The following is a 138,872-nucleotide window of genomic DNA, read 5'->3' on the forward strand; positions in this document are numbered from 1 at the left end:
GAACTTCTCCCAGCAGCTTGGAGGCTAGAAGGGACAATCGCTTACAATGTCACAGGAAGAGTTTCCGGGTACTGGAGATGACCTCACAGATGACCCCTGGTGAGGGTCGGCTCTTGGGGTGGAAGGTGGGGGCTTTTCCCTGATTGCCTGGTAACTTGTGTTGTCGCCTGTCTAGTCAGGAGCAGTTCCTGTTACTTGGAATTTTTTCTTACCAATTGTTACCAGTAACACACTGGGAAAGACTAAAAACTAGTAAAGACACTGACCTTATTCTACCCACTGCAACTGGGAGAGCACCACAGATCTGAAGATCAGCCTGTCAGCAAGGTGGTTTTGCATTCTACTTCATTCCATAGAGTGTAGCTCTACTACTCTCTAGTTAGTTACAGTGGGGACATTTGCAGGTGGGAAAACATTTAGTGGGAAGTCTCCTTAACAGAACAGGAAATTATTATCTTTGTGACTGGCTAGTTTCAGGAGAACTGACTTTTAATGTCTGTTAGTAGTCATGAGACAAAAAACAAGGAGTTGGATGGTCTGTGTCTGCCCTTTAATGATAAGGAGGAAGGTCTGTACTTGGCCTTGTAATAGGAGTCTGGAGACTTAGGACAAGTCTTACCAAAGTCAGAAGAGGAAGGTTGGTGCTTTGCATTGTTATTCTGGGAACATGAAAGTCTGCCAAGAATTTCCTGTGACATTTTTTAGAGCTCAGGTGAAGTTGAACATTGTCAGCACCATAAATATGAGCATCTTTCATGCCTGTCCCAGTAGTTAATTCTATAGGCAGAGAGATTGGACACCCCCTCCCACCACCATTTTAAAATTGGATTGTATTTGCCTTACAGTGTTGTGCTAATTTCTGCTGTAGGACAATGGTGAATCAGCTATAAGTACGTATATATATATATCCCCACCCCCTTGAACCTTCCTCTTGAACCTGAGTCACAGCGAGTGTAAGTAATCTGCCCAAGTAATTCTCCAAAGGAGTAAGTGGTGGGACCTTGATTCAAATCTAGGTATCTGTGGCTTCATCATCCCCAGCTAGGCAGCACACAGTGATGGTTTCCAGATCCACACATCAGGCTCAGGACTCTTTTCTTAACTACAGACTTTCCTAGCCAACTGACAGGTCTGCAGGGAGACTGCACTCAACAAGTGCTAGGCAACTTCTGGGACACAGGAGATGCCTTCATAGGAAAGAGAAGTGTTAGAAACGCTGGGTCACAAAGGCTTATACCCACTCCCTGGAGGGATTCAGGAGCTACAGGAGGAGGGTTTCAGGGTCTAAAGGGGGCTGTTTCTCTGAGAGACAGGTTGATGGACTACCTTTCTGCATGCATGTGACAAGAAACACTTGTTCCTTTGAATTTATTTTTCTTTTATGGCTGGCAATACATACTACATGGTGAAAAAAAAGGAAACAGATATATAAAATCAAGTGGATATACATATCAATGGATACATTCCCATTTTACCTGGGAGTGTTTGTCAGTGAAACAGCATTTCTTTGTAAAAGAAGAACATTCCCCTAGGTTGAAGCAATGAAAGAGGAAATTAGTCTTTTTCTTAATTATTATTCTCATTCCCCCATCACAGGTGAGGCATCATGGGCACAGAGAAGTTAGGTCACCTCCCCCAAGACATTCTGATAGAATGTGTTTGAGTCCCACAGGCAAGGAATATTCAATGTGTCCAAGCTGCACACATCCCCGCCACTCCCCACACAGCTGCACCTCCTTTACTGTTGCCTGACAAAGTGCAATGAAGCCTTCTCTCCAGCTGCTTAGGCCAGATATGCTTAAAGCCATCCTTGCCTGTTGCCTCTCTCTTACCACACTGTCAATCATCAAGCCTCACCTCTCTGCCTCCGAAGTCTAAGATCCTGTTCCTTCTCTCCATCAGCACAGTGAGTTCCTTAGGCCAGGTCACCCTCGTCTCTCTACTTGACAAGCACCAGCAATCCTGATGCTTTCCAACACATGGTCTGTCCCACTGCCTGAGGAAGCTTTCTTCAGTCCAATCTGGCCATGACAGCCCTGCTCAAATCTCTGCACAGGCTGCCTGCTGCTCTTAGGATACTGTCCAGCCTCCTGGACTAGCCACAGCAGGCCTTGTCTACCCACAAAAGCCTGATCTTTGCAAGACCCCCTCCTTCTTCTCCATGCCCAACTTGATATTTCAGCCCACCCAAACCTCTCTCTGTTCATCAGATGTAGAATGCACTCACACTGGTACTCCCTAGCTCCCCCTTGCCCCCTCTCGCCCCCTCCCCACTCACAGATTTCATAATCTCACTCCTGCTTTTGCCTCCATCTTACATGCCCTTCCTTCCTCCCCATCTGCCTGATTCCTTCTTAGGTTCAGCTGTCAGGCTGGGTAGAGCGATTTCCATTTTTCCTGGGGAGTACCTGATGAAAAGACACAGTTCACAGAGTTGATATTTTTACCAAATAGAAGGTGATAGAGATTTCACTATGAATCCCCCAAATGATCACACATTTTACCCTGCTTCATGATGTGCTGATGCGAAATGCAATCTGATGGCAGAGTTTTTCTGGGAAAGGCTTCCTTGCTAAGAATAGGATACAGACAGCAAAGCTCTCCTCTTGTTTTATATGGGCCCATTGTTGTGTTTGAATATGGCCTTTGGAATTTGATCACCGTGTTGGAAGTATAAAGGGATCCAGGGTGACTACCTTCTTCACAGTAAGGAGGGATCAGCCAAAGCATGGAAATTTCAACAGGTCACTTTACAGTGTCTGTGACCCAGTACACAGAACAGGACTTGAACTGCCCTATGCATGCATTGTGTTTTGATGAGATTTTCACTATTTTTCACTTTATACTATGAGTTTCTGTAAGGACAAGAGGAAGTGTATTAACACGTCCTCCCTATCCAGGGATTTGATTTACTAGTCCCTGTGGTCATCAGGGAGGCGAGGGTGAGCTGCCAGCTAGCATGGGGATCCTTCTAGGGAATGTGACAGCACCTTCTTGCAACTCCTCAGGTGTCTCCACCAGGTGCCATCAATCCCTGGCAGAAACTGCCAGTTCCTGTGATGCCCAGTGGAGGGAGTGAAACCACTGCTGCTTCTGCCTGCTATGGATACAACTGTGACGACTGACTTCATTCACTACAACTCTGAGAAGAGCACACCTAAATATGAAATGAAGTGTGTTTCTGTGCTATGTAAAGACAATTAAAAAGTTGGACATAGCACCAGTTCCACCACCACCACCCCAACCCCCACCCCAGCCAGAGGATGGAGTAGACTCCCAGGGGCTCTGGCATCCCTCCCTCCCCACTGACGTGTCCCTAACAAGGGGTACAGTGTAAATGACTCACCTGGAGCCTAGTTATGGAGTTTGTGGCAGCCAGGAACAGGGGTTTTATTCCCCACAGACCCAGAGAGGTAAGGATGATCCCCAACCTTCTCACAGACAAGAAAGCAAGCTGAAAGAGCTTAGGTGGCTGAGGCAGTAAAAGCTGGATCTGGGAGTCATACTCTAGTTCCTCTTGAGTACAAAGCTAGTCTTCTTTGCAGTCGCAACAACACATGTGGCTTGTGTTTCAGTTACCAAAATGCAGATGTTGTTCTATAAGAGGAGAACCATCATTGTCCCAATCCCCTGTCCACTTGTGAAACGCAGGTACCCAGTAGGGCAAAGCCACCCTGAAAGGTTCTAAGACCTTTTGTGCGTGCACCTTAGGAGGAGCTGCCTTGCAGCTAAGAAACTGGAGTCCACTGGTGAGAAAGGCTTGCCCCAGAGACAACAGCCAAGCAGGACTTCAACTTCCCCTGCAGGGAGGCACTTTGCCATACCAGAGAGGCTTTGCAACCAACCCCCACCCCCAGTTATGCCTCAACCAGTTTCACAGCTATGAATGTGTCTTAAGGAAATATTCACACATGCACAGAGATGTGTGTACAATTTCAGCAAATTTCTACAGGAAACTCTAGCACCCATTGATAGTGACCACTGGATGGATAAATGAGAGATGAAGATTCCATATTATAACATGGACCCTATCAGATACATGAGGTACCAATATTTTGCCCTATTCTTCGAGTTGTGTTTTCAATTTGTTATGATGTTCTGTAAAACACACTTTTTTGATGAAGTCATTTTAACCTAAGTTTTCATACATTACCTGTGCTTTTGGTGTCACATGGAGGAATCATTGCCTAACCCAAAGTCATTAAGACATCTATGCTCTCTTATGGGAGCTTTATTATAAGAGCACTTAAATTTGGATTTTCATCCATTTTGACTTAATTTTCTCTGTGGTATAAGGCTGGAATTCAAATTCATTCTTTTGCATGTGGATGCCTGGTTGTCCTAGCACCATTTGCTGAAACAACGTTCTTTCCCTTCAATTGTCTTGGCACTGTTGTCCAAAATTATTGTAGTACAGATATGTGGATTTCCTTCTAGACTCTTGATTCTATACCATTGATCTATATATTTATTCTTAGGCCAGTTCCATGCCATCTTGGTCATTACAGCTTTGTTACAACGTTTGAAATTTGAATATGTGAGTCCTCCAAGTTTGGTTTTCTTTTGTGAAGTTAAGGTATTCTGTGTCCCTGATCAGCCTCTCAATGTCTAAAAAGTATACAGTTAGAATATTAATAGGGATTATACTGAATGTCTGGATCAATTTGGGGAATATTGTAATCGTGACAATATTGTCTTCCAATCTATTACCACAGAATATCTTTCCACTTATTTATGTGGATGTGTGCTCGGTCACTTCAGTCATATCCAAATCTTTTTGACCCTATGGACTATAGCCCGCCATGCCCCTCAGTTCATGGGATTCTACAGGCAAGAATACTGAAGTGAGCTGCCATGCCCTCCTCCAAAGGATCTTCCCTACCCAGAACTGAACCCTCATTTTGGCATCTTCTGCATTTCAGGTGGTTCTTTACCACTGAGCCACCAGAGAAACTTTCCATTTAGTTAAGTTTTCCTCCATTTCTTTCAACTCTGTTTTGTCATTTTCAGTGTACAAATCTTCCACCTCTTTAGTCAAATGGATTCCTAAGTATATTGTTATTTTTATTCTAACTGGAATTTTCTTACTTATTAAGAGTATTCACTGCTAGTAGAGAAACACAGATGAGTTTTATACATTGAAGCTGGTGATGATTTAATGCATGTATACACACTCGCAAGTTTGTGAAGTACACATTAAATATGTTCAGCTTTTTACATGTTAAACATACCACACTAAAGTGGCTTAAAAAAAAACAGAAGTAAAAAATTAAAGGCATTCTAAGGTTTAAAAGAGTCAGGGACTTTGTTGGTAGGAGATGTGGCTTACAAGAAAAGCTAAAGGAATTTCTTCTGGCTGCAATAAATGACTTCAGATGTTAGAGTCCACATGAAAACACATAAAGAGCACAGGTAAAAGTAATTATACAAACACAAATACTATATGAATACACATTTTCACTCCTTTCTTCCTGTATTTAAAAAGCAATTATATAAAACAGTCACCCTGTTAATTTAACTTATATGCAGAGTACATCATGAGAAACGCTGGACTGGAAGAAACACAAGCTAGAATCAAGATTGCCAGGAGAAATATCAATAACCTCAGATATGCAGATGACACCACCCTTATGGCAGAAAGTGAAGAGGAACTAAAAAGCCTCTTGATGAAAGTGAAAGTGGAGAGTGAAAAAGTTGGCTTAAAGCTCAACATTCAGAAAATGAAGATCATGGCATCCAGTCCCATCACTTCATGGACAATAGATGGGGAAACAGTGGAAACAGTGTCAGACTTTATTTTTTGGGGCTCCACATCACTGCAGATGGTGACTGCAGCCATGAAATTAAGACGCTTACTCTTTGGAAGGAAAGTTATGACCAACCTAGATAGCATATTCAAAAGCAGAGACATTATTTTGCCAACAAAGGTCCATCTGGTCAAGGCTATGGTTTTTCCAGTGGTCATGTATGGATGTGAGAGTTGGGCTGTGAAGAAGGCTGAGTGCTGAAGAATTGATGCTTTTGAACTGTGGTGTTTGAGAAAACTCTTGAGAGTCCCTTGGACTGCAAGGAGATCCAACTAGTCCATTCTGAAGGAGATCAGCCCTGGGATTTCTTTGGAAAGAATGATGCTAAAGCTGAAACTCCAGTACTTTGGCCACCTCATGTGAAGAGTTGACTCATTGGAAAAGACTCTGATGCTGGGAGGGATTGGGGGCAGGAGGAGAAGGGGACGACAGAGGATGAGATGGCTGGATGGCATCACTGACTTGATGGACGTGAGTCTGAGTGAACTCCGGGAGTTGGTGATGGACAGGGAGGCCTGGCGTGCTGCGATTCATGGGGTTGCAAAGAGTCGGACATGACTGAGTGACTGATCTGATAAAACAGTATCATGTAAATTGTTGCTGGAGCAATAACATATAATATCTAAGATATCTGCCAGCAACAACACAAAGGAGGTAATTGGACGCAAAGCTGTATTAGGTAAGGAAACATTCTGGATGGTGTCTAATCTACATGAACATATGAAAAGAATCAGATTTCATGACAAAAAAGGTTAATATCAGTTTCAGTTCAGTCACTCAGTTGTGACCAACTCTTTGTGACCACATGAACCGCAGCACACCAGACCTCCCTGTCAATCACCAACTCCTGGAGTTTACCCAAACTCATGTCCATTGAGCCAGTGATGTCATCCAACCATTTTATCCTCTGTCGTCCCCCTCTTCTCCCATCCTCAATCTTTCCCAGCATCAGGGTCTTTTCAAATGAGTCAGCTCTTCGCATCAGGTGGACAATGTATTGGAGTTTCAGCTTCAACATCAGTTCTTCCAATGAACACTCAGGACTGATCTCCTTTAGGATGGACTGGTTGGATGTCCTTGCAGTCCAAGGGACTCTCAAGAGTCTTCTCCAACACCACAGTTCAAAAGTATCAATTCTTCGGTGCTCAGCTTTCTTTAAAGTCCAACTCTCACATCCATACATGACTACTGGAAAAACCATAGCCTTGACTAGACAGATCTTTGTTGGCAAAGTAATGCCTCTGCTTTCTAATATACTGTCTAGGTTTGTAATAATTTTCCTTTCAAGGAGTAAGTGTCTTTTAATTTCATGGCTGTAATCAACATCTGCAGTGATTTTGGAGCCCCAAAAAATAAAGTTAGTCACTGTTACCAGTAACTATAAATATATGCCTGATATTCTGCCTAATATCAACTTTTCATAGACATGACATTATATATGATGTAATAATGATCATATAAGAAACGAATCGCCAGTCCAGGTTCGATGCAGGATACAGGAAGCTTGATGCTGGTACACTGGAATGACCCAGAGGGATGGTATGGGGAGGGAGGTGGGAGGGGGGTTCAGGATTGGGGACACGTGTACACTCGTGGTGGATTCATGTTGATGTATGGCAAAACCAATAAAATATTGTAAAGTAATTAGCCTCTAATTAAAACAAATAAATTTAATTTTTAAAAAAGAGTGTATTAACGGGATGTGCACTTTATAGATTTACTATATGTGACAATATGAGGAAAGGAGGGAAGCCAGAATAGAGTGATATAGGAGTAATGTTTGTATATCTCATTTGAATTAGTATAAATTTCAAGCTGATTGTGATAAAGTAAGTTTATGGTAGCCTTAGCAGCTACTAAGGAAATAACTTAAAAGTAGTGGAAAAATCAGTAAAAAATTTAAAATGCTAAATTGTAAAATACTCATTTAATGCAAAAGAAAGCAGTAAAAGTTGGACCATAGAAGAAAACAACATGAGACAGAAAAACGTATTGGCGTTAAATGTGAATAGATAAAACAATCCAACCAAAAGGCAGATGTTGACAGCCTGTATTAAAGAAAAGCAACGGGATGCAACTGTATGTTGTCTCCAGAGGACACAATTTATATTCAAAGATATATAAATTTACCGTGTGTGTGTGTGTTTCTGTGTGTCTCTGTGTCTGTGTTCAGTCGCTGAGTCATGTCCAAATCTTTATGGCCTATGAATTGTAGCCCATCAGGTTTCTCTGTCCATGGAACTTTCCAGGCAGGAATACTGGAGTAGGTTGCCATTTCATTCTCCCGGGGGACTTCCCCACCCAGGGATTGAACCTGCACCTCTTGCATCTCCTGTGTTGGCAGGTGGATTCTTTACAACTAGCACTGCCTGTGAAGCCCAATATGACTCAGCCATTCTACATCTGGAAATTGTTACCCAAGAGAAATGAAAATGTGCTCACACGAAGATCTGTACTCAAATATTCCACACAAGTATTCCTAATAGCAAAACCTAGAAACCACCCAAATATTCGACAACTGGTATTCAGATTTAAAAAAACAACAGTTACACTAGTTCAAAATCAGAAAGGAGTACATTAAGGTGGTATACTGTCACCCTGCTTATTTAACTTATATACAGAGTGCATCATGAGAAATGCCAGGCTGGATGAAGCACAAGCTGGAATCAAGATTTCAGGGAGAAATATCAATAACCTCAGATATGCAGATGACACCATCCTTAAGGCAGAAAGCAAAGAGGAACTAAAGAGTCTCTTGATGAAAGTGAAAGAGGAGAGTGAAAAAGCTGGCTTAAAACTCAACATTCAACAAACTAAGATCTGGTCCCATCACTTCATGGCAGATAGATGGGGAAAAAATGGAAACAGTGACAGATTTTATTTTCTTGGGCTCCAAAATCACTGTGGACAGTGACTGTCACCATGAAATTAAAAGACGTTTGCTCCTTAGAAGAAAAGCTATGACAAACCTAGACAGTGTATTAACGAGCAAAGGTATCACTTTGCTGACAAATATCCATAAACTGTAGTCTTTCCAGTAGTCATGTACAGATGTGAGAGTTGGGCCCTACAAAAGGCAGAGCACCCAAGAATTGATGCTTTTGAACTGTGGTGATGGAGAAAACTCCTGAGAGTCTCTTGAACTGCAATGTGGTCAAACCAGTCAATCTTAAAGGGAATCAACCCTGAATAGTCATTGGAAGGACTGATGTTGAAACTGAAGAGCCAATACTTTGGCCACCTGATGCGAAGAGACAACTCATTAGAAAAGACCCTGATGCTGGCAAAGATAGAAAGCAGGAGAAGGGGATGACAGAGCACAAGATGGTTGGATGGCACCAATGATCCAATGGAAATGAGTTTGGGCAAGATCTGGGAGATGGTGAAGGACAGGGAATCCTGGCATGCTACAGTCCATGGGGTTACAAAGAGTTGGACATGACTGAGCAAATGAACAATACTTGTGTTCTATCCCATCATTATACAAATCATATGAAGAGGTCATTAGACTTCTAACTTCATAGAGAATTTTCACTAAACTTTTTGACACAATTACATGATGAAACCTCAATATTTCATTTAGACTTCACAATATCCCCATACGAAGAGGTGAATACTCATTATGCTAAAAAACAAACAAACCAAAACCCTCCTGCATGCCTTATACACTATGTTCTTGAGGCCCTGAAGGGCTGAAGTGATACTGCAAGGTCCATGAGGTGAGTCAAAGGTGGTCTTGAAATTGTGTCCCTGGAACACTATCCAGGAAAACAATCCAGGGAGCAGAATTCAGGGGAACCAGAGAAGGCAATGGCACCCCACTCCAGTATTCTTACCTGGAAAATCCCATGGACGGCAGAGCCTGGTAGGCAGCAGTCCATGGGGTCGCAAAGAGTTGGACATGACTGAACGACTTAACTTTCACTTTTCACTTTTATGCAATGGAGAAGGAAATGGCAACCCACTCCAGTATTCTTGCTTGGAGAATCCCAGGGACGGGGGAGCCTGGTGAGCTGCCATCTATGGGGTCACACAGAGTCGGAGACATATGAAGTGATTTAGCAGCAGTAGCAGCAGCATCCAGGGGAACAGCAATAATATTAACAACAGTAATGAAAACAGCTAGAATTGACTGGGAACATACCATATGGCACATACTCTCCTGATAGTTTCCCATGTCTTAACATGGTCAGTGTTCTATACTGCCCCATGAAGTAGTCAAATTTACTCCAAGCTAGTGTTTACATGTGGTTAATGGAGGAATGAGGCACAGAGATGCTACGTAACTTGCTCAGTGTCACCCAGCAGTCAGGGAGCCACCAGTTTGGAGGCATTATGGAAAACTCAGTGTGTTTTGTATTAAGTCAAGAGTAAGATCCAACGGCTATGGCAAAATATATAGAATAACAGCTACCATATACCACAAATTGATCTTACATAATGGAATTGCACACTAAATAGAAATATGATTTCTTCAGAAATCTTTCAGATAGAGGCTTAACAAGACTGGAATCAGGATGCTTTGTAGAAACGATGGTCTGAGAGTCTCTTCAGAACAGCAGACAGCATGTCAGTGAGTCTCCTAGATGGGAGGTATTGGGTTTGTGCATCAGAGAAGGCAGGAAAACCCTGTCACTTACACATGCTCCCAATGGAGACAGAGACTGGCAGTAGGCAAAATAAGAAAACAAAGACTGTGAAAAGAGTCAAAGATGGTCACTACATAATGATCAAAGGATCAATCCAAGAAGAAGATATAACAATTATAAATATATATGCACCCAACACGGGAGCACTGCAGTATGTAAGACAAATGCTAACAAGTATGAAAGGAGAAATTAACAATAACACAATAAAGTGGGAGACTTTAATACCCCACTCACACCTATGGATAGATCAACTAAACAGAAAATTAACAAGGAAACACAAACTTTAAATGATACAATAGACCAGCTAGACCTAATTGATATCTATAGGACATTTCATCCCCAAACAATGAATTTCACCTTTTTCTCAAGTGCACATGGAACCTTCTCCAGGAAAGATCACATCCTGGGCCATAAAGCTAGCCTTGGTAAATTCAAAAAAATAGAAATCATTCCAAGCATATTTTCTGACCACAATGCAGTAAGATTAGATCTCAATTACAAGAGAAAAACTATTAAAAATTCCAACATATGGAGGCTGAACAACACGCTGCTGAATAACCAACAAATCACAGAAGAAATAAAAAAAGAAATCAAAATTTGCATAGAAACGAATGAAAATGAAAACACAACAACCCAAAACCTGTGGGACACGGTAAAAGCAGTCCTACGGGGAAAGTTCATAGCAATACAGGCACACCTCAAGAAACAAGAAAAGAGTCAAATAAATAACCTCGCTCTACACCTAAAGCAACTAGAAAAGGAAGAAATGAAGAACCCCAGGGTTAGTAGAAGGAAAGAAATCTTAAAACTTAGAGCAGAAATAAATGCAAAAGAAACAAAAGAGATCATAGCAAAAATCAACAAAACCAAAAGCTGGTTCTTTGAAAGGATAAATAAAATTGACAAACCATTAGCCAGACTCATCAAGAAACAAAGGGAGAAAAATCAAATCAATAAAATTAAAAATGAAAATGGAGAGATCACAACAGACAACACAGAAATACAAAGGATCATAAGAGAGTACTATCAACAATTATATGCCAATAAAATGGACAACGTGGAAGAAATGGACAAATTCTTGGAAAAGTACAACTTTCCAAAACTCGATCAGGAAGAAATAGAAAATCTTAACAGACCCAACACAAGCACAGAAATTGAAACTGTAATCAAAAATCTTCCAGCAAACAAAAGCCCAGGTCCAGACGGTTTCACAGCTGAATTCTACCAAAAATTTAGAGAAGAGCTAACACCTATCCTGCTCAAACTCTTCCAGAAAATTGCAGAGGATGGTAAACTTCCAAACTCATTCTATGAGGCCACCATCACCCTAATACCAAAACCTGACAAAGATCCCACAAAAAAAGAAAACTACAGGCCAATATCACTGATGAACATAGATACAAAAATCCTTAACAAAATTCTAGCAATCAGAATCCAACAACACATTAAAAAGATCATACACCATGACCAAGTGGGCTTTATCCCAGGGATGCAAGGATTCTTCAATATCCGCAAATCAATCAATGTAATACACCACATTAACAAATTGAAAACTAAAAACAATATGATTATCTCAATAGATGCAGAGAAAGCCTTTGACAAAATTCAACATCCATTTATGATAAAAACTCTCCAGAAAGCAGGAATAGAAGGAACACACCTCAACATAATAAAAGCTATATATGACAAACCCACAGCAAACATTATCCTCAATGGTGAAAAATGGAAAGCATTTCCTCTAAAGTCAGGAACAAGACAAGGGTGCCCACTTTCACCATTACTATTCAACATAGTTTTGGAAGTTTTGGCCAGAGCAATCAGAGCAGAAAAAGAAATAAAAGGAATCCAAATTGGAAAAGAAGAAGTAAAGCTCTCACTGTTTGCAGATGACATGATCCTCTACATAGAAAACCCTAAAGACTCCACCAGAAAATTACTAGAACTAATCAGTGACTATAGTAAATTTGCAGGATATAAAATCAACACCCAGAAATCCCTTGCATTCCTATACACTAATAATGAGAAAACAGGAAGAGAAATTAAGGAAACAATTACATTCACCATTGCAACGGAAAGAATAAAATACTTAGGAATATTTCTACCTAAAGAAACTAAAGACCTATATATAGAAAACTATAAATTCACACTGGTGAAAGAAATCAAAGAGGACACTAACAGATGGAGAAATATACCATGTTCATGGATTGGAAGAATCAATATAGTGAAAATGAGTATACTACCCAAAGCAGTTTATAAATTCAATGCAATCCCTATCAAGCTACCAACAGTATTCTTCACAGAGCTAGAACAAATAATTTCACAATTTGTATGGAAATACAAAAAACCTCGAATAGCCAAAGCGATCCTGAGAAAGAAGAATGGAACTGGAGGAATCAACCTGCCTGACTTCAGGCTCTACTACAAAGCCACAGTATTCAAGACAGTATGGTACTGGCACAAAGACAGAAATATAGATCAATGGAACAAAATAGAAAGCCCAGAGATAAATCCATGCACATATGGACACCTTATCTTTGACAAAGGAGGCAAGAATATACAATGGATTAAAGACAATCTCTTTAACAAGTGGTGCTGGGAAATCTGGTCAACCACTTGTAAAAGAATGAAACTAGAACACTTTCTAACACCATACACAAAAATAAACTCAAAATGGATTAAAGATCTAAAGATAAGACCAGAAACTATAAAACTCCTAGAGGAGATCATAGGCAAAACACTCTCTGACATACATCACAGCAGGATCCTCTATGACCCACCTCCCAGAATATTGGAAATAAAAGCAAAAATAAACAAATGGGACCTAATTAACCTTAAAAGCTTCTGCACATCAAAGGAAACTATTAGCAAGGTGAAAAGACAGCCTTCAGAATGGGAGAAGATAATAGCAAATGATGCAACTGACAAACAACTCATCTTGAGAATATACAAGCAACTCCTACAGCTCAACTCCAGAAAAATAAATGACCCAATCAAAAAATGGGCCAAAGAACTAAATAGACATTTCTCCAAAGAAGACATACAGATGGTTAACAAACACATGAAAAGATGCTCAACATCACTCATTATCAGAGAAATGCAAATCAAAACCACTATGAGGTACCATTTCACACTAGTCAGAATGGCTGTGATCCAAAAGTCTACAAGTAATAAATGCTGGAGAGGGTGTGGAGAAAAGGGAACCCTCTTACACTGTTGGTGGGAATGCAAACTAGTACAGCCACTATGGAGAACAGTGTGGAGATTCCTTAAGAAACTGGAAATAGATCTGCCTTATGATCCAGCAATCCCACTGCTGGGCATACACACTGAGGAAACCAGAAGGGAAAGAGACACGTATACCCCAATATTCATCGCAGCACTGTTTATAATAGCCAGGACATGGAAGCAACCTAGATGTCCATCAGCAGATGAATGGATAAGAAAGCTGTGGTACATATACACAATGGAGTATTACTTAGCCATTAAGAAGAATACATTTGAATCAGTTCTAATGAGGTGGATGAAACTGGAGCCTATTATACAGAGTGAAGTAAGCCAGAAAGAAAAACACCAATAGAGTATACTAACGCATATATATGGAATTTAGAAAGATGGTAACAATAACCCTGTGTACAAGACAGCAAAAGAGACACTGATGTATAGAACAGTCTTATGGACTCTGTGGGAGAGGGAGAGGGTGGGAAGATTTGGGAGAATGGCATTGAAACATGTAAAATATCCTGTATGAAACGAGTTGCCAGTCCAGGTTCAATGCAGAATACTGGATGCTTGAGGCTGGTGCACTGGGACGACCCAGAGGGATGGTATGGGGAGGGAGGAGGGAGGAGGGTTCAGGATGGGGAACACATGTATACCTGTGGCAGATTCATTTTGATATTTGGCAAAACTAATACAATTATGTAAAGTTTAAAAATAAAATAAAATTTAAAAAAAAGAGGATATAACACTTTTATCTTCCTTATCCAGAACAGACTTTACTAGATTCTAATACAATATAGTCTTTAAGCCTATAACTATTATTAATATAGCTTTATTTCTATTTCCAATCTGTAAGATTCCTACAACAAAATAACATCAACTTCAATGCCTGTTTCACAATACAAAACAAAAACAACATAAAAAAGACACCATTTGCCAAAAAGATTGTTTGTTCCTAAGAATATCAAAAGTGCAAATTATTCACCCTTTTTTCAGTTCTGTCTTGAAAGTATAATCATCTTCCTTGACACACTTAACAGAGAGATTCAACACCTGCCAGGCTGCATTTCTTTTCCAAGGACAAGGTCAAATATATTTGGATATGAGCAACATTTCATTTATCAAGTTGTTCTGCATCAGCTTTTCAAAATTTCACTTAAGAAAAAATATTTGAATGTTTGCTCCTAATCTTTTGCCCCAAATCACACAAACCACTTAAAACACAGTCAGATCCCCATTTATTTTTATATCAGAAAAAAACATATATGCTAAATGAGAAGGAAATCAACCCATTATTTCAAAACAACAGCTAAATTCTCATGGTTAATTAATGATGACATCAAGACTATAGTACCTCATGGAAATTAAGGCAAACTTACTTACTTACTGACATGTTGCTTGGTTGGAACTGATAAACTCTACATTAGACAGACTATGCCACCAATACCTGGGCCTAATGAAAAAATAATTTTTAAATGGGTACATATATCTACAAAGGCTTGCTTTAAGCCACTGACTGTCCCATCTGTTAAACATGAACCACAAAAACATACCTCTAACAACATCAATGTTGTCAATTCCAAAATGCCCAAAGACCAAGAAGTTAACTGAAAACCAAAATTGGGTCTATTTGATTTACATATATGAAAAAGAAGAACAATAGCATTGGCTGAACAAGATGATGACTCATACCTTTGACACAGAAATAAACAAATTCATGGAAACAACATTCAAGAAGAAAGATTTAAGTAGTCAAGAGTCAGGGTCAATTTAAAATAGAAACTTCTCAGTGTCTTCTTGGAGACATTATCTACCAACATCCAAACAGATCTCTAGATGATTATTTTTGGACTGAAATATTTCCTAGGAATGTTTCCATCATTATTGCTTTTCTTTCTTTCTATAACTATTGTTCAGTTCAGTTCAGTCACTCAGTCGTGTCCGACTCTTTGCGACCCCATGAATCACAGCACGCCAGGCCTCACTATCCATCACCAACTCCCGGAGTTCACTCAGACTCACGCCCATCGAGTCAGTGATGCCATCCAGCCATCTCATCCTCTGTCGTCCCCTTCTCTTCCTGCCCCCAATCCCTCCCAGCATCAGAGTCTTTTCCAATGAGTCAACTCTTCGCATGAGGTGGCCAAAGTACTGGAATTTCACCTTTAGCATCATTCCTTCCAAAGAAATTCCAGGGCTGATATCCTTCAGAATGGGCTGGATGGATCTCCTTGCAGTCCAAGGGACTCTCAAGAGTCTTCTCCAACACCACAGTTCAAAAGCATCAGTTCTTTGGAGTTCAGCTTTCTTCACAGTCCAACTCTCACATCCATACATGACCACAGGAAAAACCATAGCCTTGACTAGACGGACCTTTGTTGGCAAAGTAATGTCTCTGCTTTTCAATATGCTATCTAGGTTGGTCATAACTTTCCTTCCAAGGAGTAAGAGTCTTTTAATTTCATGGCTGCAGTCACCATCTGCAGTGATTTTGGAGCCCAGAAAAATAAAGTCTGACACTCTGACACTGTTTCCACTGTTTCCCCATCTATTTCCCATGAAGTGATGGGACCGGATGCCATGATCTTCGTTTTCTGAATGTTGAGCTTTAAGCCAACTTTTTCACTCTCCACTTTCACTTTCATCAAGAGGCTTTTTAGTTCCCCTTCACTTTCTGCCATAAGGGTGGTGTCATCTGCATATCTGAGGTTATTGATATTTATCCCGGCAATCTTGATTCCAGCTTTTGTTTCTTCCAGTCCAGCGTTTCTCATGATGTACTCTGCATATAAGTTAAATAAGCAGGGTGACAATATACAGCCTTGACGTACTCCTTTTCCTATTAATATAGCTTTATTTGTTTTAATTTTTTTTTAAAACTTAGCACAAGAAGATATTTTGACAAAAGCAGAAAAACATTTTGAAACATTAAAGGACACCTCCCTTCCTTTGCTCATTTGATATCAAGATGGGTTTAACTAATCTATGGAAATCTAAGAAACTAATCTTACAGGGAAAGGGATATGCTTCTATTTCTCCAGATGGATCCAACGAACTCATATGATTTTCTCTTCAGAAGATTCAACCTAAGGGGGCCCCCAACATTCAGACTAGAGACGATACAACAAAAACCTCAGGAAGAAGAAATTCCAATACAAGCCATGGAGACTTTAAAAATTTCCAAAAAAAAATGCCTCACTCGACGTCACTGACCTTATGATCTCCCTACTTGGGGACAGATAAATACCCTTACTAATCAAGCTGAAAATCTGATTTCTCAACAGGAATGCCTTGGAATCCTGAAAATATTTTTCTTCGCTATGCTTGCTTTGCTTGCTTTTCCTTCCCCTGCTCAGGTTAACTTGATTGATCACACTTAATGGGCTTATATACCTAACCCCCCTTTTTTATTGTAGGTTATAAAATGGACAAATATAAGACCAATCATATCCACTAATGACTCAACACACATGCCCCCTCCTTGGAACTTGGAGGGGCCCTCTCATCCTGAAGAAGAAGAAAAACTAATTAATATCTCTCTAGGTTATGAAGTCCTTTCTTTGTATATGGGCCCAACAGAATTATGCATAAATGTTAGCCAACAAACTTGGGCTTTTGCCCTGCCTCTAAAAGAGGACTTTCAGACACTGCTTGGATTATTTACTACCCTTTCTTTGTCCATGAACCATGTTTATACTACTAAAACTTTAGGGAAAGGGTTAAGGAAAGAACAAAGAACACTACACAAAGGGTTTACTAATAAGAACTTTAAATATATTCCTGTTCATTGGGACAAAAGTCAGGCCAAATCAAGAAAATTAATGTTTATGGTTAATCATACAATTGTTGATTGGGGACCCCAAGGTATGTGGTTATCTAACTGCTCAGATGATATTAACAACACTGTATATGATTATATTACTTAAATAACATCAGATCAGATCAGCCGCTCAGTCGTTTCCGACTCTTTGCGACCCCATGAATCGCAGCATGCCAGGCCTCCCTGTACATCACCAACTCCCAGAGTTCACTGAGACTCACGTCCATCGAGTCAGTGATGCCATCCAGCCATCTCATCCTCTGTCGTCCCCTTCTCCTCTTGTCCCCAATCCCTCCCAGCATCAGAGTCTTTTCCAATGAGTCAACTCTTCGCATGAGGTGGCCAAAGTACTGGAGTTTCAGCTTTAGCATCATTCCTTCCAAAGAAATCCCAGGGCTGATCTCCTTCAGAATGGATTGGTTGGATCTCCTTGCAGTCCAAGGGACTCTCAAGAGTCTTCTCCAACACCACAGTTCAAAAGCATCAATTCTTCGGCGCTCAGCCTTCTTCAGAGCCCAACTCTCACATCCATTCATGACCACAGGAAAAAACACAGCCATTAACACTTCAATGGAGCATTACCATGACAGAGGACTTCTTGGATGGCTTGACGGTAGAATAGCCCCCTGTCATCCTCGAATTGTTCTTGATAAACAGATTGGGCCTGAGCAATGGGACATCTGGAAACTCGCTGCAAGCATCGAGGAACTTGGGACTTGGACTGGACATTTCACAGGGACTAATCATAGCCACAGCAATTATTTATTTTGCTATAATCAATCATATTTTATACAAGCCTGTGTTCCACTTCCTTTTGTTGTAGCTATAGGAAACTTACAATTCAATAAGACTCTATGTTCTGTAACATGCATAAATTGTAAATTATATACTTGTCTTAACTCTTCTATTTCCTTGAGAAATGACTCCCTTTTGATTCTTCCATTTCAACATAATCTGTGGTTACCAATAAATCTTCAACGGCCTTAGGAAGAAGGTCCCATGGCTGGACTTGCTTCCCAATTACTTACTATATTGCTCCGACGATCTAAACGATTCATTGGATGGCAGATTTGGGGCATTTTGAGATTAATAGCTATTTGCACCACTGCTGCTGTCACTGGTGTTGCTTTACAAACCTCAATTCAAACACATAATTTTATTCAAAATTGGACTACAGATGCCCATACTATGTGGGCCACTCAGTCTCAGATAGATGAGGATATTCAAGAGGTAACACAGCAACTAAAAACAGCCATCAAATTGGTTGGAGATCAATTAACAGATGTACAAAAACAGATAACGTTAAAATGTGATTGGAATTCTACTCAATTTTGTGTTCAGTTCAGTTCAGTCGCTCAGACTGTCCGACTCTTTGTGACCCCATGAATCGCAGCATGCCAGGCCTCCCTGTCCATCACCAACTCCTGGAGTTCACTGAGACTCACGTCCATCGAGTCAGTGATGCCATCCAGCCATCTAATTCTCTGTCGTCCCCTTCTCCTCCTGCCCCCATTCCCTCCCAGCATCAGAGTCTTTTCCAATGAGTCAACTCTTCGCATGAGGTGGCCAAAGTACTGGAGTTTCAGCTTTAGCATCATTCCTTCCAAAGAACACCCAGGGCTGATCTCCTTCAGGATGGACTGGTCGGATCTCCTTGAAGTCCAAGGGACTCTCAAGAGTCTTCTCCAACACCACAGTTCAAAAGCATCAATTTGTGTTACTCCAGTTCATTTCAATAATAATGCCTACAGCTGGGAACAAATCAAATTTCATTTACAAAACATACATGATAATGTCTCTCTGAATGTACAATTATTATAAAAAGAAATATTTGAAACTTATTCTAATAATCTGCCTTCTTCCACTAATTTGAAAACTTTAGCTGAACAACTAACTAATCAATTATCTGGGCTAGACCCACACAGATGGTTTCAAAGCATTACTCACAACATCAGGTCTGGAACTGTAATTTTAATGATTGTCTTGATAATTATATTTGCCATCTACCATTGCCTTCATGCAAAGATTGTTAAAAATAAACAAACTTTGGTCAGAACTCTTTTTACAAATATTATAAATAAATAAGGGGGAATTTTCAGGGAATATTTAACAGGAGGATTCCTACATGCTATTTCTCACAAGTCCTTTGTTTCTTTTTAAGCAGAACAGCACGCTGCTCTCAGGAACTGGGGTCATTTTGTGAGACAGGCTTGAATCTCCTTTAGTAAACATTCTCTTTAGGACAAAACTGCTTAGTCTTGATCCCCTTTCTTGAGATATGGATTGTCTCCTGACCTTGTGACCATCATTATCCCTTGTTCCCTTGGTAACAGTTACTGTACATTTGGTTTTCTGATCTTTATCATTGACGAAAGAAACTTCTTGTACTACAGCCTATGTATACACTCACAGAAAACCCATTAAAGCACCTTTGCTCCATCAGAGCTTGGGTCCCAGTGTCTGTCTGTCTTTCTTTTTTTTCTCTCTCTCTCTCTCTCTCTGTCTCTCTCTTCGGCTGATTCCTTGGAGCACAGAGACCCATCTTGCTCACTCTCCTGCCCAGGCTTCTAAGACTCTTTCGAGAAGGTGCCCTGTGCCTTCACCCCCCACCCTCGAGAGGGCGCCCAGTGCCCTTGTGAGAGACGCAAGTCCTGTGTCAAGGACTTTATTGGTTTTCTGTGTAAGCCAGGGAGTATCAGCCTCTTTCTCTTTTTCACTTTCTTATCATCACCTGCAGACTGCCAGGTCCCGGTCCATTAAAGGACCCCAACAATTGTGTTATTGTTAATTTCCCATTTCATACTTGTTAGCATTTGCCTTACATATTGCGGTGTTCCTATGTTGGGTGCATATATATTTATAATTGTTATATCTTCTTCTTGGAGTGATCCTTTGATCATTATGTAGTGTCCTTCTTTGTCTCTTTTCACAGCCTTTATTTCAAAGTCTATTTTATCTGAGATGAGTATTTCTTTTCCTGCTTTCTTTTCATCTGTTTCCATGAAATATCTTTTTCCAGGTCTTCATTTTCAGCCCATGTGTGTCCCTTGTTTTGAGGAGGGTTTCTTGTAGACAGCATATATAGGGGTCTTGTTTTTGTATCCATTCAGTCAGTCTTTGTCTTTTGATTGGGGCATTCAACCCATTTACATTTAAGGTAATTATTGATAAGTATGATCCTGTTGCTATTTACTTTGTTGTTTTGGGTTCAAGTTTATACACCTTTTCTGTGTTTCCTGTCTAGAGAAGATCATTTAGCATTTGTTGAAGAGCTGGTTTGGTGGTGCTGAATTCTCTCAGCTTTTGCTTGTCTGTTAAGCCTTTGATTTCTCCTTCATATTTGAATGAGATCCTTGCTGGTTATAGTAATCTGGGTTATAGGTTTTTCTCTTTTATCATTTTAAGTATGTCCTGCCAGTCCCTTCTGGCCTGAAGAGTTTCTATTGAAAGAAATAAAAATAGGATATTCCATATCCTATCTTCTGCCTCCGTTATTCTACTGTTGGTTCCCTCCAGAGTGCTTTTGATCTCATTTATTGCATTATTCATTATTGATTGACTCTTTTTTATTTCTTTCAATAGAAACTCAGCTGTTATCCTTATGGGAATCCCCTTGTGTGTTTGTTGTTTTACCCTTGCTGCTTTTAATATTTGTTATTTGTGTTTGATCTTTGTTAATTTGATTAATATCTGTTTTGGGGAGTTTTGCCTTGGGTTTATCCTGTTTGGGACTCTCTGGGTTTCTTGGATTTGGGTGACTATTTCCTTCCCTGTTTTAGGGAAGTTTTCAACTATTATCTCCTCAAGTATTTTCTCATGGCTGTTTTTTTGTCTTCTTCTGGGACTCCTATGATTCGAATGTTGTGGCATTTGACATTGCCTCAGAGGTCTCTGAAGTTGTCCTCATTTATTTTAATCCTTTTTTCCTCTCTGCTTCATTTATTTCCACCATTCTATCTTCTACCTCACTTATCCTATCTTCTGCCTCCCTTATTCTACTGTTGGTTCCCCCCAGAGTGCTTTTGATCTCATTTATTGCATTATTCATAATTGATTGACTCTTTTTTATTTCTTCTAGGTCCTTGTTAAACATTTCTTTCATTTTCTCATCCTTGTCTCCAGGCTATTTATCTGTAACTCCATTTTGTTTTCAAGATTTTGGATCATTTTTACTATAATTATTCTGATTTTTTTTTTTTTTCAGGTAGACTCCTTATCTCCTCCTCTTTTGTTTGGTTTGGTGGGCATTTATCATGTTCCTTTACCTGATGAGTATTTCTCTGCCTTTTCATCTTGTTTAGATAGCTGTGTTTGGGGTGGCCTTTCCATATTCTGGCAGTTTGTGGTTCCTCTTTATTGTGGAAGTTCCTCCCTGTGGGTGGGGTTATACTGTTGGCTTGTCAAGGTTTCCTGGTTAGGGAAGCTTGTGTTGGTTTTATGGTGGATGGAGCTGGGTTTCTTCTCTCTGGAGTTCAATGAAGTGTCCAGTAGTGAGTTTTGAGATGTCTGTGGGTTTCGTGTGACTTTAGGCAGCCTGTATATTAAAGCTCAGGGCTATGTTCCTGCATTTCTGGAGAATTTGCATGGTATGTCTTGCTCTAGATCTTGTTGGATCTTGGGTGGATCTTGGTTTCAGTGTAAGTATGGAGGCTTTTGGTTGAGCTTTTATCAATTAATGTTCCCTGGAGTCAGGAGTTCTCTGGTGTTCTCAGGTTTTGTTCTTAAGCCTCCTGCCTCTGGTTTTCAGTCTTATTCTTACAGTAGCCTCAAGACTTCTCCATCCATACAGCACTGATGATAAAACATCTAGGTTAATGGAGAAAAGATTCTCCACAATGAGGGACACCCAGACAGGTTCGTCGAGTTACATGGAGAAAAGAAGAGGGAGGAGGGAGATAGAGGTGCTCAGGAGGAGAAGAGGGGGAATCAAAAGGGGCGAGAGCAATCTAGCCAGTAATCAAATCCGTATGTGCTCTCCACAGTCTGGAACACCCAGAGAGGTTCACGGAGTTACATAGAGAAGAGGGAGGAAGGAGATAGAGGTGACCAGGAGGAGAAGGGGGCATCAAAAGGAGAGAGACAGATCTAGCCAGTAATCAGTTCCATAAGTGCTCTCCACAGCCCAGAATACCCAAAGAAATTCAGAGTTGGGTAGAGAAGAGAAGGGGGAGGGAGGAGATAGAGGTGACCTAGGGGAGAAAAAGGAGAGTCAAAAGGGGGAGAGGGCAATCAAGCCAGTAACCACACCCCTAAGTAAAAATGGGTACTGAAGATTGGGCTCCTAAAGGTACAAAATTGATAACAAATACCAAAAAGCAAAGATTAAAAATCTAGAGTAAAGGTTAGGCTTTCAAAAATACAATATTAAAAAAACAAACAAAACAAAATCACAAAGGTTATAAAAAATGTATATGAAGTTTGCTTTCAAAATAGAGTCTTTTTTTTGCAAGGTAATAAATAGTAGTTTATAAAAATGAAAATTAAAGGAGTAATAGAGGACTTAAAATTAAAAAAAAATAAAAAATAACTAAAATTTTTAAATGATAATAATGAAAATATATCTAGGAATTTCTCTGGAGCTGTTGTGGGTGGTGTGGCGTCAGTTCAGTTTCAGATAGTTCCTTGTTCCAGCTTATACTTCTCAAGATCTATAGGCCCCTTACAGTGTAGTCGGTGCTAACTACAGGGTTTTAATCTGTTGCACCTGTCACTCCCAAAGCCATTCCCTCTATTTATTTTGGCTTCTTCTGTTTGCAAGTCTCCGCCCTGACACAAGGTGGCAAAGGTGGTACTTATTTAAGCTCACTTGTTCAGTCGTGCTGTAGGGAGGGAGAAACACTGCAAACAAATATCACTGGCGTGTGTGGGGAGTGATCACAGTGTCTCGGCCACACTGGGTTTGCCCTTGCTCACAGCATGTGTGCTTTCTAAGTCTACCCTGCTTAGGCTCCAGGTTGCTCTGCAGGGGAACTGTCTAAAGTGGGCCCTGGGTTGTGTGCACTTCCCAGGTCTAAGCCACTCAGATTCAGGCTCTTGGGTACTCCACAAAGGCACAGACTCAGTTGGGCCTGCGTTTTGTGCCCTTCTCAGGTCCCAGCAGCTCAGGCGACCAGGTGCTTGGTTGCCTCTCCTTAGGTGCGGTGCGTCTTATCACCTCCCCCATTCCAGCTGCTTGGTTTCCCGGGTGCACCGTCTCAGATGTGCTGTGTGTCTCTTCTGGGGAGCTGATCTCTGGCTTCTGCCCTCCAGGCAGATGTCATCCATCCAGGATCGCTTGGTTGGCAACTGGGAGCCTGCTCACAGTTTATTGGTGGATCCGTCTCTGGGGCTGAGTTTGCCCCTTTCTGGCTCTGGCTGCCACCACCTGCCTCCCTGCCTCCGGTGGGGGATGGGCCGGTCTGCTGCTGGCTAGCTCTCCTCTGGCCCTTTGTTCTGTAAGCAGACCTGGCAGTGCCTTAGGTTAGGGCTTTTTGCAGGAAAGGTCTCTCTCTCTTTTTTTCTCTTTCTCTCTGGCTACCCCACAGTTTGGGTTGCTATCTCACATTAGCTCCTTCAGATTGCCCTCAGGGCATTCAGTCCCGGTCCTTACCCTAAGCAATGTGGCCCGTGCCTCCCTGTTCAGCCCCCACTTGCTGGTGGCAGATGCGAGCATCTGGGCTACTTCACTGAGAGTTGCCATTAGGCACGTAATCTATGGGTTTTATTTTTTTTTTTATTTTTCCTCCCAGTTATGTTGCCCTCTGAGATTCCAAAACTCCCCACAGACCCACTGGTGAGAGGGTTCCTGATGTTTGGAAACGTCTCCTCTTTTATGACTCCCTCCCTGGGACAGATCTCCATCCCTAACTCTTTTGTCTCTCTTTTTGTTTTCTATATTTTGTCCTACCTCCTTTCGAAAACAATGGGCTGCCTTTCTGGGTGCCTGGTATCCTCTGCCAGCGTTCAGAAGTGGTTTTGTAGAATTTGCTCAGTGTTCAAATGTTCTTTTGATATATTTGTAGGGTAAAAAAGTGGTCTTTCCATCCTATTCCTCTGCCATCTTAGGACCGCCCCTCTCTCTGTATTTCTTATATCAAAATCTAGGGGCTAATACTCTCTCCTAAATGTAGACTTCTCTATATTTCACATTTGAAGATCAGAATGGGGAATTTCCTATATAAAATATGGAAGTCTCTATATTTCATATGAACCACTTGTTCTTTAGGCACTGATACATGTGTTCTCCTGTTATATTTCTGTCTGTGTGCCTCACACGTGTGTGGGTACAGGTGTGTGCTTGTGTCATCTGTGTTTGTGGATGGTGTGTGGTTCTGTCTCACCTCAGACACAGAGATGAGGGTGAAAGAACATGAGACGTGGAACAACCAGAAGAGGAGGCACACAGCATCCACAGACTAGGGGAGACTGGTCTACTCATCTCTGCAGTGCCCATGTTCAGGAAAGCAAAGAAGGAAGGATGGCCAGGGCAGTTCCTGACAGTGGATCCACAAATCTGCCATTACGTAAAGAGACGTAAACAAGCTCACAATTTCTGCTGTGTTGTTTTGTGTGTTTGTGTTGTTAAGCAAAGGTAGAGGGTTTGAGGAGTCACCCAGAGTAGATCAAGTGGTGTGGGGCTTTAAAACCACTGCCAGTGGACCCCTCCATCTGTGGGTTATTGGCTGCCCTGTGGAAATGGTAGACATGGCTAGGGGAGGAGCCAGAATTGTGAAGAGATTTTGAAATCTAGGTCTATACCTATACTCAAAGCTACCTCCAACACCACTTTATCTTGGTGTCTTATTCCCTTAGGATCTTAGTTTCTACTAGAAAATTACCAAATTCAAAGGCTCAGTTCAGTTGAGAATTACAAGGATATAATCCAGAGAAATGATTTATGATATGAGCTTTTTGGCATGCAAAATTAACAGCGCAAAGAGAGGCTTCTTTTGTGAAGTTCCAGAATTAATCCAGAATAAGATATATTGTCATTTTCAAAAGATTACTCTGATACTTTTCTGTAACTTAAAACATCCAATAAGAAATCTGCTAAAGAAGTAAGGCCACGTGCATCTCAGGAAAGTCTGTTTCTAATCTCAAACTTATTAGGATTTTACCAAGAGATAGCCATCAAGGAAAAGAGTCTTTCTTCAAAAACACAATTAGATTACATATAAAAAGTTTAAAAAGTGAAAACAAATAAACAACATTGTAAACCAACTATGTGCTGTGCTTAGTCACTCAGTCATGTCTGCCTCTTTGCCGCCCCATGGACTGTACTTCAACTTTAAAAAAGAAGATTGTATTTAAAATACATAAAAGCATGTATATTTTTAGGCTGAGACTAAAAACTCACCATGTCTACTTTAAATACTGCATTGACTAATAACAAGATATAATTCAGGGCATGAGTTTCTCAATGTCAGTTCCACACTGTCTCAGGTTTCCTATATTAGTGACAACAATGAAAAACAATGAAACACATAGAACAAGTAAGTGTTCTTTCTGATCCCATGTATCATTAGTTAATTGAATTATTTCTTTCTCTGCCTGCTCTGTAGCCCTTAGTGATTATATGATATATTTTACTTCTTTGCTTATTGTATATCTCTACCTAACTTGGAAATAAAATATAAATTCAATGAGGACAAGGGTTTTCTTTTCTTTTTTTTTTTAATCCACTCTACCTCTTGAACCTGAAAAACTAAAACATAGTGTGTGATAAAAAACATTTGATGTATGAATATGAATGATACCACTATATTAATAGAGATAAGAGATTCAGATTCTATTTTAATGGAACAACATAAATGGAGTTGAATGATTGATAGAAATGCCTTTATATGTTTGTATCTATATTGTATACATATTTATACACCATCATGTGAAAGAGAAATGCTAAATTAATTTCCTTCCATCTCAAATAATGGCTAATACTTGTTTTGATAAAGCTAGTGTTCTGTGAAGTACAATAATCTTTTGCCTCATACTCAATGTTGTTTAGTTTATATTGGTTAGCAAAGTTGTGTTAGCTTCAGGTGTATAGCAAAGTGATTCAGTTATATATGTATCTATTCTTTTTCAAATTCTTATCCCATTGAGGTTCTTACAGAGTATTCAGCAGAGTTCCCTGTGCTATAGAGTTTTTGGTTATCCATTTTAAATAGAGCAGTGTGTGCATGTCAATCCCAAACATATTTAACTGAAATATGTCTTGTATCATAAGTCACTTTAAGTCAGTGTTGGAAGTAAACAGAATGTAAATTTTACTAATCATAACATATTAGTTAGAAAAATATTCATCAGGCACAGTTCCAGGCACTCAAAAACAAGTGTCTTAAGATTTCTCTTTTCTTGAAAATCAAAAGCATATGAAAAGGTTGATTAAAATAGTCTTCCCCCAAAGAGATCTAGCACATTCTCTTTGCTGACATGAAAACAAGACGGTGAATAACAACTATAACAAGACTCTAAGTTGAACTAGTTAAAATGGAACATTAGATTTTCTGTAAATGTATGTTCTATTGAGGTGCTTGCTAATTTATCTTCTCTGTTTAAAGACTATATGCAAGAACATTTGGACTTTCATAATTACAAAATACACTGAGAGAAAATTAATTATGCTATCAAACAGCAAACCATTTACTTACTGTTCTTTTTGAAATATATTTTCTTCAATAACTAAACATATTTTATGATTGTTCTGTTTCAAAGATTATATAAATGGATTCATTTGAATCTCAATGGAGAAGAGGCACAGACTGTTAAAAACTGGAATAATGGGCATATAGTTTTTCAAAACAATATGAAGAAGACATATAATGTTGAACTTAAACTTTTGTGTGGAGGCATTAAACATTAGTGGACAAAACAAAACTCACGAAAAGAAACTGTGGTCAGTGTTGTTCAATTAAAAATATGTTTTCTAATATACATGATTTCAACATATTAATTAATGAAAGTAATCACTGATGGCATAAACACAAGCAGAAGTTTTGCTGAGCAGAAGATCTATTTAAACCTCAGATTAAAGATAAAACTCCTGAAGAATTTAAGGTAATAAAACACAATGGAAATATGGAAATAAGATAACATTGTACAGTAGACTGGTGAAATTAGAGCAAAAAGATACAACTACAAACTTATTGGAATGGTCAAATATAATAATCTGACAATCCATTTACCGGCAAAGATGAGGAACAATAGGAACTCTCATTTGTTGTTAGTGGGAATGGAATTTGGAAGCAATTTCTTACAGAACTAAACATTATCATACCACATGATCTAACCATTATGCCCCTACATAGTTCAGCAAATGATTTGATAGTTAAAGCCCACACAAACACATGGACATGAATTTTATAACAGCTTAATTCATACTATCTCTCTCTCTCTCTCTCACACACACACACACACACACTCTCACACACACACACACACACACACACATTGGAAGTAACCAAAGTGTCCTTTAATAGACAACTGGATAAACAAACTACAGTACATCAACATAAAAGAATATTATTCAAGAATAAAAAGAAATGAACCATCAAATCACAAAAAGAAATGGATGAAACCTGAATCAATGTTATTAAGTAAAATAAGCTAGTCTGGAAAATGTTATACACTGCACGCTGCCAATTATATGACATTCCAGAAAAGGTAAAACTATAGAGCAAATAAAAAATATCAGAGGATTTTTTCTTTTGCTTCAGAATAGTTTTATTAGTTTGGATAAGATATGTCAAAGCTCAACAATTCCTCTCCTACTTTGACTCACAAATCCACTCAGTCGAATTCTTCATTGCCCCTGAACTGATACATCTGCAGGAACCTTGACATTGAGGGGGTTGATGTTACCGCTGGTTGATGTGGCGAGTTTCAGATTCTGCACCCTGGACACAAATTTCACAAGGTCCATCTCGAGCAGGGTTAAGGTATGGAACATATAGACTTCTTCAGAGGAAGTCTTTACCTTTTTATTTCCAAGAAAGCCAAATGAACGGCCCTGAAGGGCTTCAGAAGTCTGCACTCTACTCTCGCCATTCTCTCCTGCCAACTTCACTGTCACGTACATCAGCACAATGAAGAAAAGCCAGAGCAAAGTGATCTCAAGCCAGTCTTGGGCTTGCTCTTGTAGATTCTGCTGAATTAAAAAGTGTCCTCCGCAGAGCATCTTCCACTGGATTTCTTTGACTTTCTCTGTCAGAGAAGTAAACATTAAGGTGTAGACACAGGAAACAACGATGGATAAGCATAAGAATGATTTGAGGGACCACATTGTGAGCCGAGAGGAAATGGCTCCTAGTGTGCTGGTCTGCCCTAGCACCTGGAGACTGAGGACCAGCCAGGGCTGGGCACTTTGTGATGTCACAGAGGGCCAAACCCCAGCCAGAACCCGTGTGGCCACTGTGATGACTTTAGGGCAGAGAATAAGGAGGCTTCCAGGGGTCAACTGGTAGTAGTGGTTAAAGGGTTAGTAGGGCTTAAAAGATTTCCAACAGGCAGTTGCAAAAGAGTTGGGGGTGGGGGTGACAGAATGCCATCTCCTTGCCAGTGTATTCTTTCTGAACCTGGTGCTGTACTGGGAGGGTGGTTCCCTCTTCTATTTTTATTTTTCCATTTGTTAAATCCAGACAATGGGTGAGCAGAACAGACCCATGGGCATGTGCCCCTGTGGAGCAGAGGGCCAAGTTGGAAAGAAAGATAGAGGCCATAAACTAGGAGCCACTGATGTGTTTTGTGTGGCCTTCACTGTTCCTAAAAATGACTATTCCTGGTTGCTAAGTCATCTGTGACTCCTTGAGACCCCATGGACTGTAGCCCTTCAGGCTCCTCTGTCCCTGGGTTTTCCCAGGCAAGAATACTTAAGTGGGTTGCCATTTACTTCTCTAGAGGATGTTTTAGGGCAGTGAAACTGTTCTGTATGATGTTATGGTAAATAGATGACACTGCATATTTGACAAAACCCTTAGAATCTTACAGCACAAAAAGTGAATCAATGTATGCATATTTAAAATGAACATTTTGACATCAAGACTGGAACACAAAATTTGACTAAACAATCTAACTATATTTCAAATATTTAAAACTACCTCACTCAGATGCCCTGACTTAAGTAACTTTGGAAATGAATGGAGTTTGCAAGAATGAAAGCAAAAGATAAAACCACTGTAATCTAGTTGATAGTGTTCTTTTTCGTAGGGGTACCCATTAAAAATCTTGATACAGTTACACATGCGTACATGAATTAAACAGTTAAATAGATGGCACATGAATATACATACATATATTTCTTTGTCTGTGAGCTGAAAGTGTCTAAGAGAAATCATACTCCCAAAATCTGAAAGAAACAGTGATGTAGAAATAAGCACACATTTTGGTTTCCAATACTTTTTTCAAGAAAAGGAACCAGGCTTCTAGGAGTAATTACTGATTGTAGGGCTCAGATAAGAAATATAGAAGAGTCTGGGGGATCTTACTGTATCAAAAAGGAAGTGAACAACAACAAAAAAAAGATCCCCACAGTAATGGAGTTATGTCAAAGAAGAAAGGAATGAACTTCCAATGGCCAGAACTAGAACAGGATGAGCAACGTAATAAATTAAGTAAATCATCCTTTGGGGTTATTCATAAAGCAATTCAGTGAGATCTATCAAGACAAGCATCCATGATAGGGGAGCATGGTGCTGTAGTAGGCCAGATGAGATGAGAGGTGAAGAGGATACCCATGCAGACAGAGTATCCTAGTACAAGGAGTCAGAACTCAAATAGGGTGAACCGATAACATCCACAAGAACAGGGAAGAGAGGTGTGTAGTATGATATGTGACAACTTGAGTGGGGAAAAAAGGATATCCATCACAGGATGTATCATGGGCAGTCAGTGCCAAAGTGGAATTAAGAGGCCTTCACAGAGCAGAGAAGCCTGCCACAAGAGTCAGTTTAGTCCAGAGGATATTAAATAGGAGGTTGGCCAGGCATGCAGAGTAAAAGCCTAAGTCCAGAGAAGCAGAAATCCACATGGAGGAGGCAGATTTGTGTAGAGAATCAGAGGCCATGCAAGAGGAGAAGGGCATCCATGCATGGAAGTGGGCAGCCCTCTGTGTGCAGTTAGATGCTGAGTGGAACAAGGAAAGTATCTGAACATGGGGGTATCCCATTGCAGAGTATCAAAGCCCAAGCAGGGTAAGGGGGGTATGTTTATATAAGGGTTGCCTGGAGTGGGTGTCAGAGTCTGAATATGTTGATAAAGAGATTCACATGGATTGGGGACAATTCAGAATTTTGTGATATCAGAGCAAGAGCTATGCAGGGAGGATACACACACAAAGGCATGCACACACACACATGCACACTTCCCAGACTCTGCCCAATGTCAGGAACTGGGAAATAATGAGTACATACAAGTCTCATGTATTGGATTCTGATTTTCATTTTCCACTAAAAATTATTGGAACTTCTAGGAGAAAATGTTAATTCCATGGCAATTCCAGGGAAAGTACAAGTTGAGCCTGGAATACCTTGTACCAAAAGCATCAAATTGTTAAAAGAATGATGGGAGATGTCAAAAGGACAGAGAGTTTGGCTTAAGGAGGTTCCCACTCTCTGAGGCTGGAATGATATGAACAATATGAACATCAAAATAAATAATGATAGTGACAGGTCATGATTCCTTTAGTAAAAGAGACTATTAATCAAATAGTTTTAATTAAACTGAAAATCTAACTTTTGTTGAGGAATAAAATATGTATCTACTTTAAAATACAAAAGAATGTCTTAATTACAAGATAGGAGAGAGTAACTGAACAGTGGAAAAGCTTGACAGCAACCACTTTAATCAAGTGATCCAAGTGAATATCATCAATATTGGGACACATTGAAATCATGGATCACTTGATAGAATGAAGTGATATGAACACAATATCATTTCCATCATTTTCCTGTCAAAGATGCAAAACATGATATTCATCATAAGCAAATACTGGATGGAGCAAAATTGAGAATTCTACAAAATAACTGACCTCTGGGTTTTGGCATTTGAGTAATGCTGCCTCACAGAATGAACTGGGAAATGTTTCTTTCCACTTCTATGGATACATTTAAAATGCATGTGTGGAGAACTGACATGACATTTGGTTTATGTATTTGGTAGAATTCAGCAGTGAGGCTATCTGGGTCTAGATATGGTAGGGGGACTTTTGTGAGCTAGGTTGGGCAAGAAGTTTAAAAATGAATAATTTTTTCTCTATGCTTCAGATTTTTATTTACCTCTTGAGTCAATTTCAGTCAACTGTGTATTTCTATAAATTTGTCCATTTAATCTAAATTTTCTCATTTGCACATATTCCAAAATGGGAAAGGAGTTCACAAGGCTGTATATTGTCACCATGCTTATTTAACTTATATGCAGAGTACATCATGAGAAATGTTGGACTGGATGAAGCACAAGCTGGAATCAAGATTACCAGAAGAAATATCAATAACCTTAGGCATCCAGATGACACCACACTTTTGGCAGAAAGTGAAAAAGAACTAAAGAGCCTCTTGATGAAGGTGAAAGAGGAGAGTGAAAAAGTTGGCTTAAAACTCAACATTCAGAAGACTAAGATCTTGGTATCCAGTCCCATCACTTAATGGCAAATAGATGAGGAAACAATGGAAACAGTGAGAGACTTTATTTTTTGTTTTGGGGGGGGCTCCAAAATCACTGAAGATGGTGACTGCAGCCATGAAATTAAAAGATGCTAGGTCCTTGGGAGGAAAGCTATGACTAACCTAGACAGCATATTAAAAAGCAGAGACATTACTTTGCCACCAAAGGTCCTCCTTTTTAAAGCTGTGTTTTTTCCAATAGTCATGTATGGATGTGAGAGTTGGACTATAAAGAAAGCTGAGCACCAAAGAACTGATGCTTTTGAACTGTGGTGTTGGAGAAGACTCTTGAGAGTCCCTTGGACAGCACAGAGATCCAACCAGTCAATCCTAAAGAAAATCAGTCCCGAATATTCACTAGAAGGACTGATGCTGAAGCTGAAACTCCAATACTTTGGCCACCTAATGCTAAGAACTGACTCATTTGAAAAGACCCTTGTGCTGGGAAAGTTTGAAGACAGGAGGAGAAGGGGACGATAGAGGATGAGATGGTTCGAAGGCATCACCGACTCAATGGACATGGGTTTGAGTAAGCTCCAGGAATTGGTGATGGACAGGGAGTCCTGGCATGCTGCAGTCCACAGGGACACAAAGAGTCAGACGTGAATGAGCAACTGAACTGTCTGACTGATTCCTTTACAATTTTATTTATTTCTCTATAGTGTAGTAAGTTTTCCTATTTTATTCCTAATTTTCGTAATTTGATTCTTCTTCCTCCCTTGATCAATATCACTAAAATTTTGCTATTTTTGACCTTTCTAAATAACTAAATTTTCATTTGTTGAGTGTAGCTGTGGTCATTCTATTCTCTATTTCCTTTATTTTGTTCTAACATTTATTGTGTTGACTATGTCTGCCTATTTGAGTTAAGTTCGCTACATTCCCTTATTTAGGTGTGGTTTGTTTTTGCTTTCATTCCCCTCAAAGTAATTCAAGTCAATGTGCCTACCACAGATGCTGAAATAGCTCAAGCTGATCAGTCATATGAAGACCTAGAAGACCTCCTAGAACTAACAGCAAATACAGATGTTCTATTCATCAGTTGGGATGGGTATGCCAAAGTAGGAAGTCAAGAGATACCTGGAGTAACAGGGAAGTTTTGCCTTGGAGAACAGAATGATCCAGGGCAAAAGTTAACTAAATTCTGCCAAGAGGATGCACTCATCATAGCATAAACCCTTTCTGAACAGCACAAGAGGTGAGTTTACTCATGGACATGACCAAATGGTCAATACTGAAATCAAATTGGTTACATTCTTTGTAGCCAAAGATGGAAAAGCTGTATTCAGTCAGCAAAAACAAGACCTGGAGCTGACTGTGGCTCTGCTCATCAGCTTCTAGTAGCAAAATTCAGGCTTAAACTAAAGAAAGTGGGGAAAACCACTAGGAGAGCCAGGTGTGACTGAAATCCAATCCCCTATGAATATGCAGTAGAGGTGACAAATAGGTTCAAGGAATGAGATGCAGTTAACAGTGCACCTGAAGAACTATGGATGCAGGTCCATAACACTGTACAGTTCGGTTCAGTTCAGTCACTCAGTCGTGTCTGACTCTTTGCAACTGCATGAACCACAGCATGCCACGCCTCCTTGTCCATCACCAACTCTCAGAGTCCACCCAAACTCATGTCCATTGTGTAGGTAATGCTATCCAACCATCTCATCCTCTGTCTTCCCCTTCTCCTGCTGTCCTCAGTTTTTCCCAGCATCAGGGTCTTTTCAAATGAGTCAACTCTCTGCATCAGGTGGCCAAAGTATTGGAGTCTGAAACACCAAGTATTGGAGTTTCAGCTTCAACATCAGTCCCTCCAATGAATACCCAAGACTGATCTCTTTTAGGGTGGACTGGTTGGATCTCCTTGCAGTCCAAGGGACTCTCAAGAGTCTTCTCCAACACCACAGTTCAAAAGCATCAATTCTTCAGCACTCAGCTTTCTTTATAGTCCAACTCTCACATCCATACATGACTACTGGAAAAGCCATAGCCTCGACTACATGGACCTTTGTTGGCAAAGTAATGTCTCTGCTTTTTAATATGCTGTCTAGGTTGGTCATAACTTTCCTTCCAAGGAGCAAACGTCTTTTAATTTCCTGGCTGCAGTCACCATCTGCAGTGATTTTGGAGCCCAGAAAAATAAAGTGAGCTAACACTGTACAGGAGGCAGTGAACAAAGCCATCCCAAAGAAAATGAAAAGCAAGAAGGCAAAGGGGTTATCTCCAGAGTCTTTCAAATATCTGAAGAAAGAAGAGAAGCAAAAACCAAGGGAGAAAGGAAAAAGTGCATCCAACTTAAGGCAGCATTCCAAAGAAGAGCACCCAGAGACAAGAAGGCCTTCATCAATGAACAGTGCATAAAACTAGAAGAAAACAACAGAAGAAGAAAGAATAGAGATCTCTTAGTGAAAACTGGGAATATCAAGGGAGAATTTTGGTCACAGATGAGCACAATAAAGGATAGCAAAAGTAGAGACCTAGTAGACACTGGAGAGATCAAGAAGATATAGAAAGAATATGTGGAAGAACTGTACAAAAAAGATCCTAATGAACAAGATTATTATGTTGGTTTGGTCAGTCACCCAGAGCCAAACATTCTGGAGTGGGAAATCCACTAAGTGGGAAGGCCTTAGGAAGCTGTACTGTTAATAAGGTTAGAGGATGCAATGGATTTCCAGTTGAACTATGCAATTCCCAAAAGGACGATGCCCTCATGGTGCTGCATTCAATATGTCAGCAAATAAGGAAGACGCAGCAGTAGCCATAGGACTGCCAGAAGTCAGTCCTCATCCTAATTCCCAAGAAGGGTAGTATTGAAGAATGTGCTAACCATCTGACAATTAAAAAATTTGAATAATGAGCACATAGTTTCTCAAAAACAATACAAAGAACACACATAATAAAGTCAAGATTCTGATAACATACATATATGCTTATAAGAAAAACTTCAGGGTAAATGGACAACTGCAACTGGTAGTAACTCAGATTTGGTTAACATCTAGTAAGTATATAAGAAAATCAAATGATATTAGGCAAAATCAAAACAAACAATAATAAGCACATTGCCTGACATCTCCTTACTTCCACTTATGAGCTATGTGATCTTAGGCAAGTTGCCTGACCCAGGTGTGCTTCCACTTAAGAACTGTGTGATTTAAGCCAGTTGCCTGACCTCTCCATGCTTCCACTTCTGACCTTTCTGACCTTTGGCAGATTGCTTGAACTTTCTGTGCTTCCACATCTGAGCTGGGTGATCTTAGACAAGTTTGCTAAACTCACTGTGCTCTGACTTCTGTGCTTTATGACCTTAGGCAAATTGCCTGACATCTACTTGCTTCCCATTCTCAGCTCTCTGATCTTAGGCAAGTTACCTCACCTCTCTGTACTTCCATATTTTTCCTGTGTTCAGGTCACTTCAGTCTCTCAATCCTGTCTGACTCTGTGTGACCCCAGGGACTGCAGCAGGCCAGGCTTCCCTGTCCATCACCAACTACCAGAGCTTGCTGAAACTCCTGTAAATCAAATCAGTGATGCCATCCCACCTACACATCATCTTTCATTCCCTTGTTCTCCTGCCTTCAATGGTTCCCAGCATCTGGGTCTTTTCCAAAGAGTCAGTTCTTCCCAGCAGGTGGCCAAAATAAGGGAGCTTCAGCTTTAGCATCAGTCCTTCCAATGAATATCCAGGATTGATTTCCCTTAGGATGGACTGGTTGGATTTCCTTGCAGTCCAGTTCAGTTCAGTTCAGTAGCTCAGTCATGTCTAACTCTTTGCGACCCCATGAATCGCAGCACGCCAGGCCTCCCTGTCCATCAACAACTCCTGGAGTTCACTCAGACTCATGTCCACCGAGTCAATGATGCCATCCAGCCATCTCATCCTCTGCCGTCCCCTTCTCCTCCTGCCCCCTACCCCTCCCAGCATCAGAGTCTTTTCCAATGAGTCAACTCTTCTCACGAGGTGTCCAAAGTACTGGAGTTTCAGCTTTAGCATCATTCCTTCCAAAGAATTCCCAGGGCTGATCTCCTTCAGAATGGACTGGTTGGATCTCCTTGCAGTCCAAGGGACTCTCAAGAGTCTTCTCCAACAGCACAATTCAAAAGCATCAATTCTTCGGTGCTCAGCCTTCTTCACAGTCCAACTCTCACATCCATACATGACCACTGGAAAAATCATAGCCTTGACTAGACGGAACTTTGTTGACAAAGTAATGTCTCTGCTTTTCAATATGCTATCAAGGTTGGCCATAACTTTTCTTCCAAGGAGTAAGCGTCTTTTAATTTCATGGCTGCAGTCACCATCTGAAGTGATTTTGGAGCCCAAAAAAATAAAGTCTGACACTGTTTCCACTGTTTCCCCATCTATTTCCCATAAAGTGATGGGACCAGATGCCATGATCTTCGTTTTCTGAATGTTGAGCTTTAAGCCAACTTTTTCACTCTCCACTTTCACTTTCATCAAGAGGCTTTTGAGTTCCTCTTCACTTTCTGCCATAAGGGTGGTGTCAACTGCATATCTGAGGTTATTGATATTTCTCTCAGCAATCTTGATTCCAGCTTGTGTTTCTTCCAGTCCAGCGTTTCTCATGATGTACTCTGCATAGAAGTTAAATAAGCAGGGTGACAATATACAGCCTTGACGTACTTCTTTTCCTATTTGGAACCAGTCTGTTGTTCCATGTCCAGTTCTAACTGTTGCTTCCTGACCTGCATGCAGATTTCTCAAGAGGCAGGTCAGGTGGTCTGTTATTCCCATCTCTTTCAGAATTTTCCACAGTTTATTGTGATCCACACAGTCAAAGGCTTTGGCAGAAATAGATGTTTTTCTGGAACTCTCTTGCTTTTTCCATGATCCAGAGGATGTTGGCAATTTGATCTCTTGTTCCTCTGCCTTTTTTTAAAATCAGCTTGAACATCTGGAAGTTCACAGTTCACGTATTGCTGAAGCCTGGCTTGGAGAATTTTGAGCATTACTTTACTAGCTTGTGAGATGAGTACAATTGTGTGGTAGTTTGAACATTCTTTGGCATTGCCTTTCTTTGGGATTGGAATGAAAACTGACCCTTTCCAGTCCTGTGACCACTGCTGAGTTTTCCAAATTTGCTGGTATATTGAGTGCAGCACTTTCACAGCATCATCTTTCAGGATTTGAAATAGCTCAACTCAAATAGCAGTCCAAGGGACTCTCAAATGTCTTCTCCAATGCCACATTTCAAAAGCATCAATTCTTCGGAGCTCAGTGTCTTTTGGGTCCAACTCTCACATCCATACATTACTACTGGATAAATCATAGCTTTGATGAGATGGAACTTTGTCGCCAAAGTAATGTCTCTGCTTTTTCATATGCTGCTCTGGTTTGTCATACCTTTTCTTCCAAGGAGCAAGCATCATTTAATTTCATGGCTGCAGTCATCTGCAGTGATTTTTGAGCCCAATAAAATAAGTCTGTCACTGTTTCCACTGTTTCTTCATCAATTTGCCATGAAGTGATGGCACTGGATGGCATAATGTTAGTTTATTGAATGTTAGATTTAAACTAGCTTTTTCACTTTCACTTTCATGAAGAGGCTTTTTAGTTATCTTCACTTGCTGCATACCAGTGGTGTCATCTGCATGAATGAGGTCATTGTTATTTGTCCCAGCCATCTAGATTCCACCTTGTGCTTCATCCATCTCGGCGGTTCACAAGACATTCTCTGCATATAAATTAAATGACCTGGGTGACTATATACAGCCTTGTCGTATTCATTTCCCAATTTGGAACCAGTCTGTTGTTTCATATCTTGTTCTAACTGTTGATTCTTGACAACCATAGATTTCTCAGAAGGCAGGTAAGGTGATCTGGTATTCCCATTTATTTAAGAATATTCCACAGTTTGTTGTGATTCACACACTCTAAGGTGTTGGTGTAGTCAATAAAGCAGATGTTTTTCTGGAACTCTCTTGCTTTTCTATGATCCAATGGATATTGGCAATTTGATCTCTGGTTCCTCTGCTTTTGCTGAATCCAGCTTGAACATCTGGAACTTCTCAGTTCATGTACTGTTGAAGCCTGGCTTGGAGAATTTGGAGCATTCCTTTGCTCACAAGTGAGATGAGTGCCATTTTGTGTCAGTTTGAACATTCTTTGGCATTGCCTTTCTTTGGAACTGCAATGAAAATTGAACTTTTCCAGTCCTGTGGCCACTGCTAGGTTTTCCAAATTTGCTGGCATATTGAGTGTAGCACTTTCATAGCATCACCTTTTCGGATTTGAAATAGCTCAACTGGTACCCCATCACCTCCACTAGCTTTGTTCGTGGAGATGCTTCCTCAGGCCCACGTGAATTTGCCTTCCAGGATGTCTGGCTCTAGGTGAGTGATCACACCATCGTGCTTATCTGGGTCATTAAGATTTTTTCTGTATAGTTCTTCCCTGTATTCTTGCCACGTCTTCTTAATATATTCTGCTTCTCTTAGGTCTATGCCATTTATGTACTTTATTGTGCCTACATTTGCATGAAATATTCCCTTGATATCTCCAATTTTCTTGAAGAAATCTCTAGTCTTTCCCATTCTACTCTTTTCCTCTATTTCTTTTCTTTGATCTCTGAGGAGGCTCTCTTTTCTCTCCTTACTCTTTGGAACTCTGCATTCATATGGTTACATCTTTCTTTTTCTCCTTTGCCTTTCATTTCTATTATTTGCACAGTTATTTGTAAGGCCTCCTCAGACAACCATTTGTCCTTTTTTGTGATTCCTTCTGTTGGAGATGGTGCTGATCCCCACAGGTGCACACTGCCTCCTGTGCAATGTGATGAACCTCCATCCATAGTTCTTCATACACTCTGTCTATCAGATTTAATCCCTTGAATCTATCTGTCATTTCCACTGTAAAATCATAAGGGGTTTGATTTATGTCATACCTGAATTGTCTCATGATTTCCCTACATTCGTCAGTTTAATTCTGAATTTGGTAATCAGGAGTTCAGGATCTTCATCAGAGTCAACTCCCAGTCTTCATTTTTCTGACTGTATACAGCTTCTCCATCTTCATTTGCAAGGAACATAATCGATCTGATTTTGGTATTGACCATCTGGTGATGTCCATGTGTAGTGTCGTCTCTGGTGTTGTTGGAAGAGGTTGTTTGCTATGACCCATGCATTCTTTTGGCAAAACTCTGCTAGCCTTTGCCCTGCATTTCATTTTTTACTCCAAGGCCAAATTTGCCTGTTATGACAGGTATCTCTTCACTTCCTGCTTTTGCATTCCAGTTCCCTATGGTGAAAAGGACATCTTTTTTGGTTTTAGATCTAGAAGGTCTTGTAGGTCTTCATAGAATCATTCAGCTTCTTTGTCTTTATTGGTTGGGGCATAGACTTGGATTACTGTGATGTTAAATGGTTTCCCTTGGAAACGAACAGAGATATTTTTGAGATTGCACCCATCCCATCGGAGGCAAGTAGCCTAACCTATCTTTGCTTCCATATCTCAGCTGTGTGATCTGAGGCAGGTTGTCTGACCTCTCTCTGCTTTCACTTCTGAGTTCTATGATCTTAGGCAAGATGCCTGTATGCACTGTTCTTTCGTATTTCAGCGTGGGAGGTTAGACAAGTTGCCTAAACTCTCTGTGCCTCAGCACGTAAGCTGTGTGATCTTAGGCAAGATTGCTAACCTCTCCCCTTCCACTTCTGAACTGTGTGAACTTAAGTAAGTTGCCTGATCTCTCTGTGCTTCTTCATATGAGCTGTGTGATCTTAGCCAAGTTGCCTGACCTCCGTGTGCTTCCACTTCTGACCTATGTGATCTCAGTCATGTTGCCTGACATCTCTGTCTGTAACATTAACAACTGTGTGATCTTGGACAAGTTGTCTGACCTCTCTGTGCTTCTACTTCTGACCTCTTTAATCTTAGGGAAGCTTCCTGAACTCTCTTTTGGCTTCCTTGTTCATCAACAACTCCTGGAGCTTGCTCAAACTCCTCTACATCGAGTCGGTGATGCCATCCAACCTACTCATCCTCTATCGTCCACTTGGAATCCTGCAATCAAAATTTCCGCCATTTAGGTCTTTTCTAGTGAGTCAGTTTTTCACATCAGGTGGCCAGAGTACTGGAGTTTCAACTCCAGCATCAGTCCTTCCAATGAATATTCAGGACTGATTTCCTTTAGGATGGACTGGTTTCATCTCCTTCAACTCAAGAGACTGTCAAGAGTCTCCTCCAATATCCCAGTTCAAAAGTATCATTTCTTCAGTGCTCAGCTTTCTTTATAGTCCAACTCTTACATCCATACATGACTACCAGAAAAACCACAGGTTTGACTAGAGGGACCTTTGTCAGCAAAGTAATGTCTCTGTTTTTTCATATGCTGTTTATATTGGTCAGAGCTTTTCTTCCAGGGGGAAGTGTCTTTTAATTTCCTGACTGCAGTCACCATCTGCAGTCATTTTGGAGCCCAAGAAAATAAAGCCTGATACTATTTCCACTGTTTCTCCCTCTATTTGCCAAAAAGTGATGGGACTGGATGCCATGATCTTCGTTTTTTGAATGTTGAGTTTTAAGCCAGCTTTTTCACTCTCCTCTTTCACTTTCATCAAAAGGCTCTATAGTTCTTCTTCGCTTTCTGCCATTAGGGTGATGTCATCTGCATATCTGAGGTTATTGGTATGTCTCCCAGAAATCTCGATTCCACCTTGTGCTTCATCCAGCCTGGCGTTTCCCTTGATGTACTCTGCATATAAGTTAAATGAGGAGGGTGACCAAAAACAGCCTTGTCGTACTCCTTTCCCAGTTTTGAACCAGCCTGCTGTACATGTCTAGTTCTAACTGTTGCTTCTCGACCCACATACAGATTTCTCAGGAGGCAGTTACAGTGGTCTGGTATTCCCATCTCTTCAAATATGTCCCAGAGTTTGTTGTGATCCACACACTCTAAGGCTTTGGTGTAGTCAATAAAGCAGAAGTAGATGTTTTTCTGGAACTCTCTTGCTTTTTTGATGGTCCAATGAATGTTGGCAATTTGATCACTAGTTCCTCTGCCTTTTCTAAATACAGCTTGAACATCTGAAGGTTCTCAGTTCACAGACTGATGAAGCCTAGCTTGGAGAATTTGGAGCATTCCTTTGCTAGCGAGTGAGATGAGTGCCATCGTGTGTTAGTTTGAATGTTTTTTGGCATTGCCTTTCTTCAGGATTGCAATGAAAACTGACCTTTTCCGGTCCTGTGGCCACTGCTGAGTTTTCCAAATTTGCTGAAATATTGAGTCAAGCACTTTCACAGCATCATCTTTTCAGATTTGAAATAGTTCATTGGAATCCCATCACTTCCACTAGCTTTGTTCATAGTGATGCTTCCTCAGGCCCATGTGACTTTGCCTTCCAGGATGTCTGCTGTAGGTGAGTGATCACACCATCGTGGTTATCTGGGGAATTAAGATCTTTTTTGTATAGTTCTTCTGTGTATTCTTGTCACCTCTTCTTATTATCTTCTGCTTCTTTTAGGTCCATATCGTTTCTGTCCTTTATTGTGTCCTTATCTTTCATTTCTTTTTCTTAGGTTTGAGAGATTAAAGATTTCATGGGAAGAGATTCACACTATACGAAAAAAAAATCAAGTTGTAGTGGTTAGTTGTAGTGGTTTGCCATTGAGCTGCCTTTTGCACTGGTGGTGGGAAGATTTTCAGTGCTCTAATGTGTAAGTCCACCAGTCTACTGCAGGTTCACTTTGTACTAAACCAACCCATGGTATTGTCTTAAAGTAAGTTGTGCTTTAGCTGTTACCCAGTTATAATGAATTGTTTTTTAGCACTACAGTTAAGAGACCTGCTTTTATATATATATATATATATATATATATATATATATATATATATCCATAATTTTTGCTATTTTTATTCACCAACACTAAATGAGGATCAAGCCTTTGTCAAACTTTCTATGAAAAAAAAGAGAAATAGTCACAGTTCTGCTGCCTCACTTTCAAGAAAACATTTTTCCATTGGCCATCGAACAGATATTCATTATTTAAGCTAACTTCAGAGCTTAAGCACAAAAATTTCAAAGGTGGAGTCGTCGATACATTTCCTTAAAAATAGTAAGGACTAGATCACAGACCTGTATGATAGTGAAGCTTAAACAGCTAAAATTGTGTACCATACCTTCTTATCAGCTGCCAGACCAAAGCTTAAGTCAGGGTTTGATTTCCATCTTTCAGATCTTGTGCTCCAATGCCAACCAGAGAGAACTTGGCAGCATCCTTCCCTAATTCAGCAGCATAGTTCCACTTTTCTAGCTGCAAACACACAAAAGCAAATGGTTAAAGATTTTTACTTGTTTAACCTGTGTATGTGGGTGCACACAAAGTCAGGCAACTTGCCTAGGATCACAAATCTCAGACTTGGAAGCATCTCCTGGAGAAGGAAAAGGCTACCCACTCCAGTATTCTGGCCTGGAGAATGCCATGGACAGTCCATGGGGTTGTAAAGAGTCAGACATGATTGACTGACTTTCACTTCACCTTACTTTACTTCACTGAGCAGGATAATTATAACTGATGCTGGATCTCAGGAGTCACTACCTAAATGACAGAGTTCAGTAAAAAAATAAAATATGGGGCCCCTGCTTCAAAAATGATTCATACTTTCAAGATGGTCACAGATAATGAAACCATGGTTGAGGCCATTCCAAGCACCCAAGAATAGGGCCTGGTGTAATTGCACAGAACACATACCCATGAAGCCCATCTTCACTCACTTTGGCCCAAGGGTAGGATCCTAGGGAACTCCTCCTGTTATTCCTTAGTTGCTCTGAGAGCCTAAAGGAGGGAGTTCAAAGTAAGGGGCTAGGGCAGCCCTAGGTGACAGGAGACAGATGGCCAAGAAAGGGACCATGGCTTAAGGCACTGTGTATAGACCAAGCATTTGGGAAATATGTAATATTTTAAAGCTCTATCATAATGAAGAGCAATTTTAAAAAGTGAGATTAGCAACTATGATTTTAGAAACTTTTGGGTCACATTACTTAAAGGTAAATAAATCTATACAGTTACAGAGTCAGGAGTTGCAGAGGTTCTTTTGAAGGGTCCAACTCTGTGAAGATTTGGTTTCACATGGTTGGCATACCCAGTCTTGGCCCAACTGTGGTAGGGGTTTCTACGTTTATGGCAGGGAATCCATAAACCTTTGATTAGAAGAGCTTGTTGTGCATGTTCTGAACAGGCCAATGGAAATACTAGGACCTGAAAACCCATTCAGCCTCCAAGGATGACACTGCCAACCATTTCCCTGTCTATGGTGAAGTCCACCCCCATTCTTACTTTCTTTTATGATTTTGTTTCAAAGTTGGCCTTGTGAATTTTTCATAATAACAAAGTAGGAAAATATTAACAAAGTGGTTAGATAAATGTGTCCTATGTATCTCTTAACTCTCAATAAGTAAGATGTTAATATCATACAAGGTTGTAGTGAGTGAAATTTGGTCTTCAATAAAAGTCCCAGTGGGAATAATAGAGCTAGCCTATAAGGGTCAAGCTTTGTTAAAATTGTCTCAAATTCTGGTGACTGAAGAAATAAGCTTTTTCTTATCTTTCATTCTTTTTTATTAAGGGATTTTTTAAGGGATTAAATTAGAATGATCCTTCTGCATAGCAAGGTTTCCCTGGTGGCTCAGTGGGTAAAAAGCCTGCCTGCAGTGCAGGACAGCCGTGTTCAATCTCTGGTTTGGGAAGATCTCCTGGAGAAGGAAATGGCAACACACTCCAGTATTCTTGCCTGGAGAATTCCATGGACAGAGGAGCCTGGTGACCTACAGTCCATGTGGTCACAAAGAATCAGACACAACTGAGTGACTAACACTTTCATTTTCACTGCATAGCAAGAAATGAGGCAACACTAGACAACCTTAAAAAGTTCACAAGGCTTGTCCTTCCAAAACTAGTATCTCCCACATGTTTTTGACATACTATGGAACATCTTGAATCCTAGGCCTACACCTATAGTCAAAACTATCTCCAACCTCACCTTTTTCTTGGTGTCTTATTCACTTAGGACCTTATTTTCTACTGGAAAATTACGAAATTGATGGACTCAATCCAATTAAGAATTTAAGGATATAATCCAGAGAAATTACTAATGATATGAGCTTTGGGGCATACAAAATTAACAGTGGGAAAATAGGCTTATTTCATGAAGTTACAGAGTTAATCCCAAATAATATATATTGCCATTTTCAAAAGATACCTGTGCTATTTTTCTATAACTTAAAACATCCAATAAGAAATGTGCCAAAAAAGACCACATGCATCTCAGGAAAGTCTTTGCTTCTAATCTCAAACTTATTATGATTCTACCAAGAGATAGCCGTCAGGGCAAGAGAAATCTGTCTTCAATAACATGGTTAAGATTGCATACAAAAAGTTTTTTTTTAAAGCATAATAAAAGCAAAAAATCAATCACATTGTAAACCAAATGCGTGCTATGCTTAGTCACTCAGTCATGTCTGCCTCTTTGCCACCCCGTGGACTGTACTCAAACTTAAAAAAGAAGATTGTATTTAAAATACATAAAAGCATGTGTATTTTGAGGATGTGGCTAAAAACTCACCATGTCTACTTTAAACACTGCATTGACTAATAACAAGATATAATTCAGGGCATGACTTTCTCAATATCAGTTCCACACTATCTCAGGTTTCTTATATTAGTGACAAAAATGAAAAACATCGAACAAGTAAGTGTTCTTTCTGTTTCCATGTATCTTTAATTAATTGAGTTATTTCTCTCTCTCCCTGTTTTTTTCTCTGTAGCCATTAGTGATTATACAATATATTTGGCTTCTTTGTTTATTGTATATCTCTACCTAATTTGGGAATAAAATATAAAATCCGTGAGGACACAATTTTTTTTTTTTTTTTGACCGCTGTATGTCCACTACCTAAAAAAACTCTGATCTATAGTATGTGCTTAAAAATCATCAGATGTATGAAAGTGAATGACACCACTATAGTAAGGGAGATAACAAATACAGATTGTATTATAATGGAACAACATAAAAGGAGCTGAATGATTGACAGGATTGCCTTTATATGTTTGTGTGTGTGTGTATATATATATATATATATATATATATATATATATCTGTATATGTATTTATATGCCTTCATGTGAAAGAGCAATGCTGAGTTAATTTCCTTCCATTTCAAAAATTGACTAGTATTTATATTTACAAAGCTAGTTTACTGCAAAGTAAAATAATCTTTTGCCCCATTCTCAGTGTTGTTTCTGTTAGATCCATACCATTTTTGGACCTAACAGAAGCAGAAGATATTAAGAAGAGGTGGCAAGAATACACAGAAGAACTGTACAAAAAGGATCTTCATGACCCAGATAATCATGATGGTAAGATCACTCACCTAGAGCCAGACATCCTGGAATGTGAAGTCAAGTGAGCCTGAGGAAGCATCAGTATGAACAAAGCTAGTGGAGGTCATGGGATTCCAGTTGAGCTATTTCATATCCTAAAAGATGATTCTGTGAAAATGCTTCACTCAATATGCCAGCAAATTTGGAAAACTCAGCAGTGGCCACAGGACTGGAAAGGGTCAGTTTTAATTCTAATCCCAAAGAGAGGCAATGCCAAAGAATGCTCAAACAACCACACAGTTGCACTCATCTCACATGCCAGAAAAGTAATGCTCCAAATTCTCCAAGCCAGGCTTCTACAGTACATGAATCATGAACTTCCAGGTGTTCAAGCTACAGTTAGAAAGGGCAGAGGAACCAGAGATTAAATTGACAACATCCACTGGGTCATCGAAAAAGAAAGAGAGTTCCAGAAAAACATCTACTCCTGCTTTATTGATGATGACAAAGCCTTTGAGTGTGGGGATTACAACGAACTGTGAAAAATTATTAAAGGGATGGGAATACCAAACCACCTGTCCTGCCTCTTGAGAAATCTGTATGCAGGTCAAGAAGCAACAGTTAGAACTGTCATGGAACTATAGACTGCTTCCAAATCAGGAAAGGAGTATGCCAAGGCTATATACTGTCACCCTGCTTATTTAACTTATATACAGAGTACATCATGAAAAATGCTGGACTGGATGAAGCACAAGCTGGAATCAAGATTGCCAGGAGAAATATCAATAACCTCAAATATGCACATGACATCATCCTTATGGCATAAAGTGAAGAACTAAAGAGCCTCTTGATGATAGTGAAAGAGGAGAGTTAAAAAGTTGATTTAAGAGGGAGGAGCCAAGATGGCGGAGGAGTAGGACGGGGAGAACACTTTCTCCCCCACAAATTCATCAAAAGAGCATTTAAACATTGAGTAAATTCCACAAAACAACTTCTGAATGCCGGCAGAGGACATCAGGCACCCAGAAAAGCAGCCCAACTCTTCGAAAGGAGAGAGAAGAAATACAGCTCCATCCACCAGAACATCGACACAAGCTTCCCTAACCAGGAAACCTTGACAAGCCACCTGTACAAACCTACACACAGCGAGGAAACACCACAATAAAGAGAACTCCACAAACTGCCAGAATACAGAAAGGACACCCCAAACTCAGCAATTTAAACAAGATGAAGAGACAGAGGAATACCCAGCAGATAAAGGAACAGGATAAATGCCCACCAAACCAAACAAAAGAGGAAGAGATAGGGAATCTACCTGATAAAGAATTCCAAATAATGATAGTGAAATTGATCCAAAATCTTGAAATTAAAATGGAATCACAGATAAATAGCCTGGAGGCAAGGATTGAGAAGATGCAAGAAAGGTTTAACAAGGACTTAGAAGAAATAAAAAAGAGTCAATATCTAATGAATAATGCAATAAGTGAAATTAAAAACACTCTGGAGGCAACAAATAGTAGAATAACAGAGGCAGAAGATAGGATTAGTGAATTAGAAGATAGAATGGTAGAAATAAATGAACCAGAGAGGACAAAAGAAAAACGAATTAAAAGAAATGAGGACAATCTCAGAGACCTCCAGGACAATATTAAATGCTACAACATTCGTCCCAGAAGAAGAAGACAAAAAGAACGACCATGAGAAAATACTTGAGGAGATAATAGTTGAAAACTTCCCTAAAATGGGGAAGGAAATAATCACCCAAGTCCAAGAAACCCAGAGAGTCCCAAACAGGATAAACCCAAGGTGAAACACCCCAAGACACATATTAACCAAATTAACAAAGATCAAACACAAAGAACAAATATTAAAAGCAGAAAGGGAAAAAAAACAAATAACACACAAGGGAATACCCATAAGGATAACAGCTGATCTTTCAATAGAAACTCTTCAAGCCAGGAGGGAATGGTGAGACATACTTAAAAGGATGAAAGAAAATAACCTACAGCCCAGATTACTGTACCCAGCAAGGATCTCATTCAAGTATGAAGGAGAAATCAAAAGCTTTTCAGACAAGCAAAAGCTGAGAGAATTCTGCACCACCAATCCAGCTCTCCAACAAATACTAAAGGATATTCTCTAGACAGGAAACACAAAAATGGTGTATAAATTCGAACCCAAAACAATAAAGTAAATGGCAACGGGGTCATACTTATCAGTAATTACCTTAAACGTAAATGGGTTGAATGCCCCAACCAAAAGACAAAGACTGGCTGAATGGATAAAAAAAACAAGACCCCTACATATGTTGTCTACAAGAGACCCACCTCAAAACAGGGGACACATACAGACTGAAAGTGAAGGGCTGGAAAAAGATTTTCCATGAAAATAGGGACCAAAAGAAAGCAGGAGTAGCAATACTCATATCAGATAAAATAGACTTTAAAACAAAGACTGTGAAAAGAGACAAAGATGGTCACTACATAATGATCAAAGGATCAATCCAAGAAGAAGATATAACAATTATAAATATATATGCACCCAACACGGGAGCACTGCAGTATGTAAGACAAATGCTAACAAGTATGAAAGGAGAAATTAACAATAACACAATAATAGTGGGAGACTTTAATACCCCACTCACACCTATGGATAGATCAACTAAACAGAAAATTAACAAGGAAACACAAACTTTAAATGAGACAATAGACCAGTTAGACCTAATTGATATCTATAGGACATTTCATCCCAAAACAATGAATTTCACCTTCTTCTCAAGCGCACATGGAACCTTCTCCAGGATAGATCACATCCTGGGCCATAAAGCTAGCCTTGGTAAATTCAAAAAAATAGAAATCATTCCAAGCATCTTTTCTGACCACAATGCAGTAAGATTAGATCTCAATTACAGGAGAAAATCTATTAAAAAATCCAAAATATGGAGGCTGAACAACACGCTGCTGAATAACCAACAAATCACAGAAGAAATCAAAAAAGAAATCAAAATTTGCATAGAAACGAATGAAAATGAAAACACAACAACCCAAAACCTGTGGGACACGGTAAAAGCAGTCCTAAGGGGAAAGTTCATAGCAATACAGGCACACCTCAAGAAACAAGAAAAGAGTCAAATAAATAACCTAACTCGACACCTAAAGCAACTAGAAAAGGAAGAAATGAAGAACCCCAGGGTTAGTAGAAGGAAAGAAATCTTAAAAATTAGAGAAGAAATAAATGCAAAAGAAACAAAAGTGACCATAGCAAAAATCAACAAAACAAAAAGCTGGTTCTTTGAAAGGATAAATAAAATTGACAAACCATTAGCCAGACTCATCAAGAAACAAAGGGAGAAAAATCAAATCAATAAAATTAGAAATGAAAATGGAGAGATCACAACAGACAACACAGAAATACAAAGGATCATAAGAGAGTACTATCAACAATTATATGCCAATAAAATGGACAACGTGGAAGAAATGGACAAATTCTTGGAAAAGTACAACTTTCAAAAACTCGACCAGGAAGAAATAGAAAATCTTAACAGACCCATCACAAGCACGGAAATTGAAACTGTAATCAAAAATCTTCCAGCAAACAAAAGCCCAGGTCCAGACGGTTTCACAGCTGAATTCTACCAAAAATTTAGAGAAGAGCTAACACCTATCCTGCTCAAACTCTTCCAGAAAATTGCAGAGGATGGTAAACTTCCAATCTCATTCTATGAGGCCACCATCACCCTAATACCAAAACCTGACAAAGATCCCACAAAAAAAGAAAACTACAGGCCAATATCACTGATGAACAAAGATGCAAAAATCCTTAACAAAATTCTAGCAATCAGAATCCAACAACACATTAAAAAGATCATACACCATGACTAAGTGGGCTTTATCCCAGGGATGCAAGGATTCTTCAATATCCGCAAATCAATCAATGTAATACACCACATTAACAAATTGAAAACTAAAAACCATATGATTATCTCAATAGATGCAGAGAAAGCCTTTGACAAAATTCAACATCCATTTATGATAAAAACTCTCCAGAAAGCAGGAATAGAAGGAACACACCTCAACATAATAAAAGCTATATATGACAAACCCACAGCAAACATTATCCTCAATGGTGAAAAATTGAAAGCATTTCCTCTAAAGTCAGGAACAAGACAAGGGTGCCCACTTTCACCATTACTATTCAACATAGTTTTGGAAGTTTGGGCCACAGCAATCAGAGCAGAAAAAGAAATAAAAGGAATCCAAATTGGAAAAGAAGAAGTAAAGCTCTCACTGTTTGCAGATGATATGATCCTCTACATAGAAAACCCTAAAGACTCCACCAGAAAATTACTAGAACTAATCAATGACTATAGTAAAGTTGCAGGATATAAAATCAACACACAGAAATCCCTTGCATTCCTATACACTAATAATGAGAAAATAGAAAGAGAAATTAGGGAAACAATTCCATTCACCATTGCAACGGAAAGAATAAAATACTTAGGAATATTTCTACCTAAAGAAACTAAAGACCTATATATAGAAAACTATAAAACACTGGTGAAAGAAATCAAAGAGGACACTAACAGATGGAGAAATATACCATGTTCATGGATTGGAAGAATCAATATAGTGAAAATGAGTATACTACCCAAAGCAATCTATAGATTCAATGCAATCCCTATCAAGCTACCAACAGCATTCTTCACAGAGCTAGAGCAAATAATTTCACAATTTGTATGGAAATACAAAAAACCTCGAATAGCCAAAGCGATCTTGAGAAAGAAGAATGGAACTGGAGGAATCAACCTGCCTGACTTCAGGCTCTACTACAAAGCCACAGTTATCAAGACAGTATGGTACTGGCACAAAGACAGAAATATAGATCAATGGAACAAAATAGAAAGCCCAGAGATAAATCCACACACATATGGACACCTTATCTTTGACAAAGGAGGCAAGAATATACAATGGATTAAAGACAATCTCTTTAACAAGTGGTGCTGGGAAATCTGGTCAACCACTTGTAAAAGAATGAAACTAGAACACTTTCTAACACCATACACAAAAATAAACACAAAATGGATTAAAGATCTAAACGTAAGACCAGAAACTATAAAACTCCTAGAGGAGAACATAGGCAAAACACTCTCTGACATACATCACAGCAGGATCCTCTATGACCCACCTCCCAGAATATTGGAAATAAAAGCAAAAATAAACAAATGGGACCTAATTAACCTTAAAAGCTTCTGCACATCAAAGGAAACTATTAGCAAGGTGAAAAGACAGCCTTCAGAATGGGAAAAGATAATAGCAAATGAAGCAACTGACAAACAACTAATCTCGAGAATATACAAGCATCTCCTACAGCTCAACTCCAGAAAAATAAATGACCCAATCAAAAAATGGACCAAAGAACTAAATAGACATTTCTCCAAAGAAGACATACAGATGGCTCACAAACACATGAAAAGATGCTCAACATCACTCATTATCAGAGAAATGCAAATCAAAACCACTATGAGGTACCATTTCACACCAGTCAGAATGGCTGTGATCCAAAAGTCTACAAGTAATAAATGCTGGAGAGGGTGTGGAGAAAAGGGAACCCTCTTACACTGTTGGTGGGAATGCAAACTAGTACAGCCACTATGGAGAACAGTGTGGAGATTCCTTAAAAAACTGGAAATAGACCTGCCTTATGATCCAGCAATTCCACTGCTGGGCATACACACTGAGGAAACCAGAAGGGAAAGAGACACGTGTACCCCAATGTTCATCGCAGCACTGTTTATAATAGCCAGGACATGGAAGCAACCTAGATGTCCATCAGCAGATGAATGGATAAGAAAGTCGTGGTACATATACACAATGGAGTATTATTCAGCCATTAAAAAGAATACATTTGAATCAGTTCTGATGAGGTGGATGAAACTGGAGCCTATTATACAGAGTGAAGTAAGTCAGAAAGAAAACACCAATACAGTATACTAATGCATATATATGGAATTTAGAAAGATGGTAACAATAACCCTGTGTACGAGACAGCAAAAGAGACACTGATGTATAGAACAGTCTTATGGACTCTGTGGGAGAGGGAGAGGGTGGGAAGATTTGGGAGAATGGCATTGAAACATGTGAAATATCATGTATGAAACGAGTTGCCAGTCCAGGTTCGATGCACGATACTGGATGCTTGGGGCTGGTGCACTGGGACGACCCAGAGGGATGGAATGGGGAGGGAGGAGGGAGGAGGATTCAGGATGCGGAACACATGTATACCTGTGGCGGATTCATTTTGATATTTGGCAAAACTAATACAGTTATGTAAAGTTTAAAAATAAAATAAAATTAAAAAAAAAAGTTGATTTAAAACTCAACATTCAGAAAACTTATATCATGGCACCTGGTCCCCTCACTTCATGGCAAATAGATGGGGAAACAGTGGAAACAATGACAGACTTTATGTTTTGGGGCTCCAAAATCATGGCAGATGGTAACTGCAGCCATGAAATTAAAAGATGTTTGGTCCTCAGAAGAAAAGTTTTGGCCAACCTAGACAGCATATTAAAAAGCAGAGACATCACTTTGTCAAGAAAGGTCTGTCTAGTCAAAGCTACAGTTTTTCCAGTAGTCATGAATGGATGTGAGAGTTGGAATATAAAGAAATCTGAGCACCGAAGTATGATGCTTTTGAACTGTGGTGTTGGAGAAGACTCCTCAGAGTCCTTGGACAGCAAGGAGAACTAAGCCATCCATCCTAAAGGAAATCAATCCTGAATGTTCATTGGAAGGACTGGTGCTGAAGCTGCAATGTCAATACTTTTGCCACATGATTCAAAGAACTGACTCACGTGAAAAGATCCTGATCCTGGCAAAGACTGAAGGTGCGATGAGAAGAGAATGACAGAGGATGAGATGGTTGGATGGCATCACCAACTCAATGAACATATGTTTGAGTAAAGTCTGGGCATTGTTCATGGACAGGGAGGCATGCTGCAGTCCATGGGGTCGCAAAGACTCGGACATAACTGAGCGACTGAACTGAAAAAATGTTTAGTTTATATTGTTTTTGTCTTCCACAAAAGTTTATTTTCTTTTTTTTAATACTTTATTTTATATTGGAGTATAATTGGTTAGCAATGTTGTGTTAGCTTCCAGTGTACAGCAAAGTGATTCAATTATATATATATATATACACACACACACACACACACACACACACATATATATATATATATATATATATATATATATTCTTTTTCAAATTATTTTCCCATTTAGGTTCTTACCGAGTATTCAGCAGAGTTCCCTGTGCTGTAGAGTAGGTCCTTGTTATCCATTTTAAATAGAGTAGCATGTACATGTCAACCCCAAACATATTTAATTGATATATGTCTTTTATAATAAGTCACTTTAAATTAGCATGAGAAGTAATCAGAATGTACATTTTACTAATGGTAACATTAATTAGTAAAATATTCCTTAGGCACAATACCAGACATTTGAACACAAGTGTCTTAAGATGTCTCCACTCTTGAAAATCAAAAGCATAGGAAAATACTGAGTAAAATATTCTTCCCCCAAAGGAACTAGCACATTCTCTTTACTGACAGGAAAAACGAGAACGTTGATAACTGAACTATATTGCAAGACTCTAAGTTAAACTAGTTAAAACCGAACATTAGATTTTCTATATATTGATGTTTGACTGAGGTGCTTGATAATTTATCTTCTCTGCTTATAGATTATATGCAAGAGCATTTGGACTTGAATAATTACAAAATATCCTGAGAGAAAATTAATTTTCCTAGCAAATAGCAAATGATTTAGTTACTATTCTTTTTGAAATATATTTTCTTCAGTAACTATACCAACATATTTTATGATTGTTTTCTCTTTCTAATATTATATAAATGGATTCATTGGAATCTCAATGGAGAAGAGGCACAGACTATTCAAAACTTGAATAATGAACATGTAGTTTTTCAAAACAATATGAAGAAGAAAGATAATAAAATCAAGATTCTGATAAAATATATAAATAGTTGTAATAAAACTTCATGAAAAATGTGCCACTACATCTGAAACTGGTATTAATATCTATTTGGTTAACATCTAGTAAGTATAAAAGATAATCAAACAAACCAAAAATAAGGGAGAGAAGTTCATGCTGAACTTAAACTTTTATGTAGAGGCACTAAACAATAGTGGAAAAAGCAATACTCAGGAAAAGAAAATGTCAGTGTTGCTCAGTTAAAAATATTTTTTTTCCAATATACATGATTTCAAGTTATGAGTCCTTCATGAAAATATTATTGGAGGACTAATTAAGCAAAGTAAGCACTGATGGCATAAACCACAGCAGAAGCTTTGCTGAGCAGAAGATCTATTTAAACCTCAGATTGAAGATAAAATACCTGAAGAATTGATGGTAATAAAACACAATGGAAATGTGCCAATGAAAATAAGATAACTTTTTAGAGTAGACTAGTGAAATTAGAGAAAAGAGATGCCACTATACACTTATCAGAAAGGTCAAATACAAAAATCTGACAAACCATTTACTGGCAAGATGAGGGACAATAGAAACTCTCATTTGTTGTTAGTGGGATTGCAAAATGGTAGAGGCACTTTGGAAGCAATCTCTTACAGAGGTAAATATAGTCATACCACATGATCTAACAATTATATTCTTAGTTTACCAAATGATTTGATAGCAAATGCCCACACAAAAACATGCACATGAGTTTTATGATACCTTAATTCATACTATCTGTCTCTCTCTAACACATACACACAAATTGGAAGCAACCAAATTATCCTTTAATAAATATATGGATTATCAAACAATGGTACATCAACATAGCCAAATATTATTCAAGAATAAAATGAACTGAGCTATCAAATCACAAAAAGAAATGGATGAAACCTGAATTAATGTTATTAAGTAAAGTAAGCTAGTCTGGAATAGGATATACACTGCATCAGTCAATTGTACAACATTCTGGGAAAGGTAAAACTGCAGAGGAAATAAAAAAATATCAGAGGCTTTTTATTTTGCATCACAATAGTTCTATTAGTCTGGATACAGTATGTCAACCTTCAACAATTCCACTCCTACAGTTCAGTTCAGTTCAGTCACTCAGTCATGTCTGACTCTTTGTGACCCCAGGAATTGCAGCACGCCAGGCCTCCCTGTCCATCACGAACTCCCAGAGTTCACTCAAACTCATGTGCATCGAGTTGGTGATGCCATCCAGCCATCTCATTCTCTGTCGTCCCCTGCTCCTCCTGCCCCCAATCCCTCCCAGCATCAGGGGCTTTTCCAATGACTCAACCCTTCACATGAGGTGGCCAAAGTATTGGAGTTTCAGCCTCAGCATCAGTCCTTCCAATGAACACACAGGGCTGATCTCCATTAGGATGGACCAGTTGGATCTCCTTGCAGTCCAAGGGACTCTCAAGAGTCTTCTCCAACACCACAGTCCAAAAGCATCAATTCTTTGGCATTCAGCTTTCTTCACAGTCCAACTCTAACATCCATATGTGACCACTGGAAAAACCATAGCCTTGACTAGATGGGCCTTTGTTGGCAAAGCAGTGTCTCTGCTTTTTAATATGCTGTCTAGGTTGGTAACAACATTCCTTCCAAAGAGTGAGCGTCTTTTAATTTCATGGCTGCAATCACCATCTGCAGTGATTTTGGAGCACAAAAAATAATTCAGCCACTGTTTCCACTGTTTCCCCATCTATTTCCCATGAAGTGATGGGGCCAGATGTGATGATCTTTGTTTTCTGAATGTTGAGCTTTAAGCTAACTTTTTCACTCCCCTCTTTCACTTTCATCAAGAGGCTTTTTAGTTCCTCTTCACTTTCTGCCATAAGGGTGGTGTCAACTGCATATCTGAGGTTATTAATATTTCTCCCAGCAATCTTGATTCCAGCTGGTGCTTCATCCAGCCCAGTGTTTCTCATGATGTACTCTGCATAGAAGTTAAATAAGCAGGGTTACAATATACAGCCTTGACATACTCCTTTTCCTATTTGGAACCAGTCTGTTGTTCCATGTCCAGTTCTAACTGTTGCTTCCTGGCCTGCATACAGATTTCTCAAGAGGCAGGACAGGTGGTTTGGTATTCCCATCTCTTTCAGAATTTTCCAGTTTATTGTGATCCACACAGTCAAAGGCTTTGGCATAGTCAATAAAGCAGAAATAGATGTTTTTCTTGAACTCTCTTGCTTTTTCCATGATCCTAGAGGATGTTGGCAATTTGATCTCTGGTTCCTCTGCCTTTTCTAAAACCAGCTTGAACATCTGGAAGTTCACGGTTCATATGTTGCTGAAGCCTGGCTTGGAGAATTTTGAGCATTACTTTACCAGCATGTGAGATGAGTGCAATTGTGCGGTAATGTGAGCATTCTTTGGCATTGCCTTGCTTTGGGATTGGAATGAAAACTGATCTTTTCCACTCCTGTGGCCACTGCTGAGTTTTCCAAATTTGCTGAAATATTGACTGCAGCACTTTCACAGCATCATCTTTCAGGATTTGAAATAGCTCAACTGGAATTCCATCACATCCACTAGCTTTATTTCTTGTGATGCTTTCTAAGGCCCACTTGATTTCACATTCCAGGATGTCTGGCTCTAGGTGCATGATCACACAGTCACGATTAGCTGGGTCGTGGAGATCTTTTTTGTGCAGTTCTTCTGTGTATTCTTGCCACCTCTTCTTAATATCTTCTGGTTCTGTTAGGTCCATAACATTTCTGTCCTTTTTGAGCCCATCTTTGCATGAAATGTACCCTTGGTATCTCTAATTGTTTTGAAGGGATCTCTAGTCTTTCCCATTCTGTTGTTTTACTCTATTTCTTTAAATTGATTGATGAGGAAGGCTTTCTTATCTCTCCTTGCTATTCTTTGGAACTCTGCATTCAGATGCTTATATCTTTCCTTTTCTCCTTTGTTTTTCACTTCTCTTCTTTTCACAGCTATTTGTAAGGCCGCCCCAGACAGCCATTTTGCTTTTTTGCATTTCTTTTCCATGGGGATGGTCTTATTCCCTGTCTCCTGTACAATGTCACGAACCTCTGTCCATAGTCACGAACCTCTGTCCATAGTCCATCAGGCACTCTATCTATCAGATATAGTCCCTTAAATCTATTTCTCACTTCCACTGTATAATCATAAGGGATTTGATTTAGGTCATACTTGAATGGTCTAGTGGTTTTCCCTACTTTCTTCAATTTAAGTCTGAATTTGGCAATAAGGAATTCATGATCTGAGCCACACTCTGTTCCCGGTCTTGTTTTTGCTGACTGTTTAGAGCTTCTCCATCTTTGGCTGCAAAGAATATAATCAATCTGATTTTGGTGTTGACCATCTGGTGATGTCAATGTGTAGACATCATGTCTGTTGTTGGAAGAGGGTGTTTGCTATGACCAGTGCATTTTCGTGGCAAAACTCTATCAGCCTTTGCCCTGCTTCATTCCATATTCCAAGGCCAAATTTGCCTGTTACTCCAGGTGTTTCTTGACTTCCTACTTTTGCATTCCAGTCCCCTATAATGAAAAGGACATCTTTTTTGGGTGTTAGTTCTAAAAGGTCTTGTAGGTCTTCATAGAACCGTTCAACTTCAGCTTCTTCAGCATTACTGGTTGGGACATAGACTTGTATTACTGTGATATTTAATTCTTTGCCTTGGAAACAAACAGAGATCATTCTGTCTTTTTGAGATTGCATCCAAGTTCTGCATTTCGGACGCTTTTGTTGACCATGATGGCTACTTCATTTCTTCTCAGGGATTCCTGCCCACAGAAGTAGATATAATGGTCATGTGAGTTAAATTCACCCATTCGAGTCCATTTTAGTTCACTGATTCCTAGAATGTTGACATTCGCTCTTACCATCTCCTGTTTGACCACTTCCAATTTGCCTTGATTCATGGATCTAACATTCCAGGTTCCTATGCAATATTGATCTTTACAGCATTGGACCTTGCTTCTATCACCAGTCACATCCACGTCTGGGTATTGTTTTTGCTTTGGTTCCATCCCTTCATTCTTTTTGGAGTTATTTCTCCACTGATCTCCTGTAGCATATTGGGCACCTACCAACCGGGGGAGTTCCTCTTTTACTATCCTATCATTTTGCCTTTTCATACTGTTCATGGCGTTCTCAAGGCAAGCATACTGAAGTGGTTTGCTATTCCCTCTTCAGTGGACCACATTCTGTCAGATTTCTCCACCATGACCCACCCTTCTTGAGTCACCCCACTCAGCATGGCTTAGTTTCATTGAGTTAGTCAAGGCTGTGGTCCATGTCATCAGATTGGCTAGTTTTGATCATGGAGTAGCTCCTCTCAGCCCTCACACTGATAGACAAATCCAGTCAATTGTAGTCTTCATTGCCCCAGAACTCATATATTGTAATGTTATTCTATGCATCTGCAGGAACCTCTACTTTGGCAGGATTGAGGTTACTACAGGTTGGTAGTTTCAGATTCCACACCCTGGACACAAATTTCAGAAGGTCCATCTCAAGAAGGTATAAGGTATCAAACATAGTCTTTTTCTGGGGAAGCCTTTTGTCTTTTTCTTTCCCAGAGAGCCAAATGGACCACCCCAACGGGCACGAGAAGTGTGAACATTATTCTTGCCACTCTCTCCTGCAAACTTCACTGTCCCATACATCAGCAAAGAAAAGCCAGAGCAACGTGACCTCAAACCAGTCTTGGGCATGCTCTGGTAGATTCTGCCAAATAGAAAGTGTCCTCCACAGAGGACCTTACCCTGGAGCTCCCCTGAGCCAAGAGGAAATGGCTCCTGGTGCACTGGTCTGCTCTGGCCCCTGGAGACTGAGGACCAGGCAGGGCTGGGCCCTTGGTGATGTCATAAAGAGCTCCACCCCAGCCAGACTCCATGTGCCCATTGTGATGATTTATGGGCAGAGGATAAGGAGGTTTTCAGGGCCAACTGGAAGTAGGGCTTAAAGGGAAATGGGGACATTTTCATCGGGTAATCGAAAAAGAGGTGGGGAGTGACAAAATGCCATCTCCTTGCCAGTGTATTCTTTCTGAACCTGATGTTCTACTGGAAGGGCGGGTCCGTCATCTATTGTCTTTATTCCATTTGTTGAATCCAGACCCTGGGCTGAGCAGAACAGAGCAGAGCCCTGGGCTTGTGTGCCTGTAGAGCAGGGAGTCAAGTGGGAAAGAAAGAGATTAAAGCAGAGGCCAGAAACTAGGAGCCAATGATATGTTTTATGTGGACTACACTGTTTCTAAAAATGACTGTGGTCGGAGACCCCATGGACTGTAGCCCAACAGGCTCCTCTGTCCCTGGGATTTCTCAGGCAAGAATCCTGGAGTGGGTTACCATTTCCTTCTCCAGGCATAGGGGATGATTTAGGGCAGTAAAACTATTCTGTATGATGTTATGGTAAATACATGGCATATATATTTGTCAAAACTCATAGAATCTTACAGCACAAACAGTGAATCATATTTTCAAAACAGTATGCATATTTTCAAAAAAATTTTGACATCAAGAATGGAATGCATAATTTGACTAAAGAATGGAATTATATTAAAAGTGTATGAAACCACCTCATTAAGATCTGCTGAATTAAGTAACTTTGGAAATGAATAGATTTTGCAAGACTGAAAGCAAAAGATAAAACTAATGAAATCTAGTTGGTAGTGTTTTTTTTTTTTTTTTTTTTTTTTTTTTCTCATAGGAGTATAGGTTATCAATCCTGATACTGTTACACATGCATACTTGAATTGAAAAGTTTCATAGATGGCACATGAATATACATACATATATATATTTCTTTGTCTGGTGAGCTGAAAGGACCTAAGAAAAATGATACTCCCAAATAAGGAAAGACACAAGCACAGATCTTGGTTCCCAATACTAATTTCCAGTAAAAGGAATCAGGCTTCTTGGAGAAATTACTGATTGTAGGGCTCAAGGAGGAACTATAGAAGAGGAATCTGGGGAAACTTATTCTATCAAAAAGGAAATGCTAAAAGTATATTAAAAAAAAAAAAAAGCCCAAGAATAATTCGGTGATGTCAAAGAAGACAGGAATGAGCTTCCAAAGGCCATAACTATAACAAGATGAGAAATACAATAAAGTAAAGAAGTCATTCTTTGGGATCATACCCCAAAGTATAAAATGAATATCTATGGGTCCATACTGATATAAATAAAATATTGAATACATGTGAGACAATAGACCAATTCCTATGCAGAAAATTTCAGATAATTGACATAGGTAATTCTGCTCTCAGGGAGGTGGAGTGTAACTCCCTGTTCCTGAAGAGAGAGTTACACTTAGTGACTTCCTTCCAAACAATACAACATTATCAGTTCAGATAAGGTCAGTCGATCAGTCATGGCCGACTCTTTGCAACCCCATGAATCGCAGCACACCAGACCTCCTTGTCCATCACCAACTCCCTGAGTTCACTCAGACTCACATCCATCGAGTTAGTGATGCCATCCAGCCATCTCACCCTCTGTCGTCCTCTTCTCCTCCTGCCCCTAATCCCTCCCAGAATCAGGGTCTTTTTCCAATGAGTCAACTGTTCGCATGAGGTGCCCAAAGTATTAGAGTTTCAGCTTTAGCATCAGTCCTTCCAAAGAACACCCAGGGCTGATCTCCTTCAGAATGGACTGGTTGGATCTCCTTGCAGTCCAACGGACTCTCAAGAGTCTTCTCCAACACCACAGTTCAAAAGCATCAATTCTTTGGTGCTCAGCTTTCTTCACAGTCCAACTCTCACTTCCATACATAACCATTGGAAAAACCATAGCCTTGACTAGACGGACCTTTGTTGGCAAAGTGATGTCTCTGCTTTTCAATATGCTATCTAGGTTCGTCATAACTTTTCTTCCAAGGAGTAAGCGTCTTTTAATTTCATGGCTGCAATCACCATCTGCAGTGATTTTGGATCCCCCAAAAATAAAGTCTGACACTGTTTCCACTGTTTCCCCATCTATTTCCCATGAAGTGATGGGACCAGATGCCATGATCTTCGTTTTCTGAATGTTGAGCTTTAAGCCAACTTTTTCACTCTCCACTTTCACTTTCATCAAGAGGCTTTTGAGTTCCTCTTCACTTTCTGCCATAAGGGTGGTGTCATCTGCATATCTGAGGTTATTGATATTTCTCCTGGCAATCTTGATTCCAGCTTGTGCTTCTTCCAGCCCAGCGTTTCTCATGATCTACTCTGCATAGAAGTTAAATAAGCAGGGTTACAATATACAGCCTTGACATACTCCTTTTCGTATTTGGAACCAGTCTGTTGTTCCATGTCCAGTTCTAACTGTTGCTTCCTGACCTGAGTATAGGTTTCTCAAGAGGCAGATCAGGTGGTCTGGTATTCCCATCTCTTTCAGAATTTTCCACAGTTTATTGTGATCCACATAGTGAAAGGCTTTGGCATAGTCTCTTGCTTTTTCGATGATCCAGCCAATGTTGGCAATTTGATCTCTTGTTTCTCTGCCTTTTTTAAAACCATCTTGAACATCTGGAAGTTCACGGTTCACGTATTGCTGAAGCCTGGCTTGGAGAATTTTGAGCATTACTTTACTAGTGTGTGAGATGAGTGAAATTGTGCGGTACTTTGAGCATTCTTTGGCATTGCCTTTCTTCGGGATTGGAATGAAAACTGACCTTTTCCAGTCCCGTGGCCACTGTTGAGTTTTCCAAATTTGCTGGCATATTGAATGCAGCAATTTCACAGCATCACCTTTCAGGATTTGAAATCGCTCAACTGGAATTCCATCCCCTCCACTAGTTTTGTTTGTAGTGATGCTTTCTAAGGCCCACTTGACTTCACATTCCAGGATGTCTGGCTCTAGATGAGTGATCACACCATCGTGATTATCTTGGTCGTGAAGATCTTTTTTGCACAGTTTTCTTTGTATTCTTGCCACCTCTTCTTCTTTGGCTGCAAAGAATATAATCAATCTAATTTCGTTGTTGACCATCTGGTGATGTCCATGTGTAGACATCATGTCTGTTGTTGGAAGAGGGTGTTTGCTATGACCAGTGCATTTTCTTGGCAAAACTCTATCAGCCTTTGCCCTGCTTCATTCCATATTCCAAGGCCAAATTTGCCTGTTACTCCAGGTGTTTCTTGACTTCCTACTTTTGCATTCCAGTCCCCTATAATGAAAAGGATATCTTTTTTGGGTGTTAGTTCTAAAAGGTCTTGTAGGTCTTCATAGAACCATTCAACTTCAGCTTCTTCAGCATTACTGATTGGGGCATAGGCTTGGATTACAGTGATATTGAATGGTTTGCCTTGGATACGAACAGAGATCATTCTGTCGTTCTTGAGATTGCATCCAAGTACTGCATTTTGGTCGCTTTTGTTGACCGTGATGGTTACTCCATTTCTTCTAAGGGATCCCCGCCCACAGTAGTAGATATCATGGTCATCTGAGTTAAATTCACCCATTCCAGTCCATTTTAGTTCGCTGATTCCTAGAATGTTGACGTTCACTCTTGCCATCTCCTGTTTGACCACTTCCAATTTGCCTTGATTCATGGACCTAACATTCCAGGCTCCTAGGCAATATTGCTCCTTATAGCATCGGACCTTGCTTCTATCACGAGACACATCCACAACTGAGTATTGTTTTTGCTTTGACTCCATCCCTTCATTCTTTCTAGAGTTATTTCTCCACTGATCTCCAGTAGCATATTGGGCACCTACCGACCTGCAGAGTTCCTCTTTCAGTATCCTATCATTTTGCCTTTTCATACTGTTCATGGGGTTCTCAAGGCAAGAATACTGAAGTGGTTTGCCATTCCCTTCTCCAGTGGACCACATTCTGTCAGAGTTCTCCACCATGACCCACTCGTCTTGGGTGACCCCACACAGCATGGCTTAGTTTCCTTGAGTTAGACAAGGCTGTGGTCCTATTGTAATTAGATTGACTAGTTTTCTGTGAGTATGGTTTCAGTGTATCTGCCCTCTGATGTCCTGTTGCAACACCTACCGTCTTATTGAGAGGGAGAAAAAATAACTTGAGAGTGGAATAACCTGACAAAGACTACTTCAGCCAGGTGGTAAAGATTAGCATTACCAGTGATAAGGCTTGTTCATCGTATTACATGATTAAAAGGACATTCCACCTCTGCAGTCTTCTTCCCCCAAAATCCATGAAGTGGCAGTGAAAGTGAAAGTTGCTCAGTCGTGTCTGACTCTTTGCAACCCCATGGACTATAATGTCCATGGAATTTTCTAGGCCAGAATACTGGAGTGGGTAGCCTTTCCCTTCTCTAGGGGATCTTCCAACTCAGGGATCGAATGCAGGTCTCCCTCATTATAGGCGGATTATTTACCAGCTGAGCCACAAGGGGACCCCCCCAAAAAAAAAAATCCATATTCCCAGGCTAATAGGAAAATCATCAGACAAATCCAAATTAAGAAATATTTTATAAAATACCTGATAGTATTCCTCAAAAATATCAAGGTCATATAAAATAAGAAAAGTCTTAGAAATTGCCACATCCAAGAAGAACCTGAAAGGCATGGCTACTACATGCAATGTGGGATCCAGAATGGGTTCCTGGAACAGAAAAAAGGATATTAGGTAAAAACTAAGAAAATCTTCGTAGGAAAAATCTTTGAAATAATGTATGCACTCTAGTTTATAACAATATGGGTGGTATTTGGGAACTTTCTGATATAAGGAAAATATCTTTACTTTCTTGTAAATCTAAAACCATTCCAAAGTTTTTTAAAGTTTATTTTCAAATCATAGAGCAATAGAGGCAACGTTAACATTATTTGCTGATGACATAATTGTGTATCTGGAGTCTCCAAGAGAAAAGTATTCTATACAGTTAGCCTTTCCTATCCATGTGTTTCACATCCAAGGATTCATCCAACTCTGGATTAAAAATATTAAAAAAAAAAAAAAAACTCCAGAAAGTTCCAAAAATCAAACTTCAAATTTACCACATGCTGGCAACTATTTACATATCTTTTACATTGTATTAGGTTCATAAGTAATTTAGAGATGATTTAAAGTATATAGGAGGATGTGTGTAGTTTATATTCAAATACTAAAATGCTATGCAACTTATTTAAGGGACTTGAACATCTGTAGATTTGGGTATCTGATGGTTGGCAGTGGTGTCCTAGAATCAATCTCCCACAGAAATCGAGGGACAGCTGTATTTAAAAGGAATTGAACTAGATGGCTGGATAAAAATAATAATATATAAAATACTGCTCCTATACACTAACAAGTAATTACATTTATAAAGAAAGACACCATTTATAATAGCTACAAACAGATAAATATTAAAAATATATTTAAGAACAAATTGCAATAGCTATTTGAAGAAAATTCTGAAATGCTACTGAAAAATGCAATGAAATGCCTGATGAAATGGAAAGATATCTCTTCGGGAAATAAGAAAATATTTATACAGATATCAATTGTCCTCAAATTATTCTATAATTATGATAAGATTTCAACAAGAATACTAATATGTTTGGTGTGGGAAATAAGCTAATTCTGAAACATATGTGGAAAAATAAATATGTAATAAGAGGCAGGACATTTTTGAAAAAGAAGACTAATGAGCATGAAAGCTATCCTTACCAGATTTTAAAGCATGTGGAAAGCCTACATACTTACAAAGAGAAGTACTGATATGCAACTAGTACTGGTACATGACTAGCCTTACAGTTCATGAGGTAATAAGTGAGAGCAGAAATCAACTCAACTACACACGCACATACACACACATACAGCTTTTGTCTGAATATGGCACCCCCAAAATTCATGTTGTAAACCTAATGTCCAATGTGATGATATTAGAAAGTGGGTCCTTTAGGAGCTATTTAGGTCATGAGGGTGGAGCCCTCAAGAATGGAGATTAATGCTCTTACAAGGAGAACTCACAGAGCTCCCTAGCTCCTTTTTCCATGTGAGAATACAGTAATTCCCTTACATAGGAATTTTCAAATTACCTACTTTCAAAGATTCAAACTTTCATTCCCATGTCCAATCTCATAAGTTAGTTCACGTGTCTGGTGGACATTGTCACATGCGTGCATCCTCTGCAAATGATTGTGCTTTTCTGTATTTACAGCACAGTACTGTATAGAGTACATTAGTGTGCTACCTTTATTTCTAGCTCAGGATGTCAGGAAGAAGTGAAGTCATTCAGTCGTGTCTGACTCTTTGCGACCTCATGGACTATAGCCTACCAGGCTCCATCTATGGGATTTTCCAGGCAAGAATACTAGTACAGTGGGTTGCCATTTCCTTTTGCAGGGGATCTTCCCAACCCAGGGATCGAACCCAGGTCTCCCGCATTGCAGGCAGACACTTTACCGTCTGAACCACCAGGGAAGTATGTGTAAAAACCACAGTATATAGGTCGTTCTGTTAGTTGTGTATTAAGGCTAATTTTGTTGGACTTCTGAACAAATTGGGCTTACATGTGCACTCTCAGAATGGAACTTGTTCAAATGCAGGAGACGATCTATAGGAGAGAAGTCTGCAGTCCAGAAAAGGGCTCTCATCTGGCCCTACTACTACCCTTATCTTGTACCACTAGCCTCCAGAACTGTGAGAAATAAATTTCTGATGTTTGCAAGCAACTCTAGGCCTGGTATTTCGTTATAGCAGCCCAAATGGACAGGCAAATAGACATGCAAATAGACACACATGCACATTAAGAATACGATAAAGGTAGAAGTTTTTATTTTACACTGGTAGAAGAGAGTTTGTTCAACAAACTTTGATGCATTATTTAATAAACTTCTGAAAAACATATAAACTTTAAGAATACTCTTACTACAGACCATAATAAGTTCCCCAACTGAAATGTGGTTTATCAATCTTTGATTGGCAATGCTCACTTATGCTTCAAAATTCAATTCAAGAACTGCCCTCTCCCTTCCCCTTCTCTCTTTGCTGAGTAACTCATCATAAAGCATTTGCTGAGTAACTCATCATAAAGCAATTAGGTGAGATCAATCCAGATGGGCATCCATGACAGTGGGGCATGGGGCCATAGTGGGCCAGAGTGAGATGTTAAAGGTGAAGGAGGATATCCATACAGTCAGAGTAGCCTAGTATGGGGGGTCAGAACTCAAATATAGTGAAGTGATAAGATCCACAAGAGCAGGGAAGGGAGGTGTGTAGTATGAGATGTCAGTACTTGAGCAGGGAAAACAGGATATACATGCTAGGACATGCCATGGGAAGTCAGTGCCAAAGTGGAATTAAGACGCATTCACAGAGCAGAGCAGTCTGCCATAAAAGTCAGTTAATCTGGAGAATATTAAACAGGAGTCTAGCCAGGCATGAAGAGTAAAAGCATAAGTTCAGAGAAGAATAAATCCTCAAGGATGAGGCAGATTTGTGTAGAAAGTCAGAGGCCAAGCAAGGTGAGGAGGGCATCCAGGGATGGAGGTGGGGCAGGTCTGGGTGGGCAGTTAGAGGCTGAGTAGAACAAGAACAATATCTGCACATGGGGATATGCCAGTGCAGAGTATCAAAGCCCAAGCAGGATAAGGGGAGTATGCTTATGAAAGGGCTGCCTGGAGTGGGTGTCATAGCCTGAATATGTTGAGAAAGGCATTCAAGTGGGTTGGGGACAATCCAACATTTTGTGATATCAGAGACTGAGCTATCTACAGAGGATACACACAGAGAGGCATGCATACACACATGTACACTTCCCAGACTGTGTCCAATGAGAGGAACTGGGAAATAGTGAGTACATACAGATCTCCTATATTGGATTCTAAATTCCATTTTCCACTAAAAATAATTGAGACTTCCTGGATAAATTGTTAATTCCATGGCTAGGGCAGGGAAAAATCAAGATTAGCCTGGAATATCTTGTACCAAAAGCATCAAATTGTTCAAAGAATGATGGGGAGATGTCAAAAGGACAAAGAGGCCAGCTTGAGGAGGTTCCAACTGTCCAAGGCTGGAAAAATGTGAGCATAAAAATAAATAATGATAGTGACAGATCATGATTCATTTAGTAAATAGAGACTATTCATCAAATTGATATAAATAAATTAATAAATTTAAAGTTTGGTGAGGAATAAAATATTTATATCCTTTAAAATAGAAAAGAATGTATTAATTACAAGATAAGGGAGACTAACTTGACAGTGGCGAATCTTGACAGCAACCACTTTATTCAAGTGATCCAAGTGGTCATCATCAATATTGGGACACATTGAAATCATAAATCTCCTGATAGAATGAGATGATATGAACAGAGTATCATTTCCATCATTTTCTTGTCAAAGATTCAAAACATAAAATTCATCATGAGCAAATGCTGGATGGAGCAAAATTAGGGAGATTTGTACAAATTAACTGGCCTCTAGTTTTGGCATGGAAGTAATACTTCCTCATAGAATGAGCTGGGAAATGTTCCTCCACTTCTATGAATACATTTCAAATGCATGTATGAAGAATTGGCATGATTTTAATTTGTTAAAATATGTGGTAGAATTCAGCAGCGAGGACATCTGGGTGTAGGTAGGGTAGGTGGCAGGGGGATTTTTATGAGGTGGGTTGGGCAAGAAATTTAAAAATTACTAACTTTATCTCTTTGCTTTTCAGATTTCATTTTCTTCTTGAGTCAATATCAGTCATTTGTGTATTTCTGGAAATTTCTCCATTTCATCTAAATTTTCTAATTAGCATCATGGTATTCCGTTTCAATTATATTTATTTCTCTAAAGTTGGTAGTTATTTTTCCTTTTTTATTCCTAATTTTAGTGATTTGAGTCTTTTTCCTCCCTTGATAAATATCACTAAAGTTGTATCAATTTATTGACCTTTCAAGTGTCAAAAGTATTTTCTACTTTCTCTTGTGATTTTTCGTTTGACCCTTCGTTTATGTAGGAGTATGTTGCTTAACTTCCACATATTTGTCTGTTTCTCAAAATGTATTATTTTCTAATTTCATTATATTCAGAGGACATACTTGCTATGATTTGAACCTTTTCATATTTATTTAGGTTTGTCTTATGTCCTAGCATATAAGGTATCCTGGAGAATGTTCCCTAAACTCTTAAGAAATATGAATATCCTGTAATGGACAAATTGCTCTGTAGATGCCTGTTAGGTCCAGCTGGTTTATATTATCATTCAAGTTCTATATTTCATAGTTCTTATGCCTAGTCTTTCTATCCCTTATTGAAAGTAGATTAGTAAAGTCTAGCAATTATTGTTGAATTGTCTATTTCTCTCTTCAATTATATCAGTGTTTTTTTTTTTTTCCTCCATGCACTTTTTGGTTGTCTTCCTAGTTGCATCAGTATGTCTTCTTAATAGAGTCACCTGTTTATCACTATAAAATGTCTTTCTTTATCCCTAGCAACAATTTTTAATAAAAATCATTTCTGCTTGACATTAGTACAGTATAGCCAATTCTTTCTTTGGTTGATGTTGGCATGCTATATATTTCTCAGTCATTTCACATAAAAGCTGTATCTGTGACTCTATATGATGTCTCCCATAGATAGCATAGAGCTGGATCTGTTTTTTTTTTTAATCTAGTGTAAAAATGTTTGCTTTTTGATTAGATTGTTCAGTTCATTCATATTTTATATCATTATTAACATGGTCAAATTTATGACTGCCATTTTTTGTTTTTTTCTAAAATTCATATTTTGGTCCTTTTTATCTTTATTACCTTCATTTGTAAATGAATGTTTTCAGGGTAGCATTTGGTTTACATTAGTGATATATTTTAAATTTTATTTTCATAGTGACTACATTAGGACTTGCCATATCCATATTAACTTATCAGCTCTACTTCCTATTTGTACTCACTTAACAACAGTGAGAATAATCATTAATGTCCTGGTTAACAGTGAACTAAACTGTAAAGGAATGGGTGAATTTAGTTCAGATGACCATTATAATGACTACTGTGGGCAAGAATCCCATAGAAGAAATGGAGGAGGCATCATAATCTACAAAAAGATATTCCCGATATGCACTATTTGGGTGTGATCTCCAAAATAACAGAATGATATTGGGTCATTTCCAAGGCAAACCATTCAACATCACAGTAATTCAAGTCATGCCCCTGCCACAGATGCCAAAGAACCTTCAGCTGATCAGTCCTGTGAAGACCTAGAAAACTTAACAGAACTAACACCAATATCAGATGTTGTATTTGTCAGTGGGGATTGGTATGCCAAAGTAGAAAGTTAAGAGATACCTGGAGTAACAGGCAAGATTAGCCTTGGAGAAGAAAATGAAGCAGAGCAAAGGCTAACTGAATTCTGCCAAGACAATGCACTCGTCATAGTCAATACCCTTCTCAACAACACAAGAGACGAGCTTATACATGGACATCACCAAATGGGCAATACTGAAATCAAATTGATTACATTCTTTGTAGCCAAAGATGGAGAAACTGTATGCTGTCAGAAAAACACAAGACCCGGAGCTGACTGTGGCTCTGCTCATCAGCTTCTGATAGCAAAATTCAGGCTGAAAGTAAAGTCAGTGGGAAATACAGTGGAACAGCCAGGTATGACTGAAATCCAACCGCCTGTGAATATGCAGTGGAGGTAACAAATAGATTCAAAGGATTAGATCTAGTTAACAGCATGCCTGAGGAACTATGGATGGATGCCCGTAATACTGTACAGGAGGTAGCGAGCAAAGCTATCCCAAAGAAAATGAAAAGCAAGAAGGCAAAGCGGTTATCTCAGGAGGTTTTCAAATAGCTGAATAAAGAAGAGAAGCAAAAACCAAGGGAGAAAAGGAAAGGTAAATCCAACTAAGAGCAGTGTTTCAAAGAGGACCAAGAGACAAGAAGGCCTTCATCAATGAACAGTGCATAAACTAGAAGAAAACAACAGAAGAAGAAAGAATAGAGATCGCTTTGTGAAAATTGGAAGTCTCAAGGGTGCATTTTGGCCATAGATGAGCCCAATAAAGAACAGCAATTGTAGAGACCTAATAGACACTGAGGAGATCAAGAAGTGATGGAAAGCATACATGAAAGAACTGTATGAAAAAGATCCTGATGAATTGGATTATGATGATGTGGTCAGTCACCCAGGGCCAGACATTCTGGAGTGGGAAGTCAAGAGGGCCTAAAAAGCACTACAGTTAATAAAGCTAGAGGATGCAATGGAATTCCAGTTCAGTTCAGTTCAGTCACTCAGTCGTGTCCGATTCTTTGCAACCCCATGAATCGCAGCACGCTAGTCCTCCCTGTCCATCACCAACTCCCGGAGTTCACTCAAACGCACGTCTATCGAGTCGGTGATGCCATCCAGCCATCTCATCCTCTGTCGTCCCCTTTTCCTCCTGCCCCCAACCCCTCCCAGCATCAGTCTTTTCCAATGAGTCAACTCTTCGCATGAGGTGGTCATAGTACTGGAGTTTTAGCTTTAGCATTGTTCCTTCCAAAGAACACCCAGGGCTGATCTACTTCAGAATGGACTGGTTGGATCTCCTTGCAGTCCAAGGGACTCTCAAGAGTCTTCTCCAACACCACAGTTCAAAAGCATCAATTCTTTGGTGCTCAGCTTTCTTCATAGTGGAACTATGCAATTCCCAAAAGGATTATGCCATCATGGTGCTGCATTCAATGTGTCAGCATATCTGGAAGACCCAGCAGAGGCCACAGAACTGCAAAGGGTCAATCTTCATCCCAATTCCCAAGAAGCGTAGTACTGAAGAATGTGCTAAGCATCTGACAATTAATAAACTTGAATAATGACAACATAGTTTCTGAAAACCATATGAAGAAGACACATAATAAAGTCAAGATTCTGGTAAAATACATATATGCTTGTAAGTAAAACTTCAGGGTAAGTGTACAACTGCAACTGGTACTAATACAGATTTAGTTCACATCTAGTAAATATATAAGAATATAAAAACAAATGATATTAGGCAAGTTGCTTGACCACTCTGTGTTCCACTTCTGAGCTGGTAATCTTAGGCAAGTTGTCTAACCCAGCTGTGCTTCCACATGTGAGCTGTGTGATCTTAGGCAAGTTTGCTAACCTCTCTTTGCTTCCACGTCTATCTTATATGATCTTAGGCAAGTTGCCTGACATCTCCTTGCTGCCTCTTCTCAGCTCTTAAGCAAGTTATCTCACTTCTCTGTGCTTCCATATCTGTGCCATGTTCAGTTCACTTCATCTCTTAGTCCTGCCTGACTCTTTGTGATGCAGGGGCTTCAGCAAGCCAGGCTTCCCTGTCCATTGCCAACTCCCAGAGCTTGCTCAAACTACTGTACAGTGATGTCATTCAACCTACTTATCCTCATTCATTCCCTTGTCCTCCTACCTTCAACCTTTCCCAGAATCTGGATCTTTTCCAGTGAGTCAGTACTTCCCATCAGGTTGCAAAAGTAAGGGAGCTTCAGCTTCAGCATCAGTACTTTCAATGAATACTAACGATTGATTGCCTTTACAGTGGACTGGTTTCATCTCCTTGCAGTCCAAGGGATTCTGAAGAGTCTTCTCCAACACCATGGTTCTAAAGCATCAGTTCTTCAGTGCTCATCTTTCTTTCCATACATGACTACTGGAAAAACCATAGCTTTGACGAGACGGAGCTTTGTTGCCAAAGTAATGTCTCTTCTTTTTCATATGCTATCCTGGTTTGTCATAAGTTTTCTTCCAAGGAATAAGCCTCTTTTAATTTCCTGGCAGCAGTCATCATCTGCAGTCATTTTGGAGCCAAAGAAAATATAGTCTGTCACTGTTTCCACTATTTCTCCATTTATTTGTTATGAAGTGATGGGACCAGATGCCATGATCTTTGTTTTTTGAAAGTTGAGCCTTACCAGCTTTGTCACTCTCCTCTTTTGCTTTCATCAAGAGGCTCTTTAGTTCCTCTTCGCTTGCTACATAAGGGTGGTGTCATGTGCATATCTGAGGTTATTGATATTTCTCCCGGTAATCTTCATTCCACCTTGTGCTTCCTCAATTCCACCTTGTGCTTCATCCAGCCTGGTGTTTTGCACTCTCTACTCTGCATATAAGTTAAATGACCATGGTGACCATACACAGCTTGTTGTATTCCATTCCCAATATGGAACCAAACTGTTGTTCCATGTCTGGTCCTAATGTTTCTTCTTGACCCACATACAGATTTCTCAGGAGGTAGGTAAGGTGGTCTGGTACTCCCATCTCTTTAAGAATATTCCACAGTTTGTTGTGATCCACTCAGACAAAGGCTTTGGTGTTGTCAATAAAGCAGAAGTAGATGTTTTTCTGAAACTCTATTGCTTTTTCTATAATGCAATGTTTGTTGGCAATTTCGTCACTGGTTCCACTGTCTTTGCTAAATCCAGATTGCATATCTGGAAGTTCTCGGTTCACAAACTGATGAAGCCTAACTTGGAGACATTTGAGCATTCCTTTGCCAGCGTGTGAGATGAGTGCCATTGTGCTGCAGTTTGAACATTCTTTGGCATTGCCTTTCTTTTGGATTGCAACAAAAACTGACATTTTCCAGTCCTGTGGCCACTGCTGAGTTTTCCAAATTTGCTGGCATATTGTGTGCAGCACTTTAACAACAACGTCTTTCAGAATTTGAAATAGCTCAACTATCTCATCACCTCCACTTGCTTTGTTCATAGTGATGCTTCCTAAGGCCGACGTGACTTTGCATTTCAGGATGTCTGGCTCTAGGTGAGTGATCACACCATCGTGGTTATCTGGGTCATTAAGACGTTTTCTGTATAGTTCTTCTGTGTATTCTTGCCCTCTTTTTTTAATATAAATTTATTTATTTTATTGGAGGCAGTATTGGTTTTTCCATACAGCAATATGAATCTGCCACGGGTGTACACGTGTTTCCCATCCTGAACCCCACCTCCCACCTCCCTCGCCATACCATCCTTCTGGGTCATCCCAGTACACCAGATCCGAGCATGCTGTATCATGCATCGAGCCTAGACTGGCGATTCATTTCACATATGATATATACATGTTTCAATGCCCTTCTCCCAAATCATCCCACCCTCGCCCTCTCCCACAGAGTCCAAAAGACTGTTCTATACATCTGTGTCTCTTTTGCTGTCTCGCATACAGGGTTATTGTTACCATCTTTCTAAATTCCATATATATGTGTTAGTGCTTTTCTTTCTGGCTTACTTGACTCTGTATAATCAGCTCCAGTTTCATCCACCTCATTAGAACTGATTCAAATGTATTCTTTTTAATGGCTGAGTAATACTCCATTGTGTATATGTACCACAGCTTTCTTATCCATACATCTGCTGATGGACATCTAGGTTGCTTCCATGTCCTGGCCATCATAAACAGTGCTGCAATGAACATTGGGGTACACATGTCTCTTTCAATTCTGGTTTCCTCAGTGTGTATGCCCAGCAGTGGGATTCCTGGGTCGTGTGGCAGTTCTATTTCCAGTTTTTTAAGGAATCTCCACACTGTTCTCCATAGTGGCTGTACTAGTTTGCATTCCCACCAACAGTGAATGAGGGTTCCCTTTTCTCCACACCCTCTCCAGCATTTATTGCTTGTAGACTTTTAGATTGCAGCTATTCTGACTGGCATGAAATGGTACCTCATTGTGCTTTTGATTTGTATTTCTCTGAGAATGAGTGATGTTGAGCATCTTTTCTTATGTTTGTTAGCCATCTGTATGTCTTCATTGGAGAAATGTCTGTTTAGGTCTTTGGCCCATTTTTTGATTGGGTCATTTATTTTTCTGGAATTGAGCTGCAGGAGTTGGTTGTAGATTTTTGAGATTAATTCTTTGTCAGTTGCTTCACTTGCTATTATTTTCTCCCATTCTGAAGGCTGTCTTTTTACCTTGCTTATAATTTCCTTTGTTGTGCATGAGCCTTTAATTTTAGCTAGGTCCCATTTGTTTAATTTTGCTTTTATTCTGGGAGGTGGGTCATAGAGGATCCTGCTCTGATGTATGTTGGAGAGTGTTTTGCCTATGTTCTCCTTTAGGAGTTTTATAGTTTCTGGTCTTACATTTTGATGTTTAATCCATTTTGAATTTATTTTTGTGTATGGTATTAGAAAGTGTTCTAGTTTCATTCTTTTACAAGTGGTTGACCAGTTTTCCCAGTACTACTTGTTAGAGAGATTGTCTTTTCTCCATTATATTTTCTTGCCTCCTTTGTCAAAGATAAGGTGTCCATAGGTGTGTGGATTTATCTCTGGGCTTTCTATTTTGTTCCATTGATCTATATTTCTGTCTTTGTGCCAGTACCATACTGTCTTAATGACTGTGGCTTTGTAGTAGACCCTGAAGTTAGGCAGGTTGATTCCTCCAGTTCCATTCTTCTTTCTCAAGATTGCTTTGGCTATTCGAGGTTTTTTTGTATTTCCATAGAAATTGTGAAATTATTTGTTCTAGCTCTGTGAAAAATACCATTGGTAGCTTGATAGGGATTGCATTGAATCTATAGATTGCTTCAGGTAGTATACTCATTTTCACTATATTGATTCTTCCAATCCATGAACACGGTATATTTCTCCATCTATTAGTGTCCTTTTTGATTTCTTTCACCACTGTTTTATACTTTTTTATATATAGGTCTTTAGTTTCTTTAGGTAGATATATCCCTAAGTATTTTGTTCTTTTCGTTGCAATGGTGAATGGATTTTTCCTTAATTTCTCTTTCTATTTTCTCATTATTAGTGTATAGGAATGCAAGGGATTTCTGTGTGTTAATTTTATGTCCTGCCACTGTACTATATTTATTAATTAGCTCTAGTAATTTTCTGGTGGAGTCTTTAGGGTTTTCTGTGTGGAGGATCATGTCATCTGGAAACAGTGAGAGTTTTATTTCTTCTTTTCCAGTTTGGATTCCTTTTATTTCTTTTTCTGCTCTGATTGCTGTGGCCAAAACTTCCAAAACTATGTTGAATAGTAGTGGTGAAAGTGGGCACCCTTGTCTTGTTCCTGACTTTAGGGGAAATGCTTTCAATTTTTCACCATTGAGGATAATGTTTGCTGTGGGTTTGTCATATATAGCTTTTATTATGTTGAGGTATGTTCCTTCTATTCCTGCTTTCTGGAGAGTTTTTATCATAAATGAATGTTGAATTTTGTCAAACTCTTTCTCTGCATCTATTGAGATAATCATATGGCTTTTATTTTTCAATTTGTTAATGTGGTGTATTACATTGTTTGATTTGCAGATATTGAAGAATCCTTACATCCCTGGGATAAAGCTCACTTGGTCATGATGTATGATCTTTTTAATGTGTTGTTGGAGTCTGATTGCTAGAATTTTGTTAAGGATTTTTGCCTCTATGTTCATCTGTGATATTGGCATGTAATTTTCTTTTTTTGTGGCATCCTTGTCACGTTTTGGTATTAGGGTGATGATGGCCTCATAGAATAAGTTTGGAAATTTACCTTCCTCTGCAATTTTTTGGAAGAGTTTGAGGATAGGTGTTAGCTCTTTTCTAAATTTTTGGTAGAATTCAGCTGTGAAGCTGTCTGGACCTGGGCTTTTGTTTGCTGGAAGATTTCTGATTACAGTTTCAATTTCCTTGCTTGTGATAGGTTTCTTAAGATTTTCTATTTTCTCCTGATTCAGTTTTGGAAAGTTGTACACTTCTAAGGCTGCAACGGACTGCTACCCCATGTCTGAGGTCAGAGGCAATGGCCGAGACTGTCAGTCTGAGATGGCGCAAAAGCAATGGAGAGGACCTACCCCAAGTCCGAGGTCAGGGGTGGCGGCCGGGAGGAGCTACCCGCTGCCCCAGGCCAGGAGCAACGGCCAGGAAGAGCTACCCCACGTCAAAGTAGCCATGGCTGCACGGGAGCAGGAGGTCCAAGAGGAGCAACCCCACGTTCAAAGTCAGGAAGGGTGGTGGTTAGGAGATACCCCTCTTCCAAGGTAAGGAGCAATGGCTGCGCTTTTCTGGAGCAGCCATGAAGAGATATTCCATGTACAAGGTAAGAGAAACCCAAATAAGATGGTAGGTGTTGCAAGAGGGCATCAGAGGGCAGATACACTGAAACCATAATCACAGAAAACTAGTCAATCTAATCACACAGACCACAGCCTTGTCTAACTCAATGAAACTAAGCCATGCCATGTGGGGTCACCCAAGACGGGCAGGTCATGGTGGAGAGGTCTGACAGAATGTGGTCCACTAGAGAAGGGAATGGCAAACCACCTCAGTATTCTTGCCTTGAGAACCCCATGAACAGTATGAAAAGGCAAAATGATAGGATACTGAAAGAGGAACTCTGCAGGTTGGTAGGTGCCCAATATGTTACTGGAGATCAGTGGAGAAATAACTAACTCCAGAAAGAATGAAGGGATGGAAACAAAGCAAAAACAAAACCCAGTTGTGGATGTGACTGGTGATAGAAGCAAGGTCCGATGCTGTAAAGAACAATATTGCACAGGAACCTGGAATGTTAGGTCCATGAATCAAGGAAAATTGGAAGTGGTCAAACAGGAGATGGCAAGAGTGAACATCAACATTCTAGGAATCAGTGAACTAAAATGGACTGGAATGGGTGAATTTAACTCAGATGACCATGATATCTACTACTGTGGGCGGGGATCCCTTAGAGGAAATGGAGTAGCCATCATGGTCAACAAAAGCGTCCAAAATGCAGTACTTGGATGCAATCTCAAAAAGACAGAATGATCTCTGTTCATTTCCAAGGCAAACCATTCAATATCACAGTAATTCAAGCCTATGCCCCAACTAGTGGTGCTGAAGAAGCTGAAGTTGAACGGTTCTATGAAGACCTACAGGACCTTTTAGAACTAACACCCAAAAAAGATGTCCTTTTCATTATAGTGGACTGGAATGCAAAAGTAGGAAGTCAAGAAATACCTGGAGTAACATGCAAATTTGGCCTTGAAATATGGAATGAAGCAGGGCTAAGGCTAATAAAGATTTGCCAAGAGAACGCACTGGTCATAGTAAACACCCTCTTCCAGCAACACAAGAGAAGACTCTACACTTGGACATCACCAGATGGTCGACACCGAAATCAGATTGATTATATTATTTGCAGGCAAAGATGGAAAAGCTCTATACAGCCAGCAAAAAAAAAAAAAAAAAAAAAAAAGACTGGGAGGTGACTGTGGCTCAGATCATGAACTTCTTATTGCCAAATTCAGATTTAAATTGAAGAAAGTAGGGAAAACCACTAGGCCATTCAGGAATGATCTAAATCAAATTCCTTATGATTATACAGTGGAAGTGAGAAATAGATTTACGGGACTAGATCTGATAGGTAGAGTGCCTGATGAACTATGGACAGAGGTTTGTCTGGGGAGGCCTTACAAATAGCTGAGAAAAGAAGAGAAGTGAAAAGCAAAGGAGAAAAAAAAAGATATAAGCATCTGAATGCAGAGTTCCAAAGAATAGCAAGGAGAGATAAGAAAGCCTTCCTCATCAATCAATGCAAAGAAATAGAGGAAAACAGCAGAATGGGAAAGACTAGAGACCTCTTCAAGAAATTAGAGATACCAAGGGAACATTTAATCCAAAGATAGGCTTGATAAAGGACAGAAAGGGTATGGACCTAACAGAAGCAGAAGATATTAAGAAGAGGTGGCAAGAATACACAGAGGAACTGTACAAAAATATCTTCACAACCAAGATAATCATGGTATGATCACTCACCTAGAGCCAGACATCCTGGAATGTGAAATCAAGTGGGCCTTATAAATCATCACTATGAACAAATCTAGTGGAGATGATGGAATTCCAGTTGAGCTATTTCAAATCCTGAAAGAGGATGCTGTGAAAGTGCTGCACTCAATATGCCAGCAAATTTGGAAAACTCAGCAGTGGCCACAGGACTGGAAAAGATCAGTTTTCATTCCAATCCCAAAGAAAGGCAATGCCAAAGAATACTCGAACTACCACACAATTGCACTCATCTCACACGCTAATAAAGTAATGCTCAAAATTCTCCAGGCCAGGGTTCAGCAATACGTGAACCATGAACTTCCAGATGTTCAAGCTGGTTTTAGAAAAGGCAGAGGAACAAGAGATCAAATTGCCAACATCCTCTGGATCATGGAAAAAGCAAGAGAGTTCCAGAAAAACATCTATTTCTGCTTTATTGACTATGCCAAATCCTTTGACTTTGTGGATCACAATAAACTGTGTAAAATTCTGAAAGAGATGGGAATACCAGACCACCTGACCTGCCTCTTGAGAAACCGATATGCAGATCAAGAAGCAACAGTTAGAATGGGACATGGAACAACAAACTGGTTCCAAATAGGAAAAGGAGTACATCAAGGCTGTATATTGTCACCCTGCTTATTTAACTTATATGCAGAGTACATCATGAGAATCGCTGGGCTGGAAGAAGCACAAGCTGGAATCAAGATTGCCGAGAGAGATATCAATAACCTCAGATATGCAGATGACACCACCCTCATGGCAAAAAGTGAAGTGGAACTAAAAAGCCTCTTGAAGGAAGTGAAAGAAGAAAGTAAAAATGTTGGCTTAAAGCACAACATTCAGAAAACTAAGATTATGGCATCTGGTCCTTTCACTTCATGGGAAATAGATGGAGAAACAGTGGAAACAGTGTCAGAGTTTATTTTGGGGGGCTCCAAAATCACTGCAGATGGTGACTGCAGCCATGAAATTAAAAGATGCTTACTCCTTGGAAGGAAAGTTATGACCCATCTAGATAGCATATTAAAAAGCAGACACAGTACTTTTCCAGCAAAGTTCCATCTAGTCAAGGCTGTGGTTTTTCCAGTGGTCATGTATGGATGTGAGAGTTGGACTGTGAAGAAAGCCGAGTGCCAAAGAATTGATGCTTTTGAACTGTGGTGTTGGAGAAGACTCTTGAGAGTCCCTTGGACTCCAAGGAGATCCAACCAGTCCATTCTAAAGGAGATCAGCCCTGGGTGTTCTTTGGAAGGAACGATCCTAAAGCTAAAACTCCAATACTTTGGCCACATCATGTGAAGAGTTGATTCATCGAAAAAGACTCTGATGCTGGGAGGGTTTGGGGGCAGGAGGAGAAGGGACGACAGACGATGAGATGGCTGGATGGCATCACTGACTCGATGGATGTGAGTTTGAGTGAACTCCGGGAGTTGGTGATGGACACGGACGCCTGGCATGCTGCAATTCATGGTGTCACAAAGAGCTGGACACGACTGAGTGACTGAATTGAACTGAAATGAGTAATTTGTCCATTTCTTTCAATAGTCCATTTTATTGGCATACAATTGCTGATAGTAGTCTCTTATGATCCTTTGCATTTCTGTGTTGTCTGTTGTTGTCTGCTGATTTTCATTTCTAATTTTATCGATTTGATTTTTCTCCCGTTGTTTCTTGATGAGTCTGGCTAATGGTTTGTCAATTTTATTTATCCTCTCAAAGAATCATCTTTTGTCTTTGTTGATTTTTGCTATGGTCTCTTTTGTTTCTTTTGCATTTATTTCTTCCCTAATTTTTTTTAATTTTATTTTATTTTTAAACTTTACAATATTGTATTAGTTTTGCCAAACATCGAAATGAATCCACCACAGGTGTACCCGTGCTCCCCATCCTGAACCCTCCTCCCTCCTCCCTCCCCATACCCTCTCTCTGGGTCGTCCCAGTGCACCAGCCCCAAGCATCCAGTATCGTGCATCAAACTTGGACTGGCGACTCGTTTCATACATGATATCATACATGTTTCAATGCCACTCTCCCAAATCACCCCACCCTCTCCCTCTCCCACAGAGTCCATAAGACTGATCTATACATCAGTGTCTCTTTTGCTGTCTCGTACACAGGGTTATTGTTACCATCTTTCTAAATTCCATATATATGAGTTAGTATACTGTATTGGTGTTTTTCTTTCTGGCTTACTTCACTCTGTATAATAGGTTCCAGTTTCATTACCTCATTAGAACTGATTCAAATGTATTCTTTTTAATGGCTGCGTAATACTCCATTGTGTATATGTACCACAGCTTTCTTATCCATTCATCTGCTGATGGACATCTAGGTTGCTTCCATGTCCTGGCTATTATAAACAGTGCTGCAATGAACATTGGGGTACACGTGTCTCTTTCCCTTCTGGTTTCCTCAGTGTGTATGCCCAGCAGTGGGATTGCTGGATCATAAGGCAGTTCTATTTCCAGTTTTTTAAGGAATCTCCACAATGTTCTCCATAGTGTCTGCCCTAGTTTATAAGATTTCTTTCCTTCTACTAACCCTCGGGTTCTTCATTTCTTCCTTTTCTAGTTACTTTAGATGTAGAGTTATGTTATTTATTTGACTTTTTTCTTGTTTCTTGAGGTATGCCTGTATTGCTATGAACTTTCCCCTTAGCACTGCTTTTACAGTGTCCCACAGGTTTTGGGTTGTTGTGTTTTCATTTTCATTCATTTATATGCATATTTTGATTTTTTTTTTATTTCTTCTGTGATTTGTTGGTTATTCAGCAGCGTGTTGTTCAGCCTCCATATGTTGGAATTTTTAATAGTTTTTTCTCCTGTAATTGAGATCTAATCTTACTGCATTGTGGTCAGAAAAGATGCTTGGAATGATTTCAATTTTTTTGAATTTACCAAGGCTAGATTTATGGCCCAGGATGTGATCTATCCTGGAGAAGGTTCCATGTGTGCTTGAGAAAAAGGTGAAATTCATTGTTTTGGGGTGAAATGTCCTATAAATATCAATTACATCTAACTGGTCTATTGTATCATTTAAAGTTTATGTTTCCTTGTTAATTTTCTGTTTAGTTGACCTATCCATAGGTGTGAGTGGGATATTAAAGTCTCCCACTCTTGTTGTGTTATTGTTAAATTCCCCTTTCATACTTGCTAGCATTTGTCTTACGTATTGAGGTGCTCCTATGTTGGGTGCATATATATTTATAATTATTATATATTCTTCTTGGATTGATCCTTTGAGCATTATGTAGTGTCCTTCTTTGTCTCTATTCACAGCCTTTGTCTTAAAGTCTATATTATCTGATATGAGTATTGCTATTCCTGCTTTCTTTTGGTCTCTATTTGTGTGGAATAACTTTTTCCAGCCCTTCACTTTCAGTCTGTATGTGTCCCTTGTTTTAAGGTGGGTCTCTTGTAGACAACATACATAAGGGTCTTGTTTTTGTATCCATTCAGCCAGTCTTTGTCTTTTGGTGGGGCATTCAATCCATTTACATTTAAGACAATTATTGATAAGTATGATCCCATTGCCATTTACTTTATTATTTAGGGTTCAAGTTTGTTTATACACGCTTTTTGGGTTTCCTGTCTAGAGAAAATTCTTTAGCATTTGTTGGAGAGCTGGTCTGCTGGTGCTGAATTCTCTCAGTTTTCGCTTGTCTGTAAAGCTTTTGATTTCTCCTTCATATTTGAATGAGATCCTTGCTGGGTACAGTAATCTGGGCTGTAGGTTATTTTCCTTCATCACTATAGGTATGTCCTGCCATTCCCTCCTGGCCTGAAGATTTTCTATTGAAAGATCAGCTGTTGTCCTTATGGAATCCCCTTGTGTGCTATTTGTTGTTTTTCCCTCACTGCTTTTAATATTTTTCTTTGTGTTGTATCTTTCTTAATGTGATTAATATGTGTTTTGGGGTGTTTCACCTTGGGTTTATCCTGTTTAGGACTGGGTTCCTTGGACTTGGGTGATTATTTCCTTCCCCATTTTAGGGAAGTTTTCAACTATTATCTCCTCAAGTATTTTCTCATGGTCTTTCTTTTTGTCTTTTTCTTCTGGGACTCTTACAATTCGAATGTTGGGGTGTTTAACATTGTCCCAGAGATCTGTGAGATTGTCCTCATTTCTTTTAATTCGTTTTTCTTTTTTCCTCTCTGATTCATTTATTTCTACCATTCTATCGTCTACCTCACTAATCCTATCTTCTACCTCCTTTATTCTACTATTTGTTCCCTCCAGAGTGTTTTTGATCTCATTTATTGCATTATTCATTATATTCATTATATATGACTCTTTATTATTTCTTCTAGGTCTTTGTTAAACCTTTCTTGCATCTTCTCAATTCTTGTCTCCAGGCTATTTATCTGTGATTCCATTTTGATTTCAAGATTTTGGATCATTTTCACTATCATTATTTGGAATTCTTTATTGGGTAGATTCCCTATCTCTTCCTCTTTTGTTTGGTTTGGTGGGCATTTATCCTGTGCCTTTACCTTCTGGGTATTCCTCTGTCTCTTCATCTTGTTTATATTGCTGTGTTTGGGGTGGCCTTTCTGTATTCTGGCAGTTTGAGGACTTCTCTTTATTGTGGAGCTTCCTCACTGTGGGTGGGGTTGTATGGGTGGCTTGTCAAGGTTTCCTGGTTAGGGAAGCTTGTGTTGGTGTTCTGGTGGGTGGAGCTGGATTTCTCCTCTCTGGAGTGCAATGAAGTGTCCAGTAATGAGTTATGAGATGTCAATGCATTTGGAGTGACTTTGGGCAGCCTGTATATTGAAGCTCAGGGCTATGTCCCTGTGTTGCTGGAGAATTTGCATGGTATGTCTTGCTCTGGAACTTGTTGGCCCTTGGGTGGTGCTTGGTTTCAGGGTAGGTTTGGAGGCGTTTGATGAGCTCCCGTCGATTAATGTTCCCTGGAGTCAGGAGTTCTCTGGTGTTCTCAGGATTTGGACTTAAGCCTCCTGCTTCTGGTTTTCAATCTTATTCTTACAGTAGCCTCAAGACTTCTCCATCTATACAGCGCTGTTGTTAAAGATGAAAAGTTTCTCCACAGTGAGGGATACCCAGAGAGGTTCACAGAGTTACATGGAGAAGAGAAGAGGAAGGTGGGAGTTAGAGGTGACCCAAATGAGATGAGGTGGAATCAAAAGAGGAGAGAGCAAGCTAGCCAGTAATCAATTCCTTATATGCACCCCACAACTGGACCACTCAGAGATGTTCACAGAGTTATACAGAGAAGAGGGAGGAAGGAGACAGAGGTGGCCAGGAGGATAAAGGGGGAAATCAAAAGGAGAGAGACAGATCCAGCCAGTAATAAGTTCCCTAAGTGTTCTCCACCATCTGGAACACACAAAGAGATTCACAGAGTTGTGTAGAGAAGAGAAAGGGGGAGGGAGGAGATCGAGGCAACCTGGTGGAGAAAAAGGAGAGTCTAAAGGGGGAGAGAGCAGTCAAGCCAGTAATCTCACTCCCAAGTAAAAATGGGTACTGAAGATTGGGTTCTTAAAGGTACAAAGTTGATAACAAATGCCAAAAAGCAAAGATTGAAAATCTAGAGTAGAAGTTGGATTTTCAAAAATACAATATTAACAAAAAAATTAAAATAAAAACAAAGTCACAAAAATTCTAATATATATATACATATAAATTTTGCTTAAAAAACAGGGTCTCTTTTTTATGCAAAGTAATAATAGGTTATAAAAATGAAAATTAAAGAAGTAATGGAGGACTTAAAAATAAAAAAAAATTAAAGAATGATAGTAAAAAATAGTAAAAATATATCTAGAACTTTCTCTGGTGTTGTTGTGGGCAGTGAGGGGGTCAGTTCATTTTCAGATAGTTCCTTGATCCGGCTTATACTTCTCAAGATCTATAGGCCCCTTCCTATGTAGTTGGTGCTAACCACAGGGTTTTAACCTATTGTACCTGTCACTTCCAAGGAGGTTCCCTCTGTTTTAGCTTCTTCTGTTTGCTGGTCTCTTCAGTGTCTAATTTCCACCCTGACACAAGGGGGCGGTGGTGAACACTTTTTTAGGCTCACTTGTTCAGTCCTGCTGTGGGGAGGGAGGGACGCTGCAAATAACACTGGAGTGTGCTCACAGTGTCTCGGCCAAACTGGGTTTGCCCCCGCTCAGGGCGTGTGTGCTTTCCCTGTCTACACTGCTTAGGCTCTAGGTTGCTCTGCCAGGAAATGTCTGAGGCTGGCCCTGCATTGTATGCACTTCCCAGGTCTAAGCCGCTCAGGTTCAGGTACTCAGGTAGTCCTCAGAGGCGCAGACTCAGTTGGGCCTGAGTTTTGTGCCCTTCCCAGATCTGAGCAGCTCGGGTCACCATTTGTTTGGTGAGCACGGTTGCTGCGACTTATTGCCTCTCCCGTCCCTGCCACTAGGTTTTCTGGGTGTACAACCAGTGTACCTTCTAAGCGGATGTTGACTGTCCAGAATCCCAAGAAGTCTTGGTTAGCAATGAAACCTGCTTGCAGTTTGGTAGATAATGCCTTGCTGGGGCTGTGATTGCCCCCTTCCAGCTCTGGCTGCCCTCACCTGCCTGTCACTGGAGGGGGATAGGCTGGCCTGCAGTGGGCTAGCTCTGCTCAGTCCTTTGTTCTGTCAGCGGGCCTGACGGTGTCTTAGGTTAGGGCTTTTCGCATGATAGCTATCCCACAGTTTGGTTTGCTAGCCCAAGTTAATTCCCTCAGATTACCCTCGGGGCATTCAGGCCTGGTCTTTACTCGAAGCAATGCAGCCTGCACCTCCCTGCCCAGCCCCCACTTTCTAGTGGCGGACGCAGGCGTCTGTGCTACTTCTCTACTGGGGGAGTTAGCATTGGGCACATAACCTGTGGGTTTAATTATTTATTTATTTTTCCTCCTGATTATGTTGCCCTCTGTGGTTCCAAGGCTCATCACAGACTCGGCAGTGAGAGTGTTTCCTGGTGTTTGGAAACTTCTCTCTTTTTTAAGACTCCCTTTCCAGAACAGAGCTCCGTCCCTACCTCTTTTGCCTCTCTTTTTGTCTTTTATATTTTTTTCTATCTCCTTTCAAAGACAGTGGGCTGATTTTCTGGGTGCCTGATGTCCTCTGCCAGCATTCAGAAGTTGTTTTGTGGAATTTACTCAGCGTTCAAATGTTCTTCTGATGAATTTGTGGGGGAGAAAGTGGTCTCCCTGTCCTATTCCCCCGCCATTTTAGGACCACCCCTTGCCCTCTTCTTAATATCTTCTGCTTCTGTTAAGTCCATAAAGTTTCTGTGTTTTATTGTGCCTTTATTTGCATGAAATATCCCCTGTGATATCTGCAATTTTCTTGAAGAGGTTCCTATTCTTTCCCATTCAATTTTTTCCCTCTATTTCTTTGCACTGATCACTGAGGAGGCTTTCTTATCTCTCCTTGTTATTCTTTGGAACTCTGCATTCAGATGGGTATATCTTTCATTTTCTCCTTTGCCTTTCACTTCTATTCTTTGCTCACTTATTTGTAAGGCCTCCTCAGACAACCATTTTGCTCTTTTCAGTTTCTTTCACAGGAATGGTCTTGATCGCCGCATCCTATGCAATATCATGAACTTCTGTCCATAGTTCTTCCTGCACTCTGTCTATCAGATTTAATCCCATGAATCTATCTGTCACTTCCACTGTAAAACTGTAAGGGATTTGATGTAGGTTGTACCTGAATTGTCTCATGGTTTTCCCTATTTCTTCAGTTTAAGTCTGAATTTGGCAATCAGTAGTTCATGATTTGAGCCAGAGTCAGCTCCAAGTGTTCTTTTTGCTCACTGTATAGAGTTTCTCCATCTTTGGCTGCAAGAAACACAATCATTCTAACTTTGGTATTGACCACCTGATGAGGTCCATGTTTTCTGTCGTCTCTGGTGTTGTTGGAAGAAGTTGTTTCCTATGACCAGTGCATTCTCTTGGCAAAATTCTATTAGTCTTCACCCTGCTTTTCATTTTTTACTGCAAGGCCAAACTTGCTTGGTATGGCAGGTATATCTTGACATCTTGCTTTTGCATTCCAGGAAATCTGGACAAAAAGGTCATCTTTTTTGGTGTTAGTTCTAGAAGATCTTGTAAGTACTCATAGAACCATTCAACTTCAGCTTCTTTGACGTTGGTCGTTGGGGTGTAGACTTGGATTACTGTGATACTGAATGATTTCTCTTGGAAACAAAGGGATCTTTTTGTCATTTTTGAGATTGCACCTATCCCATCGGAGGCAAGTAGCCTAACCTGTCTGTGCTTCCATAGCTCAGCTGTGTGATCTTAGGCATGTTGCCTGGCCTTTCTGTTCTTTCACTTCTGAGCTCTGTGATCTTAGCCAAGTTGCCTGTATGTACCATTCTTACATATCTGGGCTGTGTGAACTTAGGCAAGTTGCCTAAACTTTCTGTGCTTCCGCATCTGAGCTGTGTAATCTTAGGCAAGTTTGCTAACCTCCTTGCTTCCACTTCTGAACTGTGTGAACTTAGGTAAGTTGCCTGATCTCTCTGTGCTTCCACTTATGATCTGTGTTCTTCGTCAAATTGCCTGACGTCTCTGTGCTTCCATATCTGAGCTTTATGATCTTAGGCAAGTATCCTGACCTCTCTGTGCTTCCACTTCTGAGCTGCATGATCTTAGATAAGTTTTATAACCTCCTGTTCTTCCCCTTAGGAACTGTGTGATATTACTCAAGTTTTCTGAACTCACTGTGCTTCCAGTTCTGAGATATTTGATCTTACGGAAGTTCCCTAACCACTTTGTGCTTCCACGTATGATCTGTATGATCCTGGAAAGTTACCTAACATCTCTGTGCCTCCATTTCTGAGCTTTGTGATCTTATGCAAGATTCCTGATATCTCTGTGCTTCCACTTTGAGTTGTGTGCTCTTAGGCAAGTTTCATGACTTCTCTGTGCTTGCACATTTGAGTGGTATGATCTTAGGCATGTTTCCTGACCTCTCTGTGCTTCTACTATAGAGCTGTGTGATGTTACATAAGTTGCCTGAGGTCTCTGTGCTTCCACATCTAAGCTGTGTGATTTTAGGCAACTTGCCTGACCTCTCTGTGCTTCCAGATCTGAACTGTTTGATATTAGGGAAATTACCTGACCTCTCTGCACTCCCACATCTCAACTGTAAGATCTTCAGGGAGTGAAGTGACCTTTCTGTGCTTATACTTCTGAGCTGTGTGGTTTTAGGCAAGTTCCCTACCTCTGTTCTTCCACATGTCAGTTGTGTGATCTTAGGCAATTTGTCTGACCGCTCTGTGGTTCCACGTGTGATGTGTGTTATATTAGCAGCTTACCTGTCCTCTGTTGCTTCCTCCTCTGAGCAGTTAGATCTGAGGGCAGTTGCCTGAACTCTCTGTGCTTCCACATCAGAGCTGTGTGTTCTTAGGCAAGATGCTGACAGCTCTGGGCTTCCACATTTGAGCTGTATGATCTTAGGCAAGTTTCCTGACCTCTCTGCTGTTCCACATACAAGGTATGTGATCTTGTCCAAGGTACCTGACCTCTCTGTGCTTCCACTTCTGACCTATGTGATCTTCAGCACGTTGGCTGACCATTATGGGCTGTGTGATCTTAAAAAACTTATCTGACCTCCCTGTGTTTCCACTTTGGAGCTGTGTGGATTTCCTCAAGTCTTCTGACCTCTCTGTGTTTCTGCATCTGAGCTGTGTGATCTCAGGCAAGTTATTTGACCTGTTTGATCTTAGGCAAATTGAATGACCTCTCTGTGCTTCCACTTCAGAGCTATTTCATCTAAAGGAAGTTGTCTGAACTCTCTAATGGCTTTCCTGTCCATCACGAACTCCCATCCCTTGCTCAAACTCCTGTACATATAGTCAGAGATGCCGTACAACTTACTCATTCTCTGCCTTCACTTTGGCCTCCTGCAATCAAACTTTCCCAGAATTTGGGTCTTTTCCAATGAGTCAGTTTTTCGCATCAGGTGGCCAAAGTATTGGCACTTCAGCTCCAGCATCAGTCTTTTCAATGAACATTCAGGACTGATTTCCTTTAGGATGGACTGGTTTAATCTCCTTGAACTTCAAGAGACTCCCAAGAGTCTTCTCCAGTACCCCAGTTCAAAAGCATCATTTCTTTGGTGCTCAGCTTTCTTTACTGTCCAGCTCTCACATTCTTATATGACTACTGGAAAAACCATAGCTTTGACTAGACAGACCCTTGTCAGCAATGTAATGTCTCTGCTTTTTCATATGGTGTCTAGATTCGTCAGAGCTTTTCTTCCAGGGAGAAGAGTCTTTTAATTTCCTGGCTGCAATTACCATCTGCAGTCATTTTGGAGCCCAAGAAAATAAAGTCTGATACTGTTTTCACTGTTTGACATCTATTTGTCATGAAGTGATGGGACCATATGCCATGATCTTCATTTTTTGAATGTTGAGTTTTAAACCAGCTTTTTCAGTCTCCTCTTTCACTTTCATCAAGAGACTCTAGTTCCTCTTTGCTTCCTGCCATAAGGGTGTTGTCATCTGCATATCTGAGGTTATTGATGTCTCCCAGCAATCTCGATACCACCTTGTGCTTCATTCAGCCCAGCGTTTTGCAAGATGTACTCTGCATATAAATTAAAAGAGAAGGGTGACCCTATACAGGCTGTCGCACTCCTTTCTCAGTTTAGAACCTGTCTGCTGTTTCATGTCCAGTTCTAATTGTTACTTCTTGACCCGCATACTGATTTCTCTGGAGGCAGGTAAGGTGATTTTGTATTCTGATCTCTTGAAGAATGTTCCAGAGTTTGTTTTGATCCCCACAGTCAGCAGCTTTAGTGTAGTCAATTAAGCAGAAGTAAATGTTTTTCTGGAACTCTCTTGGTTTTCTATGATCCAATGGATGTTTGCAATTTGTATCTGGTTCCTCCGCCTTTGTTAAATCCAGCTTGAATATCTGGATGTTCTCAGTTCATGTACTGTTGAAGCCTAGCTTGGAGAATTCGGAGCATTCCTTTGCTAGTGTGTGAGATGGGTGCCATTGTACGGTAGATTGAATGTTCTTTGTCATTGCCTTTCTTTAGGATTGCAATGGAAACACCTTTTCCAGTCCTGTGGTCACTGCTGAGTTTTCCATGTTTCCTGGCATGTTGAGTGCAGCACTTCTACAGCATCATTTTTTTGGATTTGAAATAGTTCAACTGGAATCCCATCACCTCCACTAGCTTTGTTCATAGTGATGTTTCCTCAGGCCCATGTGACTTTACATTCCAGGATATCTGGCTCTAGGTGAGTAATCACACTATCATGGTTATCTTTTTTGTATAGTTTGTATAAGATCTTTTTTGTATAGTTCTTCTGTATATTATTGCCACCTCTTCTTAATACTGTCTGCTTCTTTTAGGTCCATACTGTTTCTGTCCTTTATTGTGCCTGTATCTTCCATTTCTTTTACTTAGGTTTGAGAGATTAAAGATGTCATCGGAAGAGATTCACACTATATGGGGAAAAAAAAAAAAAAAAAAAACTCAAGTAGTAGTGGTTTGCCATTGAGCTGCCTTTTACACTGGTGGTGGGAATATTTTCAGTGCTCTAATGAATAAGTTCACCAGTATACTGCAGCCTTACTTTGTATTAGGTCAACCCATGGTAAACACTCTGTATTTATATACCTTCATGTTAAGGAACAATGCTGAGTTATTTTCCTTCCATTTCAAATAATGACTAACATTTATATTGATAAAGTTATAGTACTCTTAAGTCCAGCAATATTTTGCCTCATTCTCAATGTTGCTTAGTTTGTATTTCTATTTTTGTCTTCTGGGAAAGTTTATTTTGTTTTTTTAATATTTTATTTTATATTGGAGTATAATTGGTTAGCAATGTTGTGTTATGCTAAGGTGTACAGCAGAGTGATTCAGTTATACATATATCTATTCTTTTTCATATTATTTTCCCATTTAGGTTCTTACAGAGTATTCAGCAGAGTTCCTTGTGGTATAGAGTAGGTCTTTGTTGGTTATCCATTTTAAATAGAGCAGTGTGTACATGTCAATCCCAAACATATTTAATGGAAATATGTCTTTATCATAAGTCACTTTAAATCAGTGTTGGAATTAAACAGAATGTACATTTTACTAATGATAACATATTAATTAGAAAAATATTCATTAGATACATTACAAGACATTCAAATACAAGTGTCTTAAGATTTCCCTTCTCTTGAAAATCAGAAGCATAGGAAAATATCAAGTAAAAGTCTTCTCCCTAAGTGAACTAGCACACTCTCTTTACTGACAGAAAAATAAGAATATTGATAAGTGAACTAGAAGACTCTAAGTTAAACTAGTTAAAACCAAACATGAGATTTTCTATAAGTTGATGTTTGATCAAGGTGCTTGCTGATTTATCTTCTCTGTTTATAGAGTATATCGAAGAGCATTTGGACTTTCATAATTACAAAATACACTGAGAGAAATTATTGTGTTACCAATAGCAAACAGTTTAGTTACTGTTCTTTTTAAAATATCTTTTCTTCAATAACTATACCAAAACACTTTACAATTATTCTGTTTCTACCATTATGTATGGATTCATTTGAATCTCAATGGAAAAGAGGCTCAGACTATTCAAAACTTGAATAATGAGCATGCATTTTTTCAAAACTATATGAAGAAAACACATAGCAAAGTCAAGATTCTGATAAAACACATATAAACTTATAATAAAATTTCAGGGTAAACATACAACTGCAACTGCTACTGACACAGATTTGGTCAACACCTACTAAGTATATAAGAGAATATAAACAAACAACAACAAAAAAAAAAAAACAGGAGAAAAGTTCAAGCTGAATTTAAGCTTTTGTGTGGAGGCAGTCAACATTAGTGGACAAACCCATATTCAGGAAAAGAAAATGTGGTCAGTGTTGTTCAACTAAAAATAAATATTTTCCAATATACATGATATCAAGTTATGAGTCTTTCATGAAAAAATTATTAGAGGACTAATTACTTTAGCAGCAGAAGTTTTGCTGAGCAGAAGATGTATTTAAACCCCAGATTAAAGATAAAACTCCTGAAGAACTGGTAATAAAACACAATGGAAATGCTGCAATGGAAATATGGAAATAAGATAACTTTTTAGAGTAGACTGGTGAAATTAAAACAATGAGATACCATTACACATTTATTGGAATGGTCAAATACAAAAATCTGACAAACCAATCACTGGCAAAGATGAGGAACAACAGGAACTCTCATTCAGTGTTAATGGATTGCAGACTGGTAGAGTCACTTTGCAAGCAATTTCTTACAGAGCTAAACGTTGTCATACCCCATAATCTAACAATTATTCCCCTAGATAGTTCACCAAATGATTTGACAGCTAATTGCCACACCAAAACATACACATGAATTTTATAACAGCTTAATTCATATTATCTCACTCTCTCTCTCATACACACACACCCACACACACACACACAAATTGGAAGCAATCAAAGTGTGCTTTAATAGACGACTGGATAAACAAACTACAATACATCAATATAACAGAATATTATTCAACAATTAAAAGAAATGAGCTATTATATCACAAAAAGAAATGGATGAAACCCAAATGAATGTTATTAAGTAAACAAGCTAGTCTGGAAAAGGTTGTACACTGCATGCTGCCAATTGAACAACATTCTAGGAAAGGTAAAATTGTACAGAGAATAAAAAATATCTGAGGCTTTTTTCTTTTGCTTCAGAATAGTTTTATTAGTTTGGATAAGGTATGTTAATGCTCAACAATTCCTCTCCTACTGTGACACACAAATCCACTCAATTGGAATCTTCATCGCCCCAGAGCTCATATACTGTAATGTTATTGGGTGCATTAAGAGGGCTGAGGTTACCACCGGTTGCCATGGAGAGTTTCAGATTCCACACACTGGGCACAAATTTTACAAGGTCCATCTCCAGCAGGGTTAAAGTATCGAGCATACCGTCTTTGTCTGGGGAAGCCATTTTTTTTGTTTGTTTGTTTGTTTTCCTTTCTCGGAGAGCCAAATGAACCAGCCTGACGAGCAACAGGAGTTTGCACATTACTCTTGCCACTCTCTCCCACCAACTCCACTGTCACATACATCAGCACAATGAAGAAAAGCCAGAGCAAGGTGATCTCAAGCCAGTCTTTGGCTTGCTCTGGTAGATTCTGTCAAATTAGAAAGTTTACTCTGCAGAGCACCTTCCCTGGAGTTCTTCGGCTTTCTCTCTCTGAGAAGTAAACATTAACGTGTAGACACAGGTAACACCCATGAAGAAGGACAGGAACCATTTGAGGGACCACGTGGTGAGCCGAGAGAAATTGCCCTTGGTGCTCTGGTCTGCCCTGGCACCTGGAGCCTGAGGACCAGCCAGGGCTGGGAACTTGGTGATGTCACAGAGGGCCCAGCCTCAGCCAGAACTCATGTGGCCATTGTGATGACTTCAGGGCAGAGCATAAGGAGGCTTGTGGGGGTCAACTGGGAGTAGGCCTTAAAGGGAAATGACGAAATTTCTAGCAGGCAACGGAAAAAGTGGTGGGAAATGACAAAATGCCATCTCCTTGCCAGTGTATTATTTCTGAAGTTGATACTTTACTGGGACGGTGGTTCCATCTTTGATTTTCATTATTCCAATAGTTGAATCCAGACTCTGGCCTAAGCGGAGCAGACCTGTGGGCATGTGCCCCTCTGGAGCAGAGAGCCAAGTGGGAAAGAAAGATACCAAATCAGAGGCCACAAACTAGGACCGACTAATGTGTTTTGTGTGGCCTACACTCTTCCTAAAAATGACTGTGGAGAGTCACTAAATCGTGCCTGACTCTTTGAGACCCCATGGACTGTAGCCCATCAGGCTCCTAAGTTCCTGGGATTTCCCAGGCAAGAATACTGGAGTAGGTTGCCATTTCCTTCTCCAGGCATAGAGGATGTTTTAGAGCAGTGATGTTATGGTAAATACATGACACTGCATATTTGTCAAAACCCTTAGAATCTCACAGCAAAAAAAGTGAATCAATGTATGCATATTAAAAACACATTTTGACATAAAAAATGGAATGCAGAATTTGACTAAACCATCTAATTATATTACAAATGTATGAGACCACCTCACTAACCTTGACTCAGGTAACTTTGGAAATAAATGGAGTTTGCAAGACTGAAAGAAAAAGCACTGTAATCTACTTGATAGTTATCTTTCTTGTAGGGGTATAGGTTAATAATCCTGATATAGAGGCACATGCATACTTGAACAGTTAAATAGATGGCACATGAGTATACATACATATAACTCTTTGTCTTGTTAGCTGAAAGTGTCTAAGAGAAATGATGTTCCCCAAAAAAGAAAGAAACAATGATGTAGAAATTAGCACAGAACTTGGTTCCCAATACTCTTTTCCAATAAAAGGAACCAGGTTCCTTGGAGAAATTACTGACTGTAGGCCTCAGAGAGGAAATATAGAAGAGGAGTCTTGGGGGGTCTTATTGAATCTAAAAGGAAGTGCTAAAAAAAAAAAAAACCTAGAGTAATGGGGTTATGTCAAATAAGACAGGAATGAGATTCCAGTGGCCAAAACTATAACAAGATGAACAACGTAATAAATTAAGTAAGTTCAGCTTTTGGGATTATACCCCAAAGTACAAAATGAATATCTATGGGTCCATACTGATATAAATAAATGACTGAATACATGTGAGACAATAGACCTATTTCCCATACAGAAGAATTTCAGATAATTGACATAAGTAATTCAGCTCTCAGGGAGATAGAGTGTAACTTCCTATTCCTGAAGAGTGAGTTACACATAGTGACTTCCTTCCAAAAAATACAACAATATGGAGAGGGAGAAAGAGTAACTTGACAGTGGAATAAGCTGACAAATGCTACTTTAGCCAGGTTGTCAAGGTCAACATGAACAGGGATAAGCCATATTGATTGTATCACGGGATGAAGAGGACACTCCACCTAGGCAGTCTTCCTCCCCAAAAATCCATGAAATGACAGTGAAAGTCACTCAGTTGTGTCTGACTCTTTGCAACCCCATGGACTATACTGTCCATGTAATTCTCTAGGCCAGAATACGGGAGTGGGTAGCCTTTCCCTTCTCTAGGGCATCTTCCCAACCCGGAGATCGAACCCAGGTCTCACACATTGCAGGTACATTCCTTACCAGCTGAGCCACAAGGGAAGCACCCTGCCCCAAAAATGTCCATAGTCTTAGGCTAATAGGAAAAACATCAGACAAATCCAAGTTGAGGAACATTTTATAAAATGCCTGACTAGTACTCCTCAAATCTATCAAGGTTATATAAAAAAAAAAAAAGGAAGCCTAGGAAATTGTCACATCCAAGAAGAGCCTAAAGAGACATGGCTACTGCATGCAACATGGGACCTGGGATGGGTTCCTAGATCAGAAAAAGGACATTAGGTAAAAACTAAGAAAATCTTTCTAGGAAAAATCTTAGAAATAAAGTAGGCACTCTAGTTTATAACAATATGCATGATATTTGGGAACTTTCTGATATATGGAAACTATCTTCACTTTTTGTAAATCTAACATAATTCTAAGTTTTTTTTAAATTCATTTTTAAGACATAGAGCAGTAGAGGCAACATTAACTTTGTTTGCTGATGACATAATTGTATACCTGGAGACTCCAAGGAGAAGTACTGTATACAGTCACATTTTCCTGTACATGGGTCGTGCAAGCAGAGAGTCAATGAACTGTGGATTAAAAATATTTACTTTAAAAAAAAAAAACTATAGAAAGTTCCAAAGATCAAAATTCAAATTTACCATGAGCTGGCCACTATTTATATATTATTTACATTGTATTAGGTATTATAAGTAATCTAGAGATGATCTAAGTATATGGGAGAATATGTGTAGTCCATATGCAAATCCTAAAATGCTATGCTACTTTTTATAAGGGACTTGAGCATCTGTGGATTTGAGTATCAGATGGTTGGCACTGGTGTCCTAGAACAAATCTTCCACAGAAATCGAGGGACAGCTGTATTTTAAGGGAATTAAGTTAAATGGCTAGATAAAAATAATAATATATAAAACAGTGTTCCTTTACACTAACAACCAATTACATTTATAAGGGAAGACACCATTTATAATAGCTACAGATAAATATTAAGAATATATTTAAGAACAAATATGCAATAGATATTTGAAGAAAATTCTGAAATCCTACAAAAAACACAATGCAATGCATGACAAAATAGAAACATATATCTTTTGGGAGTATGAAAAGATTTTATATAGATATCAATTGTTGCCAAATTAGTCTATAATTATGATAAGATTTCAAGAAAAATACTAATATGATAGGTGTGAGAAATAAGTTAATTATAAAATATATGTGGAAAAATAAACATGTAATAAGAGGCAGGACATTTCTGCAAGAGAAGACTAATGAACATGAACTGTGGTGTTGGAGAAAATTCTTGAGAGTCCCTTGGACTGCAAGGAGATCCAACCAGTCCATTCTAAAGGAGATCAGTCCTGGGTGTTCTTTGGAAGGACTGATGCTAAAGCTGAAACTCCAATACTTTGGCCACCTCATGCAGAGTTGACTCATTGGAAAAGACTCTGATGCTGGGAGGGATTGGGGGCAGGAGGAGAAGGGGACGACAGAGGATGAGATGGCTGGATGGCATCACCGACTCGATGGACATGAGTTTGAGTGAACTCCAGGAGTTGGTGATGGACAGGGAGGCCTGGCGTGCTGCAATTCATGGGGTCGCAAAGAGTCGGACACGACTGAGTGACTGAACTGAACTGAGTTTTGGCACTGGAGTAATACTTCCTCATAGAATGAGCTGGGAAATGTTCCTTTCCACTTCTGTGAATACATCTTGAATGCATGTATGGAGAATTGGCATGACTTAGTTGAAATGCTTTAAATCTGTTGAAATGAAATGTTTGGAAGAAATCAGCAGTGAGACTATCTGGATCTAGGTAGGGTAGGGGGGCTTTTGTGAGGTGGGTTTGGAAGAAGTTTAAAATTTACTAATTTTATCTCTTTGCTCCTCAGATTTTCATTTTCTTCTTGAGTCAATTTCAGTCATTTGTATATTTCTAGCAGTTTCTCCATTTGATCTAAATTTTCTAATTAGCACCATGGTATTCCTTTACAATTATATTTATTTCTCTAAAGTTAGTAATTTTCCTTTTTTATTCCTAATTTTAGTAATTTGAGTCTTTTCCCTCCCTTAATCAATATCACTAAAGTTGTGTCAATTTATTGACCTTTCAAGTGTCAACTGTATTTTCTACTTTCTCTTGTGATTCTTTGTTTGACCCTTTGTTTATGTAGGGATATGTTGCTTAACTTCCACATATTTGTCTGTTTCTCAAAATGTTTTGATTTCTAATTTCACTTTATTCAGAGGGCATACTTAATATGATTTGAACCCTTTCATATTTATTTAGATTTGTCTTATGTTCTAGCATATAGGACATAAGACATGTCCTGGATAATGTTCCATGGACTCTTAAAAAGAATGAATATCCTGTATTGGATAAATTGTGCTACAGATTTCCATTAGGTCCAGCTGATTTATATTATCATTCAAATTCTCTATTTCATGTTTGATCTTCTGCCTGGTCATTCTATCTATTATTGAAATTGGATTAGTAAAGTCTAGCAATTACTGTTGAATTGTCTATTTCTCTCTTCAATTCTATCAGTTTTTTTCCTTCTTGCATTTTTTGGGTTGTCTTTCTAGGTACCTTGGTATGTCTTCCTAATAGAGTTGCCTGTTTATCACTATAAAATGTCCTTCTTTATCCCTAGTAACAATTTTTAATAAAAATCATTTTTGGTCAACATTAGTACAGTACAGCCAATTCTCTCTCTGGTTGATGTTGGCCTGATATATAGTTTTCAGTCATTTCACTTAAAATCTATATCTTGGACTCTAAATTATGTCTCCCATAGATAGCATAGAGTTGGACCTTTGTTTTTTATCTAGTCTCAAAATGTTTGCTTTTTGATTAGATTGTTCAATTCATTCATATTTTATATCATTATTAATATGATCAAATTTATGACTGCCATTTTATTTTTTGTTTTTTTCTAAAATTCATATTTGGTCCTTTTTATCTTTATCACCTTCATTTGTAAATGAATGATTTCAAGGTAGCATTTGGTTTGCTTTAATGGTATATATAAATTTTTATTTTCTTAGTGGCTACAGTAGGACTTGCCATATCCATATTAACTTATTAGTCCACTTCATATTTGTACTCACTTAACAACAATGACAATAATCATCAGCATCCTGGGTAACAGTGAACTCAACTGGAAAGGAATGGGTGAATTTGATTCAGATGACCATTATAACAACTACTGTGGGCAAGAATCCCATAGGAGAAATGGAGGTGCCATCAAATTCCCTATATGCACTACTTGGGTGCAACCTCCAAAATAACCGAATGATGCTGGGTCATTTCCAAGGCAAGCCATTCAACGGCACAGTAATTCAAATCCATGCCCCCACCACAGATGCTGAAGAAACTGAAGCTGATGAGTCCTATCAACCAGAAGACCTAGAACTAACACCAAAAGCAGATATCATTCTACTCATGAGTGGGGACTGGTATGCCAAAGTAGGAGGTCAAGAGATACCTGGAGTACCAGTCAAGTTTGGCCTTGGAGAACAAAATGAAACAGGTCAAAGGCTAACTGAATTCTGCCAAGAAAATGCTCTCATCATAGCCAATACCCATTCGAAACAACACAAGAAACGAGCTTACATACAGACATCACCAAGTGGGCAATACTGAAATCAAATTGATTACATTCTTTGTAGCCAAAGATGGAGACGCTGTATGCAGTCAGAAAAAAGCAAGACCTGGATCTGACTGTGGTTCTGCCCATCAGCTCCTCATAGCAAAATTCAGGCTTCAACTAAAGAAAGTGGGAAAACCTACCAGGACAGCCAGGTATGACTGAAATCCAATCTCCTATGAATATGCAGTGGAGGTAACAAATAGATTCAAGGGATTAGACCTAGTTAACAGCATGCCTGAGGAACTACAGATGGACATCCATAATACTGTACAGGAGGCAGTGAACAAAGTCATCCCAAAGAAAAAGAAAAGGAAGAAGGCAAAGGGGTTATTTCAGGAGGCTTTCAAATAGCTGAAGACAGAAGAGAAGCAAAAACCAAGGGAGAAAGGGAAAGGTACCTCCAACTAATGGCACCAATCCAAAGAAGAGGATCAGGAGACAAGAAGGCCTTCATCAATGAACAGTGCATAAAACTAGAAGAAAACTACAGAAGGAGAAAGAATAGATATCTTTTCATGAAAATTGGAAATATCAAGAGAGAATTTTGGCCATAGATGAGCACAATAAAGAACAGCAACAGTAGAGACCTACTAGATTCTGAAGAGATCAAGAAGAGATGGGAAATACACATGGAAGAACTGTATGAAAAAGACCCTAATGAACCAGATTATATAAGGGTGTGGTCCGTCATCCAGGGCCAGACATTCTGGAGTGGGAAGTCAAGAGGGCTTAGGAAATACTACTGTTAATAAAGCTAGAGGATGCAATAAAATTCCAGTGGAACTATGCAATTTCCAAAAGGATTATGCTATCATGGTGCTGCATGCAATATGTCAGCAAATCTGGAAGAGCCAGCAGTGGCCATAGGACTGCAAGAGGTCAATCCTCATCATGTTAGTTCTAGAAGGTCTTGTAGCCCATCATAGAACTGTTCAACTTCAGCTTCTTTGGCGTTAGTCGTTGGGGTACAGACTTGGAGTACTGTGATATTGAATTATTTACCTTGGAAACAAAGAGAGATCTTTTTGTCATTTTTGAGACTGCACCTATCCCATCGGAGGCAAGTAGCCTAACCTGTCTGTGCTTCCATAGCTCAGCTGTGTGATCTTAGGCATGTTGCCTGTCCTCTCTGTTCTTTCACTTCTGAGCTCTGTGATCTTAGCCAAGTTGCCTGTACGTGCCATTCTTACATATCTGAGCTGTGTGAACTTAGGCAAGTTGCCTAAACTCTCTGTGCTTCCGCATCTTCGCTGTGTCATCTTAGGCAAGTTTGCTAACCTCCCTGTTTCCACTTCTGAACTGTGTGAACTTAGGTAAGTCGCTTGATCTCTCTGTGCTTCCACTTATGAGCTGTGTTCTTCATCAAGTTGCCTGACCTCTGTGCTAAACTTATGAGCTATGTGATCTTAGGTAAGTTGCCTGACCTCTCTATGCTTCTACTTCTGAGCTGTGTGATGTTACACAAGTTTCCTAATCTCTATTTGCTTCCACATGAGCTGTGTATTCTTAAGCAAGTTGCCTGACCTCTCTATGATTCCAATTCTAAGTTGTGTGATCTCATTCAAATTGCCTGACCACTCAGTGCTTCCACTTCTGAGCTATTTGATCTTAGGGAAGTTTACTAACCTCTGCTTCTCTTTCTGACCTGTGTTGTCTTAGGAAAGTTTTTTAACTTCTCTATGCTTCCATATCTGAGCTGTGTGACATTATCAAGTTGCCTAAATGCTCGGTGCTTCCACTTTTCAGTTGTTTGATTTTATGCAAGGTCTTCCACTTATGAGCTGTGTGATTTTAGGCAAGTTCCCTAAGTTATCTGTACCTCCACTTCTGAGCTTTGTGATCTGAGCCAAGTTGCCAGACTTCTCAGTGCTTCCACTTCCACATCTGAGCAGTGAAATCATAGGCACTTTGCCTGACTTCTCTGTGCTTCCACATCTGAGCTGGGTGATCTTAGGCAAGTTTCCCAATTTCTCTGTGCTTCCACTTATGAGCTACGTGATTTTTGGGAAGCTGCCCGACTTCTCTGTTCCTCCACTTATGAGCTATGTGGTCTTAGGTAAGTTGCCTGACCTCTCTCTGCTTCCATATCTGAGCTATATGATCCTATGCAAGTTGCCTCACCTCTCTGTGGTTCCCCTTTTGAGCTGTGTGATCTCATTCAAGTTTCCTGAACTCTCTGAGCTTCCACTTCTGAGCTTCTGGATCTCAGGGAAGTTGCCAGAACTCTCTGTGCTTCCACAACTCACCTGTGTTATCTTAAGCAAGTTTCCTAAATTCTTGTGCTTCTGTATCTGAGCTGTGTGATCTTAGACAAGTTGTCTAACCTTTGTGTGATGCCACTTCTCAGCTGTTTGATCTTCCATAAATTGACTAACCTCTCTGTGGCTCCACTTCTGAGGTGTATGATCTTAGGCAAGTTGCCTGACATCTCCTTTCTTCCACTTCTGAACTGTGTGTTCTTAGGCATGTTGCCTCACTTCTCTGTGATTCCACTTCTGAACTTTTTGATCTTATGCAAGTTTCTTACCTCTCTGTGCGTCCCCTTGTGTGCTGTGTCATTTTAGGCATGTTGCCTGACCTCTCTGTGCTTGCATTTCTTAGCTTTGTGGTCTTAGGAAAGTTTCCTGACATCTCTGTGCTTCCACATCTAACCTGTGTGACCACAGGCAAGTTGTCTGACCTCTCTGTGCATCCCTTTATGAGCTGCATTATATTAGGCAACTTGCCTGACCTCTCTGTGCTTCCATGTTTGAGCTGTGTGATCTTAAGCATGTTGCCTGACCTCTCTGTTCTTCCACAAAAGAGCTGCATGATGTTACAAAAGTTGCATGAAGTCTCTGTGCTTCCATATCCGAGCTTGTGATTTTAGGCAAGTTGTCTGACCTCTCTGTGCTTCTACTTCTGAACTGTTTGATTTTATGGAAGTCGCCCGACCTCTCTGTGCTTACACTTCTGAGCTGTGTGATCTTAAAGTTCCCTACCTCTCTATGCTTCATCATCTAAGCTTTGCGATCTTAGGCAATTTGGCTGACCTCTCTGTGGTTTCACTTGTGATCTGTATTATCTTAGCAAGTTGCCTGGCCTCTGTTGCTTCCTCTTCTGAGCAGTTTGATCTTAGGGTAGTTGTATGAACTCTCTGTGCTTCCACATCAGAGCTGTGTGACCTTACTAGTTGTCTACCCTCTCTGTCTTCCCTGTCTCAGCCACGTGCTTTTAGGCAAGTTTGCTAACCTCTCTGTCTTCCAGTTCTGAGCTTTTTGATCTTAGGGAAGTTGCCTGAACTCTCTGTGCTTCCACCTTTGAGCTGTGTGATCTTAGGACAGTAGCCTCACCCCTATGTGCTTCCATATCAGAGCTTTTTTATCTTAGGCAAGTTGCCTGACCTCTTTGTGCTTCCACATCAGAGCCATGTGATCTTAACCAAGTTGGCTAACCTCTCTGTGCTTCCATATCTGACCTCTATTAACCTAGGTATGTTGCCTAATCTCTGTTTGCTTACCCTTGAGGGCTGTGTGAATTTATTCAAGTTGCCTGACTTCTCTGTGCTTACAATTTTGAACTGTTGATCTTAGGAAAGTTGCATGAATTCTCTGTTCTTCCACTTTTAATCTGTGTGGTCTCAGGCAAGTTGCATGATCTCTCTGTGCTTTCACTTTGGAGCTGTGTGATCTTAGGTAATTTGCCTGGCATCTCTGTGTCTCCACATCTGAGCTGTGTGATCTTATGGCAGTTCCCTACCTCTGTGCTTCCACATGTCAGCTGTGTGATCTTAGGCAATTTGACTAACCTCTCTGTGCTTCCACTTGTGATCTGTGTTATATTAGCAAGTTACCTGAGACCTCTGTGGTTTCGTCTTCTAAGCAGTTTGATCGTCGAGAAGTTGCCTGAACTCTCTGTGCTTCCACATTTGAGCTGTGTGATCTTAGGACAGTAGCCTAACCTCTCTGTGCTTCCACTTCTGAGCTCTGTGATCTTAGGCAAGTTGCCTGACCTCTCTGTGCCTCCACAGCTGAGCTATGTGATCTAGAGATAAGTTCTCTGTGCTTCCATATATGAGCTCTGTGACCCTAGGCAAGTTGCCTAACCTCCCTATGCTTCCACTTCTGTGCTAGTTGTCTTGGGGAAACTTGAAAGTTCTTGTGTATCCATATCTGAGCTATGTGACCATAGAAATTTGCTTAACCTCTAGGTGCTTCCACTCCACTTTGCAGCTGTTTGATCTTACATAAGTTGGCTAATCTCTCAGTGTTTCTACTTCTGAGGTGTATGATCTCAGGCAAGATGCCTGACAGACATTTCCTTGCATCCACTTATGAACTATATGTTCTTAGGCATGTTGCCTGTCTTTTCTGTGCTTCCCCTTATGAGCTATGTCATCTTAGGCATGTTGCCTGACCTCTTTGTTCTTCAACATCTGAGCTGTTTGATCTTACAGAAGTTGCATCAACTCTCTGTGCTTCAACTTCTGGGCTGTGTGACCTTAGGCATGTTGCCTAACAGCTCTTTGCTTCCATATCTGAGCTGTGTTACCCTAGGCAAGTTGCCCATCCTCTCTGTGTCTGCCTTTCAGAACCCTGTGATCATCCTCAGTTTGCTTGAACACTCTGTGCTTCCACTTAAGAGCTGATCTTAGGCAAGTTGCCTGACCTCTCTGTGCTTCCACTTAGGAACTGTGTCTTCTTAGGCAAATTGCCTGAACTCCCTGTGCTTCCACTTCTCAGCTCTGTTGTCTTAGGCAAGTTTCCTAACTTCTTGTGCTTTCATATTTGTATCTGTAACGTTAGCAAGTGGCCTAACAACTCCGTGCTTCCACTTATCAGCTGTTAGATATTGTACAAGTTGGCTAACCTCTCCATGCTTCCACTTCGTGCTTTGTGACCTTAGGTTAGTTGCCTAAACTCTCTATGGTTCCCCTTCTGAACTGTGTGATCTTAGAAAAGCTGCGTAAACTCTCTGTGCTTCAACTTCAAACCTATGTGATAGTCGGCATGTTGCCTGATTTCTCTGTGCTTCCTCTTATGAGCTGTGTGGTCTAGGCAAGTTGCATGGTCTCTCTGTGGTTCCACATCTGAGGTGTGTGATCTTAAGCCACTTTTGTAACATCTCTGTGCTTCCACTTATAGGCTGTGTGAACTTAGATAAGTTGCCTCACCTCCCTATGGGTCTACATATGAGCTGTTTGATCTTGGGCAAGTTGTGTGACCTCTCTGTGCTTCCACATCTGAGCTGTTTGATCTTAGGAAAGTTGCCTGAACTCTCTCATGGCTTCACTGTCCATTCCCAACTCCCAGAGCTTCCTCAAACTCCTGTACATCGAATTGGTGATGTAATCCAACCTACTCATCCTCTGTCGTCATCTTGGCCTCCTGCAATCAAACTTTCCTGGCATTTGGGTCTTTTCCAGTGAGTCAGTTTTTCACATCAGGTGGCCAAAATATTGGAGCTGAAGCTCCAACATCAGTCCTTCCAGTGTATGTTCAGGACTGACTTCCTTTAGGATGGACTGGTTTCATCTCCTTGAACTCCAAGAAGCTGTCAAGAGTCTCCTCCATCTCCCCAGTTCAAAAGCATCATTTCTTCAGTGCTCAGCTTTCTTTACTGTCCAACTCTCACATCCATATATGACTACTGGAAAAACCATAGCTATGACTAGACGGATCTTTGTCAACAAAGTAATGTCTCTGCTTTTTCATATGCTGTCTTGTTGTCATATACAGCCTTGTTGAACTCCTTTTCCAGTTTAGAACCAGTCTGCTGTCCCATGTCCAGTTCTAACTATTGCTTCTTGACACACACACAGATTTCTCAGGAGACAGGTAAGGTGATCTGGTATCCCCATCTCTTTAAGAATGTTTGACAGTTTGTTGTGATCCACACAAAGGCTTTGGTGTAGTCAATGTAACAGAAGTAGATGCATTTCTGGTACTTTCTTGCTTTTTCTATGATACAATGGATGTTTCCAATTTGATCTCTTGTTCCTCTTTGTTAAACTCAGTGTGACTATCCGGAAGTTCTCAGTTCATATTCTTTTGAAGACTAGCTATTTCAATGTTCTTTGGCATTGCCTTTCATCGGGATTGCAATAAAACTGATCATTTCCTGTCCTGTGGCTACTGCTGAGTTTTCCATATTTCCTGGCATACTGAGTGCAGCACTTTCACAGCATCATCTTTTCGGATTTGAAATAGCTCAACTGGAATCCCATCACCTCCATTAGCTTTGTTCATAGTGATGCTTTCTTATGCCCACATGTCTTTGCATTCCAGGATGTCTGGCTCTAGGTGAGTGATCACACCATCGTTGTTATGTGGGACATTAAGATTATTTTTGTATAGTTCTTCTGTGTATTCTTATCACCTCTTCTTAATAACTTCTGCTTCTTTTAGGTCCATACCATTTCTCTCCTTTATTGTGCCCTTATCTTTAAAACCTAAGGAAAAGACATCAGGTTTGAGAGATTAAATATTTCATGGGAAGAGACTCACACTATATGAAGAAAAAAAAAAAAAACTCAAGTAGTAGTGGCTTGCCATTGAGCTGCCTTTTGCACTGGTTGTGGTATGATTTTCAGTGCTCTAATGAGTAAGTCCTCTTTCAGTATCCTATCATTTTGCCTTTTCATACTGTTCATGGGGTTCTCAAGGCAAGAATATTAAAGTCGTTTGTCATTCCCTTTTCCATGCACCACATTCTGTCAGACCTCTCCACCATCACCAGCCCATCTTGGGTGGCCCCAGATGGCATGGCTTAGTTTCACTGAGTTAGACAAGGCTGTGGTCCGTGTAATTAGATTGACTAGTTTTCTGTGATTATGGTTTGTGTGTCTGCCCTTTGATGCCTCTCGCAACACCTACTGTCTTACTTGGGTTTCTCTTACCTTGGACGTGGGGTATGTCTTCATGGCTGCTCCAACGAAGTGCAGCCACTGCTACTTACCTCCTGACAGCCACCCCTCCTGACCTTGAACGTGGAGTAGCTCCTCTCGGTCCTCCTGCTCCCGTGCAGCCACAGCTCATTGGACGTGGGGTTGCTCCTCTTGGCTGCCACCCATGACCTCAGAAATGGGGTAGCTCCTCTCAGTCACTCTGAGAGTCTTGCCTTGAGAACCCCACACACAGTATGAAAAGGCAAAATGATAGGATTCTGAAAGAGGAACTCCCCAGGTCAGTAGGTGTCCGATATGCTACTGGAGATCAGTGGAGAAATAACTCCCAAAAGAATGAAAAGACAGAGCCAAAGCAAAAACAATAGCCAGTTGTGGATCTGACTGGTTACAGAAGCAAAGTCCAATGTTGTAAAGAGAAATATTGCATAGGAACCTGGAATGTTAGGTCCATGAATCAAGACAAATTGGAAGTGGTCAAACAGGAGATGGCAAGAGTAAAGGTCAACATTCTAGGAATCAGCAAACTCAAATGGACTGGAATGGGTGAATTTAACTCAGATGACCATGATATCTACTACTGTGGGCGGGGATCCCTTAGAAGAAATGGAGTAGCCATCACGGTCAACAAAAGAGTCTGAAATGCAGTACTTGGATGCAATCTCAAAAAGACAGAATGATCTCTGTTCATTTCCAAGGCAAACCATTCAATATCACAGTAATCCACGTCTATGCCTCAACCAGTAATGCTGAAGAAGCTGAAGTTGAACGGTTCTATGAAGATCTACAGGACCTTTTAGAACTAACACCCAAAAAAGATGTCCTTCTCATTATAGAGGACTGGAATGCAAAAGTAGGAAGTCAAGAAACACCTGGAGTAACAGGCAAATTTGGCCGTGGAATACAAAATGAAGCAGGACAAAGGCTAATAGAGTTTTGCCAAGAGAACTCACTGGTCATAGCAAAACCCTCTTCTGACAACACAAGAGAAGACTCTACACATGGACCTCACCAGATGGTCAACACCGAGATCAGGTTGATTATATTCTTTGCAGCCAAAGATGGAGAAGCTCTATACAGTCAGCAAAAACAAGACCAGGAGCTGACGGTGGCTCAGATAATGAGCTCCTTATTGCCAAATTCAGACTTAAAATGAAGAAAGCATGGAAAACCACTAGACCATTTAGGTATGACCTAAATCAAATTCCTTATGATTATACAGTGGAATTGAGAAATAGATTATAGGGACTAGATCTGAGAGATAGAGTTCCTGATGAACTATGGAAGGTGACATTGGTGACATTGTACAGGAGACAGGGATCAAGACCATCCCCATGGAAAAGAAATGCCAAAAAGCAAAATGTCTGTCTGGGGAGGCCTGATAAATATCTGTGAAAAGAAGAGAAGTGAAAAGCAAAGGAGAAAAGGAAAAGTACAAGCATCTCAATGCAGAGTTCCAAAGAATAACAAGGAGAGATAAGAAAGCCTTCCCCAGTGATCAATACAAAGAAATAGAGGAAAACAACAGAATGGGAAAGACTAGAGATCTCTTCAAGAAAATTAGAGATACCAAGGGAACATTTTATGCAAAGATGGGCTAGATAAAGGACAGAAATGGTATGGACCTAACAGAAGCAGAAGATATTAAGAAGAGGTGGCAAGAATACACAGTAGAACTGTACAAAAAAAGATCTCCATGACCAAGATAATCACGATGGTGTGGTCACTCACCTAGAGACATCCTGTAATGTGAATTCAAGTGGGCCTTAGAAAGCATCACTACGAACAAAGCTAGTGGAGGTGATGGAATTCCAGTTGAGCTATTTCAAATCCTGAAAGATGATGCTGTGAAAGTGCTGCACTCAATACGCCAGCAAATTTGGAAAACTCAGCAGTAGCCACAGGACTGAAAAAGGTCAATTTTCATTACAATCCCAAATAAAGACAATGCCAAAGAATGCTCAAAGTATTCTTGAGCATTCTTTGCACAATTGCACTCATCTCACACACTAATAAAGTAATGCTCAAAATTCTCCAGGCCAAGCTTCAGCAATATGTGAACTGTGAACTTCCAGATGTTCAAGCTGGTTTTAGAAAAGGCAGAGGAACCAGAGATCAAATTGCCACCATCCGCTGGATCATGGAAAAAGCATGAGAATTCCCGAAAAACATATATTTCTGCTTTATTGACTATGCCAAAGCCTTTGACTTTGGATCACAATAAACTGTGGAAAATTCTGAAAGAGATGGGAATACCTGTCGGGAGCCGCATTAGGCATTACTTACAAAATGGAGGCACGGCCTCCAGCCCCCTCTCCTAATTCCACAGGCTCGGACCCAGGATATAAGCAGTTAGGCCTTGTAATTCTGACTTGTCTTTTCCTCTCCTCGGCTGAGTTGACTGAAAAGCAATATTAAGGTGCTTATTGTTCTTGAGAGGAGCATGAGAAGGCACAAAGATTTCTGCAGCTGTGCTCAGAAATAATTTATAAAGTTCATCATTGACATTTGTTCAAGGACTTTTACAAAAGAGTGTTCCAGGATGAGCACATAGGCCATAGCTTGAGGCCATGGGAGGGATTGCTATCTGAAGCCTATTTGTGAGGAGAATGTTTATGGCAAAGAAGTTTACTGAATTTAGGGCTTAGAGATAATTAAAATACTTAGAAGTTAAAGATTTAAGGAATGTTGTAAAGTTAGCATATTTTACTATAGTTTATAGAAGTTAGGAATTTTTAGACACTACTTCTAGAAGCCTTTTTAAGAGATAGTGAGCTCAGGGGCAAACAGGATTTAGGAAGATAAGTAGTAAACTGAGGAATGTAGCATGAGTTACAATGTAATCACAAGTTAAATATAGGACACATTAGTGGAGGTAGATAATAGATGATAAGGCTGATTCCGAGAGAATCACTGAAGCAGGAATTCTGTTTGAAGAGCAACAATGATTTATGGAGATAATAAATCTGTTGGGGGGGGACTGAAAATGTCAAACCTCTGGCCTAATGTTTTTGTACAAGTATAAAAGAGAATCTTAAACTTGAAATAAACAGGCAGTCCAAAAGAAAATTGAGAGGCTGCCTCATCACCGACACCGTTCATCTCTTCAGGTTGAATCCCTGGCTGCTGGAACTGGACTCTAGCAAGTGGCGCCCAGAACAGGGGACACTGAAGAGTAAGTAATCTGAGATTGTAATGCGGGACGGTTAGGATTGTACCTGTGGGTGGCCAGCACCCCTCTGCAGTTTAGGCAGGGTGAGGAGGGTACAGAATGAATAAGAATATTCTCTAGAAGAAAGGGTTTCTCTGCATCTAAGAATAGACAAATGTTTATTGCAATATTACTTTATATGTTAGCCCATAGAGGCGTTAAAGTTAGCACAGGAAGACTGTCCAAATTTCTACGTTTGCTTTATACTTTGTTTGGGCCAGAAAAGGTTCCTGTAGATGCTTTTGCTCTGTGAAATATGATTAGAAATGTCCTGGACCCCTGTCATGAGGCTGTTAGATAGCCTATGGGGGAGGCTATAGCGGTGGATGGTGGTGGGTCTCCACCTTCTGCACAGATCATGTTTTCTGCCATTGACAAAGAAAAGGAGGGAGACTGTGCTCTACCTCCTGAGGAAGGAGCGAGCTTACAGGACGCTGCAGCCCGCTGCCCTGGCGAACCCCCTCCCCCTCTACGCAAACCTTTAAAAATTCATCCACCACTTTCTGATTTAAGGCAATCGCCGCCACCTCCGCTTGTGCCTCCCAGGGCCCAGGAGTTCCCCACTTTGCCTCCAAAGCCTCCTAGAGCATTGCCTAAGGCTGAGAAAGATAAAGAGTTTTGTTTTGTTTTGTTTTAAACAAAGGAGCTTTTAAAGCAGATATATGCACAATATACAGAGCCTGCTCCTTGGAGAAAACCCCCTCAGGGGGCCTCACTCAGGCTAAAAAAAAAAAAAAAAAGATTAATCCTAATGGAAAGGATTCTACAAATAAAAAATGTTTCTCTTGTGGCCAAATGGGGCATTTTTGCCAGCAATGTCCTGCCAAGCAGGGACAACAAGCCGTGACAACACAGACTAATACCAACCCCCCAAAGGCACTTTGCCCCCGATTCCAGTAAAGGTATCATTAGGCCAAAGACTGCAGATCTAAATTTCATAAGGATGGGACTACGCTCACCCCCCAAGTACAGGGAGGTAATTTTTCTCAGTTTCAGGGAAACGGGCAGCAGGGGAAGCCCCGGCCCCAGACAACAATAGGGACAGCTGTATTGCAGAACTCCTCAGAGCAACCCCAGGTAGCGTAGGACTGGACCTCAGTTCCACCACCACAACAATATTAACCCCTGACATGCGGGTTACTCTGATTCCAATGGGAGTGGCTGGTCCCCTACCTAAGGGCATTGTAGAACTTGTGCTGGGGCGCAGCTTGCTTTCCCTTCAAGGAATTTCGGTGGTGCCTGGTGTAGTAGATTCTGATTATACTGGGGAAATTAAACTTTTGATCTCGCCACCTACTAAAACTTCAAATTAATAAAGGTCAAAGAATAGCACAGCTTTTGCTTTTACCTTATTATCAGACAGGAAAAACCTTGACTTCTCAAGCGAAGGGCCCCAGAGGATTTGGATCTAGTGATATAGCTTTTTGAGTGCAGGAAATTACAGCTTCTAGGCCTTTAAAAGATCTTTTAACTCAAGGAAATAAAATGTCAGGGTTGTTAGATACTGGAGCAGACGTCTCTTGCGTTGCTGGAAAAGACTGTCTCTCATCCTGGCTGACATGCTTGACCAGTGCCGGCTTGGTAGGAGTAGGGTCAGTGCCTTCGGTTGCTAAGAGCTCACAAATTTTGACATGGTCAGATTAGAAGGGGACACTAGGCACTTTTTGTCCATATGTGGTTCCTTCAGTACCTTTTTCTTTATGGGGGAGAGATATATTATCTAAGATGGGAATGCTTTTATATAGCCCAGATGAAAAGGTTACTAATCAAATGCTGCAAATGAGGTATAATCCTGATAAGGGGCTTGGTAAAGATCAGCAGAGAATTGTTTCACCATTAGAGATGGTTCCTAACAAGAACAGAGAAGGTCTGGGATATTCAAATTTATCCTAGAGGCTGTTGCTCTTGCGGCCAAACCTATTACCTGGAAATCTGATGATCCAGTAAGGGTAGAGCAATCGCCTTTAACAGCTGAAAGGTTACAGGCAGCTGAGGATTTAGTTATGGAACAACATATAGAACCTTCTAATAGCCCCTGGAATACTCCTATTTTTGTTATTAAGAAAAAATCAGGAAAATGGAGACTGTTACAAGATTTGAGAGCTATAAACACAACTATGGAAGACATAGGGGCCCTCCAGCCAGGTCTCCCTTCCCCAGTGGCTGTGCCTTTTCAGTATAACATGATACGTATAGATATACAGGATTGTTGCTTTACCAATCCCCTGGCTGATCAGGATTATAAATGGTTTGCTTTTAATCTCCCTTCAGCTAATTTTAAACAGCCCTATAGAAGGATTCAATGGAAGGTTTTGCCTCAGGGAATGAAAAATTGTCCCACATTGTGTCAGAAATTTGTAGACCAAGCTGTGCAAAATGTTAAAGGAAAGTATAAAGATCTACATTTGATACATTATACGGATGATATTTTGGCAGCTCATAAGGACAGAGCCTTGTTGCAACAAATTTTATCTGAGTTGATTGAGGCCTTGGAAAACTGGGGTTTAAAGATAGCTCCAGATAAGATACAAGTAAATCCTCCATTTTCTTATTTAGGGAGGGTATTAAATACCCATACGGTGAGTCATGCCCCTTTGCAGCTGTGGAGAAATCGTTTACTAACTTCAAATGATTTCCAGAAATTATTAGGGGATATTAATTGGATACGCCCACATTTAAAACTGACTACTGCAGATTTTTTTTAATTAATTTTATTTTTTTAAACTTTACAATATTTTATTGGTTTTGCCATATATCAAAATGAATCCACCACAGGTATACATGTGTTCCCCATCCTGAACCCTCCTCCCTTCTTCCTCCCCATACCATCCCTCTGGGTCGTCCCAGTGCACCAGCCCCAAGCATCCAGTATCGTGCATCGAACCTGGACTGGTGACTCGTTTCATACATGATATTTCACATGTTTCAATGCCATTTTCCCAAATCTTCCCACCCTCTCCCTCTCTCACAGAGTCCATAAGACTGTTCTATACATCAGTGTCTCTTTTGCTGTCTTGTATACAGGGTTATTGTTACCATCTTTCTAAATTCCATATAAATGTGTTGGTATACTGTATTGGTGTTTTTCTTTCTGGCTTACTTCACTCTGTATAATAGGCTCCAGTTTCATCCACCTCATTAGAACTGATTCAAATGTATTCTTTTTAATGGCTGAGTAATACTCCATTGTGTATATGTACCATAGCTTTCTTATCCATTCATCTGCTGATGGACATCTAGGTTGCTTCCATGTCCTGGCTATTATAAACAGTGCTGTGATGAACATTGGGGTACACGTGTCTCTTTCCCTTCTGGTTTCCTCAGTGTGTATGCCCAGCAGTGGGATTGCTGGATCATAAGGCAGGTCTATTTCCAGTTTTTTAAGGAATCTCCACACTGTTCTCCATAGTAGCTGTACTAATTTGCATTCCCACCAACAGTGTAAGAGGGTTACCTTTTCTCCACACCCTCTCCAGCATTTATTACTTGTAGACTTTTGGATCGCAGCCATTCTGACTGGTGTGAAATGGTACCTCATGGTGGTTTTGACTTGCATTTCTCTGATAATGAGTGATGTTGAGCATCTTTTCATGTGTTTGTTAGCCATCTGTATGTCTTCTTTGGAGAAATGTCTATTTAGTTCTTTGGTCCATTTTTTGATTGGGTCATTTATTTTTCTGGAATTGAGCTGCAGGAGTTGCTTGTATATTTTTGAGATTAGTTGTTTGTCAGTTGCTTCCCTTGCTATTATTTTCTCCCATTCTGAAGGCTGTCTTTTCACCTTGCTTATAATTTCCTTTGTTGTGCAGGAGGTTTTAAGTTTAATTAGGTCCCATTTGTTTATTTTTGCTTTTATTTCCAATATTCTTGGAGGTGAGTCATAGAGGATCCTGCTGTGATGTATGTTGGAGAGTGTTTTGCCTATGTTCTCCTCTAGGAGTTTTATAGTTTCTGGTCTTACATTTAGATCTTTAATCCATTTTGAGTTTAATTTTTTGTATGGTGTTAGAAAGTGTTCTAGTTTCATTCTTTTACAAGTGGTTGACCAGTTTTCCCAGCACCACTTGTTAAAGAGATTCTCTTTAATCCATTGTATATTCTTGCCTCCTTTGTCAAAGATAAGGTGTCCGTATGTGCGTGGATTTATCTCTGGACTTTCTATTTTGTTCCATTGATCTATATTTCTGTCTTTGTGCCAGTACCACACTGTCTTGATGACTGTGGCTTTGTAGTAGAGCCTGAAGTCAGGTAAGTTGATTCCTCCAGTTCCATTCCTCTTTCTCAAGATTGCTTTGGCTATTCGAGGTTTTTTGTATTTCCATACAAATTGTGAAATTATTTGTTCTAGCTCTGTGAAGAATACCGTTGGTAGCTTGATAAGGATTGCATTGAATCTATAAATTGCTTTGGGTAGTATACTCATTTTCACTATATTGATTCTTCAAATCGATGAACATGGCATGTTTCTCCATCTATTAGTGCCCTCTTTGATTTCTTTCACCAGTGTTTTACAGTTTTCTAGATATAGGTCTTTAGTTTCTTTAAGTAGATATATTCCTAAGTATTTTATTTTTTTCGTTGCAATATATGAATGCTATTGTTTCCTTAATTTCTCTTTCTATTTTCTCATTATTAGTGTATAGGAATGCACGGATTTTCTGTGTGTTGATTTTATATCCTGCAACTTTACTATATTCATTGATTAGTTCTAGTAATTTTCTGGGGGAGTCTTTAGAGTTTTCTATGTAGAGGATCATGTCATCTGCAAACAGTGAGAGTTTTACTTCTTCTTTTCCCATTTGGATTCCTTTTATTTCTTTCTCTGCTCTGATTGCTGTGGCCAAAACTTCCAAAACTATGTTGAAGAGTAATGGTGAAAGTGGGCACCCTTGTCTTGTTCCTGACTTTAGAGGAAATGCTTTCAATTTTTCACCATTGAGGATAATGTTTGCTGTGGGTTTGTCATATATAGCTTTTATTATGTTGAGGCATGTTCCTTCTATTCCTGCTTTCTGGAGAGTTTTTATCATAAATGGATGTTGAATTTTGTCAAAGGCTTTCTCTGCGTCTATTGAGATAATCATATGGTTTTTATTTTTCAATTTGTTGATGTGGTGTATTACATTGATTGATTTGCAGATATTGAAGAATCCTTGCATCCCTGGGATAAAGCCCACTTGGTCATGGTGTATGATCTTTTTAATGTGTTGTTGGATTCTGATTGCTAGAATTTTGTTAAGGATTTTTGCATCTATGTTCATCAGTGATATTGGCCTGTAGTTTTCTTTTTTTGTGGGATCTTTGTCAGGTTTTGGTATTAGGGTGATGGTGGCCTCATAGAATGAGTTTGGAAGTTTACCATCCTCTGCAATTTTCTGGGAGAGTTTGAGCAGAATAGGTGTTAGCTCTTCTCTACATTTTTGGTAGAATTCAGCTATGAAGCCGTCTGGACCTGGGCTTTTATTTGCTGGAAGATTTCTGATTACAGTTTCAATTTCTGTGCTTGTGATGGGTCTGTTAAGATTTTCTATTTCTTCCTGGTCCAGTTTTGAAAAGTTGTCCTTTTCTAAGAATTTGTCCATTTCTTCCACGTTGTCCATTTTATTGGCATATAATTGTTGATAGTACTCTCTTATGATCCTTTGTATTTCTGTGTTGTCTGTTGTGATCTCTCCATTTTCATTTCTAATTTTATTGACTTGATTTTTCTCCCTTTGTTTCTTGATGAGTCTGGCTAATGGTTTGTCAATTTTATTTATCCTTTCAAAGAACCAGCTTTTTGTTTTGTTGATTTTTGCTATGGTCTCCTTTGTTTCTTTTGCATTTATTTCTGCCCTAATTTTTAAGTTTTCTTTCCTTCTACTAACCCTGGGGTTCTTCATTTATTCCTTTTCTAGTTGCTTTAGGTGTTGAATTAGGTTATTTATTTGACTTTTTTCTTGTTTCTTGAGGTATGCCTGTATTGCTATGAACTTTCCCCTTAGCACTGCTTTTACAGTGTCCCACAGGTTTTGGGTTGTTGTGTTTTCATTTTCATTCGTTTCTATGCAAATTTTGATTTCTTTTTTTATTTCTTCTGTGATTTGTTGGTTATTCAGCAGCGTGTTGTTCAGCCTCCATATGTTGGAATTTTTAACAGTTTTTCTCCTGTAATTGAGATCTAATCTTACTGCATTGTGGTCAGAAAAGATGCTTGGAATGATTTCAATTTTTTTGATTTTACCAAGGCTAGATTTATGGTCCATAATGTGATCTATCCTGGAGAAGGCTCTGTGTGCGCTTGAGAAAAAGATGAAATTCATTGTTTTGGGATGAAATGTCCTATAGATATCAATTAGGTCTAACTGGTCTATTGTATTGTTTAAAGTTTGTGTTTCCTTGTTAGTTTTCCATTTAGTTGATCTATCCATAGGTGTGAGTGGGGTATTAAAGTCTCCCACTATTATTGTGTTATTGTTAATTTCTCCTTTCATACTTGTTAGCATTTGTCTTACATATTGCAGTGCTCCTATGTTGAGTGCATATACATTTATAATTGTTATATCTTCTTCTTGGATTGATCCTTTGATTATTATGTAGTGACCTTCTTTGTCTCTTTTCACAGCCTTTGTTTTAAAGTCTATTTTATCTGATATGAGTATTGCTACTCCTGCTTTCTTTTGGTCCCTATTTTCATGGAAAATCTTTTTCCAGCCCTTCACTTTCAGTCTGTATGTGTCCCCTGTTTTGAGGTGGGTCTCTTGTAGACAACATATGTAGGGGTCAAGGATTGAGAAGATGCAAGAAAGGCTTAACAAGGACCTAGAAGAAATAAAAAAAGAGTCAATATATAATGAGTAATGCAATAAATGAGATCAAAAACACTCTGGAAGCAACAAATTGTAGAATAACAGAGGCAGAAGATAGGATTAGTGAATTAGAAGATAGAATGGTAGAAATAAATGAATCAGAGAGGAAAAAAGAAAAATGAATTAAAAGAAATGAGGACAATCTCAGAGACCTCCAGGACAATATTAAACGCCACAACATTCGAATCATAGGAGTCCCAGAAGAAGAAGACAAAAAGAAAGGCCATGAGAAAATACTTGAGGAGATAATAGTTGAAAACTTCCCTAAAATGGGGAGGGAAATATTCACTCAAGTCCAAGAAACCCAGAGAGTCCCAAACAGGATAAACCCAAGGCGAAACACCCCAAGACACATATTAATTAAATTAACAAAGATCCAACACAAAGAACAAATATTAAAAGCAGCAAGGGAAAAAAACAACAAATAACACACAAGGGAATTCCCATAAGGATAACAGCTGATCTTTCAATAGAAACTCTTCAAGCCAGGAGGGAATGGCAAGATATACTTAAAGTGGTGAAAGAAAATTACCTACAGCCCAGATTACTGTACCCAGCAAGGATCTCATTCAAATATGAAGGAGAAATCAAAAGCTTTACAGACAAGCAAAAGCTGAGAGAATTCAGCACCACCAAACCAGCTCTCCAACAAATACTAAAGGATATTCTCTAGACAGGAAACACAAAAATGGTGTATAAATTCGAATCCAAAATAATAACGTAAATGGCAACGGGATCTACTGCAGATTTAAAGCCTATGTTTTATTGCTTAAAAAGCAATCCTAATCCCAGTTCTAAGAGAAAGTTGACTAGTGAGGCAGAGTCGGCTCTTGTCATGTTGATGTATGGCAAAACCAATACAATATTGTAAAGTAATTAACCTCCAATTAAAATAAATAAATTTATATTTTAAAAAAATAAAGTGGATGAGGCTTTAAATGATCAGTTGATTAGGATTAATATTACCAGAGAATGGGATTTAATTATTCTCACCACAGAGCATACATCTACAGGATGCTTGTAGCAAGGAGGCCCAGTTAATTTAAAAGGTAGAAAAAGAACTGTGGAACTTTTTGGAAAAGAAGTAGCAAATATAGTGATTCCATTCAATAAGGATCAACTGCAATTTCTTTTACAAAATAGTGATGATTGGAAAGTTGCCCTGATAGATTTCAGGGGTCAAATTTTGTTTCATTTGCCCTCAAGCCCCCCTATTGCATTTTTGAAAACACATCCAGTATTTTTTCTGAAGAAATTTTCTATTCAACCTTTGGAAGGGGCAATTTTAGTTTTCACAGATGGTTCCTCTAATGGTAAAGCAGTCACAATTATTGATGGAAAATCCCATGTTCAGGTAACTGAAGAGACATTGGCCCAGAGAGCTGAGTTGAGGGTGGTTATTTGGGCTTTTCAACATTTAAGAGACCACACCTTCAATCTTCTGACTGACTCCCAATATATTGTAGGGTTATTTCCTCATACTGAGACTGCTAATATTCCGGAAAATAAAACTACCATCTTCTCCTTGTTATTTGATTTACAGAAGGAGATTAAGCATAGAGATAAGAAATATTTTGTGGGACATATTAGAGCCCATTCCAGCTTGCCTGGCCTTTTGCATGAAGTGAATGCTTTGGCAGATGCATTAACTAAAGTAATTGCTTTAAACTTACATGAAAAGATTGACAAGGCCAAAAATTCTCACGAAATTCATCATCAAAATGCAGCTGGTTTAAGGTATGAATTTCATATCCCTAGGGAAGCAGCTAGACAAATAATTAAGTTATGTCCAAATTGCCCAACATTTAATCCATCTCCACCATTAGGAGTAAATCCCCGAGGCCTTAGGCCTAATGCTCTCTGGCAAATGGACGTAACTCGTATCCCGGCCCTTGGAAAACTGTCCTTTGTGCATGTTACTGTAGATACCTTTTCTCATGTTATTATAGCCTTTGCTAGATCAGGTGAAGCAACAAGAGATATAATTCAGCACTTATTTCAATGCTTTTTCCAAATAGGACTCCCTGAACAGATAAAAACAGATAATGCCCCAGCTTATATTTCTGCTGCTTTTAAGAGATTTTGTCAACAATTTTCCATAGTACATTCAACAGGAATACCTTATAATCCCCAAGGCCAAGCCATAGTAAAAAGGACACACCGGACTTTAAAAAGTCAGATAGCTAAATTAAGACAGGGAGAATTTAAGTATTCCTCTCCATATCATGTTTTATACCATGCTTTGTTTGTAATTAATCATTTAAACATGGACACACAGGGGCAGACTGCAGTGAAGAGACACTCGACTCCTGAAGGGGCTATGACTTGGCCTCTGGTTAAGTGAAAAGACCTCCTTACAGGAGAGTGGAAAGGGCCAGATATATTGCTAACTTGTGGGAGAGGGTATGCTTGTGTGTTTCCACAGGATTCCACTTCTCCTGTTTGGACCCCTGAGGTTACTAAAATCCCTGAAGTCCTGGAGTCTGGGACGGAAAAAAGATGGTGAGACCAGAAGCTCATCGAGTCCAGACCTGAGGGAGCCAAGGAAACACCAAAGGGCGAGTGACCCTTCGCCTGAGGCTTCACTGCTAGTACATCGCTTCAGGCACCTGGCACTTCAGGAGAGACATGCTGATCGAGTTCAACCATATTCTGCCCCACCTTGTCGCCGTCATTGTACTTAAGCAACCACCTCCAACACGGTACCAACTTGGGGCCAGCTAAAACATCTCGCTCAGTGGGCTGAAGAATTAATAGAAAGGGGGAGATATGAGGCCACTCCTATGGTAATGTTTGTGGCTATGCTTGCTGTGTTGGCTTATCAGCTGAGGCCCTCCAGTGCAGAAAAAAGTTCTTTGGGCCTATTTGCTTAATCCAGCTTCTTTCCAGCCTGTTGATTGGATGAATGAGCCCATTCATCATGTTTTTGTTAATGATACTCTTCTTTTGGGTGGGGCTTCCATCTATCCTAATAATGTTAAAACAGTGGTCAGCACTCCCTTCAGTTTTTCAGGCATGTCCATTTATCCACCTATTTGCTTTGCCATACCTTCCTCTTTACAAGGATCAGCTCTGGTTTTGAATGGATGAATTAGCACTTCCTTGAAAGGCATGCTTACTGATTCTCTGAGAAGTGATGGCAAGAGAGACTTTTGGTCTTTACAGCTGCTGATGCCGGGGCATAAGAAAGACTATTTGATGCCTTAAAAAAGGCAGCCCCTCACTTAAAGGACTATCCGAGCTATGTACTCCCCACTTCGGACTCTGATGAACAAGGACTACATCCTGGGAAAGCATAAGCAGAATTTCTGGCTTTCCTCTTTGGAAAGAATGCATGTATGCCATAAAGTTATTTATTCCCATTGCTGCCACCAGACATTTTCTGACCGAATGGGGGGTGCCCCTATCTTTTGAATCAACGATGGGGCTTGATTTATGTAGAACCTTATAGATCCACATGGAATAATTCATTTCTCCCTATACCTTTAGTAATTACTAGGTGGCATGCTAATGGATGGGTTCCTCCTTAACTGAGTTTCAGTGGAACAGGTCCCACGCAGCCTGAATTATGGAGAGCATTGGCTGCTATGGCCCCTGTGACTTTACATAGACCCTTAAATGAAAAAAGATATATTGTATGGGCCTGCATGCATTCTCCCTATGCCTTTTTGGTGGCCAGAAATCAGAGTGATTTGGAAGTTTCTGAAGGAGAAACTGTTTACAATGTTATATGTGTGAATTGTTTTATATCAAATTGTGTTGATGGGAATGATTATAATAATTATAAGGCTGTGATGATTGTAAAGCAACCAACATAGTTGATGGTTCCTGTAAAATTAGAGGGACAATGGTTTGATGATTATCCATTGAAAGTTTTATATGAACTTAATGGCTTAATTTCTCAACCTAAGAGATTCATTGCAGCTCTGGTTGTGGGAATAACTGCCTTGATTGCCATAATTTCATCAGTTACAGTTTCTACTGTTGCCCTGTCAAAAGAAGTGCATACGACCTCATTTGTCAATCAGCTATCCAAAAATGTCTCCGTAGCTCTTACTATGCAAGAAATTACAGATAAGAAAATAGAAAATAAGGTCAATGCTTTAGAAGAAGCAGTTCTGCTTATGGGACAAGAAATTACAAATTTAAAAATTGAATTGTCTTTAAGGTGCCATGCAGAATTTAAATAGATATGCATTACCTCTCTATACGTGAATGAGTCCGTGCACTCTTGGAAACACATTAGGAATCATATTTTAGGCGTCTGGAATCATTCAGATTTTAGTATTGATATTTCTAAGTTACATCAGGATATTCAGAATATGAAGCAGGCGGAGTCTGACTTTTCCTCTCAATGGCTTTCTAATTCCCTCTTTGAAAATCTGGAGGGGTATCTTTCCCATGGATCCTTTTCTACAATAATGATTAATGCGGCCATGTGCCTATGCCTGTTAGTTCTGATGTGTGCAATGGCCCCGTGCCCCAGGTGAGAATACTCAGCCAAAGTGTTTCTGCTCTATCTACTGAGTTTCATACCTATTCTCTAAAAAATAAAAAAGCGGGAGATGTAGGGAGCCACGTTAGGCATTACTGAGAAAATGGAGGCACAGCCCCCAGCCACCTCTCCTCATTCCACAGGCACAGACCTGGGATTAAGGAGTTAGGCCTTGTAATTTTGACTTACCTTTTCCTCTCCTCAGCTGACTTGACTGAAAAGGAATATTAAGGTGCTTATTGTTCTTGAGAGGAGCATGAGAAGGCACAAAGACTTCTGCAGCTGTGCTCAGAAAATAATTCATAAAGTTCATCATTGACATTTGTTCAAGGACTTTTACAAAAGAGTGTTCCAGGATGAGCACATAGGCTGTAGCTTGAGGCCATGGGAGGGATTGCTATCTGAAACCTATTTGTGAGGAGAATGTTTATGGCAAAGGAGATTACTGAATTTAGGGCTTAGAAATAATTAAAACAGTTAGAAGTTAAATATTTAAGGAATGTTGGTAAGTTAGCATATTTTACTATAACTTAAAGAAGTTAGGAGTTTTTAGAGTAAAGTTGGCTTAAAGCTCAACATTCAGAAAACGAAGATCATGGCATCCAGTCCCATCACTTCATGGGAAATAGATGGGGAAACAGTGGAAACAGTGTCAGACTTTATTTTTTGGGGCTCCCAAATCACTGCAGATGGTGATTGCAACCATGAAATTAAAAGACGCTTACTCCTTGAAAGGAAAGTTATGACCAACCTAGATAGCATATTGAAAAGCAGAGACATTACTTTGCCAACAAAGGTCCGTCTAGTCAAGGCTATGGTTTTTCCTGTGGTCATGTATGGATGTGAGAGTTGGACTGTGAAGAAAGCTGAGTGCTGAAGAATTGATGCTTTTGAACTGTGGTGTTGGAGAAGACTCTTGAGAGTCCCTTGGACTGCAAGGAGATCCAACCAGTCCATTCTAAAGGAGATCAGTCCTGGGTGTTCTTTGGAAGGAATGATGTTAAAGCTGAAACTCCAGTACTTTGGCCACCTCATGCGAAGAGTTAACTCATTGGAAAAGACTGTGATGCTGGGAGGGATTGGGGGCAGGAGGAAAAGGGGACGACAGAGGATGAGATGGCTGGATGGCATCACCGACTCGATGGACGTGAGTCTGAGTGAACTCCGGGAGTTGGTGATGGACAGGGAGGCCTGGCGTGCTGCGATTTATGGTGTCACAAAGAGTCGGACACGACTGAGCCACTGAAATGAACTGATAGCTAGAAGCCTTTTTACGAGATAGTGAGCTCAGGATGTTAGGGGCAAACAGGATTTAGGAAGATAAGTAGTAATCTGAGGAATCTAACATGAGTTACAATGTAATCACAAGATAACTATAGGACACATTAGAGGAGGTAGATAATATATGATAAGGCTGATTCCAAGAGAATCACTAAAGCAGGAACTCTGTTTGAAGAGCAACAATGATTTATGGAGATAATAAATCTTGGAAAGGGGGAACTGAAAATGTCAAACCTCTGGCCTAATGTTTTTGTAAAAGTATAAAAGAGAATCTTAAACTTGAAATAAACAGGCAATCCTAAATACAACTGAGAGGCTGCCTCATTGCCGACACCATTCATTTCTTCAGGTTGAATCCCTGGCTGCTGGAGCTGCTGCTGCTGCTGCTGCTAAGTCGCTTCAGTCATGTCCGACTCTGGGCGACACCAGAGACAGCAGCCCACCAGGCTCCCCTGTCCCTGGGATTCTCTAGGCAAGAACACTGGAGCGGGTTGCCATTTCCTTCTCCAATGTGAAAGGTTGTTGTTGAATCACACGAAGGCACCGGGATTCTTGGCCCCTGAAGGAGAAGAATTCAATCCGGGGCCAGAGACGAGGCTTGATCACTCAGAGCTTTTGTGTAATAAAGTTTTATTAAAGTATAAAGGAGATAGAGAAAGCTTCTGACATAGGCATCAGAAGGGGGCAGAAAGAATACCCACTTGCTAGTGTTAGCAATGAAGTTATATACTCTCCAATGAATCCAAAGAATGTCTGGAGGTTGTAAAGACCTCACCAGACCTACTCCCATAATTTACATTTTAAGATAACAGGATTAGCCAGAAGGTTTAATCCAAAGACTGTCCTCAGGCAGGATACATTATTGTTATATAATCCTAAGGAATGTAGAGAAAGAAAAAAAAAAGTTTGTCCTTTCTTCCTCCTTGAGAATTCCAGACCCCTCTCTCCTTGGGGACCCCTAGACTCCTTATCAACCTGTCTAGGAAATGACTCTCTCACTCCCCCCCCTTTTCTTTTAGGAGAATTATGTTGCCTAGGGAAAAGGGGCATCGTTCTCATTCCATAACTGCTTCCGAGCTGACAAGGGGCGTTGTCCCTAAATTGGTGAGGCAACATATTCTCCTAATCCTCATATTGAGGATATCTGATCCAGGGGCCCCAAATAGTAGCTGGAGGAAGTTGCAACAGTAGCAGGAGATTGAGCAACCATTTGTAACTTAAAAGCTTTCATGTGGCTAGAAACAAATTCAGTTATACAGTTACAGATGCAGGGAGCAAACAGCAAAAACACAACATTCAGAATCAAAATTAAAAGTCACATTATGTCCATAGTTAAAGTGCAAAGTGTTGCACCAGTCCATTTTAGGGTTGGTAGATGTCATCAGATGAATAAGAGGCATCGCATGTAATTGTTGTCAAAGGTATTCACAGACTTGGAGAAAGTCTTTTCCTTGAAGTGGAGATGTCCACCTCCGGAAGCCTTCCACTGATGAAGAGGGGAGTGCTCCACAGACCCAGCAGTTACACCGATTGTGGAATGCAGCGTAGGAGTGAGCCCAGGACAGGAAGGCGTTGTCTTGAGGATCAAACGGCAGACTCAGGATTTTTGGAGTCATCAGAAGACTCACATAGATTATCAGGCCCATCCGCTGCCCTTTGCTTAACTCTAGAGCTCAGGTCAGAGCCACAGGCTCTGCTAACTGAGCACGGGTTCCCTGGGGGAGAGATTTTGCTTCCAAAACCTATTCAGCAGTCACCACAGCATAACCTGCTTTACGCTTTCCATCCTGAACAAAAAAACTGCCATCTGTAAATATTTCCACGTCAGGATTGTCTAATGAGGTATCCTTTAGATCCTCCCAAGCTGCATAGTTTAAAGTTATGAATTGAGAACAATCGTGATCAGGTGTTTCATTTTCCTTCTCAGGAAGGAAAGTGGCAGGATTTAGATTTCCACAAACTTTAAGCTTAGTTACTGGTCCTTCTAACAACAATGACTGATATTTAAGAAGCCTACTGTCTGTCATCGGAGAAGGCAATGGCACCCCACTCCAGTACTCCTGCCTGGAAAATCCCATGGACGGAGGAGCCTGGTAGGCTGCAGTCCATGGGGTCGCTACGAGTCGGATATGACTGAGTGACTTCACTTTTCACTTTCATGCATTGGAGAAGGAAATGGCAACCCAGTCCAGTGTTCTTGCCTGGAGAATCCCAGGGACGGGGGAGCCTGGTGGGCTGCTGTCTATGGGGTCACACAGAGTCGGACACGACTGAAGTGACTTAGCAGCAGCAGCAACTGTCTGTCATCCAAATATTAACCTTAGAATTTAATATTCCACTCACATCATGAGAAGTCGGTAAGGTAAGGTTTCGGCCATTAATTATTTTTAAAGCTTCAGGTGCTAATAAAGCCGCTTCCCCAATTACTCTTAGGCAGTGGGGTCATTCACGTGAAATTACATCTAATTCTCTGCTTAGATAAGCAATAGGTTGCTGGTGAGGCCCTCGTGCTTGTGTCAAAACTCCCAATGCCACACCTTTTCTTTCAGTGACAAATTAAATTCTGACCCTGTGGGTAAGCTCAGAGCTGGAGCTTGCAGGAGAGCAGTCTGAAGAACCTTAAAAGCCTTTTGAGTTTCTGGAGACCAAACCAGTTTGTCGATTTGGGCCCTGCTGAGTTTCAGCTATAAGTTTATATAAAGGCCGGGCAAGTTCCCCATAACCCGGAATCCAAATGCAACAGTAACCTGTGATTCCCAAAAATCCTCTCAATTGTCTTAAAGTCATAGGTAGGGGATGATTTACTATAGGTTTAATTCTCTCAGGGCCTATGGCCCTAGTCCCTTCTGATATGATTAGGCCCAGATATCTAACCAATTGTTGACAAAGTTGAGCCTTTTCTCTTGATGCCTTGTAACCATAGCCTGCCAGAAAGTTTAAGAAATCTTCTGAGGCTCGCGAACAAGCTTCCTCTGTCTCAGCACAGAGCAAAATATCATCTACATATTGTAACACCACCGCTTCTTGTCCAAATAAGTGAGGACTGTCACGAAATCCCTGAGGCAAAACTGTCCAGGTTAACTGAGAAGCTGGCTGCATAGGGTCTTCAAAGGCAAATAGAAATTGGCTTTCTTCCGCCAAAGGCACTGAATAGAAGGCATCTTTTAAATCAATTACTGAGAAATATTTGGCTCGTTCAGGAATTTCAGACAATAGAGTATAAGGATTAGGCACCACGGGGTGTAAAGGAACTACAGCCTCATTTATTATTCGTAAATCTTGAACTAGTCTCCATTTACCATTCGATTTTTTTATACCCAAAATAGGAGTATTGCAAGGATTGTTACAGGGAATTAATAGTCCTTGCTCCTTTAAATTTTTAATGATAGGTTTTAACCCTTCCTTAACTTCAGGTTTCAATGGATACTGCTTCTTATGTGGGAATACGTGCGGGTCTTTGAGCTTAACAACTACAGGAATAGCATTTTGTGTTCGACCCACAGATTTTCCATCAGCCCATACTCTAGGATTTACATTTTGTTCAACTAAAGGGAGAGAAAGGGAGGGCTCCATATTCATGAAAACAGAGGCATGGACCTTGCTCAGTATATCCCTTCCCAAAAGGGGTGAGGGGGATTCTGGCACCATCAGAAACTCGTGTGAAAACAGCACAGAATCCCAGTTGCAAGATAAAGAATAACTGAAATAATGCCTTTTGCTTGTCCAGACAGTCCCATTATGGAAGCGGATTGGAAAGAAAGTGGGCCAGGGGCTTCAGTAAGCACAGAATAAGTTGCCCCAGTATCTAAAAAGAAATTGACAGATTGGCCCCCCACAATTATTAATACCCGGGGTTCCTCAGGTGTAATTAGGACGGGAGCTTGTGTGGGGGCCCCCGGGCACCTTCAGTCCTGATTGTCTTGAGAGTCCGACCCTGGAGACCTACGCCTCTGGGGGCAGTTTCTCTTCCAGTGTGGTCCTTTGCAGACTGGACATGGAGCCAGGGGCGGCTTAGATGCCTGAGGGCAATCCCGCTTGAAGTGCCCCTCCTTTCCACAGTAATAGCAAACCCATCCCTTATCCCCCGGGGTCCTCTGGGCATTTTTCTCAGGCTGTTTAAGAACATTTTTCATAGCCATGGCGAAGGCTTCCGCCTTTTCCTTTGTCTTTTTTTTTTTCCCTTTCTTTCTTTTCCTCATATTCCCTACCATAATAGACTGAGCCAGTTGTAACAGAGTATCTAAAGACTGATTTGGTCCATACGTCCATTTTAATAGCTTACCGCGGATATCTGGAGCTGACTGAGTGAGAAATCTATCCTTTAAGATCACTTTTCCCTCTTCACTTTCAGGATCAATCTCAATGAATCTGCGAAGGCCTTCTCTCAGTCTATCTAGGAATTTACCAGGAGCTTCCTTCTCCTCCTGTTCTAGGTCTGCCAATTTGCCATAGTTTAAAGGCTTAGAATGTGCCTGCCTAAGTCCTTCAAGAATACATCTAACAAAAAGACTCTGATCCAATCTTTCTTTAGCTGTGTTGTAGTCCCAGTCTGGTTCTATAGTTGGGACCACCTGATTCCCAGTGGGGAGGGCCACTATCTCGTTCTCCCTCTTCCCTACTGATTCATTACCAAGCCATTCATCTCCATAAGCAACTGCTTTTCCCAAAATTCGAGTCTTAGACTTGGGAGTCAACGTTTGTCCCAAGATATACATCACACCCTTCCAAATGAGGTCATAAAGCAGAGTAACACCTTTAAAGCTCTAATATATTTTTCTGGGTCCTCTAAATAGTCTCCCAGATCCTCCTTGATTCTTTGTATTTCTTGATAAGAAAAAGGCTTATTAACTCTCACAGATTGATTATTTCTCCCGGTGGGTGTTTCATAAAGAGGCAACAGCTTGTGTGGCTGTTCCTCAGTCTCTCTGGCTGCTCCATGCTTATGATCCCAGGGATAGATTGGAGAAACCTGTTTTTCTTTTTCTCTTTGTAAGGTTTCATGCCCAAATCTATACCCTTAGGACATAAGTCTGGCATATTTCGCAGCGAGAAAAAGGACAACGCATATGCTACTTCTACCCATTTCCCTTGTTCCTTACAGAACCAGTCTAATTGTAGAACAGTATTACACTTAAGAGACCCTCCAACTGGCCACCGTTTGCCATCGTCCAATGGATACCGTGGCCATGCAGTATCACATAGGAAGACCAGGTGTGTCTTCTTGAAGCCCTGGGGATCAAATCTATCCCAGTTTTTCAGGAAACAATTCAAAGGAGTGAGGCTGGAATTGTTAGCTCCCATCTGTAAGAGAGAAAAAAGCGACCATGGCCATTTTTCTACTGGAGGCATCCCTCCCTGCTCTAGATGGGGGTGTAGACAGACATTACACCAAAAGCTTTTCCTTCCTGGTCGGACTTAGTCTGTCCCTTACTGACACAGGCACAGTCCGCGTCCCTCCTGGTTCTGCAAAATGGGGTGGAGATGCACCAGGGGTAGACCTGATAGCATCCCTACTTGACGTCCAGCTCTTCACCCTTAACCTTTCTTGCCTCTGAAGCTACCTGGGGTGCAATCAGAGTAACCTTCTGGAATGCCTCCCAAGCTAAGACCACTGGGGAAAACATTTGTCACCTGAGTGCCTGTGCACGACCCTGGACCCTGAGTATTTCCTGACCACAATAAGACTGACACGAACATAAAACTGAGATGTTCTTTCCAAGCATCACCACACCAGTATAATAGCCTCCTCTGATCCACTAAGAGCTGGTGTTACCAAAGGAAAAAACCCATTGCAGTCCCAATCTGAGTAACCTTTAACCTCAGAGATGTTCTTGGAGCTAGAGCTCCATCTAGCTTCCTAACTTTTGGTTCCCAGCAAGGCTAGGCGCTTTCTTGAGTAACAATCCAAGTTTGGGACCTAAGCCACAGTACACAGTAATAGTATAGATCACAAGTCCCTTGAAAGTCTATGATCCAATAGATTAGGTTAGTACTTCTAATTCCCAAGGAGTTATGAAATGGTCAAAGAGACTGAAAAGTTTGACCTAGAAAGGAGAGTTCGCTCCACAGGCTTTGCCCATTTCTGGTCAGTTCCTGAAGGAGACATTGGGTGCCTCTTTGCATTGGCAGGTCGGTATAAACCCCTGACAGGTTTCTGCCATAAGCCATATGAGATCACCATGGAACTGCAGAGCAGGGCTCCTTACTTGCTTCACGCAGGGCATGTCATTCATTCACACAAACACACCGTAGAGTTAGTAAAGCAAAGCAGAAACCGTGTTCTCTAAGAGAACAAAGAACTAAAGCTCCAAGCATCCTTACCTTGTCCTGAAGGATCCCGGACGAGCCCCCAAGATGAAAGGTTGTTGTTGAATCACACGAAGACACCAGGATTCTTGGCCCCTGGAAGAGAAGAATTCAATCCCGGGCCAGAGACAAGGCTTGATCGCTCAGAGCTTTTGTGTAATAAAGTTTTATTAAAGTATAAAGGAGATAGAGAAAGCTTCTGACATAGGCATCAGAAGGGGGCAGAAAGAATACCCACTTGCTAGTGTTAGCAATGAAGTTATATACTCTCCAATGAATCCAAAGAATGTCTGGAGGTTGTAAAGACCTCACCAGACCTACTCCCATAATTTACATTTTAAGATAACAGGATTAGCCAGAAGGTTTAATCCAAAGACTGTCCTCAGGCGGATACATTATTGTTATATAATCCTAAGGAATGTAGAGAAAGAAAAAAAAGTTTGTCCTTTCTTCCTCCTTGAGAATTCCAGACCCCTCTCTCCTTGGGGGCCCCTAGACTCCTTATCAACTTGCCTAGGAAATGACTCTCTCAAATGCATGAAAGTGAAAAGTGACAGTGAAGTCGCTCAGTGGTGTCCGACTTTTAGCGACCCCATAGACTACAGCCTACCAGGTTCCTCCGTCCATGGGATTGTCCAGGCAAGAGTACTGGAGTGGGGTGCCATTTCCTTCTCCAGCTGCTGGAGCTGGACTCCGGCAAATACCAGACCACCCAACCTGCCTCTTGAGAAACCTATATGCAGGTCAGGAAGCAACAGTTAGAACTGGACATGGAACAACAGACTGGTTCCAAATAGGAAAAGGAGAACATCAAGGCTGTATATTGTCACCCTGCTTATTTAACTTATATGCAGAGTATATCATGAGAAACTCTGGGCTGGAATAAGCACAAGCTGGAATCAAGATTGCCGGGAGAAATATCAATAACCTCAGATATGCAGATGACACCACCCTTATGGCAGAAAGTGAAGAGGAACTAAAAAGCCTCTTGATAAAAGTGAAAGAGGAGAGTGAAAAAGTTGGCTTAAAGCTCAACATTCAGAAAACGAAGATCATGGCATCTGGTCCCATCACTTCATGGGAAATAGATGGGGAAACAGTGGAAACAGTGTCAGACTTTATTTTGGGGGGGCTCCAAAATCACGGCAGATGGTGATTGCAGCCATGAAATTAGAAGATGCTTACTCCTTTGAAGGAAGGTTATGACCAACCTAGATAGCATATTGAAAAGCAGAAACGTTACTTTGCCAACAAAGGTCCGTCTAGTCAAGGCTATGGTTTTACCAGTGGTCATGTATGGATGTGAAAGGTGGACTGTGAAGAAAGCTGAGCACTGAAGAATTGATGCTTTTGAACTGTGGTGTTGGAGAAGACTCTTGAAAGTCCCTTGGACTTCAAGGAGATCCAACCAGTCCATTCTAAAGGGGATCAGTCCTGGGTGTTCTTTGGAAGGACTGATGCTAAAGCTGAAACTCCAATACTTTGGCCACCTCATGTGAAGAGTTGACTCATTGGAAAAGACTCTGATGCTGAGAGGGATTGAGGGCAGGAGAAGGGGACGACAGAGGATGAGATGACTGGATGGCATCACCGACTGGATGGACAAGAGTTTGTGTGAACTCCGGGAGTTAGTGATGGACAGGGAGGCCTGGCATGCTGCAATTCATGGGGTCACAAAGAGTCGGACACAACTGAGTGACTGAACCGAACTGAATGAGTAAGTCCACCAGTCTACTTTAGGCTCACTTGTACTAGACCAATCCATGGTAACGACTTACAGTAAGCTGTGTATTTATATGCCTTCATACGAAAGAGCAATGCTGTGTTAATTTCCTTCCATTTCAAATAACAACTAATATTTATATTGATAAAGCTAGTGTACCATGAAGTACAATAATCATTTGCTTCATTCTCATCATTGTTTAGTTTATATTGCTATTTTTGTCTTCAGTGAAAGTTTATTTTCCTTTTTTAATGTTCTATTTTATATTGGAGTACAATTGGTTAGCAATGTTATGATAGCTTATGTCTACAGCGAAGTGATTCAGTTATACCTATATCTATTCTTTTTCAAATTCTTTTCCTGTGTATGTCCTTACAGAGTATTCAGCAGAAATTTCTGTGCTATTGAGTAGGTCCCTGTTGGTTATGCATTTTAAATACAGCAGTGTGTACATGTGAATCCCAAACATATTTAACTGAAATATTTCTTTTATCATCAGTCAGTTCATGAGTCACTTTAAATCAGTGTTGGAATTAAACAGAATGTACATTTTACTAATGATAACATATTAATTAGAAAAATATTCATTAGACACAGTACCAGACATTCGAACACAAGTGTCTTAAGATTTATATTCTCTTGAAAATCAAAAGCATAGGAAAATATTGAGTAAACTAGCCTTCCCCACAAGAGAACTAGCAAATTCTCTTTACTGACAGAAAAACAAGAATGTTTATAACTGAACTACAAGACTCTAAGTGAAACTAGTTAAAACCAATCATTAGACATTCTATAAATCTATGTCAATTGAGGTGCTTGCTAATTTACCTTCTCTGTTTATAGATTATATCGAAGAGCATTTGGACTTTCAAAATTACAAAATAACTGAGAGAAAATTGTTACCAATAGCAAACAGTTTTGTTACTGTCATTTTTAAAATATAATTTATTCAATTACTATACCAACGTATTTTATGTTGCTCCCTAGTTCTATCATTATATATGAACTCATTAGAATCTCAGTGGAGAAGAGGCACAGATTATTAAAAACTTGAATAATGAGCATGTAGTTTTTCAAAACTATATGAAGAAGACACATAATAAGTCAAGATTCTGATAAAACACATATTTGCTTGTAACAAAACTTCAGGGTAAATGTACCACTACAACTGTAAGTGGTACTAATACAGATTTGGTTAACAAGGAGAGGGAAATGGCAACCCACTCCAGTGTTCTTGCCTGGAGAATCCCAGGGACAGGGGAGCCTGGTGGGCTGCTGTCTCTGAGTTCGCACAGAGTCGGACATGACTGAAGCAACTTAGCAGCAGCAGCAGTAAGTATATAAGAGAATCTAAATAAACTGAAAAAAATGAGGGAAGGGAGTTCATGCTGAACTTAAACTTTTGTGTGGAGGCACTCAACATTAGTAGACAAAGAGATACTCACGAGAAGAAAACATGCTCAGTGTTATACATGATTTCATGTTGTAAGTCCGTTCATGAAAATTATTAGAGGACTAATTAAGCAAAACAATCACTGATGGTATAAACAGCACAGAAGTTTTGCTGAGCAGAAGATCTATTTAAGCCTCAGATTAAAGATAAAACTCCTGAAGAATTGATGGTAATAAAACACAATGGAAATGCTGCAATGGAAATATGAAAATAAGATAATGTTTTAGAGAAGACTAGTGAAACTAAAACAATGAGATACCACTACACACTTATTGGAATGGTCAAATACAAAAATCTGACAAACCAATTACTGGCAAAGATGAGGAACAACAAGAACTTTTATTCGTTATTAGTGGGATTGCAAAATGGTAGAATCACTTTGGAAGCAATTACTTACAGAGCTAAACATTGTTATACAACATGATCTATCAATTACACTCCTAGATTGTTCAGCAAATGATTTGATAGTTAATGCCCACACAAAAACATGCACATGAATTTTATAACAGCTTAATTCATACTCTCTCTCTCTCACCCACAAATTGGAAGAAATAAACTATCAAATCTCAAAAAGAAATGGATGAAACCTGAATAAATGTTACTAAGTAAAATAAGCTAGTCTGGAAAAGGTTATACACTGCATGCTGCCAATTATATGACAGTCTGGAAAATGTCAAACTGTAGAGCAAATAAAAAATATCAGAGGCTTTTTTTCTTTTGCTACAAAATAGTTTTATTAGTTTGGATAAGGTATGTCAATGCCTTATCCTCTCCTACTTTGATACACAAATCCACTCAATCGGAGTCTTCGTCTCACCAGAGTTCATACAGTGTAATGTTATTGTGTGCATCTGCAGGGAACCTCGACATTGGGAGGGTTGAGGTTACTGCAGGTTGCTGTGGCAAGTTTCAGATTCCACACCCTGGACACAAATTTCACAAGGTCCATCTCGAGCTGGGTTAAGATAGTGAACATATAGTCTTTGTCTGGGGAAGCCTTTTTCTTTTTCTGTCCCGGAGAGCCAAATGAACCACCCTGACAGGCAGGAGTCTGCACATTACTCTCACCACTCTCTCCCGTCAACTTCACTGTCACATACGTGAGCACAATGAAGAAAAGCCAGAGCAACATAATCTAAAGCCAGTCTTTGGCTTGCTCTGGTAGATTCTGCCAAATTAGAAAGTTTCCTCTGCAGAGCACCTTCCCTGGAGTTCTTCGGCTTTCTCTCTCTGAGAAGCAAACATTAAGGCGTAGACACAGGTAACACCAACGGATAAGCACAGGAACCATTTTGGGGACCACATGGTGAGCCGAGAGGAAACGGCTCCCTGTGTGCTCATCTGCCCTGGCACCTGGGACTGAGGACCAGCCAGGGCTGGGCCCTTGGTGATGTCACAATGGGCCCCACCCCATCCAGAACCCATGTGGTGACTGTGATGACTTCTGGGCAGAGGGTAAGGAGGCTTGTGGGGGTCAACTGGGCATAGGGCTTAAAGGGAAATGGCAAAATTTCCAGAGGAAAATTGAAAAAGAGGTTGGGAGTGGCCATTTCCATGCCAGTGTATTCTTTCTGAACCTAGTGCTCTACTGGGAAGGTGGTTCCATCTTTGATTTTCATTATTCCATTTGTTGAATCCAGACCCTGGGCTGTGCAGAGCAGACCCATGGGCATGTACCCCTATGGAGCAGAGGGACAAGTGGGAAAGTTAGATATTAAACCAGAGGCCACAAACTAGGAGCCACTGATGTATTTTGTGTGGCCTACACTCTTCCTAAAAATGACTGTGCTCAGTCGCAGTCTTGTCTGACTCCTTGAGACCCCATAGACAGTAGCCTACCAGCTCCTCAATCCCTGGGATTTCCGAGGCAAGAATACTGGAATGGGTTGCCATTTCCTTCTCCAGGCATAGAGGCTATTTTAGGGCAGTGAAACTATTCTGTATGATGTTATGGAAAATACATGACACTACATATTTGTGAAAACCAGGAGAACCTTACAGCAGAAAATTTAATCAATGCATGCATATTTTTTAAAAAATTTGACATCAAGAATGGAATGCAGAATTTAACTAAAGAATGGAATTATATTACAAATGTATGAAACCACCTCACTAAGATCCCCTGACTTAAGTAACTTTGGAAATGAATGGAGTTTGCAAGACTGACAGTAAAATATAAAAGCAAAATATAAAAGCAGAACACTTGATAGTGTTTTTACTCGTAGGGGTACAGGTTAACAATTCTGATACTGTTACACATGCATACTTGAACAGTTAAATAAATGGCACATGAGTATACATACATATATTTCTTTATCTTCTTAGCTGAAAGGGTTTAAGAGAAATGATACTCCCAAAATCTGAAAGAAATAATTATGTAGAAATAAGCACAGATCTTGATTCCCAATATTATTTTCCAATAAAAGGAGCCAGGCTTCTTGCAGAAATGACTGATTGTAGGGATCAGAGAGGAAATATAGAAGAGGAGTCTGGGGGAATCTTATCATATCAAAAGGGAAGTACTTAAAAAATAAAAAAGACCTGAAATAATGGGGTTATGTCAAAGAAGACAGGAATGAGCTTCCAATGGTCAAAACTATAACAAGATGAGCAATGTAATAAATTAAGTAAGTAATCTTTTTTTATTATACCCCAAAGTATAAAATGAATATCTGTGAGTCCATACTGATATAAATAAATGATTGAATACATGTGAGACAATAGACCAATTTCCCATGCAGAAGAATTTCAGATAATTGGCATAAATAATTTGGCTCTCAGGGAGGTGGAGTGTAACTTCCTATTCCTGAAGAGTGAGCTAAATATAGTGACTTCATTCCAAAAAAAAAAAAAACAATATGGAGAGGGAGAAAAAGAGTAACTTGACAGTGGAATAAGCTGACAAACACTACTTCAGCCAGGTGGTCAAGGTCAACATTACCAGGGATGAGGCACGTAGATTGTATCACGTGGTAAGAAGGACACTCCCCCTCTGCAGTCTTCCTCCCCTCAAACCCATGAAGTGAAAGTGAAAATGAAAGTCACTCAGTCATGTCTGACTCTTTGTGACTGTCCATGAAATTCTCTAGGCCAGAATACTGGAGTGGGTAGCCTTTCCCTTCTCCAGGGGATCTTCCCACCGAGGGATCAAACCCAGGTCTCCTGCAATGTAGGTGGATTCTTTACCAGCTGAACCACAAGGGAATACCCCCAAAAAATCCATAGCCCCAGGCTAATAGGAACAGCATCAGACAAATCCAAGTTGAGGAACTTTTTATAAATTATATGACTAGTACTCCTCAAAACTATCAAGGTCACGAAAAATAAGGGAAGTCTGAGAAATTGTCACATCCAAGAAGAGCCTAAAGGGACATTTGCTACATACAATGTAGGATCTGGGATGGGTTCCTAGATCAGAAAAAGGACATTAGGTAAAAGCTTAGAAAATCTTAATAGGAAAAAATCTTAAAAATAAAATAGGCATTCTAGTTTATAACAATATGCATGATATTTTGGAACTTTTTGATATATGGCAACTATCTTTGCTTTTTTGTTAGTCTAAAATCATTCTAAGGTTTTTTAAAGTTTATTTTTAAAACATAAAGCAATGGAGGCAACATTAACATTATTTTTTGATGACAGGAGACTCCAAAGAAAAGTACTCTATACAGTCACCCTTTCCTATCCATGGGTTTTGCATGCAGGGATTCATGAAGTGTGGATTAAAAATATTTATTTAAAAAATTCCATCAGCACTGTTTATAATAGCCAGGACATGGAAGCGACCTAGATGCCCATCAGCAGATGAATGGATAAGAAATCTGTGGTACATATGCACAATGGAGTATTACTCAGCCATTAAAAAATACATTTGAATCAGTTCTAATGAGGTGGATGAAACTGGAGCCTATTATACAGAGTGAAGTAAGCCAGAAAGAAAAGCATCAATACAGTATCAGATCAGATCAGATCAGTCGCTCAGTCATATCCGACTCTTTGCAACCCCATGAATTGCAGCACGCCAGGACTCCCTGTCCATCACCAACTCCCGGAGTTCACCCAGACTCACGTCCATCTAGTCAGTGATGCCATCCAACCATCTCATCCTCTGTCATCCCCTTCTCCTCTTGCCCCCAATCCCTCCCAGCATCATAGTCTTTTCCAATGAGTCAACTCTTTGCATGAGGTGGCCAAAGTACTGGAGTTTCAGCTTTAGCATCATTCCTTCCAAAGAAGTCCCAGGGCTGATCTCCTTCAGAATGGACTGGTTGGATCTCCTTGCAGTCCAAGGGACTCTCAAGAGTCTTCTCCAACACCACAGTTCAAAGGCATCAATTCTTCGGCACTCAGCTTTCTTCACAGTCCACCTTTCACATCCATACATGACCACAGGAAAAACCATAGCCTTGACTAGACAGACCTTTGTTGGCAAAGTAATGTCTATGCAATTGAATATGCTATCTAGGTTGGTCATAACTTTCCTTCCAAGGAGTAAGCGTCTTTTAATTTCATGGCTGCAGTCACCATCTGAAGTGATTTTGGAGCCCAGAAAAATAAAGTCTGACACTGTTTCCACTGTTTCCCCGTCTATTTCCCATGAAGTGATGGGACCAGATGCCATGATCTTCGTTTTCTGAATGTTGAGCTTTAAGCCAACTTTTTCACTCTCCACTTTCACTTTCATCAGGAGGCTTTTTAGTTCCTCTTCACTTTCTGCCATAAGGGTGGTGTCATCTGCATATCTGAGGTTATTAATATTTTTCCCGGCAATCTTGATTCCAGCTTGTGTTTCTTCCAGTCCAGCATTTCTCATGATGTACTCTGCATAGAAGTTAAATAAGCAGGGTGACAGTATACAGCCTTGACGTACTCCTTTTCCTATTTGGAACCAGTCTGTTGTTCCATGTCCAGTTCTAACTGTTGCTTCCTGACCTGCATACAGATTTCTCAAGAGGCAGATCAGGTGGTCTGGTAGTCCCATCTCTTTCAGAATTTTCTACAGTTTATTGTGATCCACACAGTCAAAGGCTTTGGCATAGACAATAAAGCAGAAATGGATGTTTTTCTGGAACTTTCTTGCTTTTTCCATGATCCAGCAGATGTTGGCAATTTGATATCTGGTTCCTCTTCCTTTTCTAAAACCAGCTTGAACATCAGGAAGTTCACGGTTTGCATATTACTGAAGCCTGGCTTGGAGAATTTTGAGCATTACTTTACTAGCGTGTGAGATGAGTGCAATTGTGCGGTAATGTGAGCATTCTTTGGCATTGCCTTGCTTTGGGATTGGAATGAAAACTGACCTTTTCTAGTCCTGTGGCCACTGCTGAGTTTTCCAAATTTGCTGGCATATTGAGTGCAGCACTTTCACAGCATCATCTTTCAGGATTTGAAATAGCTCAACTGGAATTCCATCACCTCCACTAGCTTTGTTCATAGTAATGCTTTCTAAGGCCCACTTAACCTCACATTCCAGGATGTCTGGCTCTAGGTCAGTGATCACACCATCGTGATTATCTGGGTCGTGAAGATCTTTTTTGTACAGTTCTTTTGTGTATTTTTGCCATCTCTTAATATATTCTGCTTCTGTTAGGTCCATATCATTTCTGTCCTTTATCGAGCCCACCTTTGCATGAAATGTTCCTTTGGTATCTCTGATTTTCTGGAAGAGATCTCTAGTCTTTCCCATTCTGTTATTTTCCTCTATTTCTTTGCATTGATTGCTAAAGAAGGCTTTCTTATCTCTTCTTGCTATTCTTTGGAACTCTGCATTCAGATGCTTATACCTTTCCTTTTCTCCTTTGTTTTTTGCTTCTCTTTTTTTCACAACTATTTGTAAGGCCTCCCCAGACAGCCATTTTGCGTTTTTGCATTTCTTTTCCATAGGGATGGTCTTGATCCCTGTCTCCTGTACAATGTCACGAATCTCATTCCAATACAGTATACTAATGCATATATATGGAATTTAGAATAATGGTAATGACAACCCTGTATGCAAGACAGCACAAGAGACACAGATGTGTAGAACAGTCTTTTGGACTCTGTGGCAGACGGAAGGGGAATGATTTGGGAAAATGGCATTAAAACATATATAATATCATATAAGAAACAAATCTCCAGTCCGGGTTTGATGCAGGATACAGGAAGCTTGGGGCTGGTGCACTGAGATGACCCAGAGGGATAGTATGGGGAGGGAGGTGGGAGGGGGTTCAGGATGGGGAACACATGTACACCCATGGTGGATGCATGTTGATGTATGGCAAAACCAATACAATATTGTAAAGTAAAATAAATAGATAAAAATTTTAAATATTCCAGAAATTTCCAAAGATCAAAATTCATATTTATCACATGCTGTCAACTATTTATATATCATTTACACTGTATTAGGTATTATAAGTAATCTAGAGATGATTTAAAGTATATGACAGTATATGTGTAGTTTATATGCAAATACTAAAATGCTATGCTACTTATTATAAGGGACTTGAACATCTGTGAATTTGGGTGTCTGATCTTTGGTGGTGGTGTCTTAGAACCAATCTCTCACAGACTTTGAGAGACAGCTGTATTTTAAAGGAATTGAGCTAGATGGCTAGATAAAAATAATAATATATAAAACAGTCTTCCTACACACTAACAACCAATTACATTTATAATGGAAGATACAATTTATAATAGCTAGAAACATAAATACTAAGAATATATTTAAGAACAAATCTACAATAGCTATTTGAAGAAAATTCTGAAATCCTACTGAAAAACACAATGAAATGCATGATGAAATGGAAAGATGTATCTTTTGGGAGTATGAAAAGATTTTATATAGATATCAATTGTTGCCAAATTATTATAAAATTATGATTAGATTTCAACAAAAATACTAATATGATTGATATGAGAAATAAGCTAATTCTATAATATATGTGGAAAAATAAACAAGTTATAAGAGGCAGGATTCCTGAAAAAGATGAATGAGCATGAAGGTTGTCCTTACTAGATTTTAAAGCATATGGATAGCCTACACACTTACATAGAGAAGTAATGGTATAGGACTAGTACTGGTACATGGTTAGACTTACAGCTCATGAGGTAAGAAGTGAGCACAGAAATCAACTCAACTACATACACACATACACACACATACAGCTTTTGTATGAATGTGGCACTCCCAAAATTCATGTTGAAAACCTAATATCCAGTGTGATGATATTAGAAGGTGGGGCCTTTGGGAGATATTTAGGTCGTTAGGGTGGAGCCCTCAAGAATGGAGATTAATGCTCTTACAAAGAGAACTCACAGAGCTCCCTAGCTCCTTTTGCCATGTGAGAATACAGTAAGTCCCTTATATAGGAATCTTCAAACTAAAATTTCAAAGATTCGAACTTGCATTCCCATGTCCAGTCACGTAAGTTAATTCATGTGTCTGGTGTTAATTCATGTGTCTGGTGGATATTGTCACATGCATGCATCCTCTACAAGTGGTTGTGCTTTTGTGTATTTTACAGCACAGTACTATATAGAGTACATTAGAACACTATGTTGATTTCTAGCACAGGCTGTCTGAAAGCATGTGTAAAAGAGAAGTATACCCTATGACCCAGCAATCCCACTCCTAGGCATATACCCTGAGGAAACAAAAATTGAAAAAGACACATGCATGCCATTTTTCATTTCAGCACTATTTACAATAGCTAGAACATGGAAGCAGCCTAGATTTCCATCAACACATGAATGGATAAAGGAGTTGTGGTGTTTATACACAATGGAATATTACTCAGCCATAAAAAAAGAGTCAGTTCTAAATTTGAGTTCTAAAATTTGAGTCAGTTCTAATAAGGTGGATTGGCTTCCCTTGTGGCTCAGCTGGTAAACAATCTGCCTGCAATACGGGAGGCCTGGGTTCGATTTCTGGGTTGGGAAGATCCCCTGGAGAAAGGAAAGGCTACCCACTCCAGTATTCTGGCCTGAAGAATATTCCATGGACTGTATTGTCCGTGGGGTTGCAAAGCATTGGACACGACTGAGTGACTTTCACTTCACTAATAAGGTGGATGAACCTAGAACCTATTATACAGTGTGAAGTAACTCAGAAAGAGAAAGATAAATATCATAACACATATATATGGAATCTAGAGAAATGGTACTGAAGAATTTATTTACAGGGCAGCAGTGGAGAAATAGACATTGAGAATAGACTTATGGACATGGGAGGAGGGGAAGAGAGGGTGAGATATGTGGAAAGAGTAACATGGAAACTTACATTACCATATGTAAAATAGAAAGCAACAGGAATTTGCTCTATGGCTCAGGAAACTCAAACAGGGTCTCTGTATCAACCTAAAGGGGTAAGATGGGGAGGGAGATAGGAGAAAGGTTCAAAAAGGAGGGGGTATATGTATACCTATGGCTGATTCATGTTGAGGTTTGACAGGAAACAACAAAATTCTGTAAAGCAATTATCCTTCAACAAAAAAATTAATTATTATTTTTTAAAGCAGCAGTATACAGCTGATTCTGTTATTTTGGGTTATAAGGCTAACTTTGCTGGGCTTATGAACAAATTGGGCTTAAAAGTGCACTCTCAAAATGGGACTTGTTTATACGCAGGAGACTTCCTATAGGAGAGAAGTCTGTAACTCAGAAAAGGGCCCTCATCTGGCCATACTGCTACCCTGATCTTATACCTCTAGCCTCCAGGACTGTAAGAAATAAATTTCTGTTGTTCACAAGCACCTCTATGCCTGGTATTTTGTTATAGCAGCCCAAATGTACTAAGATACATAGACACACACATTAAGAATATGATAAAGGTAGAAGGTGTCATTTTACACTGGGAGAAGAAAGTTTCTTCAACTAATGTTGATGCATTATTTAGTAACCCTCGGGAAAAAATATAGACTTGAAGAATTATTTTTCTATACCCCATTTTTCACATATTGAATTCCCTACCTGAAATGTGGTTTATCTATCTTTGATTGGCAATGCTCACTTATGCTTCAAAGTTCAATTCAATAACCCCCCTCTCTCTTCCCCTTCTCCCTCTTGCTGAGCAACTCATCACAAACAATTAGGTGAGATTGATCAAGACAGGTATCCATGACAGGGGTCATGGAGCCATAGTGGGCCAGTGTGAGATGTTAGAAGTGAAATAGGGGTGAAAAGGATATCCATGCAGTCAGAGTAGCCTAGTATAGGGAGTCAGAACTCAAATAGGGTGAAGTGATCAGATCTACAAGAGCAGGGAAGGGAGGCATGTAGCATGAGATGTCAGAATTTGAGCAGGGAAAAAAGGATATCCATGCTAGGATGTGTCATGGGCAATAAGTGCCAAAGTGGGATTAAGAGGCATTCACAGAGCAGAGCAGCTTGCTACAGTAAGAGTCTGTTTAGTCCGGAGGATATTAAATAGGAAGCAGGCCAGGCATACAGAGTAAAAGCCTCAGTCCAGAGAAGATGAAATCCAAGAGGAGGAGGCAGGTTTGTGTAGAAAGTCAGAGGCCAAGCAAGGTGAGGAGGGCATCCATGCATGGAGGTGGGCAACCCTGTGTGGGCAGTTAGAGGCTAAGTGGAACAAGGAGAGTATCTGCACATGGGGGTGTCACAGTGCAGAGTATCAAAGTCCAAGCAGGGTAAGGGGCGTATGTTTATATAAGGGTTGCCTGGAGTGGGTGTCAGAGTCTGAATATGTTGAGAAAGGCATTCACATGAGCTGGGGACAATCCAGCATTTTTTGATATCAGAGCCTGAGTTATATCAGGAGGATACACACACACACAGGCATGCACACACACATGTA

At 39.9% G+C, this 138,872-nt stretch overlaps 1 protein-coding gene and 6 pseudogenes across 1 annotated transcript; 4 read left to right on the forward strand and 3 right to left on the reverse strand.

The window, feature by feature from the left end:
• Window positions 1-28,275: 28,275 nt before the first annotated feature.
• LOC102414772 (protein FAM209B-like) lies at window positions 28,276-28,755 on the reverse strand. The gene has a single exon (XM_044936485.2). It carries the CDS (start codon window positions 28,753-28,755, stop codon window positions 28,276-28,278), a length of 480 nt encoding a protein of 159 aa, XP_044792420.2.
• Window positions 28,756-56,674: 27,919 nt separating this feature from the next.
• LOC123465429 lies at window positions 56,675-57,556 on the reverse strand (annotated as a pseudogene).
• Window positions 57,557-61,418: 3,862 nt separating this feature from the next.
• LOC123465366 lies at window positions 61,419-65,022 on the reverse strand (annotated as a pseudogene).
• Window positions 65,023-65,494: 472 nt separating this feature from the next.
• On the forward strand, window positions 65,495-69,061 carry LOC123465367 (annotated as a pseudogene).
• Window positions 69,062-75,813: 6,752 nt separating this feature from the next.
• On the forward strand, window positions 75,814-76,632 carry LOC123465430 (annotated as a pseudogene).
• Window positions 76,633-95,808: 19,176 nt separating this feature from the next.
• Window positions 95,809-98,690, forward strand: LOC123465390 (annotated as a pseudogene).
• Window positions 98,691-98,862: 172 nt separating this feature from the next.
• Window positions 98,863-116,502, forward strand: LOC123465368 (annotated as a pseudogene).
• The last annotated feature ends 22,370 nt before the right edge of the window (window positions 116,503-138,872 follow it).

Source organism: Bubalus bubalis, chromosome X (genome assembly GCF_019923935.1).
Source record: "Bubalus bubalis isolate 160015118507 breed Murrah chromosome X, NDDB_SH_1, whole genome shotgun sequence".
Lineage (NCBI taxonomy): Eukaryota > Metazoa > Chordata > Mammalia > Artiodactyla > Bovidae > Bubalus > Bubalus bubalis.

Bases quoted from the DNA above. Each gene is read 5' to 3' on its own strand.
- LOC102414772 (XM_044936485.2), bottom strand. From the start codon at position 28,755: ATGTGGTCCCTCAAATCATTCTTATGCTTATCCATCGTTGTTTCCTGT.